General features: G+C 40.3%; 3 protein-coding genes across 4 annotated transcripts; 1 reads left to right on the forward strand and 2 right to left on the reverse strand.

The window, feature by feature from the left end:
• Positions 1-5,367: 5,367 nt before the first annotated feature.
• On the reverse strand, positions 5,368-19,285 carry P4HTM (prolyl 4-hydroxylase, transmembrane). The gene is made up of 9 exons (XM_070936808.1): positions 18,971-19,285; positions 17,331-17,412; positions 11,502-11,692; positions 10,608-10,704; positions 9,818-9,980; positions 7,298-7,483; positions 7,107-7,197; positions 5,887-6,010; positions 5,368-5,673 (listed from the first exon to the last, which is right to left on the reverse strand). Exons 1-9 carry the CDS (start codon positions 19,283-19,285, stop codon positions 5,456-5,458), a joined length of 1,467 nt encoding a protein of 488 aa, XP_070792909.1. The 3' UTR covers positions 5,368-5,455.
• Positions 19,286-23,180: 3,895 nt separating this feature from the next.
• On the reverse strand, positions 23,181-63,961 carry ARIH2 (ariadne RBR E3 ubiquitin protein ligase 2). 2 transcript variants are annotated; one of them, XM_070936805.1, is made up of 15 exons: positions 63,918-63,961; positions 57,382-57,728; positions 49,417-49,484; positions 45,400-45,463; positions 43,517-43,664; positions 42,923-43,044; positions 39,782-39,891; positions 38,589-38,706; positions 36,074-36,124; positions 35,941-35,962; positions 35,569-35,720; positions 33,631-33,774; positions 31,910-31,978; positions 31,113-31,196; positions 23,181-27,326 (listed from the first exon to the last, which is right to left on the reverse strand). In XM_070936805.1, exons 2-15 carry the CDS (start codon positions 57,625-57,627, stop codon positions 27,255-27,257), a joined length of 1,470 nt encoding a protein of 489 aa, XP_070792906.1. In that variant the 5' UTR covers positions 57,628-57,728; positions 63,918-63,961; the 3' UTR covers positions 23,181-27,254. The 2 variants fall into 2 exon arrangements, with proteins under 2 accessions (XP_070792906.1, XP_070792907.1); XM_070936806.1 differs by lacking the exon at positions 63,918-63,961 and adding an exon at positions 58,786-59,028.
• A 389-nt stretch (positions 63,962-64,350) lies between these two features.
• SLC25A20 (solute carrier family 25 member 20) lies at positions 64,351-95,384 on the forward strand. The gene is made up of 9 exons (XM_070936813.1): positions 64,351-65,185; positions 69,511-69,603; positions 72,334-72,461; positions 77,624-77,714; positions 81,620-81,737; positions 84,326-84,398; positions 86,239-86,348; positions 92,376-92,500; positions 94,033-95,384. Exons 1-9 carry the CDS (start codon positions 65,069-65,071, stop codon positions 94,093-94,095), a joined length of 918 nt encoding a protein of 305 aa, XP_070792914.1. The 5' UTR covers positions 64,351-65,068; the 3' UTR covers positions 94,096-95,384.
• Positions 95,385-119,854: the final 24,470 nt, after the last annotated feature.

Consider the following 119,854-nt stretch of genomic DNA (forward strand, 5'->3'; position numbering starts at 1 on the left):
ATGTATTTATTCATATAATAAAGCATATTAACTATGTACAAAGGCTGTCTCAGTATTCATTATAGGATAGGGGGTACACAGTGTGTGTGACTACCCTGATCAGAGATCAAGTCTCATGAGGAACAAACGCTAAAAGAGAGAGAGAGAGAGCAAGGTGGAAAAGGTTGGAGGGGGTTTTATACTCAGGGTAAGCCCCTCCTTTTCACATAGGGGTGGAGACTCTCTCTGCCTCCACTGGTGTCTATATGACACATGTGCCAATGGCTTGCAAATACTTGACACTTATATACCACTTCATAGTGCTTTACAGCTCTAAGCAGTTTACAGAGTCAGCATATTGTCCCCAATAATCTGGGTCATTTTATCGGCTTCGGAAGGATGTAAGGCCAAGTCAATCTTGATCGAACTCCTGGCAATCAGCAGAATTAGCTTGCAATACTGCACTCTAACCATTGTGCCACCAAGGCTCATTGTTAATTTTAACAATATTCATTTTATCTAGAGATTTAAAACAACTTTTTAATGAAGGATTTTTAATGTTATGGAAACTGTCTGAAGGTTGTAAAAATACCATGATTTTCTTGATCTTAATTATTCTAAAATGAGAATATGTAGATTTTAAATGTTTTTGAAACAGGAAATTAAAGTAGTAATTTTTATAGAATATTAAACCTTTTCATGTGTGAACAGGATACTGATGTATTTAGTTTCAAAAAAGTTTAATTTTACTAACAATCAACTATTTTCTTATTATTTTCCATTTATTTTTGTTAACAGATTAATAATCTCTATGTCCTGTTCTGTCATATTCCTTTTATTTTCCTCAACATAAGATGATCTCTACATTCATCTTAGATACTGCATTAGGTTGATTTTTTGCCTATAGCATTCTGTATGTATGTGTGCATCAAATAAAAAAAGCAGGTGTGACTGCTAATTTAAAGATAACTTGTGATGATAAATGTTAGAGAAATTTAGAAAACAGAACCATTGCACCAGATAGGAGAAACTGCTTATATGTTGAGGAATGTCCTCATTAATAGGGCTATTTTATTGATACTCTTTAGAGAATAAAATATTTTTTAGATATGGAGACTGTTAAACGTGTGATTAAAAACAGAACATCCAAAGAACATGGGTTTCAAATATTTATTTGCAGGACTGACAGCCTGACATCAGTGCATGGGACACAATAAATTAAATAAATATTAAATAAGGAAAAAAAGTATCCAAAATGAAGAATTGAAGGGAACACACACAAATAAAAATAAAAGACTCAGTATTCACCAGTTACCTACAAATATGGAACTGGCAAAGCACATCACTCAAAAACTAGCTATAATTACTAAGAAGTTCAAGTCTTTCTATGGATACTAGACAACCCTTTGGATAATTAAAAAAACATGATTCAATAACACAAACCAATGTCTTAATGCCACTCGCTTCATTGCATGTGGTTGAGCCCCAACAAACCCTGTACATTCCTGAAAGCTAGAGAATCAGGCTATTCTCAAGCCATGCAGCTGTTTAAAGCATTCACACATATCTGGCAGGAGTTTTTGTTTTTGTAGGCTGCAGTCACAAAGCGCCATCATACCCAACCTTACTGATGGCTCCTTAACATCTTACAACATACCTACATTTTTTCTGGGATATTCTCTGCTAATTGAATGAAGCCCAAGGCAGAGGTACAGTCCCTCTCAAAACTCTCATATATGACATTAGATCCCCAAAACCACACACGAAAAGCAAAATTCGAGGCTGGTGGTGTCCGTTTTGCATTTAACCTATTCGCATTTCAGAAGTATGTTGTGAAATTAGGACCCATGAATGAATGCTAGGTTGATGCCATTAAACGGGCCTTAGAAAAGAATCAATACAATGTTTAAATGATTTATTAAACTATCTGTTCAGTGACATTTCTTGAATCAAGGCCACATCTAAAAACCCAAGATGTTTCAGGTTACAAGTTACTAAGCAGCTTTTTTTTTTTCCATAAAAATGAAAAATTAGAATGGAATTATAATAAAGCTGCAATCATAAGTATTTTTCATGGAAATAATTTGCACTTAAATCTATTACATTTGAGAGTACACTACTGAGGATCGGAGACAAGTTTTCACTGCTTTTTAAATTGATCCTTCAGGTATCATCTGGGAAAATTCTGCAACTTGTTCACCTGATCACAAACACTAACAGAACAGGAGAGTTACATAACTAGTTTTCCACCAAGTGACACATAAGCACCCAAGGTTTGGGTTTTGTCTGCCTGGGACTACAACAATCGACTAGCAAGAGTGCTGTCAAACATCTGCCAAATTACGTAACATGGTGGGTGAGCTATTTTTGGCTTAGGAGACAACATGCTATGCAACTCTCTAAGGCAACACTGAAGAGCTCCAATAAAATTAGAGGTGGTTACTTCTAATTGCTTGGAATGAAATTCACCGGAAAAAACACAAACTGATTCCATATGCAACAATCACAATAACAATGGATTTTTACCTCAATAAGGCTATAGGTAGGAAGGGCAAGTCTTGAAGCACGCAAATGTCCTACCACTTAATGCTGTTCATATTGCAATGGAGACACCAGGGCAAAATAGCAGCCACCAGATTGAACCTTAAAATATATTCCTCTAGTCACCAAAACGTCAAAACGTAACAGGAGATGGGAAACACGCTTCATTTTCTCATCAGGCTAGAAGGCCCATTACAATATTAGTTTTCTCAAATCAAAACCAACCACTGCTCTGTTGAACTGGACAAGAGATAAATCTGCTCACTGTGATTTAAATGGCCAAAGCAAAAGCACTCTTGCTTTCTGCAGCAATCTACTAATAATGTCTATTACCAAAACCTGCAGTTTGATTCAACTCAAGATGTCCAAATTTCTTTAAGAATTCTGCAACTGGAAATCCTTTTTCAGTCTCCCCAGTGAGTACGAGGGAAAAAAGGAATAAAGGAAACTAATTCCAGCCTTTGTACAAAAAAAAAAAAAATGAGAATATTTGCCAAGAACTGGTACTCTCCTATGGTGCAATGCAGTGCAACAGAAATTCCATCTTCTCTTGGTTTAATGCCATTTCTTCTTATTACTGACACTTAAGTATCAGTACAGGTAGTCCTCAACTTACAACAGTTCACTTAGTGACCGTTTGAAGTTACAACGGCACTGAAAAAAGTGATTTATGACCGTTTTTCACACTTGCGACCCTTGCAGCATCTCCATGGTCATGTGATCAAAATTCAGGTGCATGGCAACTGAATCATATTTATGACGGTTGTAGTGTCGTGGGATCATGTGATCACCTTCTACAACCTTCTCATAAGCAAAGCCAATGGGAAAGCCAGATTCACTGAACAAGTGTTACTAACTTAATAATTGCAGTGATTCACTTAACTCTGGCAAGAAAGGTCATAAAATGGGGGCAAAGTTCACTTAGCAAATGTCTCAGCAACCGAAATGTTGGGCTCAATTGTGGTCGTAAGTTGAGGACTACCTGTATTCAAGGCAATAAATGAGGAAGGGGTGGAGGGGGAATGGCAGCTCTACTGAGACAAAGGAAACTCCTTTTGCTTAGTCTTACCCCACCCTCCACCCCAATTTATTTTACAGTTAGGAAAAGTGCACAAAAGGGCCATCAAGTGATGCTCAAAGAACCTTTGTTATGACAAAAGATTACAGGTAGTCCTTGTTTAGCCATCTCAATTGGACCAGCAACTTAATTGTTAAGCAAAGCGGTCACTAAGTGAAACATCAATTGTTCGCATGATTTTACTTCAGCTTTCCATTGCTTCACAGACCTGCAAAGGCCTTAAGTGTGAGGATTGTTTGTTACTTTTTCATCAAACGATTGCTAAAAGAGGCAGTTGCTAAACGAGGACTGCCTGTATTTTATTTGAGGGCTCTTGGTCAGAAAAAAAAATAGGAAGTATATTCCAGACAATGTGGTTCACAGTCCAAGATGTTGCTTAGCAAGGCTGCTTACTGGACAGATTTAAAATGGAGCTAAATTCATTTCGGATTGGCCTACCAGATACTCTTACCCTCTTGACTGCTATATCCAGCCCCTCATTCAGAGGCAGTAGCTCAGTGAATGCAGAGGAACAACGGAAAAGTGCTATTCATTTCATGAGAAACAATATAATTAGGCCTAAGCTATATGATCTGCGTATACCTTAAGCCTAATCCTGCACAACACTTTTTTAAAAATTCATAACTGAGAAATTTGCTGGTTCCACACTGCATATCTAAATACATATTTATCTTCCAGGAGGAATATTACTATGCTACTGGCTCAAATAAAAAAAAACTAAACAGAAAAAAAGGTTTCCCGTAGGTAAACAACTTCTCAAGCACACAAGTAAAATGGCTGAAATAACAACTGCAGCACATACAACACACGTTCCAATTGCACATATTAACTGTTCCATTACTTCCCTGATAATTATTGGTATAAATATTTCCGAATAGTAATTCAGAACTATGTCCAACCCTGAGAAAAATTTCCATGATGAGCATACAACCGTCCCATGGAAGGCCTCGAGTACTTTTAGTTCCTGCATGTTCTTTTAACAGAAACATGCCCAAGACCCCTTTGCATAACTCTGGATTTAAGCCTGCAATCGTATATACCTTCGCTTGGGAGTTTGCTTACTTCTGAAAACATACTTTGCCCTGTCATATGGTACTGGTTAGAATTATTCCCCCCCCACACACACACACCCACTTGCACAAAAGCCCAAGTCAGATCTCTCTTCATTTTATCCCCACAATAGCCACTCATAGAGGGAGGCTGGGCTGAGAGAAATTCATCCAAAATCACCCAATCGGCTTCCAAGGCAGAGGGTGAACCTGAACCGTGAGTTTCCTTCGTCTTCATCCAACATCTTAACCTCTATGCCACTTTACTGATCTGTTCCCATACAGGCTGAGAGTGGCCGTTTCCACTCTCTACAGAGCAACCTAGAATATGCAGCAATCCTTTTGTTGATGTGGGTTTTACTGGCCTTAATGTAAGCCGTATCAGTTGCCTGAAAAGACCAAGAAACTGGACAGATGGAAAGAAGGGCAGATTACAAGATTATAGTTACAAAGCCAGCTAAAGGAAAACTGCATCCAGCAGAACAAGTCAGGATGATAAGGAACCTTGAAGGTAGATTTGCATATGTCATAGGGGAGATTCACGGACAGACTCAAAATCTCCTTAAGCAAAGCCATCCATTAAATCAAAATATGCCCTCAGCTACTATCTCTTCTCGCCAAATAATCCTTTCCCCCCTCAGACTGCATTATTAGGTGCCCTGCTTCTGCTTTCCCCAATCTACCTAGATAGGCAACCCCACAATCTCTGAAGAAACATAATAATTGGGAAATGTGAGAGAATAGAAGAGCTGAAAATGGCTAGTGCAAAAAAGGTGCTTTCAAGTCAACCAAGAGGCATCTCCAAACATTACAGCTCTACATGCACATTGCTGTAGGATTTGTCCACAGTCCATGCACTTTGGTCCTCATTTTCACTGTTGATGTATCGAGCCATTTCCTCCTGGAACTGGAGCTGTCGCCTCTTATTGGGATCAACATTAATCCAATTGTTGGCAATCCACTTGGTTCCTTCAGTGACCAAACAGCCTCCGTGTAAGGAGTATTCATCAACATCACCAACCCAGCCTGAAAAGAAACACGATTCTAGGGATCAGCTTCACACAAATGCAGCTCAAACTTTTCTGCAGCTCTAAGCTTTCCAAAATAGCCAACCGAGGGTAAATAAAATCCACTCGGTGTCACCTTGTAGGGGAGATGGGTGGGATAAAAATCTAATAAATAAATAAAATAAATAAAAATAGAAAGATTGTTATCTGGTTGCCTAAGGAAGAAACTTACCTTCCCCATCGGAAAGATAATTATACCAGAAAACAGCAGTGCCTTGCAGAGGTTTTACACGTAGATTTCCCTTATCACAGTGCTTTCGAGTATCACGTAGATCAATGTCATTCTGGATTAGAGACTGAAGAAAGGGTGTTCATTAGGGAATGTATAAAAGGATCTCTTCAATTACCACTATTCATTCCACCTTATATAGAGATCTCCCATTAAAACAGCTCCACGTATATCTATGAAACCAGCAATAAACATCTCACTATATTTTAACTAAATCCAGTGTTTAATTAACAATTAAAACTTTTTAACTAAATAAAAATTCCTAATTTATTGGCCAGCAGCTTTTTTTTCTTATTACAAGTAATGTATGCTAAGCCTATTGTTGCAGAAAACTCGCAAATAAAATTTAAATAGCTGACATCCACTATCCTATTTTGCATGGTTATTCAGAGTAAACACCTCCACTATCCAGTGGAGAATTCCTGGTATCTACTGGAATTGCAAATTAAGGTTAGTTTAGAGCTCTATAATTTTTTTTTGTGTGATTTTAGACAGTTGTAAATTGTTCTGGGACAAGATTTATGAGTAAAATGTTCCTTCTTGCCTGAAGAAGCAATAGGAGGCTGAAAAACGTTTTTTAATCTGGGAAGTAATATGAATCTTAAACATTTAATTCCTCATCCTCAACTGATGGCTATGATGAGAAGTGGATCTATACAATTACGGCAGTGGTCCAACTGCTATTGTTCCATAGCCAACTGACTTGGCAACTTTGAGCTATCTTATCTTTCACAATATTCTCTACAAAGGGTTACTCTGAAAAAGCATCTGCCAGTTGCATTGGCTATAAAATACTGCAGTTGATCTGCTATTTTTATACCAAAAGATGTGCAATGATAAAGTGTCATTTATAGCTATGGCATTCACTTTTAAAGCACTAAAGTGCTTAGAACTTGATTATCTAGGGAGCGCTTTTCCCATTACCAATCTGTCTGACTTCTATGTTTTACAGAAGAGGCTTTTCTGTATCTAGCACAGAAAAGAAAATGGCTTGAAGGTAAATTAATATCAGCAACTGTTTTGGTTTTTTTATTCTGCATGTTGAATTTTACTGTTATTTTTTTCTTTGAGAACTTGAGTAGAAATATGAGGTATAAGCCAAATGAATAATTAACATTTTATAGACACAGCCAGTACATACTGCACAGGAAAGACAAACCTACCAACTCTTCATAAGTCCTGTTATCTGCAATAGGAAAAGTGGTTTCACCTCCTCCCGTCACATTATTTAGGTAGAACAGTACTGTCACATAGCTGTAAAAAAGAGAACAATACTTGCTATCCTACAAGCAACAGATAACCACTGTTACAAGATAACCAGGAAACCCATTCTGTCTTCAGTTTCTAGGCTTACCGGCAAGATGTCTCAAAAGGAGCACTTTCGTTGGCAATCAGTTTGGTGTGACTACAGGCAGTTTCAGGAAACACTGGTCCACTATCCATATGAGCATGGTAATGTCCTCCCTGGTCATAGCGGACTACCTGCATCGGTTCGCTGTGCTCCACAATCTCTGGCGGCAGATGGGTTAAGTTAATTACCCTGAAGGCAGACAAGCAGAGAGGCATGCTGATGGAAAGAAAGGGTGAACAGCTTCCCATAAACATTCCCATCAAGCCACTGAGATTCCTCAGCCAGTATCAGACCATCAAGATTACTTAGATCATTTGTAAAGGGCTTTTTAATAATTACTTGAAAAGTGTCATACTGGTGGAGGCAGAATTGTTTTTTTAAAAAAAAAACACTCAGTCCACAATGCTGGCCTTGATCACCTGCATCCATTCCCATACAAAAAAAAAAAAAAAGAGTAATCTTAAAACACAAATGGAACATAGAAACTCACGAAGAAATAAGGAAGCATTTAAAACTATTCAGAAAGAATCGTGGGGGGAAAATAACACAATGGGTGATGCATGTTGCAATTCTAAACACACTGGCTAAAATCTTTTCCATAAACTTGTTTAACAACATCCAGCCATTCTGTAAGAGGATTAAGACAAATAGTCTGAAACAAAGAGGATCTGCAGTAGAGCTATAGCAAAGTGATTCTAATTCACCTCACAATTGCTATTTCTAAGTAAGAGCAAATAATTCTGAACATATATAGGTCTTTCTAGCTTGGCATTTTAAGATTTTGTTGCAGTTTTTGCTTATGATGCTGGTGGGGAGAATCAGGAATCTAAGGAGGATGGGAGTCAGCGAGTGTTACTACAAGTCAACATAAATTTGTTTTTAAACATTTTTTACATGCATCTACAAAAGAGCAAATTATAAACCAGGAGTTTTAAATGTTGGCTTGTAAACTGCATGCCTCTGCTGACTTATTTTATGTGGCCTGCGATAAAAATTTAAGGCAATGCTGGAGCCTGTCCTTCCTCATTGTCTTATCTTGTTGAAGGACACTGTACTTTATGTGATGGCCCTGAGCAGATGCAGAAGGATTACTACTGGTGATATCACCATTTGTCATCATGCTAGTTGGTGACAGGATCTGCACAGAACAACAAAACAGTGTGACAGGGGCAAACGATAGGTTGGAGATTACAGCCACAAATATAATACATATGAGATGAGCAGCTATATGAATTTGATCAATGATAATACTGATTTATAATAGAAAACATGTTTTTGCTTTTATTAATTTTCAGTAAAGCCAAGTATTTTATATTATTATAAATTATTGTAAGTTTTGTATTAATTTAGTCATGCATTTTATTAACATTAACATTTAATATTTGTTGCATTTTTGAATATGCATAAATGCGTCACACCATTTTCCACATTTTATGTGGTCTAATATTCATCTGAGTTTGAGACACGTGGTGTAATGTAAAGATATTAGATTTAAATGAAAATATCAAAATCATCTGAAACAAAGGAGCTGTAAATGCTAATCAGTGGCTTTCTCTGTTTCACCTTGAATAAGTATGGGCCACTCTTTCTTTTCAAAGCTTTCATTTTTTTTAACTCAAATATTCAAAACACAGATAAAGGAAATGTAAAAGAAAAACGATTATCAAAACACAGGAAGATGTATGTGTGTGTATTTCACTGAATATCTATAAAATCAAGAGAAATATACACATCCTATGTAACAATATTCAACATGGTTATCCAGAAAGGCATTTTAAGTAGCAAAATCTATTAGGAAAACTCTGTTTATAAACATAGTGACCAGATTTCATTAAAAACTGTCCTTTTGAAATTGTATCCTCTATGCCAGGGGTGTCAAACTTGATTTCATTGAGGGCCGCATCAGGGTTGTGTTTGACCTGGGGGGTGGGGTGCGTAGCCAGGGTAGGTGTGGCCAGCTCAATGTCACTCATGTTGGCGGCACCTGTGGTAGCCCAAGCGCTCTGCCAGCGAAAACGGGCTCCCAAGCTCCGTTTTTGGCTGTGATGGTCTCTTGCAACCCTCTGCCAGTGAAAACAGAGCTCAGGAGGACCGTGCACGGTCCTTGCGAGCTCTGTTTCCGGCTGCGACAGCCTCCTGCAACCCTCTGTCAGCAAAAATGGAGCTCAGGGGGGCGCATGAGGCCCTCCTGAGCTCCGTTTTTGCTGATAGAAGCCTCGCGGGCTGGGCCCTCGCTATTTCCAGGGCGGGGCCCGCAGGCCAGATCTAAGCACCCCACGGGCCTTGAATTTGATACCCCTGCTCTATGCTGTTACCTCAGGTTTTCAGCAAGTACAATTTCTCACATTTTATATATCACTAACCAACAAAATGCCATTTAGATTTATAGTGCTTACAATAACACATTAGGCATCTAATGAAAGTAGCTGCATTAAGTGTACTGGTTTATACATGTTGGCCAAACTGATCAGCAAACCAACAGCAAGGCTAATTGGTAAAAATTGCTGAGTGAGATAAATTTACCTTTGCCGTATGGAGCGCATGACCTGATGTGCCCCCTCACCTTGGTACAGCCATGTATGTTGGCTGTTCCGCACCAGATCGCTCATTTTCACTTTTTGGCTACCCATGTATTTGTGGAAGTCTCGAATGTTCAATTGTTTAAATTCTTCCAAACTCAGAACACCTGAATAAAATGAAGGAAAAAAACATACATGCCCATGTCAGGCCAGACACTGATCAGTGTAAACATGCTGTCAGGAGGTATGCCACATCAGAACTACAGGAACCAACCATCCTCTGGTGATCTCAATGAGTTTTACTTTAACTGGACAGCTCCAACATAGATGGAGGGGAAAGGCTATTAAATAGTAGGAATGTTTATCTAAATAAAATTAATAAAAGGAACGGTCTTAGCAAACAAAAAGCTGTGGGGGGTGGGAGAGCAGAAATTAAAAAAAGAGAATGCAAGTAAAAATCCAAAACTTGAAGTTAAAGTATCACAGAGAAGAATTCTCTGGCTTTAAAACAGCTATCAGTACCTACAGCCAGAGGTATCATTTGGTTTAAAAAATAAAGTTGGTGATTATCTGATTGGCCATAAAATTAAATATAAGTTGCTTCATATTTACTGAAATACTTGTTAATTGTTACAACTTTGCCTGTTTTTGTTAACTCCTGATTTGATTCTAAACTTGATACTAAACTGTGATATGACTATCTTTATATTTGTTCCAATCTAACATGACAGAATAAGAGGGAAGGAAACAATGCTACACAGTACATTAAAAAGCAGCATCCATTCTGTCTTTACCATTGCCATCTGGGTCTGCTTTGACTGCAGCATACATCTCCCGGATGCTCTCAGGTGTCATCCACCTACCATTTCCTAGGCGGGTATGTGTCAGCACCTGCAATTGGAACATAGTGCACAGACACGACCTTACTGTTAAAGATGAGTTATGTATATAATCAAGAAACATTAGCAGAATCCATTAATTCAAAAATTAATTGGTAAATGCTATGAAGCACCTATGAAGCACCCATATTTCTAGTTGTGCTGAATCCCAGCATATTCAAAGGGCCTCAATTTTTTTAGACAGGAACAAAATTTCCTCTACTTATTTGTTTCATTTGGAGGTTTGTCCTTATATATTTGTCAATGACATGACATGCAGATTTTGTACCAGGATGTTAAAACACAATTAAAGATATTTAAGGCCTCGTACTTCAAAATGCTCAATATTCACACAGTATGACTTCATTCAGATACAATACTAACTCACTGTTTTCCATTACAGAAGCAAGCCCCAGGATCATATACTTCCCCATCTCCCATTTTTTGTCTTGTTGGCATAGCCACAAAAGCAAAACTGGAAATTATGCCTCCATTTTTAATTAATCAGAGTTTCTCATTACATTCAGACTAAGAAAAGATTGGTTTACTTTATCCAAATAAAAGGAAGAATGTATCATATATTGAAGTCAGCTTGTCAAAACAAATAGTTAAACAAAGTGCAGTTTATCCAAGTTCAAATGTAATTACAAACTCCTATAAATATATTTAATATTCTCGTTATAACAGTAGGCAAGGGTATGTGCCAGCCCAGGGCTCTCTCAGTCCTTTTCTTATAGAACTTGATTCAGGCTTATACTTGAATGAGGTTGATATTTCTCAGTTAATAGCCCATCATTCCATTCTGAATACCTCCTTAAGTTGCAGCTGTCCATCCTGGTTGTGATCTAGCAGATTAAAGATATCCATCTGGCTGATATCTATCATTTCCATAGCTTCTTCGTAATCTTCTGTGGGCAAAATCTGGCTTTTCTGTAGGCCTTTCAGCTGAGCCAAATGTATAATTAATTTACATTCATCTTCACTCAGGAAATCTGGGATTTCTAACATGGAAGAAGAAAGGCAGAAGAAAATGATTTTCCCATCCAAAGACAAAACATTCAAAAATCTAAAACTGCTCAAATACCAATATTGATGTTTAAGATGATTTATGAAGGCAAGAAATAGTTGGGTCTAAATGTTCCATAGTTATGAGGCAAAGAACTATTTTGGTACATCTCCCAAAGTTTCCAATCCTAAAAAAAGGTACTTTGCCTAAATATCTGTGAACAAATCAGGAAAACAGATCACACTAAACCATAAACTATGTTTTATGATACAAGTTTAGACTCAGCTTTTCATTTCAGCCAGCAGAGGTCAGAAACTGTTACCTGCTTCATAAGAAATAGAAATAGCGAAGAGTACAAATGAAGAAAACACACTTCTCTTAGACGACCATTGTCCTTAACTTCCCTGCCATCTATTGATTAAATAAATTTGTAATGAGGAAAACAAGCAATCGTTTTTAAAAAGCTTTCATTGAACTGCAGTGAGAGGATCAATTTGTACAGGCGATTTCAGCAATTTATCAAGAGCAAAAGGCACAGATTATTATTAATGGAAGCTTGACAACAGAGTTTAAAATTGAAAAAGGAACAAGACAGGGATGTCCGCTGTCCCCACTTTTATTTATCTTAACACTAGAAGTCTTGTTAAATACAATACCGGACTCTAATATCTTGAAAGGTATAACGATAAGGCAAGATGATTACAGAATAAAGGCATTTGCAGACGATCTAGTTGTTACCCTAACACAGCCAATGGAATCAATAATCCTGATGAAGGACATTATACAAGACTATGGTAAAGTCTCAGGTTTTAGACTGAATCACAAAAAGACTAAGATGATAGTTAAAAATATAACACAAGATCGTAAACACGAGCTTGAAAGGAGGGCAGGTTTTGAGGTTGTACCAAGGGTAAAATATCTAGGAGTCCAGGTTGCAGAATCAAATACGAAATTGTTTCAAAATAATTATGAGGTGTTGTGGCGAGAGGTGCAGAAAGATTTAGAGACTTGGAAAAAACTGCAACTGTCTCTACTTGGAAGAATAGCAGCAGTTAAGATGAACATTTTGCCAAGATTTCTTTTTTTGTTTCAAATGATTCCGGTGCTTAAAAGTGATAAACAAGTGAAAGTGTGGCAAGCTGGAGTGAATAAGTTTGTCTGGAACGAGAAAAAGCCAAGAGTGAAATTGAAAATTATACAAGATGTCCCAGAAAGGGGAGGTCTTAAATTACCAAACCTATAGTTATATTATGATGCAGCAGCTTTGACTTTAACAAGTGATTGGTTTGGAAGGAAAAAGACTGGAATATTGAATGTAGAAAGTTTTGATCTTGAATTTGGATGGCATGCCTACTTATTTTATGATGATAAAGTCGATAAAGTATTTAAAAGCCATATACTTAGAGACTCTTTGATGAGAGTTTGGAAGAAGCACCGACTCAAATGGGATTATAAAATACCGCTATGGCTGGATCTTGGTCATACTTTGTGGAATACAAATATAATGTCACTCGGGGGGTTTTTATATAAAGAGGTTCTTTTTACAGATGCGGGCAGATGGCAGCTGAAGACACTACAGACACTGTTGGCTGAAGGGATTAATTTAACCTGGCTACAATATAATCAATTGCAATTGAGATGGAAAGAGGATCAAAAAACTGGTATTATGTTGCATGAGGAAGAATTGGTTAGACACATAAAAGAGAAAGGCCCAATGCATATTAAAAGGCTTTATAATGTTTTGTTAGAAAGGGATTCAGAAACTGAATTAGTTAAAGATTGTATGATTAAGTGGGCTCAAAATTTTGAAGAACCAGTGATGTTGGAAACATGGGAAAAAATTTGGGTTCAGAACGTTAAATTTACACAGTCGCAGAATTTGAGGGAAAATTTCTACAAAATGTTTTATAGATGGCACTTAGACCCCAAAAAGTTATCATGTATGTACCCTAATGTTCAGCCAAAATGTTGGAGATGTGAATGCTTGGATGCTACATATTATCATGTTTGGTGGACCTGTAGGAAAGTTAAGGCTTTTTGGATAAAAATTTGGTGGGTCATGCAGAATGTTTTGAAGAAAAAAATTCAATTCTCTCCACAATTGTTCTTATTGGGTATAGTTAAGGGTTTTACATTGGGTGAAACAAAATTGATATTGTATATGATAACAGCAGCAAGATTGTTGATAGGTAAATATTGGAAAAACGAAGCTTTGCCCACTATTGAGGAATGGACTTTGAAGATGGCCAGTTTTGCAGAGATGGCGAAGATTTCAGCATACTTAAAAGATTGTTCACAAGAGACTTATGAATGGGAATGGAAAAAGTGGATAGAATATGTTCAGAACAAATATCAAACTAGGAAGTATCAAATAGCTTTTATTTGAAAATAATGTATTACAAATATTTTAATGTAATGAAGATAAAAAGAAAAATTATAAGGGGGAGGGAGGGGTTCAAGTTTTATACAAGTTTTATACTAAGGGGGGTTTTCTACCTGATATGAGTATATTGTGTGGAAGTCTGGGGGGAGGGGAGGGTTAGGGAGGGTTAGGGAGGTTGGGATGTTTGGGGTGGGTGGTGGGGGGGAAAAATGGGGTGAAAATGTAACTGTAAAACTTTTGAAATAAAAAAAATCTAAAACTGCTCAAATACCAATATTGATGTTTAAGATGATTGATGAAGGCAAGAAATAGTTGGGTCTAAATGTTCCATAGTTATGAGGCAAAGAATTATTTTGGTACATCTCCCAAAGTTTCCAATCCTAAAAAAAGGTACTTTGCCTAAATATCTGTGAACAAATCAGGAAAACAGATCACACTAAACCATAAACTATGTTTTATGATACAAGTTTAGACTCAGCTTTTCATTTCAGCCAGCAGAGGTCAGAAACTGTTACCTGCTTCATAAGAAATAGAAATAGCGAAGAGTACAAATGAAGAAAACACACTTCTCTTAGACGACCATTGTCCTTAACTTCCCTGCCATCTATTGATTAAATAAATTTGTAATGAGGAAAACAAGCAATCGTTTTTAAAAAGCTTTCATTGAACTGCAGTGAGAGGGCAATTTTTTCAATAAAGATCAGGGATAAAACTCACAGAAATTAATTTCATACCAAAATAAGATATATACCACTATCCACAATTAATTTTCTGCTTCATATTTAAAATAAAATTTTTGCAAATTACATCCTGTAAGCAAATAAAACATCTAGGTTTATACCCAAACTCTGCTAACTAGTTCACACAGGCCTAGCAATCCAAACTCCAACGCTTCTTTAACAATTAATCCAGCTAAACAAATGTCTCTAAATATTATTTTTCCCCTAAACAAAGAGAGGAAAACAGTGGTTTTAAAAAATGATTAATCTCTAAGCAGGCAAACAACACAATCATTCAATCAAGATATTCAGGTGGGCATCATTCAAGATAATTTGACAGCCCTCATATCAACACTTGTTAAGTCTAGGCCTACCTATATAGCAAGATTGCCAATAATTTCCATTAGGAAAACATCTAGAACTATGGTATCTAAGGCAGGGATGTCAAACCTGTGGCCCACCTGCTTACATGCCATCTTTTTACTTTTTGTAATTTTATAATGTTGCTTTTATAATTTTAAAACTTGTTAATCTTAAATTAATTCTGATTTTAATGATAATTTTATTGATTATATTGTACACTGCTCAGAGCCCTTCTCTGAGAGAGATGGGCAATTAAGAAATATAAAATATACATAAATATTCATGAGTTATTTGCAAATTTGGGACACTGGGTGGTTTTCCACACTACTGAATCTCTACCAGATTCCTAAACTGCTCAATCAGAACTGAAATCTACAAACTGTTCTGTGGTAATGGAAACATGACAAATGTTGGGCCAAAATTGCTTAGTAGGAACCACTTAATGACTCTCTTTTTTCTTGGCATCATCTACTTCTCAAGGTTCTACCATTAATTAGTTTTGTTTTGCTCAAATATTATTTTGTATTTTACATGAACGGACTCACATACTGTACCTAAAAGGAAACCTTTCTGAAATTCATAAATTATAAATATGCATTTAGAATCCAATGGCAACCGTGTGCACTTGCTTTTAAAAATTATTTTAAAATAAGTAAGACTGCTTATTTCCTCGTTATATTTTCCATTTTAATAAACCTGAAGGAATGAATTTAGCAATATGTAGAGATGTTAAAATAAGTAGAAGAACAAATAAAGGCAATGCCATCAGTTACTTATTCAAAAAAATGTGCAGATTTTCAAGGTAGCATAAAATTGTAGTGATGGGAGACTTTAATTACTCAGCTGAAATTGGGAAAACTAGTAGCTGATTACCTAAATGGACCCTTTCCATTCTATGATTTATTGATGTTATAGCATCTCTATGCCAATGTAAAGTAATGACAGCTTTTGGGTATTAAAAAAACTTGTAACACACTTTTCAGGAAGTAACCTTAGACAGAATTAGGGAAATCCTGTTTTAGAACTCTTTGGAGAAGAATTTAAAAAAAAAGAAAAGACTTTAATCTGTTTTTAACTGTGCATGCGAGTCTAGATGCAAGGTTGCATAAGACAATGTTTAATTTCTATTAAACTATCTATGGAACTCTGAGGAGGAAGACATACCAATTATAGTTTCTTCAAAATATCTTGTGTATGAGAGAAATAAGAAAGGAATGTGTCAAGCCCTTATGGCAACTTGCAAACTAGACAGCATGTTTCTCAAAGATTCAGAGTCTATATTGCAAGAAGCAAGGGGCTATGTTGGAGAATCTTTGAAACTGGCTGTATAATATTATCTTAGCCCTCTGTTATCAATGAGTATGATGAAACAGTGCCTCTCTGTTCCTTTTAATCTTTTTTCTTATGGAATCTTTAACAGTAAGGATGCAATAATTTCCAAAGTATTAGCAGGATCAATGAATTCTACCATAAATGATGGCAAAATTAAATGTGTTCATTAGAAAGAGAAAAATAGTCTAACTGCTTTCAAAGGTTCTTTTAGTATATTCCTATTGGCTATTAGAAGTTATATTTGCCACCAGCTCCATCTAGATTATATTGCTTCTAGTTCTTTTACTAAAACCATTCGTGAGGTACTGTTTGAATTCAATAAAACAATGATCTACAATTGGTGTAACTGGATCAGAACTCAAGAAAAGTGGATTTTTTCCCCTTTCCTTTCTTGATAGGAAATAAGTAATGAAAAATAACAATATTCCAGTATGTAAGAGAAGGTTGGCGATTGCTCCTAACCTCTTACGCATATAGTAAAAAAAGTTAAAATGTTACAGAAAACAGAGTCTTTGTCTCTGTCTTCAAGATTTGATGGAAAAACCTGACAGGCGACATTTAAAACACAAGCTGGAAGTTGCTGCAGTACAAAGAGGCTGGGAAATATATACATGATGATTATCTGATGTTATACAATGTTATACAAAGTGACTGACAGCTATAGTCACTTTGAAGACCACAGCTGATGCTATGACCAAGAGAAGCAAACGATAACCATGCACTGGTTTTACCAAGACATAAATATGTCATAAATATGCTAGACCGAAAAATGGATTGCTCCTAGAACTTGGAATTGGATGTACAGATATATATTTTAAATAAAATATATTACTTACCAAAAAGAAGTGGTTTCAAGCTGAGAGTTCTCATAACATGGATTTTGTTAGGAACCAGTTGCAACTTCTGTTTATGGCCCACCTTTAAAAGATAGTAATGAATTAACTAATTTAAAACTATATGTAGAATTATGTCACACACGTATTAAAAAGTTATGGTTGTGATTTGGTCAAAAACTTTCACCTATGCATCAGAAAACTTTAAGCTTTCCAGACAGGATACAGTTGCGCAGTAGCATGTTTAATTACACGAACACCGGCATGCCTAAAAATAAGCATAAATTTAAACTCTTTTCATTGGATATGATAAAATATTACTGTTACTCAGGACACTGCAAAGCTCATAAACGTAAGTCAGTTGCCAAACATCTGAATTTTGATCATGTGAATAAGAAGTTGTGAATGCTCCAATGCTAGAAATTTTTAAGATGTTGGATAACCATTTGTCTGAAGTGGTGTAGGGTTTCCTGCCTGGGCAGGGCGTTGGACTAGAAGACCTCCAAGGTCCCTTCCAACTCTGTTATTCTATTCTATTCTATTCTAGTATGAAAAGTAATCATAAGTCACAATTTTCAGCGCCTTTGTAACTTTGAATGGTCACTAAATGAACTGTTTTAAGTCAAGGTCTCAACTTATGACCACAATTGAGCCCCAAATTTATGTTGCTATGTGAGAAATTTGTTCAGTGAGTTTTGCTCCATTTTATGATTTTTCTTGCCCCATTTGTTAAGTGAATCACTGCAGTTGTTAAATTAGTAAGGCGGTTGTTAAGTGAATCTGGTTTCCCCGTTGACTTTTCTTGTCAGAAGGTTGCAAAAGGTGATCACGTGACCCTGGAACATTGCAACTGTCATAAATGTGAGTCAGTTGTCAAGCAACCGACGGTAAATCACGTGACCCTGGGGATGCTGTAACCCTCATAAGTGTGAAAAAATGGTCCTATGTCGCTTTGAGCAGTCACTAAGCTTTCTCCAAACCGACGCCTTTCAAATGCCATAGTTTTGAGACTGCTGGAACATGATGGGCTGGAATGGAGGGCATGCGGAGTTCAAAAGACAAGTGGCCACGGTCACCTGATGGAGGAAAGCTTGGACTCAGCCCTGCCCTCAAAGCTGCCGTTGATGCCTTACCAGAGGCGCCAGTGCTCGTCTGAGGTGGGGGACCGGCTCCTCCCTGCTTTTTAAAACTTTTACTTCCAAGCAAAAACCAACAAAAGGTGGCGCAGTGGTTAGAGTGCAGTACTGTAGGCTGCTTCTGCTGACTGCAATTTGGCAGTTCAAATCTCACCAAGGCTCAAGCCTTCCATCCTTCCGAGGTGGGTAAAATGAGGATCCAGATTGTTGGGGGGGCAATTATGCTGACTCTGTAAAACCGCTTAGAGAGGGCTGTAAAGTGGTATGTAACAGTACTAGAGTTGGAAGGGACCTTGGAGGTCATCTAGTCCAACCCCCTGCTCACGCAGGAGACCTGCACTAGGGATTCGAACCGCCGACCTTTCTGATCGACAAGCTCATTGTCTTAGCCACTGAGCCACCTAGCTAGGGAAACGTAAGTTTAACGTGCTATTGCTAAAAGGAGCCACGACCCCCCCCCCCCCCGCCTCCCACGCTTTGTCGCCTCCCCTGAAACCCAGCGCTTGCCTTAATGCCCTGCAGGCGAGGCAGAGCCTGAGGGTCCAAGTTGCCTGAAGAAACGGGCAGGACGGGGGGCGCATCCTGGACGGGGCCAGGAGCCTCTTTCCTCGGCTCCGGCTCCCCTCCATCGTCGGAGCTGATGTGCACGAAGAGCAGCAAGCCCAGCACGTTGATCACGTAGAGATGCGCGAACACCATCAGCACGACGAAGTAAGGTCGGGAGCAGACGGCCCGTCGCCCCACGGGAGGGCCTGGCAAGAGAGGCCCGTCGTCCGGCTCGGCCGTCGCCGCCGCCACCGCTGCCCCGGCCGCCGCAGCCATCCTAGGCCAAAGCTCGGTGAAGCGTTACCACGGCAACCACGCGCGAGCGCGGCGGAGAAACTCTCCTCCCGAGCATCACGCTACGGCGTGAAGTTACCCACGCACACCAAGCGAGAGTTTGCTGCGGCTTTCCGGCCCAAATTGAATGAGATGTGGCCCGAGCCGCGGTGCGAGACGAACTCGGACAGGGAGGCGGTCGTTCCTTGGAGGCTGAGATTTTATCCGCCTTGGAAAGAGCCATTTTAGCGCCGATAACTCGACAGTCGCTCTCGTTCCCTCATTACCCGTAACATAGGAAGCCATTTTTGAATAGGGCGTCCTCTGTTTCATTGCTCTGAATCTGGAACCATTTTTAGTAAGGGCAAAACGCTTCTGGCGTTAGCGTTGCTTCTCAAGCAAACTTCTGGCAAAAAAAATCAAAAACGGGCCTTAAACCTAATCTCTAGTCTGCTTTTGAAGAGTTTGCTCATCACAAAATGTCAGAATAGCAATTTTAAGACTCAATCTGTGCTTATAGTATCTGTGCTGGCATGTGACCGCAGTTTACATTCTTGCCAACTACCACGCCCCTAACTGCAAACATTCGATTTTTATCCTGCTTTTTATTATTGGGACAGTTGAGTTTTGCCCCGTTTTACTCTCTTTCTTGCCACAGTTGTTAAGTTAGCACTGCCGTGAAGTTCGTAACACGATTGTTTAAATGAATCTGGTTGTCCCCATTGACTTTTGTCAGGTTGCAAAAGGTGAAAACATGACCCTGGCTGGGACACTGTAACTCATAAATACATGCCAGTTGCCAAGCTTCCAAATTTTGATCACATGACCACATTGCAATAGTCATAGAAGTTACTTTTTTCAGGGACTTTGTACCTTTGAACAGTCACTAGATGAATGGTTGCAAGTTGAAGACTACCTGTATTCCTTCATTTTCCCCAGAACCACCCCCTGTATGGTGAGTTGGCCAGAGAGAGTGAGTGACTGGCCCAAAGGCACCCAGCTGGTTTTCAGGCCTAATTTCACATTTTCAACCCTGCTTATATATGATCTTTTACCAAAAATGGGGAAAAGATTGGAAAGGTAAAAAACCCAGCTTCCCCGGGGAACAGTACAGGCCACTTTCCCAGGGCAGGAATGTGCAATATCATGGTTTACAGCTAACTAGGAAGTCATCTATCTTCTGGTTGATCTGCTTTCTAACCTGTACCAGTATAAGTAATGCTATCCAGTTCACCTGTGCTTCATTTGTGGGTAGCTCCCTTCCCCCGCTCCAATTGGCTAAAGTGCATTATGGCAGGAATGTCTTTTCCTCTCCAATTTTTAAGTAAATTCAACAGGACTGGTGAAAATCTGCTCTTCTTTTTAAATGAATTTGGTAATGGAATAGTGATAGGCCTTTCTTAAACCAAATAAAGTTGGCAGTTCTGCTATTTTGCCCTCTTAGCCAACGTGAGAATATGAAAACTATCTTCCTTTCTTTCACAGCCTCATTGATGTAAATCAACTGAGGGGCTAATACAAAAAGTGTTATCGGCGGATAACTAAGCTTTCAAAAGTCCAGTCATAAAAGGAAAGCAATTGATACTTGTTTTCCAAGTCTGGGTAGGAAAGGCGGAAAAAGGGAGTACACTAGAGAGTATAATAAATGGATCTGACCAAAACATCAGTCCATCTCCATGGCCAAAGCAGAAGAGACTGAATCCAGAAAGTAATTTAAGCTGACTTCATCTCCAGCTTATACATGGAAGATAAGCAGTTTAAGGCTGCAGTGCAGAAAAAAACCTTTACGCAACATTTTGATTGCCAACAGACACTCTTGGAGTGCTTGCAAACGGGCTAAAGACTTAACCCCCAAAGTTATTTTTTTTTATTTATTTTATTTATTTTTATTTCTATACCGCCCTTCTCCCACAGGACTCAGGGCGGTGCACAGCCAAAATAAAACATCGTATACAAAATTTAAAAAACAATTTAAAAACAATTAAATAATTTTGGCCCAAATAATTTAAAACAACCCAAATTAAAACCGAATCAATTAAAACTGAGAGGACGGGATCAAGTCAGCCCAGCTAGATGGAATAAGTGTGTTTTTTAGGGCCCGACGAAAAGTCCGGAGGTCTGATATTGTGCGTATCTCAGGGGGTAGGTCGTTCCAGAGGGCTGGTGCCGCCACAGAGAAGGCTCTCCCCCTGGGGGTCGCCAGCCGGCACTGTCTGGCCGATGGCACCCTGAGGAGGCCCTCTCTGTGCGAGCGAACTGGCCGGTGGGAGGCTATTGGCAGCAGAAGGCGGTCTCGCAAATACCCCGGCCCTAAGCCATGGAGCGCTTTAAAGGTGATCACCAACACCTTGAAGCGCACCCGGAAGACCACAGGAAGCCAGTGCAGCTCGCGCAGGAGAGGTGTCACGTGGGAGTGCCCCGTCGCTCCCATAATCCCCCGTGCGGCCGCATTCTGGACCAACTGCAGCCTCCGGGTGCACCCCAAGGGGAGCCCCATGTAGAGAGTGTTGCAGTAGTCCAGGCGGGAAGTGACGAGTGCTTGAGTGACCGTGCATAGGGAGTCCCGATCCAGAAAGGGACGCAACTGGCGTATCAGGCGAACCTGATAGAAAGCCCCCCTGGCCATGGCCGTCATATGCTCTTCTAAAGACAGCCGTGCATCCAGGAGGACGCCTAAGTTGCGAGCCCTCTCCGTGGGGGCCAATGATTGGCCCCCAATAGCCAGCGATGGCACCAGCTGGCTATATCGGGACGCCGGAAGCCACAGCCACTCGGTCTTGGAAGGGTTGAGTCGGAGCCTGTTTATCCCCATCCAGGCCCGCACGGCCTCCAGGCACTGGGACATCACTTCAAGGGCATCGTTGGGGTGACCTGGGGTGGAGATGTACAGCTGAGTGTTGTCAGCGTACTGATGGAACTCCACCCCAAAGCCACGGATGATCTCGCCCAGCGGCTTCACATAAATGTTGAACAGAAGGGGCGAGAGAACCGACCCTTGTGACACTGTTATGGTCCTGCAACTTTTGTTTGGAGGCAAGCTGCCTGCAACCCAGTAGTAACAGGGAATATTGAGACCAATAGCCCTGAATAGACCTGTCCTCTATAAATTTATCCAACTCACTTTAAAACTATCTACACTAGTCATAGTCTCCACATCTCATGGCAACAAATTCTAAAGTTTGGCGTGGTATGTGAAGAAATAATCTAATTTCGTCTGTTCCAAATCTCCTGAGTTCCACCAGATGATCCTCAATTCTAATGTTTTGATAGGAGAAGAACAACTTCCCTCAATTGATGAATGGAAAAAGTGGAGTTAGCAGAGATGGCTAAATTGACTGTTTTGAATAAAGAAAAGGATACAATTAATTTTATTTCTACTTGGAAATTGTTTTTGGACTTAGTGCTTGAGGTGGGGAAAAAATGAAACTTTGATTTGGGGTTTTGCTGATTAGATAGGATTGTTATTATAGAAATGGCTAGTATATACTGTATTATGTAAAAAGTTGAGATTCTATGTTATTACCTTATCTACTGCGCAAAATAATCAGAAATCAATGCTGCTTTTTCTTTTCCCCTCTATCCTACACTTTTTCCTTTTTTCTTTTCCCTTCCCTATTTCCCCACTATTTTCATATTCTTTTATTTCTGTATTTTATATTTTGACAAACTAATAAAAATACTTTACTGAAGAATAAGGGAAATAAAAACTTGTTTTTTTTTCCACCTAAGAAATCTCAAAACCTTTTAGCCTGTTCTCATAGGGAAAATATTCAACCTACTTGAACATTTTTTTATTGCCCAATGCTTTTTCCTGCTCTATTAATGTCTTTTTTTTTTCAAACATGGAGATCACATAAATATGAAAACATAGCCAGAGTAAACACCACAGAACACTTAATTAAAATTAGAAATTCACAATTTATTTCAAATAAAACAATTTCAGGAGGGGAAAATTTAAAGGGCTCTTTCTCCTCTGCCCTCTTCCCCTCCTAATGCCGGAAAAGTGTTGGCAGTTTCTTGAGATTGCTTTCCCCCAAATCTCAGTGAGGGACAGAGCAAAGGCAGCCATGATAATGTAGCACTCTGCGTAATAAAAAAAAAGCTTCCATAGCAGAAGCTACTACCTGAAAATTTGGAACAGTCCAGACTTGAGCAAGCACGTAAGAAGTTTGTTTTGTTTTTACAAAAAGTTACTAAAGTGAAGTTGAATTTTGAAAAACAGAAACACAAGTTTAAATGGATCAAGACAGTACAGTAACAAAAAGTCTTCAGTTCTTTCTGTAACACTAGCATGGCGTTAGGTGTTAAAAGGAAAATTGTGATTTCACTGCTACAGAATGAATGCTAGAAGAGTACAAGCATAAAATGTTACAGAATCTCTCCCTTATCTGCACAGCCTCTACTGCTGTCTGTATGAAAGCTTTTGACATGTACAGAATTCTACTGGACAGGAGAATTGGATACTACCTACGTGCTTCGGTGTTTACTATCAGGACGTGGTTATTTGCCTTAGCTTTCTGTACCTCTCTTTTAGAAAGCAGGAAGGCAAGTTGTGAGAGGGAATTTTAAAAAGTAAACCAAACTAAGTGAAATAAACATTGTGATCAAGGGTAAGCCAAGCCAACAATCTCAACATGCAGAGGGAAGGATGAAAATAGCTGCCAGGTTGGCTTAGGCTAAGCCTGATAGAACAAGAGGAAGACCAAAACTCCTAGTATAGGATGTTAACCTGCTGTGAGGGAAATGTAGTGCTTTCCCTTTGGCTTAGATGCCCTTTAGTTACAGTCCGTTCCATCACAAAGTGAAATTTTCTAACAAGTTTTTATTTTTTATTATTATTATTATTGTAGGATCACTTTGAAAAATGCTACAGAGTGAAGAGAATATATTTCTAGAGGAAGGACTGTTTTCTGCCAATGATAAAAACTTTTAGATAGCACCCAATCATTGTGCTGTTCTAGAACAGGGAAGATAAGAAAAAGAGGTAGGGAATCCACTGACCTTTAAACTCTGGGATGAATCTATTGATTCCAAACTTAGGAGCAGCTGTGTGGTAACAACTACATGTATTTGTCACCCATCAGCTGAGTAGATTCCTCCTGTCTGTGCAGCCATCTCTCCCCAAACCCTGGAGGGCCCAGAGGGCTGACACAGAGACCAAAAGGTGAGAATATTCTCCTGAGCAAGCAGAAGCCCGTCTTCAATATGTTGCATTATGTGATGTGACAATTGTATACTACATTTTAGTACACCAGGTGAGATTGGATCTAAGCATCTGAACAATATGCCAAACGTTGCAGACAGAGAAAATTTTGCCACCGCAAGTCCAGGGGTGAAATGCTACCGGTTCGGACTGGTTCGGCCGAACTGGTAGCGACAGCGGCAGGTGGTTTGGAGAACCAGTAGCGGCGGCAGCACGAGGCTCTGCTCACCTGCCTGGTCGTCGTTACTTCCTGGTTTTAACCAGGAAGTAACCTGTTTTTTACCCTCTGCGCATGCGTAGAAGAGTTTGCGCATGCGCAGCGGGTCCAAGCACGCACATGACGCGCGGCGCATGCACTTCCGAACCAGTAGGGAAAGTAAGTAGATTTCACCCCTGCGCAATCGTGATTGTGCTACTGTAAATTCAACCAATCGCAGATATTTGCCAGCTACAGCAAGTAACACCACTCTTCTGCATTGGATAATTCTGAACAAGAAACATGTATGCTTTATCTTAGTTAATTTCATGAGCAGAAACAGCTCAGTCTGAACTTTAAAGTTTCAAGAGAAAAAGACGCTCACCTCCCTCAAAATCTGAACTTTGTGTAAGCAAGCAAGCAAGATCAGGACAGCATTACTGAGGAAGTTAGGAAGCCAGCAGTTTTCCCTATTAAGATGCCAATAATTTTGTGCTAACACTGAACAGAATTAACGCAAACAGATATCGTAGTAAGCAGTGTCTGACATACACACTGAACATTTTGCATTTGATAAAAGGTTTTGCCTGCTTCTAAGTTTCAAAGCCCAGCAGTGGTTTTCATGCAGAGAAATTAAATCATTTAAGCCAGAAAAACAAGCATGATCTCTGTTTTTGACAAAGATATGGATTAAAAGAGCAAACCTGCTGAGGTCATCATACCACATATGCTACCAGGGTCCAGTGGAATGGGCAAAGGGAAAGAGCAAGGGTGAATCTGGGTAAAGATCACTTTCTTTGCGTCCCCAACAAGCTTTTTACTTCCACCCACTGGTTTAATCTGAGGTTAGCTGGGAACAGAGAAGCCATATTAGGATTTAGGGTCTAGGAAACAAGCTTATCATTTTCCTTGGAGTGCCTGAGGTAGTAGTGGCAGCAGCAGCAGCTGAATGGAAGATGATGTCTTGGTTGATGACCTCCAAAAGCTAGGACAAAATCTCAAATGCTAATAAAATAACTTTCACCGAAAGGCTAGGAAAACAGGTGTCATAAACAGAAAATAATGATTCTTGTAAAGCTTTCTAATCCCAATCCCAAAGGTCACAAGCAATGCACATAGAAAATCTCAGTGCAACATGCTCTTGTAAACATGGATGCAAGGAAATTCCTGTTTCAAGACATCTCTTGGAGCAGCTTCAGGAAACGGCAGCTCCATCTTCCATTTCTAGCAGAACCAAATATGTATTTTATATAGCTATTTTTATACATTTTAAAAGCTGGCCTCTAATGTGAACTGTTGACATTAAGCACATTTCAAGAGTTAACAAACCCCTGCCAGTAAGCAACCACCTATGAATCTTAACAGTAATTATGGACTCCTCCCAATGTTTTTTGCTGGTTACTTTTCAGCTAGCAGCAGAACAGTTTCGAAAACAGTGGTGGCTATTTAGCAGGATCTGACGTATGCTGGTGTGTGTTTTTTGTTTTTGTTTTAATAATAAATTTAACTTTTTCTCAGTATAGTAGGAAAGTCTGATTTTGTTATGGTAGTAGAGATCAACTCTGATGCATCACCTTATAGCCACCTAAAGAATCAGATTGCGCAGGACTGAGCTGCACAGATATGCAAGTTATGGCCCAAACATGGTTGTGTCTACTGCCCTAAACAAAACTAATGTTCACTCTTATGCTGCCAAGAAGCAAGGTTATGCTCCCTGAACTCCTCCAAGTATTTTAAATCTGGCAGTAGGTAGCAGTCCAGGGAAACAAAACAAAGCAATAAATCCATGCAGGAGATCAACTTCATGTTGATGGGACTAGAACTGTCCCATGCTGCCTTGAGCTTTGCCCTATTGCTCCAACCCGGTCAAAGAAGAAGAGGAACCTTTCAACAATTATGCTGTCCTTTGGCAACTGCTGATTCTGCTTGGCTCAGGCCCTGTTCATCTCATGCACTCCCAGGACAAGCAAGCAAGAAAGTGCCCAGAAAAGGGGAAAACAAACCAACAGCTGGACTATTTCATAACCTTCATGGCAAAGTGAATTTGGGGATGGGGAAAGAGAAGTAAGCCATTAAGTTTACAAACTGCTTATTGGAAGAAAAAAAAAAAAAAAGAAACACTCTCCAGTCCCAATTTATTTTTAAAAAGGGGTCTGTGTTATTCTAGAGTTCACTTTGTATCAACCACTGTTGTATCACTGTACAACTGTCGAAAAATTACAGAAGTTTATAATGATCTAATACTATTAACAGCCATTCAGGAGGGGGTGGGGGAAATAAAACTCCCCTCTAAAACAATCCAAGAACTGGGGAATAACATGTCCCAGGAAAAAATGCCAACTGAATTTCAACCTCTACCTGCCAAAAATGAAAAAGCAGAAAACAGAAGAAAAAATAGAAGACCAAGCGGTGGTGCTAGCTCATGTCTGGTTTGCAAGGGGAAGGTGCAGTGATGTCCTCAGCCCTGTTTTATGGAAAGGCGGTGGCCAGTTCCTCTGATTGCTTCCCTCGTTGCTCGCACCGCCATCTTGCTACTTTGCTCTCAGCTCTGTGCCCTGGTAGCTCCTGCGGTCTTATGTGTCATGGAAATCTTTCAGCAGAGTCCGCCTCCTCTGCTCAGCAATGTGCATCTGATTCTCCAAATCCTGGGTGGGAATAAAAGGAATAAGAAAGGGGTTATTTCTGTAAACTCTGACTCTGTAACCCGCTTAGAGAAGGGCTGTAAAGCACTGTGAAGTGGTATATAAGTCTAAGTGCTATTGCTATTGTTTATATTGGCTGGGAGAAAATTGATTAACGCTAAAAGGAACTCTAGAGGAAACAAAAACATACTCTTTTATTGAAACAGGAGGAGATTCCTAGCAGTTTTCACCACAACGTATAAAAACATGAAAAACTATCATCCAACAATAGCGAGCACTCACTATCCAAAGAGCCTCCGAAACAGCTCTGTCTGGAGTATTATTTCATTAATTTCCAGTATGCAATATACAGTCAGGTCCATAAATATTGGGACATCGACACAATTCTAACATCTTTGGCTCTATACACCACCACAATGGAGTTGGAATGAAACAAACACAATGTGCGTTAACTGCAGACTGTCAGCTTTAATTTGAGGGTATGTACATCCAACTCAGGTGAATGGTGTACGACTTACAACAGTTTGCATATGTGCCTCCCACTTGTTAAGGGACCAAAAGTAATGGGACAGAATAATAATCATAAATCAAACTTTCCCTTCTTAATACTTGGTTGCAAATCCTTTGCAGTCAATCACAGCCTGAAGTCTGGAACACATAGACATCACCAGACGCTGGGTTTCATCCCTGGTGATGCTCTGCCAGGCCTCTACTGCAACTATCTTCAGTTCCTGCTTGTTCTTGGGGCATTTTCCCTTCAGTTTTGTCTTCAGCAAGTGAAATGCATGCTCAATGGGATTCAGGTCAGGTGATTGACTTGGCCATTGCATAACATTCCACTTCTGTCCCTTCAAAAACTCTTTGGTTGCTTTTGCAGTATGCTTTGGGTCATTGTCCATCTGCACTGTGAAGCGCCGTCCAATGAGTTCTGCAGCATTTGGCTGAATGTGAGCAGATAATATTGCCCGAAACACTTCAGAATTTATCCTGCTGCTTTTATCAGCAGTCACATCATCAATAATACAAGAGAACCAGTTCCATTGGCAGCCATACATGCCCACGCCGTGACACTACCACCACCATGCTTCACTGATGAGATGGTATGCTTAGAATCATGAGCAGTTCCTTTCCTTCTCCATACTCTTCTCTTCCCATCACTCTGGTACAAGTTGATCTTGGTCTCATCTGTCCATAGGATCTTGTTCCAGAACTGTGAAGGTTTTGTTAGATGTTGTTTGGCAAACTCTAATCTGGCCTTCCTGTTTTTGAGGCTCACCAATGGTTTACATCTTGTAGTGAACCCTCTGTATTCACTCTGGTGAAGTCTTCTCTTGACTGTTGACTTTGACACACGTACACCTACCTCCTGGAGAGTGTTCTTGATCTGGCCAACTGTTGTGAAGGGTGTTTTCTTCACCAGGGAAAGAATTCTTCGGTCATCCACCACACTTGTTTTCCATGGTCTCCCAGGTCTTTTGGTGTTGCTGAGCCCACCGGTGCATTCCTTCTTTTTGAGAATGTTTCAAACAGTTGTTTTGGCCACGCCTAATGTTCTTGCTATCTCTCTGATGGGTTTGTTTTGTTTCTTCAGCCTAATGGTGGCTTGCTTCACTGATAGTGACAGCTCTTTGGATCTCATCTTGAGAGTTGACAGCAACAGATTCCAAATGCAAATAGCACACTTGAAATGAACTCTGGGCCTTTTATCTGCACATTGTAATTGGGGGTAATGAGGGAATATCACACACCTGGCCATGGAACAGCTGAGAAGCCAATTGTCCCATTACTTTTGGTCCCTTAACAAGTGGGAGGCACATATACAAACTGCTGTAAGTCCTACACCGTTCACCTGAGTTGGATGTACAAACCCTCAAATTAAAGCTGACAGTCTGCAGTTAACGCACATTGTGTTTGTTTCATTCCAACTCCATTGTGGTGGTGTATAGAGCCAAAGATGTTAGAATTGTGTCGATGTCCCAATATTTATGGACCTGACTGTATGTATGTATGTATGTATGTGTATATACATATACATATATACATACATACATACATACGTGTGTACGTGTGTGTGTGTGTGTGTGTGGTGTGTGTATGTATATATATATATATATATATATATATATATATATATATATATATATATATGTATGTATGTATGTACGTATGTATGAGGGTATCAGCCTAACTGCATAGAGGGAAGTTATTTTGTAATAAGGCAGTTGCTACCAAAAACATTGCCTGTGGGCTATAGATCCCTTCACTTCCCTGACATGGAAGGTCATTAAAAGATATTGCTAACAAGCACATACTTCATAGGCTGGCATCATATTCCTCATAACAATATATATACAGGTATTCCTTGGCTAACGACCGTTCGTTTAACAACAGTTCAAAATTAGAGTGGTCTCAGAAAAAGTTACTTACTCCCTAGACTGACACTTAACAAATGTTGCACTATACTATCCCTGCAGTCATGTGATCACAATTCAGGTACCTGGCAACTGGCATACATTTACAATCGATTGATTGCAGCATCTTATGATCATGTGATTGCAATTTGCATACTTTTCTGCTGATTTCTGGCAAAAAGCACTCTATTGGGGAAGTTGGGTTTGCTTAAACAACAGCATAAAATGTAAAGCAGCCCAAATAATAACATTGCCTTGCACAACCATCCTTCTGGATCCTAAATGCTCAAAGAAAACATTTTTCACTATTTTATGCAAGGCTAGAAAGGAAGTTACTGGGCCACTCTCAGAAAGCAAGGTGTTTTCAAGGAAGAAAGCAGCTCATGTGAAGCAATGCCCATGCCTTTCTGAATTCCTGTAGGGGTGATATCCTTAGTGTCTTGTCTATGCACGCATATACAATCTGGCAAATTCTATCTGGAAAAGACAGACCCTAAAGTACTCTATAACCAAGGACTTTAATGGTCAAAAACAACATTTTGAATTTTTTTTTTTTTTTTAAATTTGATTTATATGCCGCCCTTCTCCGGAGACTCAGGGCGGCTTACAATGCTTTAAGCAATAGCCTTCATTCTTTTGTATATTTTATACAAAGTCAGCTTATTGCCCCCACAAACTGGGTCCTCATTTCACCTACCTTAGAAAGGATGGAAGGCTGAGTCAACCTTGAGCCTTGGAGAGATTCGAACCAGCAGAAATTGCAGGCAGCTGTGTTAATAACAGGGTGCACTAAACCCTTGTACTATCAAGGCTCTTCGAATTGGATCTAGATGCCCTCAGTAATCAGTGCAATGCCTCAAAAACAGGAATGGTTATGTTACTATTTCTTTATTTAGTTTATTAGGGACTTTTTTGGATTGATGAGATTTGGGGATTTAAGAAGAGTTAAATAGATATAAATGTAAAGGAAGGAAACTGAATGAATTTATTAGATTAAGTTTATAACAAATATATGATTATTTCTGGTAATTCTTAACAGACCTTTGCTGATTAGGATGAAAGATGAGATTTTATCGATATGCATATAGAGAATGAGGTGACCTATGGGGTGAAGAATTTATTTTTTGTATTTTAAGAGATGGTGATAAATTGTGAAAGGTGTATGTATGCTAGAAATTCTATTTTTTCATTTTTTATCTTTTATAGTCTGTAGTCTGTATCTATATACTCTAAATTTCTAATAAAAATTATTTTAAAAAACAAAAATAGCAGTAGTAGTTTCTCATCCTTTATTATTGAAATCAATTTCTCCTCAGACTTCTGAGTAAAAAATGAGTTCATGACTGAGAAAAGGGGTTGAACTTCGTTTATTACTTACTCCTCTGTCATAACTGTCTGCTCTTTCCACTTTCCATGAGAGATTTTCAATCTCTGCTTCAAGTTGAGCCTGTTGGTATTCAAACTGAAAATCAAACAAAACATTATGAAAAAAAAACCCAGGACTGATATAGGAAAAACTCTTTCTATCTTTCAGCCAAATTTACAGCACAGATTAATAATACATTGTATCTATACACTATTTGCATCTATAGCAGAAGCATTTCAAATTAAGGAAACAGGCAGTCAATTCAATGAACGCAAACAGTTCGAGCAACGTAAAAGAATAAATCCTTGTTTGTAATTGATTAGACTTGGGCATGTTTGTTCTTTATTCTCCTATATCATATTTATAGTAATAATATTCATTAAGGCTTATAAGAACTTTCAATTATTGAAAGCCTGGTTGAAAACTAGTAGAGTTAGGATGTGCTAGTGACAAATATTTAACATTTTCTTCAGTACTCATTATACTTATGACAGGTCATTTGCCCATTAACATGCTTTTTAAGGCATATACACAGATATCCCAAGACCAAAACCAAAACCCCTTAATTTATTAGAACTGTATTGTTTCTTCCCCTTCCAAGCTTGGAAGATTTTATCTGTGGCTTCCAAGGGCCTCCCCTCCCATCACTTCCAAAGAATCAAAAAGCTCAGCTTCAGTAAATGAAAGCTACCATGTGGTTTTAGGCCATTTTTAGATATGGATTTGTATAAGTCCCAACTTTGTTTTTTTTTTCATTGTTCTTTAAGAATTTCAGTTATCATTCAATACGCAGAACTACATGGTCTTACCAATTTCTTCCTCGGACCAGATTCCATGTAGTAGGCATATGGATAGGTGTACTGTAGTGTATAACGACACTGCAATTTTTAAAAAAGGAAATAAGATTAGCAAGTTGTACTCGTGAACTAGGCCAATAGAGCTATCTGCTGTTCTTCTCCAAATTTCAGGGGCAGCAGTCCATATATGTATTATGATATAAAAAAGCAGCCCCTATTAGCAGTTGCTTCTATCTACGATACTGTAATACAGAGGACATAATATGAAGTTGCAGTAACAGCAATAGCATTTAGACTTATATACCGCTTCAGTGTTTTACAGCCCTCTTTACGGTTTACAGAATCAGCCTATTGCTTCCAACAACAATCTGGGTCCTCATTTTACCGACCTCGGAAGGATGGAAGGCTGAGTTGACCTTGAGCCGCTCATAAGTACCGTATTTTCCGGCATGTAAGACGACTGGGCGTATAAGACAACCCCCGACTTTTCCTGTTAAAATATAGGGTTTGGGCTATACTCGCCGTATAAGACTACCCCTCTTCCAACGCACACCAAATAAAAATTAAAAAACATCAACTGGCTCACCCACAATGTAAAAGCAGCTGTGCTAGACCCAAAATGGCCCCTGCAACAAGCAGGAACCTCACACAGCCACAAAAAGCCCAAAAAAACCAACTTTTACACTTTACACACACAAAATTCCACAAACATCTTTGTGAGATTTTGTGTGTTTGTGTAGTTAGAGTGAAACACTACCGAAACACACTAAATCTCAGAAAGCTGCACAAACATTATTTTATTTTATTTTTATATGAAAGCTAAATTTAAAACTTCCTAAACTTTAAATGGCTAGGTCTAAAAAAGAACAACTAAAAAAAACCCCAATTAACTATTTTTTTTAAAGCTCCCAAAGGGGGAAAAAACTTACCCAATAGAACAGGGGTCTCCAACCTTGGCAACTTTAAGACTTGTAGACTTCAACTCCCAGAATTCCTCAGCCAGCTTTGTTTTGCTGGCTGAGGAATTCTGGGAGTTGAAGTCCACAACTCCCTGCCTGCTTGATTGCAGGCAGGGAGTGGCTTGCTTATGGAATGGATTCAGGCAAGCAAAGCAAGGCAAGCGTTGCAACTAGCAGCTAAGGTAAGCAAGCTGGAGGGGGGAAAACTTTTTTCCTTTTACGTGGCTCTGGCGTTCCCAGCTGCGTTGCCTAATTGGCAGGCAATGCAGCTGGGATCATCAGAGCTTGGATCGCCAGAGCCATTTAAGGCTCGTCAGAGCCTTTCGGGCTGGTCTGCCTGGTTACAGGAGAACGACACCCGGCGTATAAGACGACCCCCGACTTTTGAGAAGATTTTCATGTGTTAAAAAGTCGTCTTATACGCCAGAAAATACAGTAAGCTATATTCGTGAAAGCAGAAGACAACAGAGCTCCTCTTTTCCCAGGTTTGTGGTGGTGGTGGTAGTAGTAGAAGCATCAAGAACAGAACAGAATGTGCTCCTACACCTCAACCAATCCCAGGTGAACTTAATCTAGTTTTCAGCTGTAGGTTCAGATCAGAGTACTGAACAACACATAGTAACTCCTTTGATAATATCCATTGCACCTAGTTGTCGTTTACAATCAGAGTTAGTGTTCCATAGCTATATAACCCATGAACCCAGCAATATACCCTAACCTACCACCCACCCCGACCCTCAGGTATTTTGACAAAGCTGATTTACAGATAGTTACCTTGGCTAGGAGTTTTGCTGCATTCTGTAAATACTGCCAATCTATCCACGTTCCCAAGTTGTTCATGACTCTTTCTTGGATTTTTTCTTGAATTCTCTGGTATGTCTGCGCCTCCAGCTGTAAACTCTTGTTGTGGTTTTCCCACTTCACAATGGAGAAAAGGAATAAAAATGAACATGTTTATTGGAAAAGCAAGCAAAAAACCTAACTGAGATCCAGCAGAAAAGGATAGTTTTCCATACTAAGCACTTCTAGTATCAAAGATGTATTATGCTGGAGGGTGGGGAAAGCATACCAATCACCTTCTAAAAGCAAGCTGTTTTTTGACAATGGGCTCTTAAAAAAGGCAAGGCAATTTATTTATCCTAGCATTCCCATTTGGTATGTGGTATAATTGGCTAGTTCAATTACAGAGCAAAGGTCAACCCAGACAGGAAGCACACAGCTATAAATGGCAGCTCTCCTCCAATATTCCACTTCCTTCTTTCATTGCTCCAGATCCTCTTTTATGACACTCATCTTCCCATCCACACCTGCAAACCTCAAGCTACATACCTGTTCTGGCATAATTATTGAACACAGCCAGTAGCTGAGGAATGTGAAGGTCCTCAAATTGACAAGAGTGGTGCCCTTTCTCCTAGTTCTGGAAAGCTCTTACAAACCTGGCTTTGGTCCTAGGCCTGGGATTGATATATTAATGTACGACTGCATTTGGGTAGGGGAGGGGGCTGTTCTGTGTTGTATGTAAGATTTAGTCTTGGCTGTCTGCTTGGTTTAATGTTTTATCTGTTTTATGGATTTTCAGGTTTTGTATGCTGCCCACAGACAGAGAGCTAGTAAATTTGAATAAAATAAATAGTTGTGCAATCTACTGAATGCTATTTTGTCATCTTTAAAAAATTACCTCAAATATTGTTTAACTACATCTGGAATATCTGGTTAGCTACGTAATTGTCCTTAGTGCCCTCTGAGCTTGGTTGTTTGCTTGACCCAACTAGGTAATATCATCAGTGAATGTGGGTTTGTTCCTTGTTTACATACACTACCTTGCTCTGCCAGTTTTGGTAAGGGTATGGTTCTCTCCTTGGTAATTCCTTGATTAGGGTATTGTTTAACTGTTTGTCTGATATTAATCCCTGCTTATCTCAACGTGGGATGCTGAAAAGGATATTCTTTGGTCATTAGGGAATTCCTGGATGCTTGGCATTCAGTCAAATCAGCCATTAATAGACACATAGGGATAAACTACATTTACACTCCATTGAAAAGAACAGTAAAAAAGCTAAGAAGGAACCAAAAGGAACAGACTGATTTTTTGGGGGGGGGGGGGATGATACTGATAAGGCTATTTTTATTGACAGAACAAGGTGAGAAATTATCTAATAGGCTCTTGAAGTTTCTCTCTCTCCTCAGAAGCGCCTTCAGAGAGGTTGCCGCCCTCCCAAATTTTTTGGAGTAATTGGGAGGGCAGCCACAAGCAATAAAAAAATAGTGACATTCAACTCACACAGCAATGAATTTCATCCATATATCTTATTTCTAAGAACAGAAACTAAAAAGTCACCATTTTAAAATTGGTTACACATATATGGATACAGAAAATGGTTTAAGCATATCTGGGGCAAATCTGTAAGATAGCAAATGTACTTTTATGGGAGGCAACATTTCAAAAGAAGCAATCCAATTTCAAAAGTGTAGCACTATTTCTGCTGGACCCCATAAAGAAAAAAAACTCCTGTTACAAGAATTATCTAGGAAGACATTTACGTCTTGAAAAATAAACTTAAGGATTCAGAATTTTGGTTTTGTGGTCATCCTGTTATCACAGAATGTAATGCTTATCACATAGACCTCTTGACGTTAATCCTTGTGCCTCTGCACAAGGCAGGATGCCCTGAAAAGTTTATAGTTAGTTTTGGCTAAGGAGACATTTCCTACCCTCTCAAAATAGAACAAGTACTTCTTGAGGGCCTCCCTGGCCTGTGCTTGCTGACTCTGATTTACAATATCAGGATTCTCTTTGTACCGACTGCATTCATAGTATTCACTGCCATGAGTCTTCCAGTCCCCTAGACACATCCAGCAAAAGTCTGCAAGAGATAAGAAGGCAAAAGCTAGTTAATAGAAAAACATCCATCTTATGGAAACCTAGAGCAGCCTAAGGGGCTGTGCTGAGCAGGCTATTGAACGAGTCCCTTAGAACAGTAATCAAAGGGCCACAAATGCTTTAATGGATCAGCAGGATAATATTTAAAGTAAAGAACAGGAAAATATTTTCCCAGTTCAAAAAAGCAGTTGTTACCCACTTACCGTGCTTGCATTTGGAACATTGCTGGAGGAAACAGAGAGAAAAAAAGAAGAAGTTAACAAACCACAAAGTTTTCATCTAAAAATCAGATAAAATTTTAAAGGCGATTCTTATGCTTATTTAGAAACTGCTCACCATGTGATTGCAGCCACCATTCTTTTCAATACAGATATTGCACTTGGGACACTGAGAAGAAAACAAGAGAGTAACATGAAACATAACAAAAGTTTCCCCCCTACTTCATATGCCTTCCAGGTTTCCACTCCATTTGGCCTCCATTTTTTTTTCTGTAATTGTGGAGTCTTCATTCTGCTCTTCATAAGAACACAGAAGTTTGCCTTGTAAAGAAAACCACTAATCTATCAAGCTACGGTAATGGCTTTCAAACTGGAGCCTTTCCTAGCATCGCCTGGAAGTGCCAACACTGAATCTGAGCCTTTTTCCACACAGAAAACATGTTCTATGATTCAGCTAAGGGCTTTATTTTAAATTCTTTCGATTATATCTCCTTAATTAAACATATATATATATACATATACATATACATATACATATACATATACATATATATATATATATATATATATATATATATATATATATATATATATATATATATATATATATATATATATATATATGTTTTCTCAGGTTTTCGCGGGTGTTTGTATGTAGGTCTTTGGTTATTCGGGTCTTCTCCCACGTAAAATTGAAGGTTTCTTGGCGACGTTTCGACGAAGTCTCATTCGTCATCTTCAGGCTGGTGTTCTCGGCTTCGTGCTTCCAGGAGCAATTTGCAAAATGCTCCTGGAAGCACGAAGCCGAGAACACCAGCCTGAAGATGACAAATGAGACTTCGTCGAAACGTCGCCAAGAAACCTTCAATTTTACGTGGGAGAAGACCCGAATAACCAAAGACCTACACACACACACACACACACACACACACACACACACACATAAAATTTCAGGGCCATATTTCAATAAACAATGGAGATTTTTCACTTGGAAGATGCAGGGTTTTGAACCAGGCATTTTAACAGATGAGGGGGGAGGGAGTCTTGTGTTTCTCTTTGGGTTTTGTAATCCATCCGTATCCCAACCAATCCAATACTTTTGCAATGTTCTTCTTTCGGTTGACATGCTGTTTATTAATATTACAATCCAAATCCTTTTAGATTTTTTTTTTTAATGTAATGTTCAGTCTTCCCTCTCCATAAAAATGGGTCTTCTCATTCTTTTAGTATGCATCTTAGATCAGTGGTGTCAAACTTGCGGCCCATGGGCCGGATGCATCACGAGCAGGCCACACCCACCCTGGCTCCACAAAGGCAAAAAATGTCACGATACGTCACGTGATGTGATTGAGTTTGACACGAGTGTCTTAGATGATTCCGCTAATCTTACTTTTCTGCTCAGGATAGCAATTCTCTTATTACCTTGGAAGGGGAGAAACATATGATCTAATCTTTTCTTTTGGGAGATGCAATACATTTAATAAACATATGAGCAAATGTATAATCAAGCAACTTGATTATATGCCATCATGTCAGTGTTGACTATTAGCAACAACGCAGATTTTCCACAACAGCATTTGTTCCCAAGCTGGTGTATCAGGTCTTCCAATGTGTACTTATTACTGTTGTAACTGAGTCCATCCACATTGCTTCTGGTTGGAACTCGCAATAACCCTTTTTTCCCTTTCACCCTCTTTCCATTTTGGCTTTTGTTTATTTGGGAGATAAGTGGCAAATGACAAGATAAGTGGGCAAAGAGGGGACGCAAGGAGGAATCTTTTGCGGATTGTGCGCCAGTTATGCCCGTTCCTGGACCAACAATCCCTACTCACAGTCACTTATGCCCTAGTCACTTCCCGTCTTGACTATTGCAACACGCTCTACTTGGGACTGCCCTTGAAGAGCATCCAGAAGCTCCAGTTGGTGCAAAATGCAACAGCTCGCATGGTTTTGTGCAGACCCCGGTGTGCACATGTATTACCTCTCCTGCAGGAGCTGCATTGGCTGCCCATTTGCTTCCAGGTGCAATTCAAGGTGCTGGTTGTCACCTTTAAAGCCCTTCATGGCTTGGGACCAGGTTATCTGAGGGACAGTCTCTTGCCGGTCACATCTACCCGACCCATCAGAGTGGGGAGGCAGGTAATATTATGGGTCCCATCCCTGAAGGAGATACACCTGGAGGGACCCAGAAGGGCCTTCTCCGTGGTGGCTCCCTCTCTCTGGAACATCATTCCCCCAGAGATCAAAACGGCCCCCACTCTAATTCTCTTCCGGAAGGCGCTGAAGACTGGTTCTGCCAGTGGGCCTGGGGAACTCAGAGCGGGATGGAGCCCATTAAATAGCTTGTGTGATCTGCTGTCGCCGGGGCGGAGGGTAGGGATGATTTTATTATATTACATTAATTTATTTGATTATTTTTATTATTTTACATGTGGTTTTATATTCTGTAAGCCACCCTGAGTTGCCATGGGTGAATATGCGGCAATATAAATTCAATAAATAAATAAATAAGTAAAATAAGCACTTCAGATATAGGACATATAATTCAATGACCAACCCCTCCATTAATAGCCAAACAGAGATTTGTTTGAAACTACAAATACTTAAAAGTGTCCCCTCCCTAACACACTTACATCTTTAGTGTGAGCGCTGATGTAGTTAGCTGTTTCAGAGTCATCTGCACACTTAGTGAGCCATTTTCGGATGGTAGCACAATCTGTAGGAGCGTGGTACATCTGCCGACATTTGAAACTTAAGCAAAAAGAAATTTATGTCCAGTTTAAAGAAAATCTATTACTTGTAAGCAAATACTATTTGAAAAAGACAACGGCACCCATACGCAAAGCTTGCATTCCTAATACTTCTGCATAAAAACTGAGTGGAGTTGTATGTATCCCACTTAATAGCAGAATTTGGCAGTAGAAAGTAGAGTACAATATCCTGAGGAATGTTATCACAGTATCAACACAAATAAATCCAGTGCAGGATGGCAGCCTCTTCACTGAAGGTCATGGACTGTAATCTATCACATTGGTCTAGAGTGCGCTGGTAGATAAAAGATATTTTTGATTGGCTGAAAGTCACCTGACTAGCTTCTATGTCTAAGGAAGAATTAGAACCTGGATTTCCTCACTTTTAGTCCAGCATCTTAAATGCTATACTACACTGATAACTCCCTACATCTTTTTATTTCACTTAGAAAAAAAAGCCAAAATAGCACAAAACCTCTACATATGCTGATGTTTAAATTAGCATGGGACAGTTTCCACTTTTTTTGTACAGACCATATATACCCCTAGCTTTTAGAAATGGCAGTGAAATAGTGGGATCATCAAAAGGAGGTTATACAATCCATAAGCTACATATACCTCTCCAAATCATATTTACAACTACCAAATGCTACTTTTACTGCCCTTTTCACATCACATTCAAACTCTTTGATTCTAAATGCTGGCATTTGCAGAATGAAGTTGATTTGCATAACCGCTGCTCATTCCTTGTAAAATTATTCAGAGGTTTATTAGTTCTTGCTGTCCACTTGTTCTCACAACTCTGTAATAATATTACAACCCTGTGAATTGTAATAGCAATTCACCTATTCACAGTTTCATCTTCAAAACAGTTAATCATTTGCCTGCTTCTTCAAGCCACATTAGACTCTCAAGCCCATCTATACCCAAGGAGCTGGATGGCAAATTCAACAGTTTGACAGTCACTTCTGTCACTGCTGCATTTGTTCAGGCTGTTCCTCCTTTCAAGAAGGTATTTTCTATTCTTCCCATCTCTATCATTTGTGTCCATCAAATATACAATGTCCTTTTCTTACCAGAAAACCTCATTACAGCGATTGCACTGCACTCGGCGGGCTTTGGGCTCCTGTACTTGTATGACCATAGGACAGTCAGCGCCAGGACAGAGCTGCAGCTGGAAATGGCTCTGTGGGACAAACATTGTAAGTCCGCTTTAAAAATTATTTTAGAGAACTCCATCGAAACAAAACTGTATCTGGTTTTAAGTGAGGTGGATTTTATTTTTGGAGGACCAATTGTTTTTTTCTTCTGGGAAAACGTTTAAGGAAGCCTTCCCAGGAAAAGATACTTTTGAAATAAATATAAGGAAAACATGGGAGTTGACTGCTCTCCATTGAGAGAGACTCTTCCACAGAACTGGTGCTGCTACCAAAACGAAGGGCCTCCCAAAGCGGGGAATCAGGAACAGTTTTCTTTGGAATGAACTGAAAGCTAGAGCTAATTCCGATTACAGCAAGCAGTCTTACGGCTAAAAACTACAGGTAGTCCTCGGCTTACAACAGTTCATTTAGTGACCCTTCAAAGTCGCAACGGCACTGAAAAAAGTGACTTATGACCATTTTTCACACTTACCACCCTTGCAGCATCCTCATGGTCACATGATCAAAACTCAAAACGCTTGGCAAGTGGTTCATGTTTATGACGGTTGCTGTGCCCTGGGATCATGTGATCCCCCTTTTGCGATCTTCTGACGAGCAAAGTCGATGGGGAAGCCAGATTCACTTAACAACTGTGTTACTAACCTAACAAATGCAGTGATTCGCTTAACAACTGTGACAAGATAAATCATAAAACGGGGCAAACTCACTTAACAAATGTTTCACTTAGCAACATAAATTTTGGGCTCAATTGAGGATTACCTGTACAGGGCTTTGAAGTCAAAACTAGCATGTCTCCAGAAGCCAACTGGAAGCCATGGCAAAGGCCTGATGCAGGGGTGAAATGCTCCCGGTTCGGACCAGATCACCCGATCCGGTAGCAATGGTGGATGGTTCGGAGAACCGGTAGCAAAAATCCCTGTCCCACCCCCATGCCCAGCTGAGCCACGCGATCATCAGAGGCTTTTTTTTTAATTTTTAAAAGCATTTTTTCTACAACCTCTTCGGCTGAAAAAATGCTTTTAAAAGAAAAAAAAAAAGCCTCTGATGATCCCGTGGCTCAGCTGGGATCATCAGAGGCTTTTAAAAGTATTTTTTCTACCTCTTCGGCTGAAGAGGTTGTAGAAAAAATGGTTTAAAAAGTAAAAAAAAAAAAAGTTGGCCACACCCACCCAGTCACATTACCCCCCCACCAAGCCATGCCCACAGAACCGGTAGTAACAAATCTTACATTTCACCACTGGCCTGATGATAGGTATAACATGCTCCCAACCATAGGTGACAGTCAACATATAAGGCCGATATACTCTGGTCTTATCAAGAGAATGTAAACAAAGAAATGGGCTAAGTATGCTCAGCGTGGCTCGTCTTCTTCCTCAGATCTGCTTGGCTGAACCATTTGCATGTCCTTCCCTTGGGGAAGAACCTGTTTCATGGCTGTCGGTCCAATCACTTCCTAGAGGCCAGGGTTTTTCCCAAAGCTGTCATTTCCCCCTTTCCTGTCTTCGGTCTTGCATGTAGACGTTGTCTCTCTGGGACTTCTCTTTGTCCAGGGCACCCCCCCCTCCCCCAATGGACTTTTCTTCTCTCTCTCCAACTGGAGTTCAATAACTTGCTCCACACACTCATGTAACTTCACTCTCCAGCCACTCTGTTCTACAGTCTCCTTCTTTTCTCTCTCACTCTTAAATTTTCAGCCAGACTGCAGCACATCCTCCAGTAACTGAGGAGGTGGGTGTGTCCCCAAAGCTTTCACACCTACATACCACTCTGGACTAATAGGATTGCTGTCTCTACAGCTTCCCGCAACAGCTCTGGCTAGCAGCTAGGAGAACTTATCGGCCTGCATGACAGTGGAGCTACACTTCAAGACTAGCCTCTTCTTCACTTTTCTCTCTTCATTTGATGGCTCACGCCAGCACACAGCTACCGCTCCAGAGCACCAAAACTGTAGGCCACTTAACCAGATGGTAATGGGGACATAAGTTATTGTTCTGGTGCACTTACCAAGGTTGAAAAAGTTCTTATGCCATGGCTTCCACCTCTTTTAGCAGGAGCCATGAGTGCAAAAGGACCCTAGTTTGCAAATCTGGTTCTTCAAGGATAGTGCTGACCAGTCCAGAATAAACACTGATCTGTTTTGTTTGGCTTCACCATCAGAATTTTCTGTCCCATCCAAACCCTGACAATCAGTTAAAGTATCAAGGACATTTCTCACCCAATCTGGGTAGCAATGTTAAGCATGTTGTTGACTGTTTCACAACTTACAAGTAAGTCATTGCCTGACAACCACAACTGGGGCCAGAATTTGAGTCACTAAGCAATGCTCAGTGACTTGTCAAATAAGTCACCACATGACTGGACTTGATTTTATGACCATTGTTACCGTGGTCATTAGGTGAATTATTTGGCCATTGTCAATCACATGGTTAAGCGAATCTTGCTTTCCCAATTCCCTTAGCTTATTAGAAGCCAGCCAGGAAGATCTCAAATTGCAATCACATGACCACAGGACACTGCAACCCTTATAAAGGTGAGCCTGTTGTCAAGTGCCTACATTATGGTCACTGTGACAATGGGAGTGGTGCAACAGTGATAACTTTAAGGAAGGGTCATCAGTCACTTTTTCCAAGAATACTTTTAACTTCGAACCACCCTTAAACAACTGGCCATAAATTGAGGATTACCTGTATCAGATAATCTCTCTCAGCAACTACATGTAGATGCTGAAGGACAGGGTAAAAGGACCAACTCCTGAAACACCCCACATGACAGGGGCCACCAAGAGGACTTCTATCTCCCCCCCTTCCCTGACTGGAGTCACTTGTTGAGAGAAAAGCAAAGCTATCGCAAAGCAGGTTTCCAATTCCCAATGCCAGAATTAAAGCCCTTCAAACAGAAAGGAATTTTCCAAAAGCAAATGAAACTTTTTAAGGAAGTGCATGATGCAGTCTTAAGTTTACAGGTACACAGCTTACAGACAAATTCATAGAAATTGATCTGGGTTATTTCCTTAATGCATAAAACAGAAAGTGTTGAACATAAAGTGACAAATGATACCTCAATATAGTCCCTGAAGAGGTAGCGTCTGTATTTATCTTTCAGCTCCTCACTAGGTAGCAGTGGAAACACAAAATCTTCTGGAGTTCGAAGCAAACAATCCTGAGCCATGCAGGAGACACCTAGTAAAAAAAAAAAAAAAAGCCAAAATGGCTACTGTCAAAAACAGAGACTTGAATGACACCAGAGACCATTATTGTTTTTTTAAAAATCTTCAAATACTATCCAATTTCACAGAATTTCTGGAAAGCTGGCTCTGAAAAGACTATTGTCAGAACTGTTCAGCAATGGAAAACATTATCCTTCTTAATCAGAGACAGCTGAAAAAGAATTCAGTGGGAACAGTCCATTCAAAGAAGGTAGGATATAAATTTCTGGGAGACAATCCAAAGGGCCAAGAGACAGCTGTTGTCAACCCCACAACCCAAGATAAAATCTGCTGCTATCCAAAGAAGACTTAAAAAGAATGCAAGACATTCCCCTTGAACTGCTCCATTTCTAAGATTGTGAGAAGATATACCAGCAGCAGAAAGCAGTACGTAGAGATACCGGTGTATCCCAAAAGAGCCAAATGACCCATTGCTTTGCGCTTACCAACTCCCACTCCATCTTTGACAAGTACGGTACAATGCTGCTCCCAACAGCTGCGGCAAAACTGATGCTGACAGGCTAGAGATAATAGGTTTTCCTTTCGAACCAACTGCATGCAAACTGCACAGTGCTGGGAGGAATGTACCATGGCCTGTTTGAGAGAGAGAGAGAGAGAGAGAGAGAGAGAGAGAGAGAGAGAGAGAGAGAGAGAGAGAGAGAAGGGGAGGGAGAGAGAGAGAGAAATTCAGTTCTGATTTATAGTCAGGAATAAGCAGTTCCTTCCTTGTGTTATGTGCATACCACAATAACTATACATAGGACATTAAAGTGGCTACTCCCTTCATCAGCTTAATTTCAAACTGGGCAACTCCCACTGAAGAAGAAACTGCAACATATATAGACCAGGAAGGCAGCACCACAACTTTGCCAAATTGAGATAAAGTTAATGACACTTCCATTAACTTTACAATGATTACAATTGTAAATATACAATGATTATATTTACAATGTCAATATATCGCTCACATAAAACAAAGCATAGTACATAAAGCTGTACTATGCTAAATGAGTTTTACAAGACAAGAGAAACAACGTTGGAGGGGTAGGGGGCTTCCAACTTTCCACAGAACAGCAGGAGGCCCTCCAGTTAGTAACATCGTATGCAAGGGATGGCATTCTTTTTTCTCCCACATGTCTTTTTCAGAGCTGAAATTATGGGGATGGGAACAGATGACCTATAAACCACTTCAATTTATACCCTTAAAACATCCTCAAATCCTGAGAACAATCCAAAATTTCATTATTTAGTTAGTTAGTTCAGGGTTGGTAGGTGGGCAAGAATAGAAATAAAGGTAGTCTCACTTCCAGAAACTCATGTTCTCTTTTGCATCCCAATCTTAGTTTTCAATAATAAACAAATATAACGTCACCAAAAGTTGGCCATTTTGCCACTAAATTCTAACAGTGCAATTCAGGGTGCTGAATGGGAGGGCACATGCCGCTTGAAGACTGCCTATTCTTCTTCTAGGAACTGTGTTAATCAGACCCTAGCAAATTATTATATAGAATGAGAGGTGCGGCTATATTTTATATGTTACATATGACTTGCTTCATAATACAGGTAGGCCTTGGGATTGCTGTCACCAAGTGCCATGGTTGTAAAACACATGACGTGACCATGCAAGAACCTCAAATGATTTCTTGCCAGTTTCCCCATTGACTTTGCTCGTGGGAGGCAGGGAACATATGAAATTGTGATCATGTAACCATGGCTTGCTGCTACATCGTAATCACAAGTTGAAGAGGCTGTGATAAAGAACTTCAAGGACAATCCATAAGTATCGTTCATTCTGCACCATTGTAAGTTTTGAGCGGTTGCTGAATGGGTGGTCATTAAACAAGGTTGACCTATATACAGTATATAATAGATACAATGGTAAGGAGCTGATTTACAATCAATAGTGACACCTACACAAATTCACATCTCTCAAAAGCAATAATCCCAGTCATAAGAAGCAAGATCACCATTTAAAGAGATGAATCACTATTACTTTGTAATACTGGCATATTATTACTATGGTAATTATGTTTTCCTATTTCAAAAACTTTGAAAACAATCTTTTAAATTATTCAATTCTATTTAGAATACAATGGAAATACAAAAATGTTTTGAGCAGAAAGTATCTGCTCAAATAAGATTGTAATCAATCTTATTGTAATCAGTCTTATTTGGAATAAAGAATAACTGCTTAGCATGTTTGAATTACATATATTCAAAATATATATTTAATAAATGTACGTGCTACCTACCTCACTAACCAGAGTGACTCTTGGCGGCTTATAAATACTTTTTAACACCAAGTACCTTAGAAAATCTATTTACTCACGTGTTTGAATGAGGCAGGCTGAACTCTTGCTTCCACTAGCAACTGAACTGAATTAGATGTGTGCCTGAGAGCCAGAAAAAAAGTAAACTTTAGACAAACATAGGGCCACACCTGTGAAATTAATGAATTCATCAGGTCATAATCTTAAATCACTAAATAATCAACTTTTTCTGACAAAGCCAGCCCATGGAGGTTAACAAAAACATTACTAATAATAAAATCTAATGCAAAATAATCAATATCATAAAGCAATTATAGTAGTAAATTTTAAAAACACATAAAAATATAGGCATTGGCATAAAATATTGTTGTTAAACATTACAAAAATTAAAATGGAGGAAAGTTTCAGTTGAACAAATACATTTCCGGGTTACTGTTAAATATAGTCAGAGAAGCAGATTGAACTCTGGAGAAAGAAATTCCAAAATTCCAAATTGTAGCTTTTGGAATATACATTTAGGGGCAATCATTCATTTAAATAAGTGAGTCTCAACTATATGGAGATGTATGTCTTGAACCTAACTTGGAAACCTATGGAAAACTAGTGCAAATAAGAGCAGGACTGTGTTGCTTGCTTTCATCTGAAGCAAAAAACAGAAATATGGCCTCTGCATTCTATATCCAACTGCAATTTTTGGGTTTTTTTCTAAGGTACTGTCACCAGCACATATTACATCAATTTAAAAAAAGATCACCAATCCATGGATTGGATATTTCCAAAAATGAGATCAGTTGAAGAATCACATGAAATTGGAAATAATCTTAAACACAAGTTCAAAAGTATTTTAAGAGGTAGTGAAGAATTATCAAGCAAAATGCTGTGCAACAAAGGCGATAATCTTCTTTTCAGCTGAGATCATACTCAGTGTTTTATGGCTACACTCCAAAAATGGATCCAGAAGACAGGGACATAGCAAAATCAACAGTTCTGTTACAGGAGAGTTGTGAGTCAGGGAGAGATATGTATACACAGGCACATTTTTTGAATTTATGCCATTCTAAATATTTTTCAAAGCTCAGTTTCTAATTCTAATCTTAATACCAATACTATTCTGAAATACAGCTTGCTACAAAATGCAAGTGTGTGATTTGCCACCCATTCCGATGGCTGATGAAGAGAGAGCTTCACATCAAAACCTCAGGATGATGGAATGTGTAGCCAGAGATGTTACATTCCCCCACCATATAGGGTCAGATGACTTTAATGCCCTTTAGCTATAAAGACAGTAGAGATACCATTTCCCCCCGAAACTAAGACTTCTCTGGATAATACATGCAATAAAATAAGCCCCCCCCCCCCCGCAAAATAAGCCCCCGAACTACTTACACACATGTGAAGCTGGTCCTGCCATTTCCTCTGGTTGCTTGCCACGCAAACATGATATGAGGAGGCGAGGCCGGAAGAGGGGGGGAAAGGGGAGGGGGAACATGCCCCATGCACCCCACATGCCCTTACTGTACCTACCGGTAATGCTGATGGCCGCCGCAAAAAGAGCGGCAGGCCAGCTACGCGCCTCGTACTCCACTCCTGCCCCTTGCTTAGCAATCCTCCCCCTTTAGGGATGCAATTTGGAGGTGGCGGGTGGGGCAGGGGAGAAGCAGGACACACTTCTTACCTTTCCAGCTCCGTCGCATTCCTCGCCGTTGTGTCCAGGGAAACGTTGTAAAAAAAACCTTCTCGCGAGTTCAATCAAACTTCTCACACTCGCAAGAAGTTTTCTTTTACAACGTGTTTCCCTGGACACAACGGCGAGGAACACGATGGAGCTGGAAAGGTAAGACGCACTTCTCACCCGCCCCACCTGCCACCCCCAAATTGCATCCCTAAAGGGGGCAGGTGGCTAAGCAAGGGGCAGGAGCCCTGCCATGCCCAGCGCGGGGGGGGGGGGGGAGAAGAGAAGAGATGGCAAGGAGAGTCATGTTTCGCTCCACGCGTCTCGCTTCCCCCTCGCCACAACTGCCAGAAATGAGTCTTTGTGAGACTCATCGTGCCACCGCCACCGCCTTGTGGAGCAGGACTCTGCAAGGGTTGTGCCATTGCACACACAAACGGCAGCACTGCCGCGAGGTTCAACATACTGGCGCAGCCACAAGCGGCAGGACGGCAGCTGTGCCAATATGATGAAGTTCTTGCATGCAGTGGCACAACGAGCCTTGCAGAGTCCTGCTCCACGAGGCAGCAGCCGGACATATCAGGACAGCCAGCCACTTAGCTGGCATGAAGAACAGGGAGGGGAGGTGACGGCGGCGGCGGGACATCCAGTCCCACGCTCGCTGCCTCCTGCACTCCCAAAATAGTAAGACATGCCCCCCCGCCCCCAATAATAAGGCCAAGCCCTTATTTCGGAGTTCAAAAGAAAATAAGACTCTGTCTTATTCGGGGAAACACAGTTGTCCTTGGTTACTGACCACCAATTCAGCAACCGTTCAAAGTTGCAACAGCACTGGAACAGGTGGTTTATGACAAGTCCTCAAAGTTGCAGCTGTTGCGGTATCCCTGCAATCACCTGATTACAATTTGGATGTTTGGCAACTCGCATGCATTAGAATGGAAAGGACCTTGGAGGTCTTCTAGTTCAACCCCCTGCTTAGGCAGGAAACCCTAGACCAGGGGTGTGAAACTTAAGGCCCGGGGCCGGATCCGGGCTGCAGGGTGCTTAGATCTGACCCACAGGGCTGCCCTGGAAACAGTGAAGGACCGGCCTGTGGTGCCTCTGCCAGCGAAAACGGAGCTTGCAAGGGCCGCAGATGGTCCTCCCAAGCTCCATTTTCACTGGCAGAAGATTGCAGGCCATCGCAGCCAAAAACAGAGTTTGCAAGGACTGCGGGCGGCACTCCCGAGCTCCGTTTTCACTGGCAAAGGATTTCAGGAGGCCGTTGCAGCCAAAATGGAGCTTGCGAGCCAATTTTTGTTGGCAGAGCGGTCGGGACCCCTCAGGCACCCCCAACATGAGTGACATCGAGCTGGCCACACCCACCCTGGCCTCCCAAGGTCAAACACAACCCTGATGCAGCCCTCAATGAAATCAAGTTTGACACGCCTGCTCTAGATCATTTCAGACAAATGGTTATCCATCGCATTTACAATGGTCACAGTGTCTTGTAGTCACATGATTGCCATTTGCGACCTTCACAGCCAGCTTCCAACAAGCAGTCAAGGGGGAAATTGGCAGGAAGCTGCAATTTGCAGTCACGTAACGTTGTGCTTGACTACCTGTGATGATTCGCATCATGACCGCAGCTGGAACTGATGCCGTTAAGTTGGTATGGTCATATTTTACTTTATGACCACATCACTTAGCGACAAAATTCCCAGTCTCAATTATGATCAGTGAGGACTACCTATACATAAATTGAATTATTTTTTTTCAAAATCTTCCACATAAGGCAATAAAATAAGACTTTGCCATTATTCTCACTCATTTAATTTCTTGGAATAACCCACATTACAGATTTCAATATGTCAACCTTAGGAGAACAAACAGAGAGAGGTATTTTACCATAAGGTTCCCCTCGCACATATGTGCTAGTCGTTCCTGACTCTAGGGGGCGGTGCTTATCTCTGTTTCAAAGCTGAAGAGCCAGCGCTGTCCAAAGACGTCTTCCGTGGTCATGTGGCCGGCATAACTAAATACCAAAGGCGCACGGAACGCTGTTACCTTCCCACCAAAGGTGGTCCCTATTTTTCTACTTGCATTTTTTACGTGCTTTCGAACTGCTAGGTTGGCAGAAGCTGGGACAAGTAACGGGAGTTCACCCTGTTACGCGGCACTAGGGATTCGAACCGCTGAACTGCCGACCTTTAGATTGACAAGCTCAGTGTCTTAGCCACTGAGCCACTGCGCCCCTTCTTTTTACCATGTTTACCATTTTACCATGTTCTGACCCAAACATAGGGTGGGATTTTTAAATAATTTTTTACAAGAGTCTAGTAAGAGAAACAATATTTTGTGTCTGCTTTCATAGTAAAGCATCAAAGGCGATTTGCACATATCTACGAATTGATCATATGCTTACCTTTCTAAAATTTCTGAGATTTGCCAATGGAAGCTAACTAATACAAGTTTAGCCACTGCATGAGATACCTAAAGGGGAGAAAGAAAAAAAAAAGTGTTGATGAATAATAGAATTGCAAAACATGCAAGCCCTGCAACTACATTTATGTTTCATAATTTGAGCAATGTTTTGAGGAAAGTTGAGGGTCCCTTTCAGTTTATTGTTTTTCTATTATGCACTATGCTTTTCAATTTGATATCATAATAAAAGTTAATTCATATGCAAGAGTGTACAGAGTTCATTCCAACTTCAAAAATTCAGCATTAAAAGGAAGTCCAAAGTCTGCATTCTGCAAAGTTATAGAGCATATGAATATTGTTCTTTTGTTTCTCCTATTTAGGATTTACTGTAGAGATAAGCGGCAGGTGGCTCATCATCATCAGTATATTTGGACTTCAGTTCTTTTTAGATCTACCCAGCTGGAATAACAATAAAGAAGGATGGAAGTTCCACTGAGTAACATTTGTGCTTGTCCTGTGCTTCGAACCTTTTATCTATTAATAACTGGGAAAGAGGATTCACCAGGCTTTCCTATCTCAGTCAAACTGCAACATAGTCCAGCTGTTCATGGACAGCATTCACAGTAAGCAATACAACAGAATAACAGAGCTGGGAGGGACCTTGTAGGTCTTTTAGTCCAATCCCCTACTCAGGCAAGAAACCTCATACCATTTCAGACAAATGGTTGTCCAATTTCTTCTTTAAAACTTTCAGGGTTGGATCATTCACAACTTCTGGAGGCAAGTCGTTCCACTGATTAAGGGCAAGTTGTCCCAAAGGTGCTTTTTCAAGAACCATGACCTAGATGACTGAGAATCTCCTATCATATCATAGACATTATCATAGACATTAAGGGCAAGTTGTTCCCCTGATTAAAGGCAAGTTGTTCCACTGATTAAGACAATGTAGCTTTGCTTGGCTTAATGAAGTATGGAATCCTGTCATTGTGCTTTGTAAATCATGGTTTATGGCTCAGTGCATGTCAAACTGGACATCATGGATTTTGTATGGTTAAGCAACTCCAATCTGTTCCCATTCAGAGAAAATATATCTAGCATATGCCAGTATAACTCCTTCACAAATGGCCAATATCTAGCACAGTGTCATTTTTTTATTATTCTTCTTCACTATATTGTCTCTGACTTTAGTTGTATTCAGAGTACTTATTACCGTGGAATAGAGTTAATGCAAAAAAATCTATGATAAATATAAAATGCAAAACAGCTATCCACAAAATGCAAAATATGAAAAAATGACATGACTCAATGCCAGGACTTAAGATACAATAAACTAGAATTAGAAGAAATGGGTAAAGAACTGAGTACAGAATTACTATACCTGATCACTAGAAGCAACTATTAGCTATCTAGTAACTTGGTCACCTTTAAGGGAATTGCTAATAATTTGTGTTTCTCAAAAGCTAGGGAAATTGTACTTAAACAGCTGAATAAAGGGGAAAATATCAGAAATTATGTTTTATGATTAATATCAGAGTTCAAAAAAATAATTACACTATCAAATTGTACCTATATGAAATTGAAAACATGTTTAGTATGTACAAGATCTGGAACACATATGCCATGAAAGCAGAGCATTTGTCACTCCAAAAATCACCTTCAAACAAGTACCAAGCAGTCCTGTAACTCTTCAGGAACTGCCACTGAGGTTTCTCCTTTATCCCCCACTCTTCTGAATTTTAAAAAAGCAGTCATTGAACAAAAGGTTGTAAGTGGAGGACGATCTGTACTACTGAATCCACCCAAAATGATTTGTATCACAGAATACCTACAAATGGCATGGGTAGTCCAGATCACCTATCATTTGGCAGATGATTGCAAAACTGATTAACAAAAAACACTTAAGAACTGGTATCATTTTGATTTATAGCCAGATGGCAGTAAATGACGATTGGATGATTACCTTCATCTCAAAACTTGGTATTTCCATTCCCCACCCCCCAGTCCATAACAAATGTAGTATAAGCTTAATTGCAAAATAGAGAGACATCATTCCCAAATAACTAAGAGATCACAGTAAGAGCAGCTTTGTCGTAATGAATTCCACATCAGGGAAGGTGATACTGAGGATAGGAAGTCCTAAGTAAAAAGGAAGCCAATAGACATTATCTTCTGTTTTCTGTTTAATTGTATAATTTGTGTGATTTGTGTCACTGTCTTGATGTATAACCTACTTTCTCTTGAGCTTTTCTCTGATGTTCTGTAAAATGTGTGGCGCTTGTTCTTAAAACTGGCTACTTGTTTTTCCTAAAAACTAGTTGCATTTCCATTGTAGACTAATTCAGGGAACATTTAATCATGTTTACTGAAGAAGTTAGAAATGATTTTGCAAATGAGCAAAATAATCGTGACTTATCTAGTCAATTCCTGATTTGCAATTGATTAAAGAGTTCGACACAAAGGTAAAACAAGTCAAGAAAATAAATGATGTATCCCAGAATGCACATCATATTAGATCATCAGTAAGCCATAAAAGTTTCAAGATGACATCAATACTGAATTGATATTGTTATGGTTTAGGTGCCTGTTGTTTCTTGTTTTCTTTCTTTCTTTTTTTTTGTATTGGTTCTATTGTTTGTTTTTTTATTGCTGTTGTTGGCCATCCAAAATTGTGTGGTACAAGAGATAGGCAACCACATAAATATTTTAAATAAATAATTAAAACATAGCCCAAAACATAAGATTCACATCCAAACATCTGAAAAAGAACATGGTCTATAAAATGTTTCTATTTCAGCCCTAGAAGCCTCTGAGGAAAGATAGGGAATTAAATGTACTTGATTGTGAATAGGCACAGATTAAGTGGCTATAACAAACATGATGAAGCAGGGATAGAGAAAGGACAAGGAAAGACATACTAGCGAAGCTCTTGCTCTTTTTATTTTATAAAAGTACATGTAACATCTAATATATCCTAGGAAACATTGGAAGATCAGATTCCTGCAGAAGGTAAGGATGGTAGCAATATTTGGCCACAAATGTAAATTAGATCTGGAAATCTGCTGCTCATCAAAAGAGTGATCTATTGAGTGACCACTGGCTGAGTGAGAGTATTTAATGAGAATGATCCCAAGATGGTGAAAAAGAGTTAGAAAGGCATGCATAGGAAATGCAGATTGTAATAGTGGTGGGGTTTTACTTATCTTGGTGCAGACTGGGCCCATCTATGCACAATAAATATATAAATTACTGATTTCCACAAAACACTGGGTCGGTCTTGGAATCAGCCAGAGGGCACGCAACCAAAAAGATGACCATAATTTAGACTGAGATGTAAGCATTGTAAAATAGGAAAGTATCTGTAATGTTGTAACATTTAAACCACATGCAAATCAGAAGCTGCCAGTTGGGACTCACATGGTTAAATTTATTTACCTTAGGAAAAACACCTAAAAATTAGGAGACTGGTTAAAAAAGGAAAAACAGAAAACAAGAAATTCAGATCTCTTTATAGTGCCTAGAGATTATCTAAAGCAATAATTGCATTTAGAATTTATCACATAATGTAAAAGGATCAATCAAGTCCAGAAAAACAATAAGAACTTTTAAAATTTCAAATATACTAAAAATACATTAGGTGTGTTAAATGAAAAAGGAGTTAAAGGGATGTTCAAGGAAGATATGGAATACTTATTTTCATCTCCTGCCCTCTTTCAATCAGAAATTTGCAAAATCCTTTTTAGCACATTTAACTAACTAATTCTTCAGTAGTTCCTGTGGGGTTTTTAAAATCTGAAATTGGGTAAAGATAATTGCATTCTTCCAATTGCCAATCACAAATGCAATTTCATATCCATATAATTTTAATTTGTACATTGCCCATTCCAAGATTCTGGGTGATTTACATGAAATCTATTTAAATTTTTCCATTCTTTTAAGGATTTATGGTAAGATTAATAGGCTTCTCTTATGAAAATTGGGGTTTGATGGGGGATTGGAATAGAATGATTCCCCACAATTTCAAGAGGATATATTTTTTTCAAGATTTGGATTAAAAAAAAAGCTTGGTTCTGAGGTTTCCTTGGTAGAGATACCGGTATTACAAAGAAAAGATTTTGGATTATAATCCTGTGAATTTGATTTATAAAAGAAAATGTAGTTCTTGCAGATGGAGACTAAATGAAAAGGTAACCTTTGATCTTATTCTTATAGGTTATAAACATCTGACTGGTTACTGTAATACAAACTACTGGGCTTGATTTGATCTATTTTTTTATTGAACTTTTTTGTTAATTTGTTTTTCAATTATTCTGATTTTAATTTGAAGGCTACATTTGTGTACATTCACAAAGTTTACTCTAACTGTATAGCAATCTGCCCACCAACTTTAAAATTACTGCTCGGGAGATATGCAAATTTGGAATATTGTATATACATACAAGCAAATCACATGTATTGTAATGCAGTACCTTAATACGTAACTGTGATGTGAATTCTGGCATTAAGCCTTTGAAACTGAAAATGAAATCTAGCTCAATCAGAATAAAGGAATTTTTTTAATACATTAAAATCCAATAATGATCCTTTACTCTTTTGACAGGCTACTTGCCCTAAATGCTGCAGAATTTTAACCATTTGCTAAGATGCTCTTAAGAATAGCTGACAGACTACCACAATCTCTTTGCAGAAATAATGACAAGTTATTCAGATAATTCTCCTCTTTATGCATTACTAGAATCAACAGCTGCAAAATGAGTTTTTAGCAAAGCCTAAAAGCAGAACCTTGAAGGGATCCGTGAATCAGAGTAACAACAAAGAAAATATGGCTGATTTCCTCATTCCAGTGAAGAAATTTGGAATGGATTTTCCCTCAAATCTGTGGGAGTTTGTACATGGCTGACCAGTGAAAGAGCTTAGGTCCTTCTGGTGGAATTATACCAACACTTGTCAACAAACCAACCTAGACATTTCAATGCTTTACTATTTAGCTTTATTTTATGAAAGGTGACACAGCATATCACATAGCAAGCTTGAGACTTAAAAAATATAAAAAATGCTTTGAGTCTCAATGGAATAGCTGTCTAGCTTAGGCATTAGACTGGATCTTGTCTTGAAACAAGTCTACCTGGTCTATGGGGACTCCCAACACCAAATCAGTGAATTCCAGGGTTCCCGGTAGGTTGCTTATTCTCTTATACAATTTAACAGAAGTAGATATTGTTAAATTAACATTTTCTTTGACTTTGCAAATATCTTTTCCAGATAATAGAAAAAACAAACAGCATGCTAAAATAATTGCTTAAACTTCCTTAGACTGAATTTCTTTTAGTTTTCACAAGACATTTATCATCCTCGTTCCTGCTGAGGTGAGCATATTAATAACTCAATGATGGACAAGAACAACTTTGAAACTGACTTGTAGAGAATAGCAACTGTCCCAAAACAGCAGGGAGAACTAGTAAACAGAGACACAACTGCTGATAGGCAAATAAACTAAGTGTAGCAGCATGAATCTTGAGAGGAAAATTATCACAGCACTTAAGCCAACATCAGAGTACATTCACGAACCTATGCTTTTCAGAAAGCAAGTGACACACATGTACACTTAGGGAACTACACATCTTAATTATTTCTTGATTAATTTTCCAGCATTTGGTGAAGCAGAATTGCATTTAGTCCATTTAATTTAATGATACTTTAGGTTCAGATAAAATAATTAGAGATATAACAAAACTATTTTCTGCAAAACTTAGTGATAAGAAATTCAGCTATCGGTGTCTTTAAATGTTCGTGGCCAGTCATTACAATGTGTTAAGATAATGCCAGATTCATCAGCAAATCTGCCAAACAGAGGCAGCAATTTATAAATGTAATAATTTTGATGCTTGCTGAAACAAGACATAATTTATTCATTAATCAAGTTCTTAGGTATTCACAAATACTTATAGACTATTGCTATTTTCAGTTTAGTTTGCCAAAAAGTATCTTTTTTTCTTAGAGAACAATTAGTCATCAGGAGACAGCTCTGACTACTATTATTACTTCTTAAAACAGATAACAAAATAGCTAATTGACAGATTGGAACCCCCTAATGTTTAGGCATTTTATTTCCCTATGACTCTAAATCTATTTTAGCTTGATACAATTTGCACAGCATTTTGAATTTCTTTTTATATAATTTTCTATAATTTCTAGAGATCAAGATGGAGATAAGTGCTATTAAGCATAGTAACTAAGACTTACATAAGTCTTAGTTACTATGCATATGTGCATAGTATGTTACATATGTGTTAGTTACATAAAGGCCTCTTTGGTAATGCAAAACATAAATCAAAAGGATTAATTCCTATTTATACAAGTTGGAATGGAATATTTATTACTTAACCCCACTCCCTTCTAGCACTGATGATGTTACCTAGTTGGGTAGTTAAACATCTGTAAGAAAACAACCAAGCTCAGAGAGCACCAAGGACTCTTCCATTGGTGTGTCTTTCTTATTCTACATTTAAATTCTGGATTCAGCATAAATAATAAAATCTATGTAACTAGTAGGTTCAAACCTTTCTTTATCTTTATATTTTATTTGATTTGTATACCGCCCTACTCCCGAAGGACTCAGGGCGATGAACAGCCAACAATAAAATACATAAATACACAAAATTTAAAAACCCGATAAAATCAAATTAAACTTTTTGGCCCAGACAAATTAAAATACCTAAAAACTACCTGCCCATTGTCAATTTCCCCAACATCCCTGTTAATGAATCATAATCTTATTACACAGAGCATGATAAACATGACAGCCTGATTCAAAACCATTTCATAGGAAGAAGACAGAAAAAGGAATACTTCCCTTTATTCAAGCAGCTTCCTCTTTTGTTATTTTAGAGATCCAAATCAATTAAATATGAAAAGTTATAAGAAGGGAAGAGAATGGTACCAGTTTCCAGATTTTCATTAGCTACAAAGGGCAATTAGTAACATTTTAATAAGCAAACCAATGGTAGGATGCAGCAGAAAAAGAGGATATTTATTTGTTGCAGAAATTTTTAGGACAAAGAAAAGATCAGAGTACGACAAGGAACAGAAAATCAGAATGACATTTGAACATAAGCTTTCAGTGAACACACTGTAAAATGACTGAGGCATTTCTGATGTTACTTCAAAAGCAGCCTTTCTACTTGCAAAGTTAAATGGGGGCAATAAGCTGACTTTGTATAAATATACAAAAGTATGAAGGCTATTGCTTAACGCATTGTAAGCCACCTTGAGTCTCCGGAGAAGGGCGGCATATAAATCAAATTTTAAAAAAAAAAGTTCTTTTCCTTAACCTTAAAAACTGTCTTAAATGGGCCTCAATCTTGTAGAGCAATTTTGGGGGATAGATGAATCATCACACCCTCCTTTCTCTGTGACAAAAGCTTCCCAGTCAACAAAAGAACTGGGTACAGCCCATGCACTTTTATCTGGAACAATAAAGGACAACAATCGAATTTTAATAATTCTATGCAGGAAGATTAAGTAAACAGATGAACAATAAATCTACCTAAACATATATATATATAGATATGTATATTGCTGCTCTGTAAGTGTAGATATATCTGATCTACACTTAGAGCAGCAATACTTGAAATCAGTGGTGTGCAAAACTTTCATTTTGAACCACTTTAAGCAGAAAGTGAAGCAAAACATCCTGCTGCTCAAATAAGAAATTGCTGCTTTAAACTTTCTTGGAAGTGTCCCAAGCTCAAGAAAAAAGACAGGACGTATTGTGACATCTCTCACTTGAAACAATTCAGAGATGAATTGTTTGCACATCCCTGTTGGTAAAAAGTGACTCCAGATCTACGACGATGCTGGTTAATTGTCACTTACAATTTGGATGGCCAAATAAGTGATTGACATTCAGCTTGCCTGTTCTGCAGCTCTAAAAGGGCCCTTTCATCCAAATGATTGCCGAGCCCCTTACCTTTAACGCAGAAGCCAAGCGGACCATGTGCTCGTTCAGGGTGCTCTCCGACTCCTTGTAAGTCAGACAGGTAAACTGATATTCCTCCGGATCAAAGGAATCTGCTCCTTGCTGCTCCACGTCATTTGCAACCCCTTCGTAGTAACCCTCAATGTCCCCAGGATCTTCATCTTCTTCCTCATCACAGTTTGGATCATAGTCCTCCTCGTTGCTGTCAGAACCTTGGCTGTTCATGTCCACGGACATCTTCACGCTCTGCCAAACCACCAGGCAAGCAAGCTAGGACAGTTTCTGGTTTTACAAGACAGTACTATCGTTCTTTGGACTTCATCTGACTTTTCTGCCACCTAAATTTGAACATTCCAAGAAGAAGGGAGTGGGGAAAAATGTTTGCAAGTTTGATTATAAACAAAGAATCTAACAGCAATTCAATTCTTATGGGGAATTCAACTTAAAAGAATCAGTATTTATTTATATCTGATATACATCATCCATATATATATATATATTTGTTTTCTGAGGTTTTCGCGGGTGTTTGTTAAAACCCGAATAACCAAAGACCTATACACACACACACACACACACACACACACACACACATATAAAACTAGCTGCAGCTATATTATTTCTGCATCCAAACAAGGATCCTTAACTAAAGTCCTGCTTGTTTACTAATGACCTTTTTAACAATGTTAATTTTTTTTTGTCTTTCCTCATTAAATCCATTTCATAGGAAGTTACTGAAAATGTTGGGGGAACAGTACTTACAGAACTGCTATAAAAATGCATACTGTAGTGTGATGCAGTGACTCAGTTCCTCATTCTCTGAATAATTTAGGCTGCTTTCTAATTATTAGGTAAGTATCCTGCTTCCCAGTAAAACCATAAAAACCATCAGGTCAAAAAGCATACATACGCCATAAAATTCCTTAACTGAAATTATCAACACAGACCAGGGTGGATAAAAATCAATGATTTTTTTAAAAAAATCAAAAAAAATCAGATTTTTTTGATTTAAATTGGATTTTTTTTTATTTAAATCGGATTTTTTTGATTTTTATCAAATTTATTTTAATAAAAAACTTTTGGGGTAAAAATCTATCGTAAGATAGTTTTCTATTTAAGATACATAAATAATTTAGTTTATTCAGCATGAAATGGAGCTTAGTTATGTTGCATGAGGCTGTACATTCTGCAACACTGAGACTATCGGTGAGTCAACAGTGGGTCAAAGGAATAGCAGAAATGACAGTTGCTCTTTAAAAATTATGATTTAAATCGAGTTGATTTAAATCAAGCCTTTTTACTACTGATTTAAATCATGATTTAAATCGTGATTTAAATCAACTCGATTTAAATCAAATCCACCCTGACACAGACAGTATATGTTTATAATATGCTCACCTATACAAGCTGGTACCAGTTACATGTGTAACAAGACGAAGCTTTTTAAGGAGTTTCCACAACTTTTTAAGAAACATGCTATGGCTGGCCAGAGGGAAGACGGCCTCTACTGGAAAGCTATAAGTCTTGGATGTCACATAACAGAATCTGATAGTAGCAATGCCCTTACAGTCTACTTGGATAAGCTTAAAGGTAGAAAATATTAAAGAAAGCATTCCTTCTTAACATGTAAAGCCTAAAGGATTAAGGTTGTCACTTCAAAAAGAGTTTCAAATATTTCTTTATGCAGGGATCTGTGCAATATGCATCTTTGCTATATCTGCTGAAAGAGTTTGACAACTCTATGCCAGACAACTTTTTCAGATTATAATTTGCTCAAACTGCAGAACAATCAACTGCTACCAACCTGCCTTCCATTGGGGAACTGTATACTGCATGAGTCAAAAAGAGGGCTGTGAAAGTATTTATAGACCCCTCACATCTTGGACATAAACTATTTCAACTCCTATCCTCAAAACGACGCTATAGAGCACTGCACATCAGAACAACTAGGCACAAGAACAGTTTTTCCCTGAATGCCGTCACTCTGCTAAACAAATAATTCCCTCAACACTGTCAAACTATTTACTAAGTCCGCACTATTAATCTTCTCATCATTCCCACCACCCATCTCCTTCCACTTATGACTATATGACTGTAATTTGTTGCTTGTATCCTTATGATTTATAGTGATATTGTTTCCTGATTGCTTATTTGTACCCTGTGACTATCATTAAGTGTTGTACCTTATGATTCTTGATGAACGCATCTTTTCTTTTATGTACACTGAGAGCATATGCACCAAGACAAATTCCTTGTGTGTCCAATCACACTTGGCCAATAAAAAATTCTATTCTATTCCATGCTCAGACAATAAGACGCACCTAGCTTTTGGGGAGGAAAACAAGAAAAAAAAATCTGTCTCTGCCTCCCAGCAGCAAACAGCAAACAGCTTGGTCAGCTTCAGTACAGCCTGATTTAGCATGAGCAGCTGATTGGCGATTGGATCTGCCTCCCGGAATACCTCTGATCAGCTGTTCTAGGTGTGGGGATCGCCACCGCCCATCGGCGCCATTGACACCCATCGCCATCACCATCTATCGCCGCCGCCACGTGCCCCGTTTTTGGCCTCCATGCGCCGTTTCGGCCTGTTCCAGGCAGCGGGGATAGGCAGCAGCACATATATAGCACATTTCTTTTTTAAATTTATTTAATATGATTAAATGTGTATTAAACACATGTATAACTTTTGGTGGCTAGCAGGAAAAAAACCAGTAAGAAACCAGGCAAAATTAAAACATAAAATTAAAAAATAGTGAGAACAGCTGATATCCCAAATTAACTTAACCATAACATAGAACCTTAACATAGAAACAGGCTCATTCATACTATGGCTATTCGGAGGGAAAATTATAATACACTATACAACCAAAGACAAGTTGATCCCTCAGAGATGTTGATTTAACATTTTCATATATAACTGTATGTGTGATGAGAAATGTAGGGTAAGAAAATCTCAGCATATCAATATTATACTCCTTCATTAAATAATTTAAGACTGTCACACAAAATACTTTACACCAACCACACTAAAAGTATTCAAGGGCTTAAAACCTTTCTTACTCTACATTTTCACTCATATAGGTTATCTATTGTCTTCACATATACAGAAGCTGCAGTAACTTACACTGGGCCTGGCAATGAAGATTAAGCAAAAATGCCAAGTAGAAGGGAGAATAGCATAAAATTCATCTGTAACTTCCAAAGCATAGAATTTTGTTGCAAAAAATTAATATAAGACTAGGTGATATTTTACATATTACATTAACTGAACATTACTTTCTCTCATGACAGTGTGTGTTCCTCTGAAACTATAATCAATTACTAAATTTTAATTTTGCTAATTATCACTGATTATATATGATGGGCCCAGAGTTCTCAACACAACATCTAGAGATCTAGCGTGCACACAGGTATCTTCTAACTATATTTCCTAAACAATATTTTACTAAGTTAAATTAAAAAATTGAAAAAAGCACTAACTTCATTCCATACTATTCAACAAAACCCGAATGCCTAAAATTGTATTTAAATACAACCTATAAATCTAAAATAGGCTTGAAACAGTATAATAGGATAATAAAATGTTTGCAGTTTTCAATAATGGTAAAAAATAGTAATGGCATGACTATATAAATCACTGCAATTCAGTTTTTGAACACAGATTAAACCTAGACTATAGGAAATCCCATTCTTCAATTTTGCATCTGTGCCAAAGGACAGCTAGTTCAAAGGCTAAGAGTGGACAAATTTAATTAAAGCAATTTTTAGAGTCTGGTATGCTTCTCTCAAGAATACAAAATATGTATGAAAAATCAGATAATTATAAATTACATTGTTTGAATTTGTGACATTTTCTTCAAAATATTTCTTTACTCATTCCTTTATACAGGATGTGGTATAGTCCATATAATCGCTTTTACCACAACCCAGACATAATATCCAAAGCCCTTCAAATCTGGGGATATAATTTAATATTAACATATTTAAACTTTAGCTTCCTACTACTATTTGGGTAGTAATAATATCGAGCCTAAAACAACCACCCTAGTGGTGGACACAACCAGGTTACACGCACTAATGCATGGAAGCGAGTCTCTGTGTGTTTTTAAGTATATAGCACAATACAAAAATGCCATAAGTTGAGAATTGTAAATTACTATGAAGTATTCTAAAAGAATCTTACTTTTCAAATCTCAAACATGGAGGCAATAGTTTATCGTGTTTATTTTCCTGTTTCCACTGCATCTGTTCGATCAAACTTTGAATTCCAAAGAAGTTTAAAGAAATGGTTCCATCTTGAAACATGCCATATAGGGCTGATAAAAAGTATAATCCTACTCATTGGGATTTAACTGTATCTATATATTCACCAAATAAAATTCCCAGTTTTTTCATGAAGAACATACCAGTGCTGGCAGTTAGCCTTTTTTTCTCTTAAAATATTATTCCAATCCAAAATTAAATTAAAATTTCCAGCTACAGTTTTCTAGACTTGTAAACTCAAAAGATTTACAGAAGAGATACCTAAAATAAACCCCAATTCATGTTTGGTTGAACCACAAAAATGCATTTGAGGCATTTAACATTCCCTATTACTAACTACTGTTATATAATACCCATTGGTATTCAAAATATCTTCTTTAAACGCATAGTTGGAAGATTTCTTAATGACCTTTACTATTGTCCTTGCAGTTTTTGAACGTCTATTAGTGCTTGCCAGGTTTTAACTTTACATTCAAGCTATATTTTTAATCTATAAATATAAGATAGCATGCTGCGAATTGCTCCTCTTCATCATCATTCCTTCCCCCAGATATATTTAAGCTGTTGATGAACCCAGGAAGTACCGTGAAAGCTTATGAAATATTAAATTTGTTAATTTCAAGAATCACAAGATTCTTGCTTTTGCTGAGTGTAACATTTGACTTTCCTTGGAAGGATACACCATAGTGCATTTAATCAGCATTTGCTTTTACTTTAAAATCTTTTTTTTATAATGTCTCACTATGGCAAAAAGAAGAGTGTAATTTTGTGTGCACAAATATTTACACAATGAAATCCTGTAGGATGCCCTAGGAACCTTTTTTGGCTGAAGAGCAACAGGAAATGCTGTTAATAATTAAATCTCTTCACCTCTTTGGCTAGCACCAATTTGGACCAACTTCATTTAAAACTATAGTTGTTTCACCAAAAATTCTATAGTATAGTAGATAATGTAGTATTAATCAAAAAATGTTGTCCAGAAATACTATATTTTGAAATAACTAAAGCCAAGACTAATTTAAAAATGTTCACAGACTGAAATATTTCAACAAATAGCCTGCTGCATTAAAATTAAAGAACCTTTTATTGTAGCAGTTCCCACTATAGTCAATCATCATTTTGATCCATTCAATAAGTTCGCTACCAGCACATTCTTTAAAGACTATTATAAAAGTAACAACGTTTAGCTGAATGGCAGTTCGTTGCAACAAGAAAGCTCACAAAAGCAATCCTGGCACAAAATTTGGAGCATTCTGAACTAGTTTTTTTTTTTTTTTTGGCCAAGTCAAAGTTCACTTGGAAGAAGAAAATTTCTTGTTAGAAGCCTCCATAATCGTGCCAGTGCAGAAAAATGGTGGATTAAAAGTTAAGAACACCCTTGCTGTAGATGTTCAAATTAATTTAACTCTTCACCATTAAATTTATTGTCTAGTCTACACTTTGAAGTAGAAGTTGCATTTGTGCTTCATTTTAAAGCAGGTCACGCTGGTATATATCCCAGTAATTGAACTTTGTAAGTAGTAAGACTACAAGAATGATAGGGTCATTTTTACTCTTATTTAGTTTATATTGTTAAGTGTCACTCGGACAACAATAGAAGCGATGGGCTCTTTCCTGGGTAAAGAGAATAACTGCATTATAATAATAATAATAATAATAATAATAATAATAATAATAATAATAATAATAATAATAATATTTTAAAAAACTCTGCTATATCCCACAACTGTTTTCCCCCCCAACCATCGCCCACTCCCCAATATCCTTTTTTTTTAAAAAAAAAAGTCCAAAAGCTCCCTGTAAAGTCTGTTTAATTTGGATACGTTGAGAATCAACGATTTGTCCCAGGCTCCCCCCCACCCCCCACCCGAATTGCTATCCAGTTTCCCCCCCCCCCCAAAATTCCTTTTCTTCGACCTCCAGGTCCGGGGACTCGAGGCAGGGAGGAACTAGGGCCGCCTCAGCCCGGCAATCAGCCCGCCTGCCGTTCCACGAGAGCCGCCGCCGCCCCAGGAAAGGCAAAGCCTCCCTCTCCATCCCCCCTCCCTCCATGTAAACAAGGCCCGGCTCCCCCCTTCTCTGCGCTCACCCAAAGCGGGGAGAAGGCCGGGCGGGACTGGATGTCGCTCCTCAGAGCGAGAGCCTCGGCCGCTGCACCGCCGACTCGGCGGGTGTAACCCGGAGTGAGGGAAAAAGGAGAGAGAGAGAGACAGAGAGAGTGAGGGAGGGAGGGAGGGAGAGAGAGAGAAAAGGAAAAAAAAAATCACCTTCCCCCAAGCTTCTCCATCTCTAGCCGGCCCACTATGGCTTGAGCACCGGAAGTTCCAGTCCCTGGCGGAGCGTCGCTTCCGCCGCTAGAAATGGCAGGAGGAGAAAGAGGCAAAGAAACCCCCAGAGCGTCAAAAGAAGCCCTCCCGCGGTGGCGGTTGGTGGCGAGCGGGGGGGGGGGGCGCAAATGAGGGGCGCGCGCGCGCAGGAGTTATTTAGGAGAGTTGATAAAAGCCGGAGGAGCGTTTCACTGGCCGGAGCGAAGGAAGCGGGCGTTGGGATTGAACCACTTGGACGTGGCGGTGTAGGCGATCATCAACCTACTGTTTTTCATCAGCTTCAGAGCGATCGGCTTTAATAAAAGAAACTTATGGTGCCATGAAGGAATAAAGCGAAATATGGGAGGGGGGGGTATTAACAAGAGCCCGGCCTTTAAGTGTGTTTTCCTAAACTGTTTGGAAGCGTCGAGTCCTCCCCGAAATTACAGGAATGGTAAAGTCTCAATATTGGACCAAGGCATGGAAGAGGCCTTAAGGCAAGCTTTGCTTTAAACTTAAGTTTGCCAGAGATTCTTCTATGCGTGCTTAAAAAAACAAGGACAGATAGGCTGAAAACCAGCATCTATCCCAGGGCAGTAACCATATTGAATTCTTAAGGTGACCAGACGTCCCGCTTTTGGCGGGACAGTCCCGATTTGTAACAATTTGTCCCGCGTCGGTTTAAAAAAATCCCGATTTTTGGACTGCGGACCTACCCTGTCCTGTTAGGGACAGGGGAAGAGAGAGGGACCCCTTGGTCATTGTGTGATATTTTTGTATGCAAAGGGAGCAAGGCTGAGACAAAGATTTGGCACTAACTTCTGAAGGAAGAGACATATATATTTAACAGGGAACAATAGAAACTGCAAAAAACACCAGCAGCTTCTTATGGAAACAACTTGGTAATATAATAGCAAGTCTCTCCAGGGTAGGTATAGGATAGATCGCGGGTGGCGGAAGCAGGAACAATAGCAGCCTCTCTAGGCATCTCGGAGGTCCTCCTTTTTTCCGCCTGGCTGGGGAAGGAAAAGCAGGGTAAAGGTTGCTTGGAGTGGCGGCGAAGCCAAAAGCTGGGAGAGTTTGCGTTGAGCGGTCCCGCTTCCGAAGCAGCCATGGCGGAACAACCTAAGTCCCCCCAGGCACCTATTAGCCCCGTAAAAAACTTCTTCGCGGGTGGCTTCGGAGGCGTCTGCTTGGTCTTCGTGGGACACCCGCTGGATACTATCAAGGTGAGGGGGGGGGGTGCAGGAAGGACTACAACCCCCGATAGACACTGCGCGGGTGGGGAGGAGAGGCTTTAAAACTAGGGTCAACGAACTACCGTTCCCAGAATGCACTTTGTCGAAAGAATTATTTTTCTCATGGAAAAAGAATTCGCGCTTGTGTGGTTGGTGGAAGGGTGCTTGTTTGGGTGATGGGTCCCCAAGGCACTCTGAATTTCGGTAGCTGAGAATATTTTTTCCAATTTAAATTTAAACTTTATTTAGCACACTGGCTTTGGACCCTTGGATTATTACTCTTCTTCGTAATCCTGTGTACATGCAACAAATTAACCCAGTGTTTCTCAACCTTGGAAGCTTGAAGATGGGTGGACTTCAACTCCCAGAATCCCCCAGCCAGCGTTGCTGGCTGGGGGATTCTGGGAGTTGAAGTCCACCCATCTTCAAGCTTCCAAGGTTGAGAAACACTGAACTAACCTATGGAATGGTGAACTATATTTTGTTGGACGAACCTAATTGGTTGGATTGGACCAATATGATGAATCGGAACCAAACTACTCTGGCTGTGATCACAAACACACTGAACTACAGAGTAGCTATTTTAGTCTCACGGTGGGCATGTCCATTCAATTGCTGGCATAATGCACACAACAGAGTCGCTAGGTTAGGGGTATCAAACTCGCAGGCTGGATACGTCATGCCCACCCATCCCCGGTTTAGCAAAGTGGGAAAAAGTTGCAATATGTCACAGGATAACAATGTGACGCCACGAGTTTGACACCCCTGTTCTAGGTCAGAAACAATTGCTGAGTACAATGGTTTACAGGGCGTAATTGGAGATGTTGCAGTTGACTTTTAAAGCCTCAGACAGCTGTTGATCCATTGTGACGCCATGGACAACATTCCTTCAGGCCTTCCTGTCCTCTACCATCCTCTGGAGTCCATTTAAGCTCACGCCGACTGCTTCAGTGACTCCATCCAGCCACCTCATTCTCTGTCGTCCCCTTTTTCTTTTGCCCTCAATCTTTTCCAGCATTAGGCTCTTCTCCAGTGAGTCCTTCCTTCTCATTAGGTAGCCAAAATATTTGAGTTTCATCTTCAGGATCTGGCCGCCTAAAGAGCAGTCAGGGTTGATCTCCTCTAGGACTGACCGGTTTGATCGCCTTGCAGTCCAAGGGACTCGCAGGATTCTTCTCCAGCACCATAGTTCAAAGGCCTCAATTCTTTGGCACTCAGCCTTTCTTATAGTCCAACTTTCTCAGACAGCTGTGGGTCCTGCTAGATCTAAAGGACCACCTTTGTCCTTAGAGGCTTGCTTAGCTGATAAGATCTCCAGGAGACGCCCTTTTGCCTTCTGGCATGTAAGAGATTGTCTTCTGTTGATTATTAATTTTTTTATATTGTAATCCTCCTTGAGAAGAGCCAGTTTGGTGTACTGGATTAAAGCATCAACTAGAAACCAGGAGATTTGTGAGTTGTGAGCCTTGGGCCAGTCACTTTCTCTCAGCCCTAGGAAGCAGGCAGTGGCAAACCTTAAAACCTTGCCAAGAAAACTGCAGAGACTTGTCGAGGCAGGCTCTGAGAATCAAACAGGATTAAACGCAAGGGGGAAAAATAATCCTTGATTGTTTGCCAGACTAGAAAAGTGAGGCATAAACTAAATAAAAAGGTGAACGGTGATTTTGTTTTTTTAAAAAAGCAGAAATAAAAGCAGAGAAATCTTAAATGCTCTGCTATTCCAAATTAACACAGATCAACTGATTCTTTTCCATATGTAAGTCACAGGTCCCAACCCCTGTACCGGACCGTTGCCTGTTAGGAACTATTAACCAACAAATCTATTTATCATTCAAAGCCTCTTTAATAGCGATATGAAAAGATAGGATTCTAAAATGATATAACTATTTAATAAATAGTTTCATTTGTGTGTCAAATTTAAAACAATAAAAGTCAGGAGATAAGCACACTCTGACAACTGAAGTTTTCACATGCATCTTTGCAAAGATTTATTTGTCAGTCTTCAGGAACCTTCCAGATATACTTAAAAATGGGTGTGATAAAGGATACTTGAAAATCTAATCTGTAAATACCAAGGCAAAGTTTTATAGCTGGAAATTGCAATTTTGCTGGGGGATAGGTAATGAGCTTGTGGATACCTTCTTTGGCATCAAGCAGCACTTCTGAATATGTTGCTAAGAAAACTTCAGGTACTTGTTGATTTATTGATCAGAAAGCAAGACTGACTTGAAGGCACCAAAACAACAGCAACAGCAACAAAAACTAGGGCTGATAGGGGGTGAGAATTTAGAGAATGTTATGGTAAGGGCAACAGTTTTGTTCATTTAATTCAATTTATTCAACCTAGGCTGCTCAACTCCAATCTGACTCTGGGTGGACTATACAAAACCAAACAAAAAAGAAAATGTAATAAAATTATAAAAGAAAACAAGAACTTACGGTGTGTCCAGATAAGAACACATGTAGCCCCTCCCAAAAAATTCAACAGGGACCCCAAGTGCTCAAGCCCAAGGCTGGAATGCCAAGCTCATGATTGTCCATGCCTCTTCGTCTAGACCAGGAGTGTCAATCTCGATTTCATTGAGGGCTGCATCATGGTTGTGTTTGACCTCGGGGGGCCGGGTTGAACATGACCAGGGTGAACTCAACATCACACATGTTGGGGGCGCCAGTGGTTGCCCGAGTGCTCTGCCAGCAAAAATGGGCTCCCGGGCTCTGTTTTTGGCTGTGACGGTCTCGCAACCCTCTGCCAGCAAAAACAGAGCTCCAGAGGGCCACCTGTGGCCCTCCTGAGCTCCTTTTTGCTAGCAGAGGCACCATGGGCCAGTCCTTCACTGTTTTCAGGGCAGTCCCGCAGGCCAGATCTAAGCACCCTGTAGGCCGGATCTGGCCCCTGGGCCTTGAGTTTGACACCCCTGGTCTAGATTCTAGAAGCAACGCTACTAGCATTCTGTATTTTCTATTTCTTCTGTGATTCAGGAGATACCATACTGGTAGTCCTCGATTTACAACCCAATTAAGCAAAATCTCTGTTGTTAAGTGAATCACTACAGTTGTTAAGTTACTAATTTGGTTGTTAAGTGAACCTGGCTTCCCCATTGACTTTGCTTGTCGGAAGGTCGCAAAAGATAATCAATCACATGACCCCGGGATATTGCGACCATCATAAATATGACTTCAGTTGCCAAGCGTCTGAATTTTGATCATGTGAACATGGGGATGCTGCAAAGGCCATAAGTGTGAAAAACCATTATAAGTCACTTTTTTTCAAAGCTGTTGTAATGTTGAATGGTTGCTAAATGAATGGTTGTAAATTGAGGATTACCTGTATTTAGGCCTTGTACGTTGTACTAATCCTAGTAGAAAAAAACTGCTATTTACTTCTTAGATCTGGAGATCTCCTGATTGACCTGAATGCTTATTGATAACAACTGTTCCTTGGATGAACTGTGTCTTCCTCCCTTCGTCTTCTCATCCCCCTTTCATTAAAAAGTAACTGGTAGAATTGGGAAGGGGAAATCTGTCAATGGTAGAGTACATTTCAAAGGTCTTGGGTTCAACTCTCTATCGCCAGATAGGGTGGGAAAAACAGACACAGCATACTTACCCAAACTTTTTGAAGCTGCTGCTGACCATTGTTGGTCAGCTGCTGAGATGGACAGACCAATAGTTTGTCTTATTATAAGACTGTTTTCTGAGTTCTTTGGAAAAGAAGAGGAATGGGTGACTAAATCAGATGTGGATCAGTGGTGGGTTCCTCCCGGTTCGGGCCGGTTCCGCCGAGCCGGTAGCGGTGACGATATGACATCACCGAACCGGTTCTGCCCCCCCGCCCCCCACCCTCCCCGCGTTATTCTTACCTTTTATTTGGCCCCCACCCCCAATCTATTGCTGCCTCCTGAGCCCCAGCTGATCAGCTAGAAGGAAAAAAACTGTTTAAACTCTTGCAGCGGGGCAGCGTGGTGGTAGACCGGTGCCTCCAAAAACAAATGAGTAGAACGGTGCCTGCAAAAATAAATGGGTAGACCAGTGCCTCCAAAAACAAATGAGTAGACCGGTGCCTCCAAAAACAAATGAGCAGACCAGTACAGCTCTGCAAGCAGTTAAAACCCTGGTAGACCAGTACCTTTGCTAAATCCTAAAGAATTGTCACATGACCATCAAGCCACGCTCACAAAATAAGCCACGCCCACAGAACCGGTAGTAAAAAAATTTAGAACCCACCCCTGATGTGGATGGATATTTTCACTTAATAAATGAACTATGTAACGCAAGCACATCTTTTGTATTCCTTCCATGTTCCTTATATTTTGTAGGTCAGACTACAAACTCAGCCGAAGCCTTTGCCGGGACAGGCTCTTCTTTATGCTGGGACCTTTGACTGTTTCAGAAAGACTCTTGTGAAAGAGGTATTTTGCCAGCTCACTTGCAATGCCTGCCAGAGATGCCATATTTTTATGCATATTATTGAAATGAGTTTGTGTGGGAATGATACTTGAGGCTAGTAGATTCTAGGAGTATAAGCTTGATTTTTTTTCAATGAGAAAAACTAATGGTGAGACGGAAGGAAGCTGTCCAGTTTTTAGGCATAAGTTTTGAAAAGGTAAGAGTTCTTTCTTCTTAATCAATCATGATTTATTCTTGTGTGCCCAAGCAAGAGTTTGCCTTGGGTTCATGCATCTTGATCCTTTACACCATCACAATCATAACTGTCAGTGGTTTACAAAAACATCTGTCATATAATAAAACAGTAATAATAAAAATGGCAGTAAAAATTTAACGACAGGTAGTCCTTGACTTACGACCATAATGGAGGCCAAAATTTCTGTTGCTAAATGAAACATTTAAGTGAGTTCTGTTCTATTTTATGACTTTCCTTGCCACCGTTGATAAGTGAATTGCTGCAGTTGTTAAGTTAGTAACACGGTTGTTAAGTGAACCTGGTTTCCCCATTGACTTTGCTTGTCAGAAGGTTGCAAGATTTGATCAGATGACCTTGGGACACAGTAACGGTCATAAATATGGATCAGTTGTCAAGTGTCTGAATGTAGATCACATGTCTGTGGAACTGCTACAATGACCGTAAGTGTGAAAAACGTAAGTCACTTTTTTCAGTGCCGTTATAACTTTGAATCAAGGATGAAATGCTCCCGGTTCGGACCGGATCGCCCAATCCGGTAGCAATGGAGGTGGGTGGTTCGGAGAACCGGTAGCAAAAATCCCTGCCCCCCCCCCCCCCCCATTGCCCAGCTGAGCCACGCAATCATCAGAGGCTTTTTTTTATTTTTAAAAGCATTTTTTTCTACAACCTCTTTGGCCGAAAAAATGCTTTTAAAAGTAAAAAAAAAAAAAAAGCCTCTGATGATCGCGCGGCTCAGCTGGGATCATCAGAGGCTTTTAAAAGCATTTTTTCTACAACCTCTTCAGCCGAAGAGGTTATAGAAAAAATGTTTTTAAAAGGAAAAAAAGCCTCTGCTGATCAGGCAAGTCAGCTGGAATCGTCAGAGGCTTTAAAAAAAGAAAGAAAGCCTCTGCTGATCAGGCAAGTCAGCTGGGATTGTCAGAGGCTTTAAAAAAAAAAGAAAGCCTCTGCCGATCAGGCAAGTCAACTGGGATCATCAGAGGCTTTAAAAGCATTTTTTTACAGCCTCTTCAGCCAAAGAGGTTGTAGAAAAAATGGTTTTAAAAGTAAAAAAAAAAAAAAAAGTTGGCCACGCCCACTCAGTCATATTACCCCCCACACACACACCAAGCCACGTCCACAGAACCCGTAGTAACAAATTTTACATTTCACCACTGCTTTGAATGCTCACTAAATGAACTGTTGTAAGTCAAGGACCACCTGTGTTTCAATTGGAACATTCCTAACCTGCGGTATTCACTAGCTGAAACAATCCTCCCGAAGAATTCTGTTTCGTGTCTCCTTCTCACCTTGGTCCTTCTAATTACGGGAGAAGAGTAACAATTTTTATTTATTTTTATTTTATTTAAAAATTTTATATTGCCTCCTGCTCGCACCATGGCGACTCAAAGCGACTTACAGGACATAAAAACACAATATAAAAGAAATAAAAATAATAAAATAATAACCTCCTCACCCAGACGACAACACACATCCATACTAGTCATTTAATGGTCTCCATCCCGCTTTGGGTTCACCCAGGCCAGTGGTAGATTGCCCCCAGTTCGAACTGGTTCTATAGAACCGGTAGTAAAACCGGAGGGAGGCTCTGTCCAACGACCCTGATGTCATCAGAATGCTTCTGCGCATGCGCAGAAGGGCATGTGCACATGCAAGCAAAGCAAGCGCCCATGGGCGGCCCCATTGCGAACCGGTAGTAAAGGTGAGTAGAACCCACCCCTGACCCAGGCCCCTTGGCAGAATCACATCTTCAAGGCCTTCTGAAAGAGTGTTACAGTGGGGCCCAGTCTAATTTCTGGAGGGATGATATTCCAGAGGGAGGGAGCCATCACGGAGAAGGCCCTTCTTCTGGGTCCTGCCAAATCATATCTCCTTAGGGAATGCGACCCACAACATTCCTTGCCTCCCCACTTTAGTGAGTTAGGTAGATGTGACCGGCAAAAGATAGTCCCTCAGATAACCTGTTCTCAAGCCATGAAGGGCTTTAAAAGTTGTTTGTATCAGATAGGTGGGTTTGGGTTGAAGAAGGCAGTCTTGCAGATACCTGGCATAAAGCTAAATAAAGATTTGTAACTTAAACACAGAGCTTTAAACTGCATCCATCTTGGCAACTAAGGCAGGTTCTGCAGCATAGGAGTAATATGTTTACGGCATCTAATGCCAGTGGAGGCTTCTGCTGCATTTCATACCAGCTGCAGTTTCTGAATGCCTTTTGAGGCAAACCCATGTGTTGCCTTAGCTGAACTGGATCACCCAAAACAGCCTCTTCCTGTAAATGGGATCTTGGAAAAAGATATCTATGTGATTGAAGAATTGAGATCCCTTTGAACTGGGCAGAAACTTGAAGGTAATCCTTGATGTTGTGTAGATTGGTTGCTGGGCTGCTATTTACAGTATATGATTCATAGATTAATTCTGTTTTATTGTTCGTGCTTGAGATGAGCGACCATCTATATTTAATAAATAAATAAATAATCCACCGACCTATTTCTTACAGGGCGTCCGTGGCTTGTATAAGGGGATGGCAGCCCCCATTGTTGGAGTAACTCCCATGTTTGCTGTGTGCTTCTTTGGATTTGGCTTGGGCAAAAAGCTGCAACAGAAGACTCCGGATGACATCTTGACGTGAGTAATGAAATTGTTCAGACTATTTCAGGGATGCTCTCTTGAGGTTTTCCAATCTGTTCTTATTTTTCAAAAATTACGCATTCCGTCATTGCAGCCAAAATGGAAGTTTTATTTTTCTTGGTTATAAATAGAGCTGGTTTTTTTTTTTTAATTACAAAAAATTAAATCTGGCAAATTTTAAAGTTCGTAAAAACGTGGGACTGATTACACTAGCTATAAACAGACATCATGTGGGTTGTTTTTGTGTAGTTCTCTTCCCAGGCAAAACAGATGTCTGTTTAGGAGGTTTTTACTTCAGTATGGCGTGTGACATCCTAAAAGGCTTGTAACACTTTCTCTTAACTGTGATTCAGAATACGGGTAGTCTTCATGTAACAACGGTAATTGGAGTCGGAATTTCTGTCGCTAAGCAACATGGTCATAAATGCGACGTCACATAACTATGCTGATTAGCAATGGAAATTCTGGCACTTTCAGTTGCTGTCATTAAGCAAATCATGGTGGGTCATTAAGTAAGGCTATCCTGTGGTTGCATTTATTCCTTCTGCCAGTTTCTTCATTAAATTTGCTTGTAGGAAGTGCAAAGAAGGTTGCAAATAGTGATCACATGACTGTGAGGAATGTTGTGACCATCGTAATATATTACACCACTCATTCAGCACAGAATGGGCCAACTCGCCCTGGCCAACTCGCTATGGGATAACTTGCTGCGGGACAACTCGCCGCAGGACAATTTAACAAATACAAAAGTTACATTAATTTCAATTGAACCGTGGCCAATAATAATAAAAGTCAATCCAGACATACAAGAGTTACAATAATTTTGATGGAAATGTGGTCACTATTAATAAAAGTAATTGAATGAAAGAATTAATGCAGCATTGAATTTTCCCATGGCCAGTTGGCCACAGTGAGTTGGCCGTGATGTGGTAGCCATAGCGAGTTGTGCTAGATCCCTTTCAGCACCATCGTTGGTTTGGGCAGTTGCTGATAGAATGTTCGTTAAGCAAGGACCACCCACCGTATTTTTCGGAGTATAAGACACATTTTTTCCCTCCTAAAAGAGGCTGAAAATTTGGGTGCGTCTTATACTCCGAATGTAGTTTTTTTGAAGCTTTTTTTTCAGCCCTAACCAGGCACTAGCGAGTGAAGCAATCGCCACTTCCCTGCTTTGCCTGCTCCCTCCGATTCTCAGCTGTGAAGTTTTTTTTTCAGCCCTAATGAGGCGCTAGCAAGAGTGAAGCGATCTCCGTGGCTTGCCTTCTTTTCTCATTGCTTCTCTTTCCAAAGATCAGTTGTGCTTTAGAAGCTGTTTTTTATCCCCAAGCAGGGGATAAAAACCAGCAAACTAATGTGCTGAAGCTGACCAGACTAAGGACGCTAGCCAGATGAATACCTGGTAGGCAGATTTCCCCTCCCTATTTTCCTCCCCCAAAACTAAGCTACATCTTATACTCCGGTGCGTCTTATACTCTGAAAAATACGGTATATATAAATCTCATCTATATGCCATGATAACTATTCCGCAAGGCCCACTTTTGTGATGTACATCACTCAACCTCACTACATTAGCCATCTGCCCAGCATTTTCAATTCTCTCTTAACAACATCCAGGTCATAAGGAATTACCAGATTTTACAAAAATCCATTCTGCTTTGTCTTACACTTCCTTGAACATGAAGATTTTTTTAAAAAAGAGGTACTTCTGCACAAACATGTAGAATCCTGGTTACCTGGCTGTAGTTTTTAGACAATTAAAAAGGACTGATAATAGCAATAGCACTTAGACTTACATACCACTTCATAGTGCTTTACAGCCCTCTCTAAGCAGTTTACAGAATCAGCATATTGCCCCCAACAATCTGCATCCTAAAATGAGTAGGACTGAATTCTGAATGAATATGGTTGTAGAAGCCATGCTGTTCTCTGTGAGATGGCATTTTTGGTGTAGCTGAAGTTTGATTAAGGAAGTTTATAAAAGTTTATAAAAACAAAGAGATAAAAGAATTTTGTTTATCTCCCATTTAGATTTAAGAACTCTAGCTCAGGAGTGGCAAGATGTTGTCCATAGGCATCAGGGTGTTTCCAGATACTTCCCTTGCTGTCCACCAGGTTTCACTACCCTCATTTAATTTTTCCCCATAATATTGGGATGCTTTGACTTATTGCAAAGCATCAACTTCTACCGTCTTATTTATTTGCAGCAATATCTTTCAATATTGTAAAATTCCTATAGGGACCATAGGCAGCAGTCTGGAGGGCTAACTCATCCTTCAATCAACACAATACCATATATTTCTTAATAATTTACCAGGCACTTCATGGTAGACATGTTGATGCACTCCTCATGTTATCTGCAAATTTCAGAGGTGCCTTCACTTCTAGTAGATTGCCTACAGAGGCTTTAGAAAATAAAGCACATTCATATTTGTATTCGTTTCTGGAACAATATTTGCAGGATGCAGCATATGGTGTTTCAGTTTTCATACTCATGTATTCATCAGCATATTCACGAAGCATATAAAACATTGAGATTACAAGATTATTACTTCGAAGCTTTCAGATACTGTTACATGTATTTAGCCAGATTCACTGCCTAAATCCCACAGATTAGGATTTGCAACACTAAATTTTTTTTTTCATTTGTATTTGACATAAGTCTTGATTGTGACCATATTTCTGTTGCTTAAAAATAAACTGAATCTTGTTGGAGATCTCTATAGGTTCTATCTGTCTTGCTACTGAATCCTGTTCTGTGTGGGAAACTCAAAGTAAAGCACAGTGATTTGGTTAAGATTTAAAGAAAAAAAGCAAAGTGACTTTTATTAAGTAGCTTTAAATAATTTTATAAATAGCATCGCTTGACTCTATAGGGTATCTATAGTCAGTCAGTACTTACCTACTCTGGCAGTAAATACATTCTTAATCCTAGGTATCTGTCAGATAAGATTTTCACGCCTTCACTCCTCAAATCCCTCCACTGCTTACATCATTCTAGAATATAAACCGGGGTGAGGGCCCTTGTGTTGCCATGCTTAAGATAGACAGTTCTCCTATCCAATCGTCAATGTATTATAGTTCATATTCAGGTAGTTCCTTAACTTAGGGCCAGTTGCTTAGCAACTATTTGAAGTTATGACAGACCTCCCTGGGGGGGCACTTATAACTCAGATTCGACGTTCTGATGCCCCCCTCCCCATTACAGTGATGTGTCTGTACTTTGGGCACTTGACAACTGGCCCACATTTATGGCTATTTGCAGCATCCTGCGGCCACATGACTGCATTTTACAATGGCTTTGCTGAAAACAAGCCTTCTAGTTTTCAGCAGTACCTGACTCATACCAAATCATTGGTTGGCTTAATGACAGCAGCATTCACATAATGACTGCCACAAAAAAGGCAATGAAATCGGGTTGGTCACATGGTTGACTCAATTCATGATTGTCACAAGTTATGACTCTGATGGGCTTATGGTTGTAATTTGAAGACTATTTTTAATGACATATCACATTTGCTTCTTTCTCTCCAACCACTTGATATATCTATATCTTTCTCCCTCTCTAGTCTACTAGCGGTAAACTAGATAGATTAGATAGATAGATAGATAGATAGATAGATAGATAGATAGATAGATGATAGATAGATAGATAGATAGATAGATAGATAGATAGATAGATAGATAGATGATAGATAGATAGATAGAGATAGATACTGTATTTTTCGGAGTATAAGACGCACCTTTTTACCCACAAAAAGAGGGCGAAAATCTGGGTGCGTCTTATAGTCCGAATGTAGCCCCGCCAGCCTCTGAAACGGAGGTTTCAGAGGCTGAACAAAGTCTCTGAAACCTCTGTTTGAGAGGCTGGAAAAAAGCAAGGATGCAGAGCTCACAACCAACAAACCTGTAGTGAAAGGTCACCTCTGGGTGTTTGGGGGTATTCCGGGAGGCTGATCCACCCCCAATCAGCTTTTTTCTTATTTTCCTCCCCAAAAGCTAAGGTGTGTCTTATACTCTGGTACGTCTTATAGTCTGAAAAATATGGTAGACAGACAGACTGACCGACTGACCAGGACAGGACAGGACAGGACAGGGCAGGGCAGGACAGACAACAATAGCAACACTTAGACTTACAGTATATACTTCTTCATAGTGCTTTACAGCCCTTTCTAAGTGGTTTACAGAGTCAGCATATTCCCCCAACAATCTGAATCCTCATTTTACCGACTTTGGAGGGATGGAAAGTTGAGTCAATCTTGAGCTGGTCAGAATTGAACTGTTGGCAATGGGCAGAGTCAGCCTGCAATACTGCATTCTAATCACTGTGCCACCATGGCTTCTAGATAAGCAGGCAGTGTTAGGAGGGTTTGATGCTGGATTGAATCATAATGCCAAGCCACTATTTCTAAAATAAACAATACTTGACAGTTCAGAGATTACATAAATGATAGTTTGTAAATCATTGTGGCTTGAGTCACGCAACATATGAATGCATATATATTCAGCAGTATGAATTAAAGTGGTACATGAACCATTCTATTTTCTTCTTTCTTTCCTCAGTTTTATAAACTATAGTGCAATGTATAAACAATAACATCATTCTCTTTAATTAAAGATCCATCACTAATGGATGAACCTTTCCAGTCTTTACTTTTATTTAGAAAACATAGTTTTTTTAAAAAAATATTGTTTTTATACCAAACATTGGATTTATTTTGCAAATGATTTTGCCTTGTTCGCTGCATTTGCCTGGATATGTCATATTGATACTTGAGGCAAAAATCTTGAGCCATAATATTTACTTGACCCATGTCTGTTTTGGCTGAATTTGACCAGCTGGAGGAAATTAGAGCTCTGAATACCTCTCCTTGGCTCTTTCTAAGCCATCTGTTGGGATATATATGGAAAAAAATTAATGGCATAATCAAACATTGTTGAGAACATTGGTTTTCATGACACATACTGTAATTGGAACTTTCGCCTCTAAGATTGGACTATCTTTATATTCATTTGTTATGTAATTGTTGGTTGGGTTTTTTTTTTTATTTCTAGAAAAGGAACTCATTGGAAGGACAAATAATTCTTAAACTGTATCTAATATAGCCTAATGCATTTCTTATGTTTAATCTATATCCCACATTGTATTGTTCACTATGCAGATATCCTCAGCTGTTTGCAGCAGGAATGTTATCAGGGGTGTTTACCACTGCAATTATGGCACCAGGAGAAAGGATCAAGTGCCTACTACAGGTAAGAGATGAAGTTTTCATGCTCCATCCCACACCTGAACAATATCTTGCTATCCACATTATTTATCTTTCTTTAGGATAAGTGAGCATATTCATAATCATAATCTTGTTGACAACATGATTTTCTAAATTTTTGATATGCCCATGTCAGTGTAGATATGTATGTATGTATGTAAAGAGAGAGGGGGGGGAATATATGCAAACATTTAGATTAAAGTATTATGTGTATGGGAGATAAAAATGCTCAAATTTCAGAACACGTCTTGTCTCCTGTAAGTATCAGTATTCCAATTTCCTTAGCATTGTTTCATTGTGATATTAGATTCCTCTGATGGCTAAAACCAGAGCCCAGAAGTAATTAGAGAAGCAAGATAGGCAAAGTTGGAAATCTTCTTGGCTGGTTAGAGATTTAATTAATTCTGTCCTGAGCAACATTCTCCCATTAAGATTGAAAATCCTGGCATATCTATGCACATTATATTAGTAGATGGGATCTCCTTTGAAACACACTCAGTTCTGGTGACTTCATGGACAAGCCAGTGCAGTTTTTCTGGCAATAATATAAACGTGATTGATCACTCCCTTCTTCTGGTAGGTCTTTCAAGGGTCTAGTCTAACTTAAGTCCTAGTATTCCTGGAAAGTGTCCCATGCAAGTACAAACCAGCCCTGACCATAGTTTTTCAGTTTAGACAACTTCACCCAAGCATGCTACTTGCTGGGGCTTATACATAATAGTTGGATTAATATTGTGGCTGAGTTCATACTATGTCAAAAAATAGGTAGTCCTCATATTATGACTGTAATTGAGCCTCACAATTACCTCCATGATGGTCATAAAGTGGCTCATCACCAGATGACCAGCCCCAATTTTTTGTAACTGTCTTTAAGCAAACATCTTGGTTGTAAAGTGAGAAGGACAGTTGTAAAGCAAATGCATTCATTTCATTTATTTATTTATATCCTGCCTTTATTTTCACAAATAACTCAAGGCAGTGAACATATCCAACACATTTCCTCCTCCTATTTTCCCCACAACAACCCTCCTGGTAAATGAGTTGGGCTGAAAGAGAGCGACTGGCCCAAAGTCACCCATCTAGCTTTCATGGCTAAAGTGGGACCTGAACTCACAGTCTCTTGCTTTCTAGTCTGGTGCCTTAACCACTAGACCAGCGGTCACCAACTGGTGGACCGTGGACCAATGGTGGTCCGCGAGAAAATTAGGGTGGTCCACAGAAAGATTATTTGCATTATTTATATTGCACTAAATCAGGGGTCCTCAAACTATGGCCCCTGGGCTGGATATGTGCAATGAATGCTTCTGTTGCTTTAGAGTCTCCCCCTTCGGGGTCTCTTTGTGTAGGTTGGAGGGGGGCAGAAATTCCGACTTGGGGTCTGCTTCAGCCTCCTGGTGTGGGGCTTTGGGCAAAGGCTGGAGGGAAGTGCCACTGGTGGCAAGGAGCCAGACAACATGATCCAGTGGGACTGCATCATGGCCTGGAACTGGCTGACCATCTCAGCCTTCTGAGCCTCCAGGTGCCAGTACCTGGCCTTGCACTCCCGCAGGTCTTCCCTCTGCTTGGAAAGCCAATGCTCATAGTCCTCAATGAGGTGCTTCTGCTAAGCCTCCTTCTCGGTGAGATCCAATTTGAACTGAGCTGTTTTGCCAACTCTTTCTCGTGGTGACTGCTTAGCTCCAACAACTGCTTCCTGTTGGGGCCCTAAGGAGCCCAGGCTGGCAGGTGAGGAGTGGCTAGGTGGGTGGGTGAGTAGAGGCCAGCGAGGTACCCCTTGATGTGAGTGACATCAAGTTGGCCATGCCCACCCAGTCATATGATCACCTAGCCATGCCCACCCAGCCAGTCATTAGGCAGATCATACTAGTGGTCCGCGGGATTTAAAATTATGAATTTAGTGGTCTCTGAGGTCCAAAACGTTGGGGACCCCTGCACTAGACCAAATTGGCTCTCAGTTTGCAGCAGTTGCTAAGCGAACCCATTGTTCGCTATGAAGTGTTTTTTCCCCAGAAACCAGACACAAATGCTACTTTCTGGAAAAAAGTCATAAATCACGATCACGTGACTGCAGGGCACTGCAAACAGCCATAAGTGCAAACTAGTTGTTGAGTGCCCAAAATGTGTTCACGTGACCATTGAACAGCCTGGCCGTTGCAAGTGGGTCATAAGGAGTTTTGGGGGGGAGGGTTGTTTTAACTTTGAGTAGTCACTAAGCAACTGATCATAAGTCGAGGACTACTGGTAATCTTTTAAAAATATTCATTTAATGTGTTGTGGGAATCCGGCTAACTGCACTTTATTCAGCAATTTAAGGTTAAGCAAACCATGGCTTAGCAAAATGTGTGAACCCTGTTAACGTATCAGTAAAACATGGCCAATTTTATATGTAGCTATTATATTGTCTTTGTGTTTTTAAAACTGATTTGTTCCTTAAAGTCAAGGCAGGGCCAATTCAATGGACCTGAAGAGTCTCTTCTCTTGCTCCCTTCCTTCAAAACTTTTCTGTGGGAATTTAAAAAAAAAAGAAATTTGTCCACAATAAAGAAAAATAAGTAGTTCGGACTACAGTTGTTCCATTTCATTTAAAAATTCTTCTCTAAATTAGCCCAAACTTCTGTTATCTTAAAGTTTTGTTGGTCACAACTCCTTGTTACTCTGCTACTTGTCCTTTTAACATCCTATCTCCGTGATGGCGAACCTGTGGCACACGTGCCACAGGTGGCACGCAGCACCCCCTCTGTGGGCATGTGAGCTGTCGCCCCAGTTCAGCTCTGCCGCACATGTACGCGCGCCTCCCACTGGCCAGCTGGTAATTGGGTCTCTGCTGTGCATGCGCGGAGGGTGGGGTACATGCAGGGGGCTGTGAATGCATGCGTGGGGGCGGGGCATGTGTGGGGGCACATGCGTATGTGCAGGGTGTGGGGCACATATGCGAGGCCCATGTGTGCATTATATTTTGGGTGTTTGGGCGCACACATGTACGCCAGAGGTAAAATGCTCCCGGTTTGGACCGAATCGCTCGATCCGGTAGCGATGGAGGTGGGTGGTTCGGAGAATTAGTAGCAAAAATCCCTGCCCCCTCCCATTGCCCAGCTGAGCTGCGCAATCATCAGAGGCTTTTTTTTAATTTTTAAAAGCATTTTTTTCTACAACCTCTTTGGCTGAAAAAATGCTTTTAAAAGTTAAAAAAAAAAGCCTCTGATGATCACGCGGCTTAGCTGGGATCATCAGAGGCTTAAAAAAAAAAAAAAGAAAGCCTCTGCCGATCAGGCAAGTCAGCTGGGATCGTCAGAGGCTTTAAAAGCATTTTTTTTACAACCTCTTCAGCCGAAGAGATTGTAGAAAAATGGTTTTAAAAGTAAAAAAAAAAAAAAGTTGGCCACGCTCAGTCAGTCATATTACCCCCCCCAAGCCACGCCCACAGAACTGGTAGTAACAAATTTTACATTTCACCACTGGTACACCCTTTGGCCACTTGGTCCGGAAAAGGTTAGCCATCACTGTCCTATCCCTTTATTTTCAGATATATTTTGAAAGTTTTCTAAGACAAAGTCCCAGTTACAATTATGGACAACATTCTTCACAAAAGTGTCTACTGGGGCTTCTTGAATGGGTAGAGCTATTAGAAGCCTGCTGTGGGTGCTTAAACAGCTAGAAAAACTTTCTGGGAGAGATGGCAGTTATGGGTTTGTTTATTTTTTTCATTTTTTTACTGTTTTGGTGCATAATCAATAAACTCATGATTGAATCTCATCTCATGGGGATTTCTTAGGAAAAGTTTAGATGCACAGACTCATTTCAACAGTACCTTAGATTTAGGAAGTCTGAATTATTTAAGGAATAGTAGGTTATAATTGATGAGGCCATTATTATTTTTTTTTAACCATTTAGATCCAAGCAGCCTCTGGTGAAAAAAAATATGCTGGCCCCTTGGACTGTGCCAAACAACTGTATCGTGAAGCTGGCATTCGAGGCGTGTACAAAGGAACAGTGCTCACACTCATGAGAGGTAGTTTGTGGAGAATTGTTCTTAAAATAATTGAAGTATAGAAGCACCCCCTCCCAATGTTTCTTTTTAAACCCTTTTTATGTAGCACGCTTGACTAGATAATTATAGAGCGGCGGTTAGCCTATCATGCAAGTCTAATCCCTGCAGAGTTAGCTGGCTGAATTAAATCAGATTTTGAATCGAAGATCTGAATTCATACATCCAGTGAACTCTGCAGGAATTTGATTTAGCCCCAAATACACCCAATCCAGAGGTGGGTTTCTGCAGGTTCTGACCAGTTCTGGAGAACCAGTAGCAGAAATTTTGAGTAGTTTGGAGAACCGGTAGTAAAAATTTTGACTGGCCCCGCCCCCATCTATTTTCTGCCTCCCAAGTCCCAGCTGATCGGGAGGAAATGGGGATTTTGCAGTAACCTTCCCCTGGAGTGCGGAGGGAATGGAGATTTTACAATATCCTTCCCCTGCCATGCCCACCAAGCCAAGCCCACAGAACCGGTAGTAAAAATGTTTGAAACCCACCACGGACCCAATCCCACATTTCTAAGGCCCCTTTTCTACTGCCATTCTGACAAACTGTAGACACGTGAGGAGAAGGGTAAAAAATGAACAAAAATGGGAGGCAGGTAGGGTCCTTCAGACCTGTCCATGGGAGGTTGCTTGTGACCATGCCACCACAGTTGTACAGCTAGTCCTCAATTTACAACCATTCATTTAGTGATTGTTTGAAGTTACAGCGGCGCTGAAAACACATGACCCATGACCAGTTTTCATACTTACAACCATGGTCACATGATCAAAATTTGGGTGCTTGGCAACTGGCATGTATTTATGACAGTTGCACTGTCCCGGGGTCATGTGATCACAATTTGTAACCTTCCCAGCTGACTTCTGACAAGCAAAGTCAATGGAGGAAGCCAGATTCACTGAATGACTGCATGATTCACTTACCAACTGCAGTCCCTTGCTTTAACAACTGTGGCAAAAAAAGGTTGTGAAATGGAGCAAAACTCACTTAACAACTGCCTTGCTTAGCAACAGAAATTTTGGCCTCAGTTGTGGTCATAAGTAAGGACTACCTGTATTTTCTTTCTTTAAAAAATTGCTCACTCTCCCCCAAAAGAAACTGAGGCCTCCTTTTCACTAGCTACAAGGATGAAGATGATAGTCAGTCAGGGGTGGGTTCTACTTACCTTTACTACTGGTTCGCAACAGGGCCAGCATGTGTGCACTCTTCTGCGCATGCACAGAAACATTTTGATGATGTCAGGGTCAATGGGCGGAGCCTCCCGCCGGTTTTATTACCGGATCTATAGAACCGGTGCAAACCGGGGGCAACCCACCACTGTAGTCAGTACATTAAAGAGCCCAATGTGACTAACCTTATGTCCAGCCAGCTAACTGTGAGAGGGAATGACAGAAACATTTTTGTTGTGTGAACAGTGCTTCTATATCTTAACATAATGTTTATTTACAGTATGAAAAAAATTATATGATTGTTCAATTTACACACGATGACTCTGGGTGGCTTACAACATTAAAAATCCATAGTATAAAATTTCTAACCTTTTCCCTGCTATAGCGGCAACAAACACAACAGCCACATGATCGTATCTGTATCAATTTGGGGTTCCCATGCCTGCTGACAGAACCACGTCTTCAGGGCCTTCTGGAAAAGTACTCATGTTTCCTGAAAATAAGACTCGGTTTTATATTTTGGGGGGCTCCAAAATAAGCACTAGGGGTTATTTTCGGGGGAAGTTTTATTTTTTTCTTCTATGTAAGCGAGGTCCACTTTTTCTGCTTGCTTGCGGCTGCAATTGGGGCTGCAACCCGGCTTACCTCAGGGCCTTCACAGCTAGGCCATCCATACCCCAACACCTGCCTTGCCTTGTGGCTGTGGAAGCAGTGCACTGCTCAACCTCCTGCTCCGTTGTGGCTGCGAGCAAGCAGAAGAAGTGGGCTGGCAGTCACATGGGCTCCTGCTGGACATGGCTGCTGGTGCTGCCGCCATGAGACAATTCTCGGCGTGTGGATGGCCTGACTGGGGGCCTTGAGGTAAGCCAGAGCGGGGCACATGGGGTGGCTCCGCCATCCACCTGCCTCTCCTCACCTCATGTCGGTGGCACTGCAAACAACCAGGCAGAATGGACGGTCAGCTGGCTATGCAGGCTCTTAAGTAGGGCTTATTTTGGGGGCAGGGCTTACATTAGGCGCACACGTACAAATCACGCTAGGGCTTATTATTTTTGGGATAGGTCTTATTTTCAGGTTCAGGTTGAGAGTCAATCTTATCTGCTGGGGTAGGAGGATGATATTCCATAGGGAGGGAGCCATCACAGAGAAGGCCCTTTTTCTCCACCCCACTCCATTCTTCCCTAATAGGGTAGATGTAACTGGGAAGAGACGGTCCTTCAAATCTTGTTTTCTCTGTCAATCAAATCAAGGTCTAAAGCAGCAAGTGGAGTGCATTGTTTATGCCATTATTATAATTCTGCTTACAGAAAGCTGGCAGGTTTTATCTTTTTGGCCTTGCCAATGTGGGCAGTTGTGTCTCTCATTTTTCTAAGTTGGCTCTGTTTATTGGACCAGATGTTCCAGCCAGTGGGATGTACTTCATGACCTATGAATGGCTGAAAAGTATTTTGACACCTCAGGGACAGAGGTAAGGAGAATGCTGGATTTCTCGCAAGAACAGCTAAGAAATTATTTTTATTCTGAAGTAAGAGCTTCATAATAATAGTTCAATGAGAAGAACAAAGGATTATTGCTTTGAGTCGCTTGACGCTGAGATGGGTGGCAGATAAATTTAAAGACATAAATAGTGAATAATATAATTTGGCATTGATAAAATATGTTTTTAGGGATCAAGCCAGTGCATCTTATAAGGAAGACTAATGGATTCATCAGTCATAATGTAGCATATATGATACAAAGACAGAATTACTGGATTTCTATATTGTGATAAGCCATTGCTTGATTAAATATACCATATTTTTCAGACTATAAGATACACACCCCCGCATTGGGTGAAAATGTTTGTGCGTCTTATAGAGTGAATATTGTGGCAGGGGTGGTGGTGGTTGGTGCAGCCGATCAGCTGTTCTAGGCAGTGGGGCTCACCGCCTATCGCCACAGCCTGTTCGCAGCAAATGGCAGCGAATGGGCCACAGCAAACGGGGCAGCGATGGGCCGTGGCAAATGGGCCGTGGCGGTGGTTAACGGGTCGCGGAGGCAGAGGCAGATTTTTATTTTATTTTTTGCTTTCCTCCTCTAAAGCTTATGTGTGTCTTATAGTCCGGAGCGTCTTATAGTCCAAAAAATACGATAATTTGTTGAATAAGCCACTGTTAGCTATAATTCAATACTTTCATGTCAAACATTTTAACTCACGGATTATATGAATCTACATATGGTTAGAAGCTTTTATTCTAACAACAAATTGGAAAAGGACATTTTCTTCTTTCAGCACAGTACAGTTTGAGCCTGGCTTCTTGCTGAATCTGTAGCAATTTGAGTTAGATTAGCTACTTCTGACAACATAAGTCAATTGTACTATAAATTAACCTTGATGTGCCAGTGGTTGTAGCAGTAACTTTTTCTACAGAGATCCTGGCAAAGAAGTAGCCTTCTGCTGGGCAAATACAGGTATTCCTCTACTTAACGGCAAAATTTCTCTTACTAAGCATGACAGCTGTTAATGAGTTTTGCCCCATTTTATGACTTTTCTTGCTACTGCTGTTAAGTGAATCACTGCAGTTGTTACATTAGTAACACGGTTGTTAAGTAAACCTGGCTACCCCATTGACTTTGCTTGTCAGAAGGTCGCAAAAGTTGATCATATCACCCCGGGACATTGTAACCGTTATAAATACATGCCAATTGCCAAGCATCTGAATTTTGATCATGTGACCATGGGGATACTGTAACGATCATAAGTGTGAAAAATGGTCAGAGGTCACTTTTTTCAGTGCCATGGTTACTTCTAACGGTCACCAAACAAACTGTTGTAATTCGAGGACTACCTGTACAGCCCATTTTGAAGTAAAACTGCTGACTTCACCTGAAAAAAGTGCTTCAGAGGTGGGTTTTAGCAGGTTCTGACCAGTTCTGGAGAACCGGTAGTGGGAATTTTGAGTAGTTCGGAGAACAGGTAGTAAAAATTCTGACTGGCCCCGCCCCCATCTATTCTCTGCCTCCCGAGTCCCAGCTGATCGGGAGGAAATGGGGATTTTGCTGTAACCTTCCCTTGGATTGGGGTGGGAATGGAGATTTTACAGTATCCTTCCCCGCCATGCCCACCAAGCCACGCCCACCAAGCCATACCCACAGAACCGGTAGTAAAAAATGTTGAAACCCACCACTGAAGTGCTTGCCTTTGCCGCCACCCCCCTAGTGAGTCTGAATGAGATGCACCCAATCTTTCTTTTCTTCTATTTCTTTTTAGTAGCCATTTTGATGAATTCATGCTTGCCCTTTTTCTGTCCATCTCCTGCTTTCCACAGTGTCAGTGACCTCAGTGTACCCAGAATCCTCTTTGCTGGAGGCATGGCAGGGATCTTCAACTGGGCTGTGGGAATCCCTCCTGATGTGCTGAAGTCAAGATTCCAGACAGGTGAGTTCACTGAGGCTCTCCTAAAGACGATAGAAGGCAGATTTAAAAGTACCGTAGGATTTGTGGAGAAAAGTTTTCAATAGGTTTTTATGCAAATAGTCCTTATATAGCAAATCACCTTGTTTAGCAACCATTCTCAGTTACCAGCATAATAGCCATGATGGCGCAGTGGTTAGAGTGCAGTACTGCAGGTTACTTCTACTGACTGCTGGCTGCCTGAAATTTGGCAGTTCGAATCTCATCAGCTCAAGGTTGACTCAGCCTTCCATCCTTCCGAGGTTGATAAAATGAGGACCCAGATTGTTGGGGGCAATATGCTGACTCTGTAAACCGCTTAGAGAGGGCTGTAAAGTACTGTGAAGTGGTATGTAAGTCTAAAAGCTATTGCTACCACAGTGATGATGAATCCTTGCATTTATGACCTTTGCACGTCTGTAATGCAAAGGGAAGCTGAAGTAAGATGGCAAGTACAGTTGTGGTTTCACTTAGCAACTGCTCTGCTTAATGACCAAGTTGCCAGCCCCAACTGTGGTCATTAAATGAGGACTAGTTGTCAAAGGTGTTCAGAGCAGTTCTTACTCCAAATACTTAATCCTTTCCTATTAAATCAGGCAAAACAATAATTGAAATAGAACAATGTTGTTCAAACATCTTCTTTGCCTGCTATTTTACACACACACACACACACACACACACAAAAGTTTTGGTGTATTCGGGTCTTTTCCCGTGTAAGATTGAGAGTATCTTGGCGACGTTTCGACGAGGTCCCACTCGTCATCTTCAGGCTGGTGTCTACTAAAACATGTATGTATGTATGTATGTATGTATGTATGTATGTATGTATGTATTTCTCTTGAGCCAGGTTCTTCCCAAGTAAACCAAGATTTTTATGCAGCCCTAGTTCAGTGAAATCACAATCCACTAGTTTCTAGGCTTTTTTCAGGCAGGCAGCAAGCACCCTGCTGCCCATTGGGAGACTAAGGCTGAACTAGGGTTGCATAAAAATCTTGGTTTACGTAGGAAGAACCTGGCTAAAGAGAAATACACATAAAGGCCTACGAAAAGAAAAGATATACATATATATATATATATATACAGTAGAACCTCTGGGCACAAACGCTTCTGACCACGACCAAATCTGGTTCTGACCAAAAAAAATCACTTTTTTTTTTTTTGGCAGCCGATTTCCTCTTTTGCGCCATTTTTTTTGTAAGCGCCAAATTTCCAAAATTAGGTTTGAATCACGACCAAATCAGGTTGCAACCAAAATTATGGAACGACCAAAGTTATGACCAGAGGTTCTGCTGTATTGAGGTGTCCTTGGTTCCCTCTGACATTTGCAAGAAAACAAGCAAAGAGCACCAAAAACCTCTTATTTCAACCCTGAGCTACAAATATTCTCTTTTATTAGAGGACCATGGAGGGTTAATATTAACAACTCTCCTTCTTCCCTCTCCATTCTCTGAACTGCATTGTCATCTGATTGTAATCCCATGAGAATGCACATTTGAAGATTAGATCTTTTAGCACACATTTGCTTATAATATTTCCTGGAACTCTTCTGAAAATCATTCCTGGGCAACAGTCCATGACAGTCTCTGGTTTAAACTGGTGTTAGATGTGGTATTTGCATTTTCTTAGGTGGGTTGGCTAAGGCTAATGGTGCAGAACACACTCTCATTGTTCTGCTCCATTCCTGCCTCTCTTCTAATTGCTATCTTTAATGTGTATAATTCTGGTCACCATGGAAATTGGAGTAGAAGGAGAGTACAGTACAGTCCTTGTTAGGGATAGTCTCAGTTGGCACTCGATTGCTGTTACAGTAAGTGATAAACATAACTTTATGACCAGTCTTTGCGTTTTAGGACATTTACAGATCTGTAAAGCAAAGGAAAGCCGCAGTAAAATCATGAGCACAGTTCTAGTTTCACTTAGCAACCATTTCACTTACCAATTGTGGCCCCAGCTATGGTCACTAAAGGAAGACGATCTGTAATCCTATCTTTCATCATACATTAATCATTTTCCATAGCAGATATGAAGCTGGTTCTTGCAGTTGGGTTAAAGATTGAAAATCACACTTTGCTCAGCTATAGTAAATATAGTTGCCTCCAGGCAAAGAATTTGGAAGTTCTATAAAGTACCGTATTTTTCGGAGTATAAAATGCACCGGACTTTAAGACGCACCTACCTTTTTTGGTGAGGAAAACAAGAAAAAGAAATCTGCCTCTGCCTCCCAGCAATTTTGCCTCGTTGCAACAAACAGCAAACAGCCTGCTTTAATTTCATTTTCATTTTCAGCATAGCTTGATTAGCACAAGAAAAAAAAAATCTGCTCCAGCAATTGACCTCCTTGCAGCAAGCAGCAGAGGCCGGGCAAAACAACTTGTGCTAATTAGGCTGTGCTGAAGCTAAAAGGAGCTGTTTTTTCTTGCTGCTTGCTGCAAGGAGATAACTGCTGGGAGGCAGAGGCCAAAGGGTGGGGCCCAGTGGGTGGGCGGGGCTACATTTGGTGTATAAGATGCACCTATATTTTCACCTCCTTTTAGGGGGGGAAAGTGCGTCTTATACTCCGAAAAAGACGGTACTATAAAAATTGCTTTTTTTTTTGGTCCTAATCCTAGTCCTAGTGTCACATAGCTGAGTAGCTACCATGTTTCCCTGAAAATAAGAGAGGATCTTATTTTCTTTTGACTCCCCAAATAAGGGCTTGGCCTTAGTATCGGGGGAAGTGTCTTATTTTGGGGGTGCAGGAGGCGGCGAGCGTGGGACTGGATGTCCTGTTGCTGCCGTCGCCTCCCTTCCCTGTTCTTCATGCCGGCTGAGTGTCCCAACATGTCCCACCCAGTGGTGGGTTGTCCCTGGTTCGCACCGGTTCTACAGAACTGGTAGTAAAACCGGCGGAAGGCCCAGCCCACCAACCCCGACGTCACCAAAATGCTTCTGCGCATGGCCCCGTTGCGAACCGGTAGTAAAGGTAAGTAGAACCCATCCCTGGTCCCACCCCACCCCAATGGCAACAGCAGCCTGGTTGCTTTCCTTCCTCATCGTCTCTTTATCGAGAGGGGTGGCAGGTGGAGTGGGGAAAGAAGCAAGATGTGTGGAGCGAGATGTGGCTCCCCTTGCCGTCTCTTCTCGCCCCCCCCCCACTCGCCGGGCATGGCAGGGCTCCTGCCCCTTGCTTAGCCACCTGCCCCCTTTTGGGATGCAATTTGGGGGTGGCAGGTGGGGTGGGCGAGAAGTGGAACGCAGGTCTTACCTTTCAAGCTCCATCACTTTCCTCACCGTTGTGTCCAGGGAAACACACTGTAAAAGAAAACCTTCTCGCAACTTCAATCAAACTTCTTGAGGGGCTGGCTTATACAGTATTATCGCATGTGCTGAAAAGCCCGATTGGGCTTATTATCCAGACATGTCTTATTTTCGGGGAAACACGGTAGTGAAAACAAAATTGAGCTAAAACTTTTCGGGATTCTTTTGAAGATTAGTGACCTAAATGTGCTTTGCAATTTGACAGTTCTTTTTGATAAATTTAGAAAGATTTTCTTAATTGACCCTTTCCCTGTGTGTGTGCTAGCTACAATATAATCAGTTGCAGTAGTGCTTCTCAAACTTGGCAGCTTGAAGATGTGTGGACTTCAACTCCCAGAATTCCCTAGCCAGCCTGCAGGGAATTCTGGGAGTTGAAGTCCATAGATCTTCAAGCTGCTGAGGTTGAGAAACACTGAGTTAAGGTATTTTCCTTGACTGAACAGGCAAGTGACTAATTACAAGATTATTACAGATACGCCTCAACTTACTACTGGTTGTTTAGTGACTCTATGAAGTTACCCGTGGACCCTTCAAAAGGTACTTATGGCCCAATTTCATAGTTCTGATGGTGGGCCCTGCCTTTCTTGGTCACATGACCGCATTTTGGATGCTCGGCAACAGGCTTGCACTTATAGCTGTTTGCAGCATCCTACAGTCAATAATTTACAATATTATTACCAAAAGCTTTCCTTTTCTTCCAGTTTTTAGCAAAAACTCCTGATAGTGAACTATGGATTCACTTAACAACTGCTGCCAAAATGGTCATAAAATCAGGTTGTTCACTTTATGACCCATCATGACTTACCACTGTATTTGGCAGGCTCCATTATGGTCATAAGTCAAGGACTACCTGCAGTTGTGTCCAAAGTTCTTCATGCGAGAAATAGTGCTTCATAGGATGGACATTAGTGAAAACTTTCTCTCCTTTTCTTCTTTCTTTCCTTTTTACATTTATATTCTTTTGCCAGTTTTTATTCTCTCCCTCTTTTACATTTGCAAAATAGGCTGTGTGCATAATTGGCTATTAAAATGTTTACTACAAAGAGTGTGTCTTACTTTTTTTTTTTTTTTAAACTGATGTGGAGGGGAAGTTCCATGCTTCACAGTCTGCCCGGAACACAAATTTCTAATCCCTTGTGCATTAACAAAAATAAATAAATTTCTACCAAATCGATTGGACAAGAGAGATGAGGCAACTTGTCATTCTGCCAGTCTCTTGGCTCCCACAGTTTTGCACAGGAAGGAATTTTTTTTCTTTTTTTCCCATCAGCAATTACTGAAACCAATCAGCTGTTGAAGAAGAAAGAGTTTTCAAGCATTCTCAGTTAACCCTCTCACTTGCTTCCTAGAAATTCAGGCAGATTGCTAAATCTAAGACTTCTGTAAGCAGTAAGGGCAGGGACTTTTGCCTTGTTTTGCTACTACAGAAATGTGAAAAATCTTCCCTCATAGCAGTGGTGAAATCCAAATTTTTTTACTACCGGTTCTGTGGGCGTGGCTTGGGGAAGGATACTGCAAAATCCCCATTCCCACCCCACTCCTGGGGGAAGTATATTGCAAAATCTCCATTCCCACCCCACTCAGTGAGAGGTGGTATTTGCCAGTTCTCCAAACTACTCAAAATTTCAGCTACCGGTTCTCCGAACTGCTCAAAATTTCCGTTATCCAGAATGTGCTGGATTTCACCCCTGCCTCATAGTAATAGTTTATTTTATTTTATTTATATTTACTTATAAAATTTATTGGCCACTCAACTTACCAAACGGTAACTCTGGGCAGCTTACGGTCAGAAAAATGTGTTTATACATCTACATGAAAACATAAATAAATTCTAACCAAAGGGGACCCATGGGGAAGGCAGGGAGTTACTCGATCGACCACCTCCATTGTGCTGTTCCTCCATTGGGGGCCCAGGCCAACTGGCAGATCCAGGTCTTTAGGCCTTTATGAAAGGATAGAAGGGTTGGGGCCAACCTCACGTTGGGAGGCAAGATGTTCCAGAGGGCAGGAGCAACAGAAGAGAAGGCTCTTGTCCTGGACCCTGCCAGTTGGAATAATCAGGTTGATGGAACCTCCTATATTGGCATGAGTGGGATGGGCCAATCCCAGTGAGGTGAAACAGTCCGTCAGGTAACCTGGATCCATGCCATGAAGGCAGTAGTGGGTTCCACTTACCTTCGTTACTGGTTCGGAATTGGCAGTTTGAGTGTGCACGTGCTTACTTCACTCATACGCAGAGCGTCTGTGATGATGTCCGGGCGGGTGGATGGAGCTTCCCGCCACTGCCACTACTGGTTCGCCTGAACTGGGCCGAACCAGTGGAAATCCACCACTGCATGAAGGGCTTTAAAGGTGATCACTGACACCTTGAATTGCACTCTGAAGCAGACTGGCAACCAGTGCAGCTCATGGAGCAGTGGTGTTACAGGAGCCATTCTTCCCCCCACCTAAAATTGTCCGCAGTGCTGCATTGTGGACCAGTTTTAGTTTCCGACTGCTCTCCAAGGGTGGCCCCATGTCGAGCATGTTACAATAGTCCAACTGTGAGATGATTAGGGACTGAACCATTGAGCGCAGGGAGTCAATTAATTGTTGTTAATTGAGGAGCATTATGGCAAGAGATAGAAAGAAAGAGGATTGGGAAAGAAAGAGGAAGTTTGATGAAAGCCTCTTGGGGGATGAGGTTCACGAAATGTGTTTTGCGTTTTTCTATAGCTCCTCCAGGGAAGTACCCCAATGGCTTCAGAGACGTCCTGCGGGAGCTTGTTCGAGAGGAGGGAGTATTATCTCTGTACAAGGGATTCAGCGCTGTGATGATCAGAGCCTTTCCTGCCAATGCAGTAAGTGAATGCTACCTTTGACTTCCGGTTCATTTATTTATTTATTAAAATTATTGATTGCCCATCTTACTCCAAGGTAACACTGGGCGGTTTACAATATAGGTAAGTCCTCGATGCTGTGCTCTATAACGTCGTTTTGAGGGTAGGAGTTGAAACAGTTTATGTCCAGGATGTGAAGGTATCTGTATATATTTTCATAGCCCTCTTTTTGACTCGTGCAGTATACAGGTCCTCAATGGAAGGCAGGTTGGTAGCAATTGTTTTTTCTGTCGTTCTAATTATCCTCTGAAATCTGCGTCTGTCTTGTTGGGTTGCAGAGCCAAACCAGACAGTTATAGAGGTACAGATGACAGACTCAATAAGACAGAAATGTAAGGAGTGAAGCCTCCCAACAGATCCATTGGAAAATACTTTATTTTTTTATACATCTGGCCAATTTTACACCAAAAGTATAGTACCTTTAGTTAGACTTCTGTATTGGTTTATAGGTTTATTCAGTTCTATTAGTTGAATTTAGAAGCCATTTCAATCATCCAAGCAACTGTAGCTATTGTACAGCAATACAGGTAGTCCTCGACTTACAACAGTTCATTTAGTGACCTTTCGACAATACTGAAAAACGTATGACTGTTTTTCACAGTTACAGCCTTTCCAGCACCTTCATGATCATGTGATCAAAATTCAGATGCTTGGTAACTGGTTCATATTTATGACCATTGCTGTGTCCCAGGGTCGTTGAGATCCCTTTTTACATCCTTCTGACAAGCAAAATCCGTGGGGAAGCCAGATTCAGATAACAACCTGGTTACTAACTTATCAACTGCAGTGATTCACTTAACAACCGAGGCGAGACAGGTTGTACAATGGGGCAAAAGTCACTTAACAATTCTCTCACTTCACAACAGAAAGTGGGGTCAATTGGGGTCGTTTAAGTCAAGGACTACCTGCACTAAAACAATAAAACAAATAGAAAACAGTAATCAATGAACCACATGCTTATTACAGATAGTCCTCATTTAGTGACCACAATTTGGACCCGCAGCCTGGTCATTAAGCAAAGTTGCTATTGAAGAAACATAAGATCCAGTGGAAATTTCTTGCAGACAACTGGAAAAGCTGATTATTCATTTTTCTACATAGAACTCAGCATCTCCGTGCATATTATTCTGAATGATTCCCCACCCTTCCAAAGCAGCTTTTGGAGAAACAGAATGCCAAACTGATATTTTGTTTTCCTTCCTTCGTCTCCAGCAGGTCTCCTTTGAGCAATGTTCCACTTGACTGAATGCCTAGCTATTATATATGCCCATGCAGTATTTTTATTGGAGACATTTCAAAGGTTAATGTTGAAACAGTCCATTTTTTGTGGGTATTATATCTATTAATTATGTAGAGCAATTCATGCTGTGAAACAGCACATTATTAATGGAAACTCTTCTATAGGAAAATATATATACCGGTATATAAAATATTCTGCTAAAAATGTGAACAATGTGAATTTATGCATATACTTATATGTATTTTTTTTTCAGGCATGCTTCCTTGGCTTTGAAGTTGCCATGAAATTTCTTCACTGGATCGCACCAGGTTTATGATGACCGAAAAGTACGATCCTAAAGGAACCCGAGGGCAAGGAAAAGAACTGCATTGTAATTGCATTGGAGGAGAAAAATCTGAATTATGAAATAAGCTATAAAACGACTCATTTTCTATTAATCTTTTTGCCTTACGCTTTCTGGGTGGTGCCCTTTTGCCGTTTGGAATCTTGAGCCAAATCTCCTCCTGTGGAGAAATTCAAGAGGAGTTCACAATCACACCCTTGCCTTCTCAATTCAAAAATACCAAAGTAGTTATGCTGTTGATAGAAGACCTTGCTGCTATTAACAGGTATTGATGTTTAATTCCCCCTTCCCCCCCTCATCCCTCATTTTCCTGTGGTGAGCAAAGGAAAATGATTTTAATTTCCCTTTTTATATTAATTTTAAAAAATGCATTGCTGGCTATGGTACCAAGGACATTCCAAGAAGCAATGGGATGTTTGGACCTGGCCATAATGTACTTAATTCTCAGGATGGAATTTAAGTAATAGATAACATGGATATAAAAACATGTGATTGCACTTACAGGTATTTGGTGCTGTTTGCCATGGTTTCTTGTTAGTTCCTGTGGAATGAATGGGAACATCTGAACAGTTTTGTATTTCTGTTCAGGCCTTATTCATGCCTTGCTTATACAACACAGTTGTAGTATGTATTGACCATATGAGCCTCATTTTACTGCCTTATGGTCTCTGACCCAAAATCCATGGCATACAATTGCTTCTTTGATAATTGATTAATATAAAAAGAAAGCCAGCTAGGAGAATAATGCAAAAATTAAACAGCCTTAAAGTCACCAAATATAAATAAGTATTAAATTAGTGAAAACCTGCTATGTGTTTGTGTATGATGAAAAACCTCAAATAAGTGAACAGCAGAAACGGGGGTGGGGGGGAATCCCAATCATTTTGGCTGGAATGGGCAGTCAGTCTAAAAAGGCCTTTCTCTAAATTCATCTTTAATCCTTACTAGATAACTAATGATATCTTGGGAGGCAGCTTTACAAGAGGTGGACAATCTTCTTGTACATAGCATGCCAGATTATGTATTTTGGTATTCCTGGTACCTAGGAATGTACTGCAATGGTTCCAAAGCAATTTGTGTTCTATCCCAGCAAGCTTCTAAAGTTGGAGGAGCCTGCAATAGGATAACTAACTACAATGCCATTCTGTTTTAATGTGATCCTCTTACACTCATATGGGTTTTTAAGTACATCTCATGTACAAACAGTGTTTACAAAATGTTTCACTGGAACATGTTTAGGACTCAATAAAAGTTGTATATTGGTTTTCTTGTTTGTTTTGCATCTTGAAAAAGCTATATCAGTACTGGAAACATGCCTCTTTTTCATAGCATTCTGGCAGCTTGAAGAAAAGAGCCTTTGTCATTGGGAAGGGGCTGAGATGTTCGTTAAATTTTATGTGTGAGTGCAGCAACAAAAAGTTGCAGAGTGGAGTGTTCATAAAAAGTTTCATTCTTTTATTTGTTTTAGGAGGATGTTCAAGGCATGTCCATCTTAAATTGACATTTGGGGAATTACCTGTTTTCCCAAAAATATCTGTTTGAGCTTTATTGAAATATGCAATTGTTTTGCTATGTAAGAACAATCAGATTCCAAATATCAAGAGAATGTCGTTGAATGTAATGAAGTTTGGTTCTACATTCGATGAAGTATGGTGTGGTTTGGTTAAGTTTGGTTCTACCATACATTAAATTGTGATGTATGTATTAATTTAGTTAAGGGAGAAATCTCCTGTCTTCAGTCCAAATCCCATTTTTTTGTAGCCCTTCCTTCAGACAGAAAGAAGGAAACAAGGATTATTTGATATCAAGATAATGGAACATGAACTCCGATGGATCAGGATCAGGTCATTTATGGTGGTACATTTTGTGTCAAATAATGCACTTTATGAGAGAAAAGTCTGGAGTTCCGATTCTTTCTACAAGGAGCATTTTGAAAGGAAGGATGCAAGGTTTATGGATGGGCCTCTATAAATTGTCCCAGAGGTGCTTTTTCAAAGGATCCATTCTTGATTCTCTTGAAAATACAGGAAGAGGATAGTCTTCTCTTTATTTATTGTTGACTGAGAGACTCATTTTGTCTGAGATAGAATGGCTGTGTTGATATACTTTGGATTATCTTTCATCTACAGTCACTTATTAATTGACCAGCATTGCTGTTAACTTCTTGGGTTTTTTTTTTATACTCAAGATAATCTGAAATCAGTTTTCTCAAAAACACACCATCTACTGTGTCAGATAAGAAGAATGAAGTCTGCACTTCTCAATTTATGAAATACCAATAGCTGGCTTTAAAATGCCATTCCTGTCTATACTTTTTCAATGGGGGGGGGATGGATCTTTTAAAAAATGAATACCGTAAATTACCTCATGATGTCCAATAGTCAGCCTAAGAAGACGGCAGTTAGTCATTGTTTCAATTATGTAAGATGAAGTACTGAATTTCCTCTCTCTGCAGTATACTGCATCATTCAATGTTTAGATCATCCAGAAAGATGAGTAATTCATTCCCTCCCACTTTAAGAACAGCAAATAGGAACTTCCTGGGGGTAGGCTGAAATCCAACTCAAGTCTTAGAATATATCTTGAGTGTCTTATTTTAGTTAGAAATCTTTGTGATACAGGATTTCATTAGTTTGATATGGATTTATTGACCTTGAACAAAATATTTCCGGGGGGGAGGACAGGGGTGTCCATTGGAAGAGTTTCTTGAATGATAGCAGTGTTCAAAGTCCGTATTCTATGCAGCTGAACTGAGTTGCCTTTTACATTGGCCGCCATGCCTTTGACATAAAGCCATAAAGCACATATTGCACAAAGCCATTTTGTGGGATGTATTTGGTTTTAGACTAACATATTGTGTTAACTCTAACCCTTGTGGTTTGTTCAGTAACTATGGTTAAATAAAGCTTAGAATGCTGTGTGGACTCAGTCATTTAATCCAACAGGAGCTCCAAAACAAATAAATTATCTGTCTCTTTTTAGCTTAGCAAGGTTTAGATTCAGCACAGACCAATTAATCTTGGGGCAACTGAACTAATCTGCAATTCTATTCTTCACTCAGTTTAGAGCACAGCCATAACTCTCATATAAATCAGCTAACAACTCATATATTAATCCATTTAATTTACATGCTCTAGTGCCGTGATGGCAAACCTATGGCACGCGTGCCAGAAGTGGCATACAGATCCCTCTCTGTGGGCATGCACACCAACACCAGCTGCTCTTTTGGTTTCCAGCACACGCATGCACGCCGGCCAGCTGGTCTTCGCGCATGCCGGAGCACTGGAAACCCGAAGATGAGCTAGGAACCAGAACACCACCCGATCTTCAGGCTTCTGGCGCGCATATGTGTGCCGGCCAGCTGGTCTTCAAATGCACCGGAATGACCAGGTGGTCTTCTGGTTTCTAGCGCTTCGGCATGTGTGCGCGTGCATACGCATGTGTGCGTTCCGCTTTGGATACTTGGCGCCAAAAAGTTTGCCATCACTGCTCTAGTGTAACTATGGATGCCTGGTGGAAGGGAGGACAAGAAGTATAAAAATGGTTATACTTTCATACAGTTAGGTTGCAATTGTTATGAAAGTTTTATATATATATATGCACATTAGAACAATCTTTAATATTTACTCCAAATGAACATACACTGGTACATTGCTAAGCAAAGAGAATCAGATGGTCTTGTCAAACATAAAACACAAGTTACAATTTCTTGATTTATCCTTTTTTTCCTCTTAGTTTTATTAAAACAAATCCTTTCATGCAACAGCTCTGTGCAGTTGAAAAATATTATGTAAAAGAAATTTGGAAAAATTATATCGTTCTAGTTGATGTTTAACTGCAGTTATAGCTTTCCTAAATTAAAAACCTTCGCTATTCATTGGCATCCTTCAGTCTCAAGAGACTATGGTATCGTGTTCTGGAAAGAGGTCCTAAAACAGCACCTAGTGTGACTAAAAAGGCCAATTCGAGAGTGGCAATCCCTTCCACCCTGAGGCAGATACATTCTGTCCCCTGCCCAACCCCCAGATTTCGCTGGTTCTGGGACTGCCTCTTTGCCTCAGCCTGCCGAACAAGTGTCTCTTCGTATTGGAGAAGGCCATGCTGTGACTTTAGCCTCCAAGCTGAACGACTGGAGGTCAAGATTTCCCAGTTGTTAATGTCCATTCCCAGGGCCTTTAGGTCCCTCTTACAGATATCCTTATATCGCAGCTGTGGTCTCCCTCTGAGACACTTTCCCTGCACTAATTCTCCATACAGGAGATCTTTCGGAATCCTTCAATTTTGACAGTGAATATTCTGCAGTTGTCAAAGGATACTGAACTCTGCCGAGATGAATGATATACATTCATGTTTCCCTACAAAAGAGCAGACTTATTTGTCTAGTCTGATGAACTGAATTATAGTGCTGTCTGTTAGGACTATGGTGCTTTGGCTGGCATGGGGATATGTAAATGCAGTGGTAGCTGCAGTCAACAGTTCATTCCTTTTTCTGGAATGAAACAACTATGTGATCTAGGAAAAGGAGTGGCTGCTTTAAGAAGCTGCAAATGAGCGCCACACTTGTACCCTTGCATGCTTCTGCTTTCACATCCAAAGCCCTGTCTGCAACCACACTAAATTAATGAGATGGACTGCTAGAGATTGAAGAACACCATTTAACCAGGTGCTGGAATGTTACTGTTCCATTCCGCATGTCATTTATAGGCTCTTAATTGTAAGACTGAGCTAGGAAAACCAGTTAAAATAGCCCTAAGCAGGACTGTCATAAAATCATGCCTTAATGGCTGAAGTCCCGATGAGCAAATTGATTTGGGGCACAGTTGCTGAAAAGAAAAGCAGTTGTTTGAATGCGGAGTAAAGACCTGAAAGGTAACTTAATGTGGGCCCTCTAACCATTAATGCAGTTAATTAGAAAGTTATCTACACCATCCAGTTTCCAGCAGCTGTGTTCTTGTGTGTGTGTGTAACATTCAGTTTATTTCATCCCGGGACACTAAGAGTGATAGCAACACTGTGAATGCAACTAGGTCAATAAAATATGAAATGGTTGGCAAAAGTCTGCTATTTCCACATACTGCCATATTCATCATTTCTGGGCAAAAGAAGTTCTAGTTAAGGATGATAGGTCCGAACCTTGCAAAGGATCCAGTTTCAAAAAGTTGCTGTCCATCAAATATTTTTTTTTTTTAATTTGATTTATATGCCGCCCTTCTCCGGAGACTCAGGGCGGCTTACAATGCGTTAAGCAATAGCCTTCATACTTTTGTATATTTTATACAAAGTCAGCTTATTGCCCCCACAAACTGGGTCCTCATTTCACCTACCTTAGAAAGGATGGAAGGCTGAGTCAACCTTGAGCCTTGGAGAGATTCGAACCAGCAGAAATTGCAGGCAGCTGTGTTAATAACAGGGTGCACTAAACCCCTGTACTATCAAGGCTCTAAATATTGCTCAGTCATGAGCGGGATCAGTATCTGTTCTGAGCTGGATCCAGCCCTATCTTCTCATTCCTGGAGCACTCATTGATGGAAGGATCAAATCTGTCCTTACTGTTTAAGGAAGGCAGACAAAATTTGGTATGATGTGCATGCTCACCCTGTTGTCTTCATAGTAACTGAAAAATCCACAAAGAAACTCAGAATCATTGCTTGGCAACATGAGACTGTTGACTCTTATCTGCTACTTCAGTTATTGAATAAGAATTTGCTGGGATCTTTGGACTCCACACTGGAATGTAGGATATAAAACGGTGAAGTCTAAGAAGACTACATATGGTGGAGGAGAAGTTTGCACTGTAGGTATGTCATGCTTGAAAAATCCACCACAATTAAAAACTGTCCCATCGGTTGCTGGTATTGTTTTAATCAATGTTGAATGGGCATTTTATATTAGCTGCAATGTTTTTTTTAGAAAAGGAGGTCAACTATTTTCCAAAGCATCAGAAGGTACGATAAGAACCAATGGATGGAAACTAATCAAGGAGAGAAGCAACCTAGAACTAAGGAGAAATTTCTTAGTTGAGAACAATTGCCTTCAGAAGTTTTGGGTGCTCCATCACTAGAGGTTTTTTAAAAAGAAATCTTGTGTACTGTATTAAGAGACCTTCTGTAGAATGACAGGGCATAGTGTTATGTGAACTCGGCATTCTTTTTGCTGAATTCAGTTCCTTGCCTATGCTGTCAGATCATGAAAATTCTGCTAAATGTAGATAGATAACAGTGTGAATTTAAGTCAACTTCATTTGGCTTAATTTGGTGGGAGAAAGGGTTACTACTGAAGCAAGGGTGTTCAAGATCCCTAGAGAATTAAGAATCTTGTCTAAATTCTGTCAATTGAGCTAGAACAGGGGTGTCAAACTTGATTTCATTGAGGGCCACATCAGGGTTGTGCTTGACCTCAGGGGGATGGAGGGATGTGGCCAGGGTGGGCCAGTTCGACGTCACTCATGTCGGGGGTACCTGTAGTGGCCAGGTGCTAAGGCAGGACTTCCCTGAGACCCTCCCTCACTCTCATTATAACCAACCTTCCTTCCGTCCTTTCCTACCTACCTACCTTTTTTTTTCTTCCCTCTTCATTCTCCTTTCTTTTTCCTTCAACTCTTTTCTTATTTTTCCTCCTTGCTCTTTTCCCATATTTCCTTCTTTTTCTTTGTCATTTCTCTTTCCCTTTCTCCTTTTCTGTCCCTTCCCAGCTCTGTTTTCGCTGGCAGAGGCACCCTGGGCCAGTCCTTTACTGTCTCCACGGTGGCCCTGTGGGCCAGATCTAAGCACCCCATAGCTGGATCCTGCCCGCAGGCCTTGAGTTTGACACCCCTGAGCTAGAAGGACTAACTGATTTGGCAATAATCTTGAATCAGATCACACCTATGCCAGGAGTGGATTCTAAAATTTTTTACTACCAGTTCTGTGGGCGTGGCTTATTTTGTGGGCGTGGCTTGATGGTCATGTGACAATTCTTTAGGATTTAGCAGAGGTACTGGTCTACCAGGCTTTTAACTGCTTGCAGAGCTGTACCGGTCTACCGATTTGTTTTCAGAGGCACCGGTTCTACTCATTTGTTTTTGGAGGCACTGGTCTACCCATTTGTTTTTCGAGCACCCTGGTCTACCAGCACACTGCCTTTTAACACTGATCAGCTGTAGGGTGGCCCTTTGAAGCCCCGCGGCAAGAGTTTAAACAGTTTTTTTCCTTCTAGCCGATCAGCTGGGACTCGGGAGGCAGTGAATAGATTGGGGGCGGGGCCAAATAAAAGGTAATAATACTGGGGGGGCAGGAGGGCCCAGCTCCCGAACAAAGAGAACCGGTTCGGTGACATCATATCATCACCGCTACCGGCTCAGCTGAACCGGGCCGAACCGGGAGGAACACACCACTGGCCTGTGCAGACTGTCTGTGTCTTTGGATCCTGGAACCTCCCCTGGTTTTTACAAGAACTTTGAAATGAAACTGTGCAACTGATGCCTAAAGTGCTTCTGAAGGAAGACAAAGAGAAAAATTCAATCCAACCTTCCTTTTGGTGGGAAATGAATTGCTTCCCTGAAAGATTATTTGGACCATTTTTTCCCAGTCTGATTTCAGGTTGGGTTACAGTATTAATCATGCTTGCGAGTAATCTCTGGAGGGCTTTGGATGACGGTGGGCACCCCTTTATGCCCTCCTGGGTCTCCATACCATTCATCATGGTTTCCTTCTGGAATAGCTTAGCAGGGGTATCAAACTGGTGGCCCGCGGGCTGGATGCATCACGCGCAGGCCACGCCCACCCCAGCTCTGCGAAGGGAAAAAACATAGTCACGTGATGGCAACGTGACCAGGGGTGAAATGCTCCCGGTTCGGACCGGATCACCTGATCCAGTAGCAATAGCGGCAGGTGGTTCAGAGAACCAATAGCAAAAATCCCTGCGGCCCCTCCCCCCCATGTCCAGCTGAGCCGTGCGATCATCACAGGCTCTTTTTTTTTTACTTTTAAAAGCATTTTTTCTACAACCTCTTCGGCCAAAAAAATGCTTTTAAAAATTAAAAAAAAAAAAGGCTCTTATGATTGTGCGGCTCAGCTGGGATCGTCAGAGGCTTTTAAAAGCATTTTTTTTATAGCCTCTTTGGCTTTTTTTTACTTTTAAAAGTAAAAAAAAAAAAAAAAAGGTTGGCTATGCCCACCCAGTCACATTACTCCTCCACCAAGCCATGTCCACAGAAGTGGTAGTAACAAATTTTACATTTCACCCCTGAACGTGACGCGGCAGTTTGACACCCGTGGCTTAGTGGGTTAGGAAGAGAGGCGGAATAATGGTTCTACTCTTTCTGGTGCCAGTTAGTGTTGATGGAGATGAGCAATCTAATCCCAAGGCCCCAGAGTTTGGCACCCCCCCTGCTCCTATTTAACATATACATGATGCTGGGTGAGGTAACCTGTCAGGGTGAGGAAGTGTCTAGACAGGCCAGTTCCTTCAGAAGGCCACTCATGATGTCACCTCTATTTCAGGAGATGAAAGAGGTTGTTAAACTCCAGAAACACTTTTACCCCTGTTTGGATGACACTCCAATCAAGCAGGGCAGGTAGCCATTTTGCCTGAAATGTCTTTATGGCGGTTTCAGACTCAAAACTGCCTCTTACCTCCCTGATGACTTTCAGGATTAGTTGACTATTGAAGTATTGGCACAGGATTTATTTCTCATTAAATAAACCCTGAAGTTCTGAAAATGAAAAAGTTTCATCAGAAATATATGATTTTGATATTGGAGCATTATAGGACAGGGCAATAGACATAACACAGATAGTTATGTCGACTTCCAACAGTTCATTCTAGTGACCGTTTGACGTTACAACAGCACTGAAAAAAGAGACATGACCATTTTTCGCACTGACGAGCATTGCAGCATCCCCACGGTCACGTGTTCCAAATTCAGGTGCTTGGCAACTGGCTCATATGTATGACGGTTGCAGTGCCTTAGGGGTTATGTGATCCCCTTTTGCGACCTTCTGACAAGCAAAGTCAACGGGGAAGCCAGTTTCACTTAACAACTGTGGCAGGAAAGGTAAAATGGGCCAAAACTCATTTAACAAATGTCTCACTTAACAACAGAAACTTGGGGTTCAATTCTGGTCACAAGTCGAGGACTACCTGTATTAAAGATGCTGTGGAATTTAAAACATACATTACTCAGCAAAAAAAACCCGACAGGCTTGGGGTTTACTTGTTGATTTGTTTCCAGACTCAATTCAGAGGGTTTGTTTAACTCTCTCTTGTAATTCTCAAGATCCAGAAGAAAAATCACAACCTGTAGGAAAGGTTAAGCTGACATTGTTGAACAATCATACTAAGTACCTGATGAAAGAAGCAATGAGTGGTGTCTTCCTGGGCTCCATTCCAAGACTTGGGCTTAACATATGATTATCAAATTTGTGAGGAACACAGAGATATCCTGCAGAGGACAACAAGCACTTTAGAGGTCAAGATCAAATTCAGGAGGAGATTGCCACACTGAAACTTTGGGCAAAACCCAGCAAATGAGGCTCAACAGAGATAACAGAATAACAGAGTTGGAAGGGGCCTTGGAGGTCTTCTAGACCAACCCCCTGCTCAAGCAGGAGACCTACCATTTCAGACAAACGGCCGTCAAATCTCTTGTGAAGGAGGCACGGTTTTACCGTTAATGAGAAAAAGACATGAGTCTCAGCTGAGGAGGCCTGCGGGTCTTGGTGGATCACAAGTTGAAATGAGCCAACTCTATACAGGTAGTCCTCAATTTACAACCATTTGTTTGAAAAGATTAGAGGAAGCTCGCTTCCTGTTATCCAGGATACTGCTTATCAGCGCTATGTGCTTAGTGCTCAAAGCATTGTTAGAGACCCCACACACCCACTTCACGGTCTGTTTCTGTTGCTCCCCTCTGGGAGGAGGTTTCGAAGTATTTCTAGCAGGACTTCCAGATTCTGTAACAGCTTTGTTCCCTATGCCATTCAAACTAGACTGTGTTGTTTCTCTGTGTCATATAATATATGTGGGTATATGCATAATTTTGTATTTATTTACTTATTTATTTATTTTGTCATGCTTAAGTAGTGTATATTGGAGGTGGAGACCCTTTGAGAGCTGTATGCAATGAAATGTCATTTAATGTATGCCGATTAGTCTACATTCAAAGCAGGAGTGAAATCCAGCAGGTTCTGACAGGTTCTGGAGAACCGGTAGTGGACATTTTGAATAGTTTGGAGAACTGGCAAATACCACCTCTGGCTGGCTCCAGAGTGGGGTGGGAATGGAGATTTTGCAATATCCTTCCCCCAGGTGTGGGGAGGGAATGGGGATTTTATGGTATCCTTCCCCTTGAGTGGGGTGGGAATGAAGATTTTGCAGTATCCTTCCCTTGCCACGCCCACCAAGTCACACCCACCAAGCCATGCCACACCCACAAAGCCATGCCCACAGAACCAGTAGTAAAAAAATTTGGATTTCACCACTGATTCAAAGTGACAATAAAGTTATTCTATGCTATGCTATGCTATGCTATTATTCTATTCTATTCTATTCTATTCTATTCTATTCTATTCTATTCTATTCTATTCTATTCTATTCTATTCTATTCTATTCTATTCTATTGAAACATACAATGGCACTGAAAAAAGTGACTTATGACCAGTCCGCACACTTAATGTCACAGCATCCCCATGCTCACATGATCAAAATTTGGGCACTTGGCAATGGGCACATATTTACAATGGCTGTAGTGTCCTGGGCCCATGTAATCACCATTTGCAACCTTCCCATCCGGTTTCTGACAAGCAAAGTCAAAGGGAGAAGAGTTTCCCTTCACTTCCTGCAATGATTTGCTTAACAAGCATGGCGAAAGATTGTAAAATCAGGCATGACTCTGTTAGAAACCACTTTGCTTAGCAACAGAAATGCTGGTCCCGGTTGTGTTTCTAAGTGAAGGACTACCTGTAGTGCAGCCACTCCCCAAAACCTTAACTGCCATAACAGAAGAATTATGTCAAGAGAAAATAATCCCTATCACTGTCCAGGCCAGTCTATACCTAGAATATTTTATTGCACTCTATAGCATTTCACTAAGGGCACTGACAAACTTGAATCATTTGTAGAAGAGATATACCAAGATAATAAGAAGCTGAGAAAGAAATACTTAAAAAGAAAGACAATGGGTAGCCAAAGGCGCACAGAACGCTGTTACCTTCCCACTGAAGTGGTACCTATTAATCTACTTCAGTGGTGGGTTTCAAAATTTTTTACTACTGGTTCTGTGGGTGTGGTTTCGTGGGCGTGGCATAGCTTGGTGGGCATGGCAGGGGAAGGATAGTGTAAAATCTCCATTCCCTCCCCACTCCAAGGGAAGGATACTGCAAAATCCCCATTTCCTCCCGATCAGCTGGGATTTGGGAGGCAGAGAATAGATGGGGGTGGGGCCAGTCAGAATTTTTACTACCAGTTCTCCGAACTACTCAAAATTCCGCTACCGGTTCTCCAGAACTGGTTAGAACCTGCTGAAACTTACCTCTGATCTACTTGCGTTTGCATGCTTTCAAACTGCTAAGTAGGCAGGAGCTGGGGCAAGCACAGGTAGTCCTCCACGTACAACAGGCCATTTAGTGACCGTTCGAAGTTACAACAGCATTGAAAAAAGTGACTTGGGACTATTTTTCACACTTATGACCATGCAGCATCCCCATGGTCGCGTGATTTATATTCAGATGCTTTACAACCGGCTTCACATTTATGAAGTCCCAGGGTCATGTGATCACCTTTTGCAACCTTCAGACAAGCAAAGTCGATGGGGAAACCAGATTCACTTAGCAACCTTGTTACTAATTTAACCACTGCAGCGATTCAGTTAACAAATGTGACAAGAAAAGTTGAAAAATGGGGCAAAACTCACTTAACAAATTTCTCACTTAGCAACATAAATTTTGGACTCAATTGTGGTGGTAAATTGAGGACTACCTGTAATGGGAGCTCAGGTCTTGAACCCAGGTTGTTAGCTTTCCAGCTGACAAGCTCAGCATCTTTAACCACTGAGCCATTGCACCCCCTGTACATGGGAATAAATTTCAACTGGACATCATGAACCAGTAAGTTCATGATGTCCAGTAAGAGATGCTCTACAGTAGAATAGACTGGCTTGCAAAGTCATGGTATCTCGTTCGCTCAAAGTGATTTAACAAAAGCTATATGGTCAATTGTTGCGGATGCTTTGGCAGCAATTCCTGCACTGAACAACAGCTTGGATTAAATGATCTCTAAGATCCCTTCCAATCTTTATATTCTAGGTTAGAGGTCTCCAATCCCCGGATTGCGGCCCACAACCAGGCCACAATCTGTTCGAAATTGGGTAATGGGAGAAATGGGCAAGTGCGTGCACGTGAAGCTCCAGTCGTGTGAGGGGCAAACCAACGTGTGCATGTGCATGAAACTCCATTCACACAAATGGAGCTGTGCACCTGCCACTCACATGCCACCCCGCCCCCCCAGGCCACCAAGCTGGAAATGTTGGAGACCATTGTTCTAAGACGGGTGGGCAAATATGGCCCCTTTATGACCTGTGGACTTCAACTCCCAGAATTCCTGAGCCAGCTTGGCTGTCTCAGGAATTCTGGGAGTTGAAGTCCACAGGTTGTAAAAGGGCCACATTTGCCCACCCCTGTTCTAAGATATGCTTTTATATCACTACTGCTGCCTCTTATATATTTCATTTACGTTACTTCCTCTACCTGTTCTATTAGGCTTGTGTTTTAAGAATCCCAACTGTAAGTACCCTATGTATTTCACATTCTACAAAATTGGGATTATTTATTTAGCAACATTTAACACTCTAGTGACTAGTCTGAAAGAGGTAAACCTTCCTTGGGCTCCAAATCACCTTGGTGGCTCTCACCACTTCATTAAAGAAAGAGAAAAGGGGAAGTCTTTGAACTCTTCCATTTTATCTAGTATATAAAATAAAACAGGAAAAGCCGGCTAATTAGTGAAGGAGGAGTGAGGCACTGGGCAGCATAGAAGAGAGAGGTCGCATTTTTCCCCTAGACTGGATAGCATTATGTGTTGTTTAGTGTAACAACAATGTGAATGAAAATCAATAGAGTTTATTCTTATCCCAACAGAAGGGATTGTGTAGGTGGAATCTTTATTTATTGTAGTTATTTTTACACCTCTTTTATTTTTATGAATAACTCAAGGTGGCAAACATACCTAATGCTTCTTCCTCCTCCTCTTCTATTTTCCCCATCACAGCCTTGTCAGCTGGGTACGCCTGAGATGGAGAGTGACTGGCCCAAAGCCATCCAGACGGGTTTCGTGCCTAAGATGGGACTAGAACTCACAGTTTTCTGGTTTCTAGTCTTGGGCCTTAACCACTAGATCAAACTGGCTCTCAGTTAAATCTCTGATATATTAAAAAATCATGCAACAATTGGGGAAGTCTGGCATGGGAAAGTCATAACATTTGCAGTCTCCTTGTGAACAAAAGGCTATGCAATAAATATGAAGGGTAGGTGGGCAGGGCAGTGCTTTAGTAAAGTCGGCAGAAGGAAATATGAGGACCAAAGTAGGATAAATAACAATGTACTTTAACAAAGTTCTTTCAGGATGGACACTAGGGTGCCAACAGAGTAGTGACCATACCATTGCACCGGCTGGAGGGGTTAGGTGCAATGGTATAGCACCTAACCCCTCCAGTGCTTCGGTGGTTCTCCTCCTTCCTCTCTGACCGTTCGTAGTTTGTGTTGGCAGGGGGGCAGAGGTCGACCTTGAGGCACCTTATTTGTGGGGTGCTGCAAGAATCAGTCCTCTCACCCCTTCTGTTCAACATTTATGTAAAACCGCTAGGCGAGATCATCCGTGGTTTCGGGGTGAGTGTTCATCAGTATGCTGATGACACACAGCTATACATCTCCACCCCAGACCACCCCAATGATGCCCTTGCTGTGATGTCCCGTTGCTTGGAGGCCGTGCGGATCTGGATGGGGAGAAACAAGCTCAGACTCAACCCCTCCAAGACCGAGTGGCTGTGGCTTCCGGCGTCCCGGTATAGTCAGCTGGTACCATCACTGACAATTGGGGATGAGATCTTGCTCCCCACAGAGAGGGCCCGCAACTTGGGCGTACTCCTAGATTCACGGCTATCTTTAGAAGATCATTTGACGGCCGTGGCCAGGGGTGCCTTTTATCAGGTTCTCCTGATCTGCCAGTTGCATCCCTTTCTGGATCGGGACGCCTTGCGCACGGTCACTCATGCCCTAGTTACCTCCCGTATGGACTACTGTAATGCTCTCTACATGGGGCTCCCCTTGAAAAGCACCCGGAGGCTCCAACTGGTCCAGAACGTAGCCGCGCGGGTGATTATGGGCGCAGCTCGTTGCGCCCATGTAACACCTCTCCTATGCGAGCTGCACTGGCTCCCGGTGGTCTTCCGGGTGCGATTCAAGGTGTTAGTTATCACCTTTAAAGCGCTCCATGGCTTAGGACCTGGGTACCTACGAGACCATCTTTTGCCACCAATAGCCTCCCACCGACCAGTTCGTTCTCACAGGGAGGGACTACTCAGGGTACCGTCAGTCAAATTATGCCGACTGTCGACTCCCAGAGGGAGGGCCTTCTCTGTGAGGGCTCCAATCCTTTGGAATGAACTGCCCCGAGATACGAAATATCCCTGATCTCCGTGCTTTCCGCCATGCCCTCAAAACCCTGATGTTCCAACAAGCGGGGCTAAACATATGAACATGTGAATGTTTTTAAAATGTTATCTAATTTTAGGTTCTATTTAATTGGGCCAAACTATGTTATAATAATAATTTTAATTAGCAATTTTATGATGTTTGTGTATCTATATTTTTCTTGACTGTACACCGCCTTGAGTCCTACGGGAAAAAGGCGGTATAGAAATATAATAAATAAATAAATAAATAAATAAATAAATAAATAAAAGCACGAGGAAGGCGAAAATACATGGATTTATTTGTACATGTCCTTGTGGTACATAATGTAGTTGCTTGACAAATCTGGAGATCAAAGTCCCTTATTAAATCTAAGTAGTGACCCCTATCTATGCATCGTTAAAAGAACAAAAGCTTCCTATTCTAAAGGAACATCCAAAGGTCATAACTGGTGTGCCAGTTGCAACTCTTTCTAGAAGGGAAGGCTTTGTTTACAGTCATTCACTCATACCTCTCAATTGGACTGTTGCAATGTGCTCTATATCAGTTGCCCTTGAAGAGCATTTGGAAGCCACAGCTGATCCAGAATGCAGCTGCCTGATTAAAACAATTTATTTTTATTTATATTAATTATTAATATTATGGATATGTCTCCCCTCATATAACACAGTTATTACTGGAGCTTTACTGATAACCTGTTGACTTCAGGGTGCACTGAACTCAAGGCACCGGTTATGAAATGTAAACCCTTTATGGTTACAGATATTTACGGGACTGCCTTCTCCCAATCACATCTGCCCATCTAATTCCATCATGGAGAGTTACTGTAATCTGTCTTCCCATCTCCTGGCTCAAGGAATGCCATTTGCAAGGGCTGCAGAACAGTGGTGGGTTCCTCCCGGTTCCGTCGAGCTGGTAGCGGTGACGATATGACCAGTACCTCTGCTAAATCCTAAAGAATTGTCACATGACCATTAAGCCACACCCACAAAATAAGCCACACCCACAGAACCGGTAGTAAAAAAATTTAAAACCCACCCTTGCTGCAGAACTAGGTCTTCTGTACTGCTACCATCTTCCTAGGGAACAGCATTCCACTAGACATTCAAATAGCTCCCTTCATATTTAGAAAATTCTGACTTCGCTATCAAGAGAGGCCCCCTGATCTGAATGATTGTGGTTTCTCTCTTCTTACTGTTATATTTACTGAAAGAGATGACCTTCAATTTAGGATGATTTTCCCAACCACAAAGTAGGAAAAGACAAACAATCTGTGTAGTGCTTAGCTTCCTATCTTGTTGACTAACACTTGCCAATTCCAGCTGAAACCACCCTTAAGACTTCCCAATATAGGTGCATGTGATACACGCATGTGTACCTATATGTATTTTGTGTATATTTCCATCAGGAGGGGGAGGATTGGAACAAAAAATAGTAACAACTGTAATAAAAATGGTTGCTATATCTCTCAGAAATACATATAATAAATGCATTGTAAGATGGTTGGAAGTTAGTTTTTTTTAACATTTCCAATAGCTATTACACTTGCAATGCTACTGCAGAGTTTCATCCTTCACCTCCTGGTAATCCCTAAGTAGGCCATAACTGTTGTCGTCTTGTCTGAAACTAGAACTGTGGGCAGAAAAGCAATTAAAGTGTCCAGCATCTTAATGAATAAGGAAAATATTGGATTGCTTTTGCACAAATGTTGTAAACAAGAAAGTATTGCAGAGAGCTGGTGTAATGTAGCACTTAAGGGGCTGTATTAGGAGCAGAGAAACCCAGGCCACAGAGGATCCAAGCGCCCTCCTCAATCTCTTTCAATCTAAACCAGAGGTGGGTTTCAGCAGGTTCTGACCAGTTCTGGAGAACCAGTAGGGGAAATTTTGAGTAGTTCGGAGAACTGGTAAATACCACCTCTGACTGGCCCTGCCCCCATCTATTCTCTGCCTCCCAAGTCCCAGCTGATCGGGAGGAAATGGAGATTTTACAGTATCCTTCCCTGGAGTTGGGTGGGAATGGAGATTTTGCAGTATCCTTCCCCTGCCACACCCACCAACCCACTCCCACCAACCCATGCCATGCCCACAGAACCGGTAGTAAAAAATGTTGAATCCCACACTGATCTAAACCTGCATGGGAGGTTTATTACTTTGGGGAAAAATGGTGAGAGGGAGCGCTACTTATGTTAACCTGGATCTATAAAGGCCAGGTGAAATATAAACCCAACCAACAGTCTTCCTAAAAATTAAGGTGGCTAATGGGATTGCAGTATTTGTGTATGAGCTTTTCATGTTTGTGGTTTGGTTCTGTTGTTTTTGTTTTAAAATTGGGAATGTAAATAAAGACATTACAGTCACCCACCATTGTTCCTCCTAAATAAAGGTTGCAACTATAAACATCAATGTTTTACACTCATTTTCCTTGTTGGGAAGATTGGTTCCTAAAGAGACAAGATTTCCATTATAGAGGTCTGAGTAGGAGGTTTGACAGTTGATGAAGTTGTGGGGAAACATTGGCACTGTTGTGTTCTTGACTGCATTCAGTTTAAGGTGATCTTGAAGAGGAACATTTACTTTGTCTGCTCATGGAAAGAAATATTATTATTACCCATGATTTGTAGTTGCTTTAATAACCATGAAAGAGATACAAGCTCATGGCTTGATTGCGTAAGGCACCTGAATGAGTCAGCTTTCAACCTGGCAGGACAGAAATCAACTGGAGATTGGTAGAAGTTTGAGAATACAGTCAATGAAGCATTAGATATGGATATATAGATAATGAAGTATAAGCCGTGGAAGGTAAGTCACAGAAGATTGGTTACTGGACTTTTTGCTTGCTCTCTTGTTGTCTTGTACAGGTAGTCCTCGACTTACAACAGTTCATTTAGTGACCGTTCAAAGTTACAATGACACTGAAAAAGTGACTTACGACCATTTTTCACACTTACGACTGTTGCAGCATCCCCTTGGTCCCATGATCAAAATATGGAAGCTTGGCAAGGGACTTGTATTCATGATGGTTGCAGTGTCCTGGAATCCTGTGATCACCTTTTGTGACCTTCTGACAAGCAAAGTCAATGGGGAAGCCAGATTCACTGAACAACCATTTTACTAACTTAACAACTGCAATGATTCACTTAACAAATGTGGCAAGAAAGGTTGTAAAATGGGGCAAAACTCACTTAACAAATGTTTCACTTAGCAACAGACATTTTAGGCTCAATTGTGGTTGTAAGTCAAGGACCATCTGTGGTGGCTTGCCTAAGATCTTTGGACTGGCTCATAGCTATGCACTAAAGTATATGCCTACTTCATATCAGTCATTAAAAATGGCTTTTTCAACTAACATTAAAATAACCAAATGATCAATCCACCAACACAGACAGATCAATCTGATGGAGATAACAAGGACACCAGACAATGACTGTGTTTGCACAACATGCTGAATCACAGATTTTGCTTGGCTAATGCTTTCAAATAGGAAAACACTTAAGACAACCTAAAAGCAATTCTAAAAGTTCCAGTTATTTTAATATCGGCCATCAAGTTACTCTTGCGTTAAAGGTTTGAATGGCCATTTATAGGTGTAATATGACTGTGTACACTTTGAAAATAATTGGGAAGAAATCAGAGGTGGGTTTCAGCAGGTTCTGACCAGTTCTGGAGAACCGGTAGCGGAAATTTTGAGTAGTTCGGAGAACTGGTAGTAAAAAGTCTGACTGGTCCCACCCCCATCTATTCTCTGCCTCCCGAGTCCCAGCTGATCGGGAGGAAATGGGGATTTTACAGTATCCTTCCCCTGGAGTGGAGAGGGAATGGGGATTTTATAGTATCCTTCCCCTGCCACGCCCACCAAGCCATGCCACGCTCACTATGCCACGCCCACAGAACCGGTAGTAAAAATATTTGAAACCCACCACTGGAAGAAATACTTCTGCACGAGTCTGAAAAATACAGTGGCTTCTTTAAGGAATTGCAAAAGCCCGAGGAAAAAAGAGAGGCTGTTTTGATAAAGAGCAGAGAGGTAATGTGCTTGACTAAATTTAAAGCATCACTTCTGAATCATTTCTTTGCATATCCTAAAAAGGAGGACCTGTTGTTCATGAAGTTCTGCCTTCAAATTCCATTCATAAATCCATTTCTAAGGTCTATCAAGCTGGTGACTGCAAGAACTTTTTCTGCAGTAGGCTCATTGCTCTGGGATGTTTTAATAAATACCTTATATAACATCTTGTCTGCTTTTTACAATTATAAAATGATTGTAAATAGGAACATAAAACACCGGAGGCAAATAAAATTATTGTTTAAAGGTTTCAAAACTTGATTGATCATCTTTATTTTAAACTGCTTACACTGAAGCAGATGAGAGTATTCAGTATGGGGGAGGGAGTTTAAAAAAAAAGTCAGTTTGAGTTTGCATTATTGGATCGTCTTGAATTTGTTGAATTGTGATGGGTTTTTTTCCTCTTTGTTTTATGATTTCCTCCATGTTTGAGGGGATTAGATGATATTTAAATATTTAAAAGATAAGGTGATCATGGTAAACCTTCTTGTGGAGCCAGAGATATAAATTAATTAATCGATTTTTCAGGCTATCATGGTCAACTGGCTGTACTTACTGATATTCTGCTTCCTCTATTACACATACTAATTAGATTTTAAACTCATGTAATTGAACAATTAGTTTTAGGGACTTGAATTTGATTCAGGAAACCAGAAGCCTCACATCCCATTTCAATTCTGTACAGCTATTTATTTACCTATAAATGCTCTTAATTCCTGATTATTCTAAAACCACAGCAGGCGATGGCTATCGGGAACACAGCCCCAGGGGCACACTTGCTAATATTCTGAGAAAAATGTTTATAATGATACCCAATTTGCTTCTTAAATTATTTGTAAATTGAGCACCATGCTGTGCTACAAGCTTAATTTAAAAAGTACTAACAAATGTAATGAAGATCTTGTGAGGATTTTTAAAAGTGCATTGCAAAAATTGAGGGCATTTGGTACATGAATTTCAGCTTAGAAAAGCTGTTTAAAAAACAAAAACACACATTAATTTTACAGAAATTAATCCTTAAGCTAAATAATGCTAAACAGCTTGAAGTAAATGAACACATTAAAAGGCACTTTCAGGGGCTCACCACAAAATAACTAACTTACACAAGAAAACTCTCTTCGGTAAAATGGAAACTAGAAGGTTATATTGAGTCCAATTGTATAGTCAACCATAGTGTAATGGAAAGTTTGTTTTGTCTCCGTTTCTTCTCGCGCCCCGTTTTTTGATTTCCCAAGTTAAAGTATTATGAAGAAACAGACTACATTCAAACACTGCTCTAGGCTCAGCATAAATTGAGTTAGTTATAGTTTATTTAGTGAACAGTGGTTAAGCAAACCCTGGCTTAGTTTATAGCATAATTGCAATTGCAGGTAGGGAATGGAAAGCTGGTCCTTCCCTATTATTGGATCTTCCAAGCAGAAGATGCTTATGTGATGAGTTCCTTAGACATTCCCAATGCTACACATGTCACTGGAGCCAGTGGTTGTTTAATCAGATCACTGCCTTTTTAAGAGTTGAGAACCAGCTGACAGACCAGCCTCCTTTAAAGAGCCTCAGATGTGTGTGTGTGTGTGAGAGAGAGAGAGAGGGGGGGGGGGGAGGGAGGGAGAGAGACCTATCATCTATGGATTCTAACACTTTCTATATTGCTATTAGTCTCTGTTACATTCAATTGTAATAATGGTTTATTTATGAAATTTATAGGATGCCCAATTCCCAACAACTCTGTGAAAGACATCCTTATCCAAATTAAACTTCATAATTATACCAGAAACGAAATGTTTGTAAGATTAGAAAAGAAACGAAGGATCTAGAAGCAATGTGAAGAAGTTGGTTCTTCTACAAAACTATGCTTCTGGAAAGTTAGATCTCACTCTTTTTATTGGTGTCTAGTTGAGTTTCTATTTTTCACACTGACACAGCCAAATGAAATACTAACAAAACAGTTGCCACATGTCTGCAGCAGCCCTGTGGTTTTGAGGAAGCAAAATTCCCTTTCTGGATTAGGGTGACTGTCTTTAATCCTGCACAGAGTTAAAAAGGATAAGTTCCATTAAAGGCAATGGCTTCAGTAGCCAGTGGCTGCATTGACATGATTAATGTAAGTATAACAATTGAAATCATTGCCATAATTGAGGACAAACCAGTGTGTATGAGTTCCAGGACTCACAGACCCATAGATTAACAATAGGATCTGTAATTGTATAATATGTTAAGATAAAACATGATTTAATTCATGGTTTTATACTTCATATGAACAAGGTAAAAACCTGCTGCCTGACTTCACTTCCTTAACTAATTTACAACATTTATATGGCTGTCCAACTCAAACAATATGACTCTTGTTGCCATTCAGTTCACTAAATGTATAAAAGAACAATACCAAGTGCCACTAACGCAAAGGCAAGAATTAATGACAAGGATTACAATATATCTCACTAACCGAGAACTCTACTCATTTTGACCCAAATGCTTGGAGAAAAAGCTAGGTCTCAACTGCCTTTCTGAAGGCGTCCTGAAGCCATATATTGGGGGATTGTTGGATCCCCTAATATATTGTTTGGAAAATTCTCCATAGCATTGAATAATGTATCAGATTGCCCACAGACAGCAATAGATATAGATATCTTGATGGGTCCCTCTCTCCAAAGGGCAGGAACTGAATTTTGTGGAATAATTATAATTTCCCCTATACTCAAGTGATGCCTTCTTGACCTGAGGTAAAAAGTAAACTGAGAATGTGCCCCGTTATACACATTGGTATGATAAGAATTTGAGATCAGGTCTTCTGGTTTTATTGATAGGGAACCTGTCATGAAATTAGGCCTCAGCAGGAATGTTGATGTTCCACACTCTTGCTTTCTCAACAACTCCGTGAAGAATGCAGTACTGCAGGCTACTTCTGCTGACTGCCGAATTGCTTGCAATTTGGCAGTTCAAATCTCACCCGGCTTAAAGTCGACTCAGCCTTCCATCCTTCCGAGGTGGGTAAAGTGAGGACCCAGATTGTTGGGGGCAAAATGCTGACTCTGTAAACTGCTTAAGAGAGGGCTGTAAAGCACAATGAAACAGTATATAAGTGCTATTGCTAATACTACCTCAGCCAGGGAAGATAATGGGAAGCAGCATGGATAGTATTTTAACATTATGTCCAGTTTAATATTCTAACAATTTGTCCACTACCAGGTGTCAGCTCCAGCTCAGAAAGTTTTTCTAGCAAGCATGTAAAAAGACAAAGACAAATTAATGTCTTTCGCAGTCTTTCTATAAGGCTACAGCAGGTTTACCATTCACTTTTCAGACTGGCTCCTGTATATCAGGAAATTTGTAAAAAAAGCTCTTCTGACATAGGAGAACACGTTTTATGATATGTAAATGGGACCTATGGTATGCATAATTATTTATATAGATTTATACATAAATGTTTATATATTTTGTTTTTGCATGTGCACAGACATTGTGGGAGAGGTTGTTGTTGTTACCAATCTAAGGCCTCTGGGAATGGTTGATAAGTAAGTATAGAAAGCAAATAAACCAACCCTTAAAAATATTCAGAGCACGATCTGTTTCAAAATCCAGTTAATTGGGGTTTATTCAGTATATTATATTTAAACTATTGATTTCCAGGGTGGGAGAGGGGCAAAACAGTGATGGGGGAAGGAGAGGGGCTATACTGCGTACCGTACAGCCCACCCCATCTTATAGAAAACCGCCATTTAAGGTCAGTGAAAAACATTGCTCTATCAGCAGCCTGAAGTAAGAGTCAGCTGTAGGCAGGTTCTGTTCTTTCGGCCTTGGCAATAAAATTCGTGGAGCCAGTCTGCCCATAAGTTGCCTGGGAACTGACCATTAAGCTGCTTTGAGTTCTCTGTAAAAAGGCAGATAAAAGAAACATTTTGGAATATGTGGGTTTTGCTTTGCGCTTAAGTAACCTTCAGAGATATTAACGGAATGTTTCTTGTTACACTTTGCCGTTTTACTGCTTATCATAGTTCCCTATATATGGGCATACCAACATCAAAACCGAAGCCATTGAAATTCTTTGCAACTTTGTCAAACGGCATTAGCGACCCATCTTTCCCCCATGTGAATAACTGGAATTGCATACAAAATACAAATAAACTGAAACCATCACTGATATGCCCAGCTGGAGGCAGGATGGATTAGTGCCAAAGCAGAGGGTGGCCCGTTGGCAGGCTGCTCACTAACAGCCTTGGAAAGACAAATTAGCCTTTTCTCTTTTCTAACTCTCTGCACCCTCCCTTAAGATTAAAATCTCCCTGGCTCTAAATAGTGCTTAAAGCACGTTCAATTTAAAAATCAATTTCCAGAAAACTTCCAAGCAAGCAGAATTAATATTTTGGGCAGGTTTGGCTAACCTGAAATCAGTGAGAAACTTATAAATATGAACAATAGGTCAATAAAATACCCTTTCACTAATTATTTTTGCCTTGATGTTTTGCTTTGTGCATTTATTAGGTTAAACAGACATAGCTATCTGGTTCACGTTTTATCATAGCGTTGAATAGGGTGATGGCACACAGGTCTTGAACATTTGCAGCTGTACTTACAAAACAATTGCCCCAAACTATGCACTTTCCTTTAAAAAGCAAAACATAATCAAATTTCACTGCCTTTGATTAAAGCCTGTAGTTGACAAGTTGTTATGGTTACTTCTGTACAGCCATGGTTTATGGAATAAATCACTATTAGCATTCAGATAGTTGGCATAATTGGCATTCAGGCCAATCAGCCATCAACAGACACACAGAGCTAAATCACATTTACACACTGTCCAAAAGAGACAATAAAAAAGCTAAGAAGAAAACAAAAAGACACATCCTCTCCAGCAGCCAAACCCGGTTAAGCAGGAATTAACACCAAGCAAATAAGCAGAAAACACCACCTGAATCAAAGAACTACTAAGAAGAAAAACAGCCCCTCCCAAATACTGGCAAGGCAAGCTACTGTACATAAAGAGAGCACACCCCACGCTCACTAGCACTGATGTTATCTAGTTGGGAAATGAAATGTCTGCAAGAAAATAACCAAGCTCAGAGGGTCCTAAGGTTTCCACAAATCAGCGTTAGCTTTAATTGAACATGGTTTACAAAGTACGCTTGCTGGATTTACTTCATATGCTGGAGCAATATTCAGGTATTATGTAAATTGGAGTAAAATTCAGCAAATAGCTGGTGACATCAAAGAAAAGGTTATTTACCTACACAGAGCAGCAATCTAGGTAGAAGACTCTGTCCATATAGAGATAAGTACATTGGAAGGTTTGGAATCAGGTGAAAGCTAGGACACCTATCACTGGCCCTACAAAGGTTTCTGTATGCCAGACATTTGCACTGTCTGGATGCATAGATGTGTGCCATTTAGCTGATGTCACATGCCTGACTTATGAGGAAGTGCCAAAGGTAAAATTGTTTACTGCTGCTGCTTATATGGTTTTAGTACTTTTCACAATAATGGAATATAGCTGTTCTAAATCTCTTCGTAATCAACTTCTTTGCCCAATATTAAATTACTACTGCGAGAACATTAGAGATGGTACCTTTTGTCTCACAGTATAAAATTGTCATTTTGAGATCTGAAGGAATCCCATGGTGAAAACGGACTTGTAAAATTATTATTCATCTACATTTCCCAGCATATTAGTTCTTTTTGCCCTAGCTGTGCTCGGGAAGAAAAATTATCCCCCAGATTAAAATGAATTGGGGTGTATTGCAGCAGTGAGAACAGCATTTATAAGAAAATGTATAAGGATTCCCATGAAAAAGCATTCTTACTGCTTCTTGATTGATAAGACAGATGGGGAATAACAAGCAATCATAAAGAAAAAGGTATTTATTTATTTGTATGCCACATTTCTACATTTTGCTGGCCACATGTTAAAAGTCAAGATCTGGAGCTTTAGGGCTTTTTCTCCATTTTCTTTGCTTGAAAAGGAGAAAATGTAAACATTGATTTAAGAAGCAGAATCTTTGTATTTCATACAAACGTGCTTAAATGTTTTGTCCACTGAGTACTCTCTCTCTTCCAACTCTTCTTCTCATGGATTGCTGTATGGGGCTGTCCTGATTTTGGATGTGCAGCCAGTAACAAGCAAAATGATTGGTTGATTCTTCTGTCTTTCCCTTCCCTTCTATTTTGCCGGGCAGGCTGGGAAAACACTCACCAATTGCAGAACTGTGGCAGGAATAAAGTGAATTTTCCATTCTGTTCTTTTTATTTTGTTTGCTTTCCAGAGTTTCACTAGATAAATGGGTAGCCATATAAACGTGCTCAATAAATTAATAAATCATATCTAAACTTTCTGCTATGCCTCTCCTATATATAGCTTGAACTGAATGAAGTTAAAAAACAAACAGCAAGTTGGAATCACAGAAAGCTGAGTTGCAAGCAGCACATTCATTTAGGAATTTGTTCCCTTTCTTTGTTTGGTAGACATATATAAATGCCAGCCTCCAGATTCCTCAGTGCTCAGTTCTGGTGGCAATGGGGTGGAGGTCAGTCCCATTGTTCCTGTTTCTATTTCAGCCTTGTGCGGAATTAATAAGGACCACAGATTTAAAACATTGTAACCAATTTTGTTGTATATATATATATATATATATATATATATATATATATATATATATATATATGATGTACAATGACAATAAAGGCGATACTATACATATATGGGACAGTTGGCTGAGAGGTTTAGCACTATTGCACTGTTCTCATAAATTATCACAGCGCTGCATTATTTAGACAGACCACAGCAATTGATAGTAGATCAAGCTGAAGAAAAAAGGGTGTGCTCATATCAATCTGAAATTTCGAATAAAACCAACTCACTACCGTGTTTCCCTGAAAATAAGACCCTGTCTTATATTTTTTTGAACCCCGAAATAAGCGCTTGGCCTTATTTTTGGGGGAGGTCTTATTATTCTGGGATGTGTGAAGCAAGATGGGGCTCCTCTTGCCGTCTTACCTGATTTCCACCTCTGTCT

Source organism: Pituophis catenifer, unplaced genomic scaffold, assembly GCF_029215685.1.
Source record: "Pituophis catenifer annectens isolate HBS135680 unplaced genomic scaffold, rPitCat1.0.hap2 SCAF_2, whole genome shotgun sequence".
Classification (NCBI taxonomy): domain Eukaryota; kingdom Metazoa; phylum Chordata; class Lepidosauria; order Squamata; family Colubridae; genus Pituophis; species Pituophis catenifer.

Excerpts from the sequence above, each read along its gene's own strand:
- P4HTM (XM_070936808.1), bottom strand. The coding sequence starts at position 19,285 with ATGGCTGCGGCGGCCGGGGCAGCGGTGGCGGCGGCGACGGCCGAGCCG. Across the intron at positions 7,484-9,817 it reads ATGCGCTCCATACGGCAAAG|GGTAATTAACTTAACCCATC; the intron begins GTAAATTTATCT and ends GTCTGCCTTCAG. Across the intron at positions 6,011-7,106 it reads ACAGGACTTATGAAGAGTTG|TCTCTAATCCAGAATGACAT; the intron begins GTAGGTTTGTCT and ends CCCTTTCTTCAG.
- ARIH2 (XM_070936805.1), bottom strand. The coding sequence starts at position 57,627 with ATGTCCGTGGACATGAACAGCCAAGGTTCTGACAGCAACGAGGAGGAC. Across the intron at positions 43,665-45,399 it reads AGCCTGCCTCATTCAAACAC|GCCATGGTACATTCCTCCCA; the intron begins GTGAGTAAATAG and ends TCTCTCAAACAG. Across the intron at positions 36,125-38,588 it reads TCAGCGCTCACACTAAAGAT|TGTCCCAAGTGCAATATCTG; the intron begins GTAAGTGTGTTA and ends TTTTCTTCTCAG.
- SLC25A20 (XM_070936813.1), top strand. The coding sequence starts at position 65,069 with ATGGCGGAACAACCTAAGTCCCCCCAGGCACCTATTAGCCCCGTAAAA. Across the intron at positions 72,462-77,623 it reads ACTCCGGATGACATCTTGAC|ATATCCTCAGCTGTTTGCAG; the intron begins GTGAGTAATGAA and ends TTCACTATGCAG. Across the intron at positions 81,738-84,325 it reads AGTGCTCACACTCATGAGAG|ATGTTCCAGCCAGTGGGATG; the intron begins GTAGTTTGTGGA and ends TTATTGGACCAG.